A 144179-nucleotide genomic window follows, 5' to 3' on the forward strand; every position below is an offset into this window, starting at 1 on the left:
TGTGCTGATCTGACTTTTTATGTTGTTCTAGCCTTTAATTTCCTTGCTTATCAAAGTACTTAGTTAACAGATTTAGTTTCTTGTTGGCATTTTCTCTGAACCCATACAGTCATAAGGTGTTAAAATTTAAAATTTTTTTCTCTTACATTCAACTGGCATTTAACTGACCTGAACATTCATAAAAAGTTCGAATGGATTATTTGACTGAAATAAAGTTCATTATTTTAGTATTTTACACTTTCGCAGAAGATTAGGGATGCTCTGGTACAGAAAAAAGGATCTTTACTAGGATTATATGACAGAATGGACTGTTTTAATAGAGATACATAAAGTGATACATTTTTGTTTATTAGCAGACTTTTATTGATGGGTGGTTGATATAGGTTTTACATGAATGAATGAAACTATAAGTGAATGTATAAAATTAACATGAAGTCTGATACCGACAAAAACTAAAACCATGAAGGTTTTTGTACAATAACTTCATACATAATAGAGGCACCATTACTTTGAGATAACTGAATGCTCTAATTGCTAATACTGTCTATTCCATGAATCTTAATATGCCATTATCCAATAAAACGTGTTAAAATTGTGGTAACTGCTGAAAACTTGGTTCCACCCTTTTTGTTCCCCACAGGAAACCGCATCTTCTCACTTGTAACACCCCCAGACAGTAAGGCCGTCCCCTGCCTGAAAGGATCTTATGCTCCTAAATGGATGGAATCCAGACATGCTGGTGGATGACTTCAATCATCCCACATGGGACTCATATCGTGCACATTTTCCTTTTTTTTAATTTTTAATGTCCATATGTTTGTTTGGCTGGAAATCACATTTTATTACATGCTCCTATTATTCCACTGTATAACAATTTTATTTATAGGCCATTCACATGAGGACTAATTTCTTTGATAGAAAGACCACTAATACTTATTTAAGCTAACTATAATGAAAACAGTATTGTTGAAACTCTGAACATATGCCAAATCTTAAATCCATGTCCTTGGTCTTTTCCCTGAAAATGGAACTTCACAATGTCAACCTATTCTCTTGGCTCCCTACATAAATGTGCCCAAGGTAGACAAGAACTTTATGAAATGATGGCAATTTGTATACAATTCATATAAAACAAGCACGGTGTACTTAATCTTCATATTGGCTTTGAGAAGTCTTCCTGACGCCAAGACTATGCTAGAATTCAGAGACTCACATACATAATGAATATGTCTTAGAAAACCATGTAGGAAGTAGCAATTTTAATTTTGAATACACTCTATGTGTACACATGCTTCATAGAAGGGGCAAGCTTGATTTCTGTGCTACTCTGCAAAAACATTTTTGGTCAAGTCACACACTTCAAGGCTGAATGTAAAAGAGATTGTCTGAAATACTAAAAGAGCATTGATATCAAGTCAGTTTCTGGCCTATTTTCCCACCCCGATCCTTAGGTAATTAGATTATGCTCTGTAAACAAAGGCTTGGCTTGACAACCTCACTTTCTCCTGCAACATGGTCTGGTAGTAATCAAAGATGCCTCAGTATTAACCTTAGAAAGTGTATGTTCTCCGTGAAAGAAGTTTTCTGTTTCAAGAATGTCACCTTTATGTTTCAGATGTTTACATTTTTGCTTACAGATGTGGCCGTGAGCAAGTACACCAGCTACTCTGTGATTTAAAGGTGTGGCTGTTTCAACCTCTGTAAAGTGTCTTGTCATCCATCTAAAACCATATGTTCAGCATTCAAAGCCAAATAACATGTTAATTAAATTAATCTTTTTTTTTTTTTTTGCTCAAGGCATCTTGGTCAAAGTGAATTATGATGTACACAGAGGAGAGATCTTATATGAAATAAGAACTACATAGAAAGCCAGTGTGGAAAAAGTTATATTTTTAAAAAATATGGCTTTTAAATCATTTTGAGTGATTTTGATCTTTTTCACATTCTTATTTTCATCAGTTAGAAAGATAAAGAAATGAGCAATCTTTGACATTTAAAGGAAAGATATAACCCTTATCCTACTTCCAACCTAGAGGATGCATGTACATCACCCATTATCTGTTTGCAGATAGAACTTGTCTTAGGGACTCCACAGTGTAGGATCAATAAATATTTCTAAGTGATAAAAATACCACATCAGCAGTGATTAAATACTATGTTTTATAAAAGAACTAAATGAAAGATATTCCAAAAATTAGTGAGAATTCTACAGGAAGAGGATGACTACTGTTCCCAGTTGTTTTACAGCAGCAGGGAGGAAAGAAAGCCCATGGAGTTATGAACATTTGCCTGCTGCTGCTGCTAAGTCACTTCAGTCGTGTCTGACTCTATGCGACCCCACGGATGGCAGCCCACCAGGCTCCCCCGTCCCTGGGATTCTCCAGGCAAGAACACTGGAGTAGGTTGCCATTTCCTTCTCCAATGCATGAAAGTGAAAAGTGAAAGTGAAGTCATTCAGTCGTGTCCGACTCCTAGCGACCCCATGGACTGCAGCCTACCAGGCTCCTCCATCCATGGGATTTTCCAGGCCAGAGTACTGGAGTGGGGTGCCATTGCCTACATGGAAGCAACTTTTTTTTCTTGTTCAATGTGTAGATTATCATTATCATTTTTATAATTTAAAATATGCTTTAGTTTTAAACATAACATTTCCAATTATCTTTAGTTAATTCTTTGTGCATATGTAAATGTGAAACTCTTTACACTGAATTCTACAAGTCTTACTGATTTGATTATAGAGAAAGAATCTCTTATTTAAAGAAGTTATCTAATACTTTAGACCATTTGAGACTCATTAGTAATATATCGGTTTAATAACTTAGGCTTAAAATTCTATCTATTATATATAAGCTCTGGCATGTTAGCTATTTTCCAAAGTTCAAAATAATTTTGACTTGAAGCAAAAGCATTTCTATTTGAAGAACAGTTATAATGATAGTAAAACAACAATATATTAGTATTTTCTTTGTTCCAAACTGGAACAAACACACGTATATCAACTGATCTCCAAAAAATCATATAAAGCTTGTTATATTTGTCATATACATATAAGAGAACTCAGGACCAGAACACTTAACGATCTTGGCCCAACATAACAATACTTAACATGGTTAAACTCTAGTTTGACTAACCTTAGGTGTGACAGTCTTTCCCCACAAATATGTCATATCTCTTCTTCAAAATGCGTAGCACAGCTTGTCCCCTTTCTATATGGCAGTGATTATAGGCAGAGGTTATCACTGGCTTGGAAAGCATTTTGCATTGTTATATCTGATTGCGTTTTGTTATTCTGTGTATTTTTTTTTAGATGATGGTAAAATAACAGAATGACTACCATCTTAACTATTTTTATAGTTCAGTTGCTGCTGCTGCTACTAAGTTGCTTCAGTTGCGTCCGACTCTGTGCGACCCCATAGACGGCAGCCCACCGGGCTCCTATGTCTCTGGGATTCTCCAGGCAAGAACACTGGAGTGGGGTGCCATTTTATAGTTCAATAGAGTTAACTACTGGACTTCCCCTGGTGGCTCAGATGGTAAAGCGTATGCCTACAGTGCAGGAGACCTGGGTTCAATCCCCGGGCTGGGATGATCCCCTGGAGAAGGAAATGGCAACCCACTCCAGTATTCTGGCCTGGAAAATCCCATGAATAGAGGAGCCTGTTAGGCTACAATCCATGGAGTCGCAAAGAGTCGGACACGACTGAGCGACTTCACTTCATTACGTCAGATTAACTATATTCGCATTGTTGTGAAACCTATTCCCCAAACTTCTTCATCTTGCAAAAGTGAAAATATATGTCTTTTAAACAACAGCTCCTCCATCCCCTCTCTCTCATTCTTCTTTAAGCCACCATCCTGTTTTCTGTTTCTAGGAGTTTGGCTGCCCTAGATCCTTCACTTAAGAGGAATCCTACAGTATTAACTGCTCCGTGACTGACGTTTCCTTAGTATAATGTCTTCAAGGGTCATTCATGTTATAGCATGTGTTAGAATTTCCTTCCTTTCCAATGCTGAATACTATTCCATTGTACATATACATCCCATATTTTATTCATCCATCAGTGGACAACTGATTGCTTCACCTTTTTGGCTATTGTGAATAATGCTGCTATGAACATGAATACACAAATACCTCTTTGAGACTCTGCTTTCAGTTCTTTTGGCCATATACCCAGAAGGGAAATTGCTGGATCATACAGCAATTCTATTTTTAATTTTCAGAGGAACTGTCATACTGTTTTCCATAGCAGCTGCACCATTTTACATTTACACCAAGAGTACACAAAGCTTCCAGTTTCTTCACAGCCTTCCCAACACTTGCCTCCCTTTTGTGTATGTGTCTGTGATAGTAGCCATTCTAATGGGTGTGAGGTGATCTCTCATTATGGTTTTGATTTGCATTTTCCTAATGACTGGCAACGTTGAGCATCTTTCTTATGCTTGTTGGACATTTCTATATCTTCCCTGGAGAAATGTCTACTTAAGTAAGTCCTTTATCCATTATTAAATCGTTTTATTATTGTTGTTGAGTTGTTGCTCTTTATATATAATCTGAATATTAACCCCTTATCAGATATATAATTTGCAAATATTTTCTCCCATTCTATACATTGCATTTTCAGTCTGTTGATTGTGTCCTTTAGTGTACAGAAGATTTTAATTTTGATACAGTCCAGTTTTCTAAATTTACTTTTTTCCTCTGCCTTTGGTGTCATATTCAAGAAATCACTGCCACATGAAATGTCATGAAGCTTTCCTCCATGTTTCCATCTAAGAATTTTATAGTTCAGCTCTTTGATCCATTTTGAATTAATTTTTGTATATGACATAAGATAAAAGTTCAACTTCATGCTATACTTTTTTTTAAAGTGTGTGTATATGTGTAAATGAATTGTAATCAGGCTATCTGAGCTTGGGCATTCCTATTTAGTGAAGAGCTAACTCATCTGAAGTAAAAAATACCACTCTATTCCAAATCAGTGTAATAAATACTTCCTTAAAAACCTCACACAGATTTTAGGTGATATATCTAAAAGGGAAAGCTTCATTTCTGAATAAAAAGGTATCATCACAGAAGAAATGAAGATTTAGAATTTTAAGAGAAAACTTATCTCCTGAAAGCTGACAGCCCGTTTTATGAAAATAACTGTGGTAGAGACATATAGAATTTCAATTATGTATATGGACGAATTCTACAGTGCCATGAAAAGTGTATGCTAAGTATTCTCTATGCATGGGGCATCAAAAGAATCTGCATTTCTGAGACAGCTTAGTATTTAGTGAAAATAAGGCAGCTGGTATACAGCACATAGAAATAATTACATACACATATTTATTGGTGATTGTTTGACATAACCTTTACCCTTATGAGAATATATATGCAGTTGCCCATAGATATTGATGTTCAACAAGTAAGGGGAGTGTGCCAAGCTTGTCAAGGAATGCCAGATAGTCTGCAGAGAAGTTGGTGCAGACAAAACATCAGTCTGGCTGTACTTCCCCAGAGAGTGTTTTTCCCATCTGTTTTAAAAATGAAGATCCTTTTTAATTTTATATTTTCTCACTTTGGTGGTGTTGTTAAGAAAATAAGAAAACGAAGTTTGATAAGGAACATTTTCCATCAATTACCAGTGCCATACATCCTCTAAAAAACCCTACATACATATGAATACATACAAGCATATATTTACATACATGTATATGACGTATGTAATATATGTAACACATTGCATACAATTTTATGTGTATTAACATACATGTTTGTCTGAATAAACTTATATATTCAAGCTTAACCTCTTCTTGAAAGAAAACACAAATATTTTTAGATCAGGGAAAGACTGAATGAAGACGCCACAGGTTTTGATAGCTTCATATTCTTGCATTGTTTCAGATAGCATTAGGACAGTTATTTCCATTGCTTGTAATCACACTGTTTGATGTTTTCAGTGTTCTCCCCTAAAATGTATTAAACAACCCTTTCTACATTCTTGTCATCTGGATCTCGTCCCCATGCATGCAAGATATTCACCCACGTGGCCCTCCATCTGTACAAAATTGTTAAGGGAACTTAAGGATGATTTACTTAAAATTCCAAGCATTTCAATATACTGGCAAGAGGGGCTAATTTAAAAGTAGAATTATATTTCTTTTAAAATGCCTTTCTACAAGTTAGCTGTCATTGTTAGTAGTTTTATGAGCCATTTTCTGGGATTTATATAAGTAAATTTTGACAAGTAAATTTTTTTAAAGAACCTGTAAAGTGATATCTGAATCAGAACAATGTCTGTTTGGGTGGGTGGCCAAGTGGGATTCTATGACCCTGGCATGAAGATTGGACCAAGACTTGCCTTCGCACAGTTTGCCCACAGAATTAAGCTTTTCCTCTAGAGCTGCCTGAATGAAAACAACTTCCCACCAGCACTCTAGAAAGCTTCTTTGCACCAATTAGGGGGGATTTAAACTGAACAAATGTGGATGTCAGCTGAACATTTAGATAACACTTCAGGCATTAAAAACCAACAGATGTAATAGAATAAGGTGAAAAGAGACACAGATGGAGACAGAGTATTACATTTGGGGATTAGAGGTTGTCTGCTAAACTAATTACAATTGCACCTAAGATTTTTTTAATGATATGAGATTAACTTCATACATATTTCACTCGTATGTTGCTTTTAGACACTATTGAAAACAACTAGTCAGGACAATAAAATCCTAGCTAAACTAATTTTCTTTTGACCACTGGATTGACATTGCTAAACAGGGCAAATAGCAAAAATCTACTTGTGGGTGCACGTTCAGTCAAGTTCAATTCTTTGTGGCCCCATGGACTGTAGCCCGCCAGGCTTCTCTGTCCATGAGATTCCTAGGCAAGAATACTGGAGTAGATTGCCATGCCCTCCTTCATGGGATCTTTCTGATCCAGGGACGGAACCCACGTTTCCTGCGGCTGCTTCAGTGCAGGCGGATTCTTTACTGCTGAGCCACCAGGGAAGCCCTTAAGAACCTACTTGGCAGTTACTTAGTGGTTGCTTCTTCAGCATCCATTTCCTCTCCTTCCAGCTTCTTCTTTCCTAGCAGAATCCAATTGAGTTTAGGTATCTGCTTTCCATACAGCATATCATGAGAAAGTGCTCCTATCCGCAGCTCTATGAAATGGACCTTGATTTAAGCAAATCCTGACAACTCCACTTCTCTTCTCTTGCCAGCAACTGGTTTAGAAATGGGGACGTGACCCAAATCTAGTCAGTAACACATGAAAAGAGAGCCTTCCGGTGTGGGGAGAGGGGAGGACCTTTAGGAAGGTTTCTCACTCGAGGAAAAAAGATGGTTTTTCTTCTTTCACTTGATGATGTTGCATCTGAATGGAATTCCTGGCACTTCTGAGGCCATCACTCAGTCAAAGTGGAGTTGGCCTGAGAGCACAGTCAGCCCTTTTAGGGTGCTAGGGCCATGGGTTGGAATGAACCTGAGTCCCTAACAGCTTAGCTGTGTGGTGGAGGAGCCAGTGCAACCTCTGGACTTCTTATTATGTGAGATAACACATGTATTTATTTACTCAGTTTATAAGTCTGTTTGGGGGCTTCCCTGGCGGTCCAGTGGTTAAGAATCCACCTTGAAATGCAGGGAACTTGTGTTCAACCTCTGGATGGGGAACTAAAATCCCACATGCTGCAGGGCAACTAAGTCAGAGCACCGCAACTTAAGAGTTCTTGCACCTTAACGAAAGACAGCAAAGATCCCATGTGCTGCAACTAAGACTCAACACAGCCAGTGAAAGAAAATTTAAAACATCTTTTCTAAAAAGTCTATATACATCAGGCTAAATGTTTGCACTAACCCCACCCCCAGCAGCAAACAAACTCCTAATGCCCTATGTGATGCTATTAAGAGGCTGGGCCTTTGGGGGTGATTAGGTCATGAGGGAGGAACCTTCATGAATGGGAATGATGACCTTATAAAAGGCCCTAGAGAGCTCCCTTGACCTTTCTGTCATGAGGACATAGTGAAAAGTCATCACAACCCAGAAGAGGACCTCCACCAAAAGGCAACCAGGATGGCCCCTTGATCTTGGACTTCTGGGCTTTAGAACCAGGAGAAATAAATTTCTGTTCTTTATAAGCCACCCAGCCTGTGGTGTTTTGTTATAACAGCCCAGATGGACAAAGACAGAGTCAGTGTTTGCTATTACATGCTGTTCCAAAGCATCTAAACTGATAAAATGTCCTCTTAAAATAGACATCAAGCAGTAAGTTATTATCTAGTTAAATAGACACTGTTCTTTTGTAAGAAAAGCATATCATAGAGAAAGAGTGATGTAATAACATTCCCTCTTTTCTTCTCCAAGGTGTCAAAATCCAAGGATTATTTTTTAATGTCCTTCTTTAACCAATTATTTTCATTGCCAAGTCCTATACAATCAAAAAACATTCCTGTGGCGATTTTCCAAAGCCATATCGTACAGCCAAAGTTTCCATTTAAAGTATAAGTTTTGTCCCCAGTGGGACATACTAAATTTAAGGAAGGGTGGCTGTTCAAAGTGCAAGACTACACAATTCTCAACACCCTAAATGACCAAAAGGAAGAAAAAGATGCAAAAATAGCATTGCAAGTGTTAGTACTTAAAAGTAGGAAGAAGCCCAAATTCACTTCACAAACTAAGAAATATTAGCCAGGAAAAATATAATTTAGGTCAGGGTCAAATATACAAATTTAGGTCAGAGCTGACTCCTGGTTTTGAAAGAGTAAAGCTGAGTGATAGGAAGTAAGAAAAGGAAATTCTGAGAAATCTTCTGATCTAATATCATCTGGGTTCAGATTTCCTCTAATGAAGCACAGATTGGTCACTAGAATGCAAGCTCCTTCAGGGCAGGAATTTTTGTCTGTAATGTTAACCACCATATCCTAGCATTTACAATAATATCCATTGAATGCTCTTTGAACTAATAAATACATATTCTGTCATCTTGGTGGAATTGGACCCCTGCATAAGGGTGTCAACAAGTTTAGAAAGAACAGCTGTGGTTTTCTCTACATATTTACCCAACAGAAAGAGTTGCTGTAAACTTCTGATTAAAAGTATATATATTGTTAACAAAGTCAGAGAGCTTTGACTAAGTATGACTTTATTTCTAAGGGAGCTGGGGCCACGTAGCATAGTTCTGAAAACTCCTATGGAAAGAGGAGACTGTTGGGAGATTTCCGGGAGAGATTATGTTGATTGTAAAAAGACAAGTGATGAAGTCTTTCTTGTTCTGTTCCTTCTCTTTCTTCTTGCACATATTGCTGTGGTGTGAGGATAAACTGTCTTGTTCTCTGGCAGTCATTTTGTGACTATAGGGTGACAAGGGTCAGGAAAAAGGCCAACATGCTAGGCATGACAGAGTGAACAAATAGAGAAGGCTCGATCCTTAATGACAGCATTGGACAGCTATACCAAACCAGCGAGCACTTTCCCAACTTTTCTTTGTGAGATTTATAACTGTTTTAACTGTTTGAGTCACAGTTGATCAGGATTTCTGCAGCCAAAGTCACTCTGTACTGATAATTCTAAACTTTAACACATTTCAGAAAAAAGTCAAAAGGTATTCCATTATCATACATTATCTCTCATTCAAGGTAACAAGTTTATGAATTCAGTTGACCATGCAAGAAAAAAGCAAAGACAAAAAATAAGGCTGTGCTTATGATGATAGGGGTTAATAAAGAGAGACATATAAGAAATGTTTCAGAGATGGACTCCACAGAATTTGAGGACTAGATTTAAGAAGGTTTAGATTGAGAAGTGAATGAAAATGATTTTATTGTTTCTTGTTTATGGGGCTGGGATAATGCTATCTTCTTAGCTATAAGGTGAATATCGGGAGTAGAAGCAGAACTGGGGGGAAAGAATGATTAGACTTCTAACCCTGGAGTTGATGCTCACGAGATGAAGTCAATGAGCAGATAGATATCTGGCAAGGAAATTTTGGTCTGGTGTTCAGAAGCAAGATGGGTGTTTCAGTTGCAAATTACAGATCAGTCACATAGAGGGGAGTGTTTGACAGCTTCCGTGGTGTAAAGACTCCAACCATGACCAATGTCAAGCTATCAGCTTTCAAAATTTCTATAAAATTCACAATTGGGAGATGGTAAAATTTGGCTCTAAAACAACTCAGGAGTAGAATAATCACTTTTATTGGAATTAGAGGTATGTATGAACTCATCCCATATATGCATATATGTAATATATGTATTTATATAATGTAAATATATGCAAATGTATGTATTAATATATTGTACAATACTTATATGTATATATAGATAATATAGAATATCAGATCAGATCAGGTCAGTCGCTCAGTCGTGTCTGATTCTTTGCAACCCCATGAATCGCAGCATGCCAGGCCTCCCTGTCCATCACCAACTCCTGGAGTTCACTGAGACTCACATCCATCGAGTCAGTGATGGCATCCAGCGATCTCATCCTCTGTCGTCCCCTTCTCTTGCTCCCAATCCTTCCCAGCATCAGAGTCTTTTCCAATGAGTCAACTCTTCACATGAGGTGGCCAAAGTACTGGAGTTTCAGCTTCAGCATCATTCCTTCCAAAGAAATCCCAGGGCTGATCTCCTTCAGAATGGACTGGTTGGATCTTCTTGCAGTCCAAGGGACTCTCATACATAAGTATATATACATATACCTAAATACAGTTATTAATGTGTGTATGTATATACATAAATTCATCCCCAGTTCTTTCCACTAGGTCCTGAAAACAAATATCCTAAAGAATGAGTCTACTCAGTGTTCAGATCTTCTTAGTTTCTGGATTTTATGTTACACTAAATCAGAACCAGGAGTCTTTGGAGAAATAATTGATTTGGTGGCTTGGGCAAGAAAAATACAGGATGTGCCTGATACATCTTTTGTGAGCTGTAAAATAACACAATGTTCAAAGAAGGAAAGGAACTTGTGAAAAGAACATTGAGGCCAACTCAAAAAGGCACTCACTGGCCAATTCTGGGAAAATTTTCAATATCCAAAGGAAATGACAGCATCATATTACAACCCACTGAATAATATAGGAAGCCATGATTTGATTTTGATATAAGCAAATAAACAAATTAAAACTTTGATGAAGAATAATACATTGTCATGGTTTCATATTACCTCTTCCACAAAATACTTATTAATTGCAAAATGTACAAAAGTGTTGGACTGTGAAGAAAGCTGAGTGCCAAAGAATTGATGCTTTTGAACTGTGGTGTTGGAGAAGACTCTTGAGAGTCCCTTGGACTGCAAGGAGATCCAACCAGTCCATTCTAAAGGAGATCAGTCCTGGGTGTTCTTTGGAAGGACTGATGCTAAAGCTGAAACTCCAGTACTTTGGCCACCTCATGCGAAGAGTTGACTCATTGGAAAAGACTCTGATGCTGGGAGGGATTGGGGGCAGGAGGAGAAGGGGACAACAAAGGATGAGGTGGCTGGATGGCATCACCGACTCAATGGGCGTGAGTTTGAGTGAACTCCGGGAGTTGGTGATGGACAGGGAGGCCTGGCATGCTGCAATTCATGGGGTCACAAAGAGTCAGACATGACTGAGTGACTGAACTGAACTGAACTGAACCTTATAGTGAATAATACTTAAGTCACCCTACTGATAAAATGATCAAAATAAACATATCTAAATATGGGCTATATTGAAACCATTAGCCATTTGATAAGATACAATGAGGAGTAAACATTGACAATTGTATATTTCTGCATAAGAGTAATTAGCCCAAATGTAATTGTGAGGAAACATCAGAATAACTCAATTTACAAGAATAACTGGCCTATGGCAACCCACTCTGTTCTATGAAATCCCATGGACAGAAGAGACGGGTGGGCTACAGTCCATGGGGTAGCCAGAGTCAGACTTAGCAACTAAACCAGCCAGGAACAGGGCTGAAGACCAAGACCAACCAAGAGCTTCAAGAGTATCAAAGTGTCAGAAGTCAAGGAAGTCATAGGAACTTTTCCAGGACAAAGGCAATTAAAAAGACATAGTGACTAAATGTAATGAGTTATCTGGTGTGGATTTTTTTTTTTTCACTATAAAGGATATAATTGAACACTTCATGAAACTTGAATGGGTACCTAATCTAATGAGAATTAAATAGAAGTAATGTATTATTTTGAACTTCTCAATTAATATGGTTATATGAAATTCTTGATTATTATGGATCTGCAGAATGTTCTTGTTTATATAAAATATACACCAAAGTATTGGAAATGATGGGGCATCTTGTTGGCAGCTTACTCTCAAATAGTTCAGGAAAAAAGTTATTTGCATGGTACTTGCAACTGTTTTTTATATAAATTTAATATACACTGATCTGTCCTACCTTCCTAATTGTTATAACTCAATCAGAAGACACTAAATTAGTTTTCCAAGTTAACTACTTCTTTGTATACAAAATTTTAACTGAACAAAACTCTTCCTTATTTATTACTTAAATGTTTTTCCTAGTTAACTCAATTCCTTATGTGTGTTTTTTTTTTCTTATATCAACCATCCAAAGTAGTTTGGAAATTGCCTACTTGATGCTTGAATAGATAAAATGAGGCGGAAATAGTTCGGTAATGAATAGTCACTAAAAGAAGGATACCTGTTGAATATCTACGTCATGCAAGACACCACACAAAATATATCACATGGATTTCAGAGTTGTTAGCCACGAAGCTGGACCAGGATTTCAGTTCAACCTGTATTCAGTTCATCCTGTATTTTTTAACTCCATATCAGCTCCATATCAGCTGCCAACATGATTCAGGATATAGTGGCTCCTCGGAGTGCTGTGTCCAGAAGGGGGAAGAAGCTACCTGGCTTCTCAGGGAAAAATGCCTCGCCTGATGGTCCATGTCTGCTGGGGTGGGGTTGAGAGGAGAATGCAAGTAGTATATATTTACCAACATTTTGACTGTAAAATGTTGTCTTCCTAAAAATTAAATCTAACCTCATGAGAAACTAATGTTAAAGAAAGGACCATATCCCTGAATCCTTAGTCTTTTTGGCCATGCTGTGCACCTTATGCGGTCTTAGTTCTGGATGAGGAATCAAACCTAGGTTCTTGGCAGTGAGAGTAGGGAGTCTTAACCACAGGACTGCCAGGGAATTCCCACTAAGTTCTTATAAATAAATGGAAAAGGACATCCAAAGAAATCTAACACTTAAAGAAGCCAGCAGGAAATGGTAATTATGTTATCAGCCATTTATATTGCTTTTCTGTTGTCTGTTCTTTTTCTATTGCCAGTCACTTTACTAGGTGTGAAAGTCACTCAGTTGTGTCCGACTCATTGTGACCCCATGGACTGCAGCCCTCCAGGCTCCTTTGTCCATGGGATTTCCCAGGCAAGAATACTGGAATGGGTTGCCATTTCCTTCTCCAAGGGCTCTTCCTGACCTAGGGATCGAACTTAGATCTACTGCATTGTAGGCAGATTCTTTACTGTCTGAGCCACCAGGGAAGTACTGAAGAAGAAGAAGAAAAAAAAATACCCCTTGCCTTTGAGTTCAAAATTCACAGTTGGTGGGACCAACATACAACAAATAAATACAGAAATATGCAGAACACAACACGTTCTTCTATCAAAGACAAGTGGGCAAGGATTGGGCCACTCAAAATCTGTGTCTTAAGTGTTAAGAGTTTGTCAGTTGAAGGAGGAGGAGAGAGTACTCCAAGTGGAGGTAAGAATACGCTAAAGGTAAAGCTGTGCTAAAGGTAATAGGTAAAGGAAAAGTTGAACTGTGGTGTTGGAGAAGACTCTTGAAAGTCCTTTGGACTGTAGGGAGATCCAACCAGTCCATCCTAAAGAAAATCAGTCCTGAATATTCATTGGAAGGACTGATGCTGAAGCCGAAGCTCCAGTACTCTGGCCACCTGATGTGAAGAACTGACTTATTTGAAAAGACCCTGATGCTGGGAAAGATTGAAGGCGGGAGGAGAAGGGAATGACAGAAGATGAGATGGTTGGATGGCATCACTGACTCAATGGACCTGAGTTTGAGTAAACTCCGGGTATTGGTGATGGACAGGGAGGCCTGGCATGCTGCAGTCCACGGGGTCACAAAGAGTAGAACACAACTGAGCGACTGAACTGAACCAAAGTTGTGAAAAGGTTTGGTGTGTTTAGGGAATTTTGGTGTGGCAGAAATATCGTGTGTGAGTGTGTGTGTCTGTGTCTGTGTGTATTCACATGCCCTGTGACTTGGGAGAAAGGAAGGGCAGGAGATAACACTGAAATAGTAGCTAGGTACTATATTGTAAAGTTAAATGAACAGGGTGACAATATACAGCCTTGACGAACTCCTTTGCCTATTTGGAACCAGTCTGTTGTTCTATGTCCAGTTCTAACTGTTGCTTCCTGACCTGCATACAAATTTCTCAAGAGGCAGGTCAGGTGGTCTGGTATTCCCATCTCTTTCAGAATTTTCCACAGTTTATTGTGAGCCACACAGTCAAAGGCTTAGTCAATAAAGCATAGTCAATAAAGCAGAAATAGATGTTTTTCTGGAACTCTCTTGCTTTTTCCATGATCCAGCGGATGTTGGCCATTTGATCTCTGGTTCCTCTGCCTTTTCTAAAACCAGCTTGAACATCAGGAAGTTCACGGTTCACATATTGCTGAAGCCTGGCTTGGAGAATTTTGAGCTTTACTTTACTAGCGTGTGAGATGAGTACAATTGTGCGGTAGTTTGAGCATTCTTTGGCATTGCCTTTCTTTGGGATTGGAATGAAAATTGAACTTTTGCAGTCCTGTGGCCACTGCTGAGTTTTCCAAATTTTCTGGCATATTGAGTGCAGCATTTTCACAGCATCATCTTTAAGGATTTGGAATATCCTCAACTGGAATTCCATCACCTCCACTAGCTTTGTTCATAGTGATGCTTTCTAAGGCCCACTTGACTTCACATTCCAGGATGTCTGGCTCTAGGTCAGTGATCACACCATCGAGATTATCTGGGTCGTGAAGATCTTTTTTGTACAGTTCTTCTGTGTATTCTTGCCATCTCTTCTTAATATCTTCTGCTTCTGTTAGGTCCATACCATTTCTGTCCTTTATCGAGCCCATCTTTGCATGAAATGTTCCTTTGGTATCTCTGATTTTCTTGAAGAGATCCCTAGTCTTTCCCATTCTGTTGTTTCCCTCTATTTCTTTGCATTGATCCCTGAAGAAGGCTTTGTTATCTCTTCTTGCTATACCCTGTTTATTTAACTTCTATGCAGAGTACATCATGAGAAACACTGGACTGGAAGAAACACAAGCTGGAATCAAGATTGCCGGGAGAAATATCAATAACCTCAGATATGCAGATGACACCACCCTTATGGCAGAAAGTGAAGAGGAACTCAAAAGCCTCTTGATGAAAGTGAAAGTGGAGAGTGAAAAAGTTGGCTTAAAGCTCAACATTCAGAAAATGAAAATCATGGCATCTGGTCCCATCACTTCATGGGAAATAGATGGGGAAACAGTGGAAACAGTGTCAGACTTTATTTTTGGGGGCTCCAAAATCACTGCAGGTGGTGACTGCAGCCATGAAATTAAAAGACGCTTACTCCTTGGAAGGAAAGTTATGACCAACCTAGATAGCATATTCAAAAGCAGAGACATTACTTTGCCAACAAAGGTTCGTCTAGTCAAGGCTATGGTTTTTCCTGTGGTCATGTATGGATGTGAGAGTTGGACTGTGAAGAAGGCTGAGTGCTGAAGAATTGATGCCTTTGAACTGTGGTGTTGGAGAAGACTCTTGAGAGTCCCTTGGACTGCAAGGAGATCCAACCAGTCCATTCTGAAGGAGATCAGCTCTGGGATTTCTTTGGAAGGACTAATGCTAAAGCTGAAACTCCAGTACTTTGGCCACCTCATGCAAAGAGTTGACTCATTGGAAAAGACCCTGATGCTGGGAGGGATTGGGTGCAGGAGGAGAAGGGGACGACAGAGGATGAGATGGCTGGATGGCATCACTGACTCGATGGAAGTGAGTCTCAGTGAACTCCGGGAGTTGGTGATGGACAGGGAGGCCTGGCATGCTGCGATTCATGGGGTCTCAAAGAGTCGGACATGACTGAGTGACTGATCTGATCTGATGTTGTAAAGGGATTTACTGCTTAGATAAAAAAAAAAAAAAAAAAACTTTAATTTTTCTCTAAAGACAGTGGGAAGCCTGCCCAAACAGCGGGGTTGTTAGGTAGAAGAGGTGGCCATTAACTCCAACGGCATGCTGGAGAATGAACAGACAAAAGAGACCAGAGGCAGACTGATCACCAGAACTAAGGCAGAGATGATGAGGTTGGTTTAGAGGCCAAAACGGAAACATCTCTCATTGATATAACATCAGAAGGCTTTGTTAATTGACTTGATGAAAAGATGAGAGAGGGGGAAGAGTAGGGATGACACAAAGATATTATTATGCAGAAGGAAGGTCATGGAAAGCAGATCACGACAGAAGTAGGTTCTGGAGTGGACAACAAAGTAATAATTTTCCACTTGCTGTGCTGGGCTCTTTACATATAATCTAACAAATCCATTTACAGGTGAGGGAACAGAAACTTGGAGATATTTTTTTTTTTAATTCAAATCACATTTGGAAAGTGTGAAAATTTTGCAATGTTTTGAAAATACAAGATGTATCTTGGCTGTCTGACAACCAGGTGGGAAACTCCAGCAGGAAGTGTAAAACACAGATGTGGAGTGACAATGAGAGCCTGGGACCAGAGGTGTAGCTATGGAGCCAGCTTTTCAAAGCCATAAAAGTAGAAGATCACCCAGAGAGAGAATACAGTCTTCAGGCTGGAAGACTTGAGTCACCAGAATCAGGGGTTAATCAAAGTGTCACGTTCTATGAAGATATCAAATAAGATAAAGACTGGAGTCAGTTATGGGATTCGGAAATTAGAACTCTGATAGAAATGGCTCTGATGTAAAGATAGAAGTCATTACAAAGTCTTAAATCTGTGCCAGTACTTAAAAATGAGGCTGAGTCTGCTATTACACTGAGGCAGAGACCACTACATTCATTTAGCAAAATGGTAGAAATGGGGCCAAAAGGAGCCTGAATAGGAAATGTCTACAAAGGAAGGAAAATGACTCTGAACCTAAACTGTTTGAAATTTATGTGAATATTTAGCTATACCTTCTGGATATAATGTGGCATAATGAAAGTTTCGGTCCTGCTTATTCAGGACTATGTGTACATCACTGACTGTCTCTGGATCTCAGTTTCAGTATGTGTAAAACCATCATCTCTGAATTCCCTCCAGCACAGTAAAAACTCCTTGAGGCTATGGCAGAACCAAGACAATGTTAACTGGCTGCCTTAAAACTCACTTGATGTTTTATAGGATAATTAAGAAATGTTAATTAATTAAGTTAAACTTAATTAATTAAATGTTAATGAAGTTAAACTTAATTAATTAAATGTTAATTAAGGGAAAAAAAGAATTTTAGCTACTACTTGAAATCAGTATATTTTTTCATTTGCCATTTAAAAATTCTGGTTTGAAATTTGACTAGAGATTTATTGCTGTTGAAGTGAAATTTTTAAAGAGAACCATTTATTTGCTTCTACAAATTGCATGCTGTGAACTTAGGTTTTAAAACTTCTCTCTTGCTATATGATAGAGAAAATGGCTTAATACTTAATGCCCAAGGGAAAGACTTCTGTTGCTCAGAAACACCCGCACCCAATTTTTAAATAATTTCATTGGCAAAAGAAAGCATACCAGAAGTGGCCAAAATTAATATGTCAAGTAACTAATATGTCAAATGTTTCTATAATTTCTATTGGACAAACCATCAACTGACTAGAAAAAAATTGAAGTGGGAAGAAAGAAACAGAAAATGAAAACAGAGTGAATTTTTAGTTAAAATAATACTATGGCCTTAAGAGTAGGTAGTGAAATGCCAAAATAAAACAAACAAATAAGTATGAATTTTTTTATAATAACAAAAACTGAAATAACAAGCTGTTTTGAAATCAGCTCTAAAGTGAATTCAAAATAGAATAAAAAACATCAAACTTTCTCATCATTTCTTAAAAAAAAAAAAAAAAAGGAAAGAAAGATCCCAGAGGCTCTGAACTAAACTATTGGCAAAAACATGTCTCTTATGGGCATTTTGCCCAAAATATGATTTCTTCAAAACAGGATGTCCACTATTCATCATAGACCCATTAATTCTATTCCCAATATAAAAATCACATATGGCTTTGCAACCAATCCAGGACTAAAAGGTCCAAATCATATCACAAAGGTAATGTATATAAGCACAAAGAAAGTGTATTTTAAAATATTTTACATTTTAGTAAAATATCCACCCAATATTTCAAATCAAATTTCACTCATTTTCTAGAAAGGAAAGAACAAAGCTTTGCAGGGTGGTGAGCAGAATTTGAGGGAAGTCCAAGGGAAATGGCAGCAAACACACTGAACAAATTGTATGGTCAAATGGTCTTCCAGTTTAGTTGCTCTGGACAAGGAGAAATTATATAATAGAGAGGAACAAACCTGACTCCATATTGGATCTAGTCTTCTTCCTGTGCCGAGTCATGCTGGCTCTGCACCACTGTTGCCTATACCCTGAACTATAGAGGACAGTCTATTCTCAGGGCTCTGACCTCTGTTTACAGAGATAAAAAAGTTGCAGAGCAGAGAGTAACAGTTGTCTTGTTGGAGATTTATAGGAACATACTGACCTGACCTACATGGGCAGCTGCAAGAACAGAGGATTCCTACACCAAGAAGTTTGCCACAACTAACCACACCCCTCCCTCACCTTGCCTTTAAAAGTGTTTTGCTGAAACCCTTCAAAGAGTTTGGAGTTCTTTGGCCACAAGCCACCTGTCTCCTTGCATGGCTCTGCAATAAACCTTTCTCTGCTCCAGACTCGAGTTTTCGTTTAGTTTGGCCTCACTGTGCATCGGGCATACACACTTGTGTTCAGTTACAATCAGGGAGGCCGTTGTGGGCTAACGAATGGGATCCAGACAACTATCCAATTGGTACCCTGTTCATCGCTAATTCTCCTCCAGTGGAAGGACCTTGGTCAATCTCAGTCGTGGGCCCACCCCTTTAGAATAACTGATATTAACATTCATTCTGTACGAGCAGAAGGATCTTTTCTCTTTCAGATAACAGTTACAGAGACAAGTACCTGCCTTGAATATAAAAGGAGTGAAATTCACAGTTCCTTTGAGGAGATTTCAGGCAAGTCTTTAGAATGTTCTCTGGTTCATCTGGTAGATGGGGAGGATCCTGCACGGATGCTCCCTAGGGAGGAAGAGAACAGCTGGGCTGGCTTATGGCTCAGACCGTCTTGCAGTCTCTTATGCCAAACTTAGATCTATTTGAAGAAAGGAGTAAAAGGCCTTGGAGCTTTGTTTTACTTTTTTGCAGTGGGCCCTGCCTGCTTTCAGGGAGCTTTGGCCCTCTGGGAAAATTTCTCCGAGACTATTTCCCATTGGAAACCACAGATAGGTCATTGACTGCTATTCAGGCTTCTATTGTCTTACACTTGGTTGACAATGCTAATGAGGTTGATCCCCTAAAGACCAAGAAACAGACTCCAACAATCTAAATTAATTATTGCACGCCTCCCAAAACTGAAACGTGACTTCTTGACTGCTACTGCGTGGAGTCAGTCTCCCTCATCACACCCCTGTGACCCTCCTGTCTCCTTTCACTCAGCTGATTTAAGGAGCAAGACGGTTAGGGGCTAGGTAACATTGCTGTGTTCCCAAAAAGGATGAGAAGTCACAATCTATCAAATAGGTTAGGGAATGTCAGGAAGAGAAGCAATTCAAACTTTTGTGGCTCTAGTGGATACTGACAACTACCTTACCATTCAACTGGGTCCCATCAGTGAGTGTATGGCCAAATTCAACTGCTGGGGTTTGGACAGAGTTCACAGTAACAAAGGGAAGTTAATATGACCCACAGAGTGGAGTCCTCTGTGTTGATTCAATGTATTATTGAATGTATTCAATGTATTATTATCTGGCTTCCACTGCTGAATGTGTAATTGGTATTTATGTTTTACATGCTTATATTGTAAATGCCGATAAGATTCAAAAGGGGTTCTTCCTGTTTGGGAAGAGCTGCATGTAGAGAGGTGCTGATACTTCCAGGGCCCTACATCTTCAATGATCCCTTTGAGCTACAAGTCTCTGTGACTGATGCTGCTGCTAACAGGAGCTTCCAGCAAAGGGAGGTGGCCTCCACGTGGAGGTGCCCCTTAGGGATGAGACTCATTGCCTCCCAGACACAGCTACCAGCTTTATCTCTTCTGAAAGCAACTGCCAGCTTACTGTTGAGCTCTTATTGAAACTGAGTGCCTGACCCCTGGAGGAACTGTGATTCTCTGTCCTGGTATTTCCATTTTGGGATAGATCGACAGACTCGGTGACTAACAAAGTGAAAAGGATCCAGTAATGGAAATGGTACCTTCGAACATGCAGCCAGCCTGGCCCCAGAAGCATCTTGGCACGACATGAAAAAATGGCAGCTATTCCACTCCCCACCTGTAGCAAAGTTGCTGGCTCAACGGCACCCTTGATTCACAGAGGTTCCCCATAATGTCTGGGCCTGCTTCACTGATGGTTTGGCTAAGCTGACATGTGGTGATGTCCACTGGGCAGCTGCAAACGGTCAGGCTCGGGGCCAGCTTATTCAGAATTCAAAGTGGACAGGGTCATTCTGCTCAAGAAACTCAAGGTCATGATTATAGCTCTGGCAAATATGACACTTGATAAATCTCATTATATTTTTACTGATTCTTGGGTTGTGGCCATGGCCTGATTATTTGGACTGTCACTTGGAAAAACCACAGACTGGAAGATTCAAGACAAACCCCTTTGGCACTGCTAACCTAGGAAACAAATAGTGCCTGCTGATTGAACTGTCTGAGTCATGCATGTAGGGGGACCCATTTGCTGCTGAAACTGACTGGAATCAAGCTGCTGGTTGAGCCTGCACTGCCAGACTGTCAGCGTTGCTTACTTGAACCGTCATTAGACGAGACAGGTGACACATCAACCATTATGTTGGACACAAAGTAAAAGAACTTATGTTTTTGATCCACAGGCTACCCTTGCATGCCAAACTTCTGAGTCCTGACTAAAGCTGACCTAGTTATCTGACAGCAGAGGCAACCACATGGCCGGGGCATCGCCCAAACTTGGTCCTGACACATTGATTACAGCTGACCTTTGACCTCTTCTTGGGGTTATCGGTGGTGCCTCACTGCTTACTAATACTTCTTTAGCCTATGTGTTACCGTTTCAGTGGGTCATGAAACTAATTTGTTTTATTTTGGCTTGTATTTCTGGATGACTTTCAGTCTGGCAACGGGGTGCCTTTTGTTGCAAAACAATTCAACAATGGGCTGGTAGTCAGGTATTCGGCAGGCTTTGAACACTCCCTGCAGTTCAGTGGGATTTGGTACTGTTGAGAATTCAGGGATTCTTTCTTGTCAAAAATTGACTCAAAAGATGTCTGGCTCTGCCTCCTTCATTTTCTTCTGGTCCATACACCTTGGTAAGGCAGTCTGGTCAAGGAACACAGTTGTCCTCAAAAAGGGACCATCTCCTCTCAGCTGTTTCCTGGGTAAAGAATAAAGGGTCAGAACAAAAGTGTTGGGAGATTATATAAAGCTCTTTTGAGATTCTGAAGTTCTTCTTGACCACTGAGTGTGATCCTTCCTCTTTTCCCTATTGGCAATCAGGCAAGTCTGGTTGGTAAACCTTCTGGAGGCAGCATGTAAAAGCAGACAGGGAATTCAAATTACTCTGGTTTACAAAAATGGGTTTATTTCGATGACATGATCTTAGATAAATATGACTAATTGGCTGAGCACAGTGTTTGCTGAGTCCCTCTGTAGTGGGGAGCCAAAGAGGGGGGCATGGCGGGTCTCCATAGGTTTTATAAAAATACCTTTGTCCCGCTTGTACCCAACCTGCCTGGATGAAAGGTCTGGGTGCAAGTAATGGTCAGCTAGTGAAAAGATGAAGTTACAGCTGCTGGAATAGGATATATATTATGAATAAATGGAGAGAAAGCAACAGGAAAGAGCATGTTTAACTCTAGGAACTTAGGGATGAAAGGGACATTGTTGTCTTTCAGGACTACCCCTGGAGCTTTCCTCAAGCTTAAAAACACCCTGGTGAGGTTTCCCAAACTGTTACAAGCATCTCAAATTCAACTGACTGCTGAGCCTGCCACCTGTCTATCTCCTGCCACCTTCTTGAACCTCACAGAAGATTCAAGACTTGCTTACCAGTCTTCTTTACCAGTCAATCCTAAAGGAAATCAACCCTGAATATTCACTGGAAGGACTGATGTTGAAATTCCAATACTTTGGGCACCTGATGCAAAGAGCCAATTCATTGAAAAAGACCCCGATACTGGCTAAGACTGAAGGCAAAAGGAGAAAGGGGCAGCAGAGGATTAGATTAGATAGCATCGCTGACTCAATGGTCATGAATCTGAGCAAACTCTGGGAGACAGTGAAGGAGAGAGGGGACTGGCATGCTGCAGTCCATGGGGTCACAAAGAGCTGGACATGACTCAGTGACTGAACAACTTCTTAACCTTACTAAGTCTGTGAAAACAGCAAAGGATGGCCCCCAGATCCTGAAGAAATCCTTCCCTAACAAAAAACACCTGTCAACATAACCCAGGCTCCGAGTTCTCTCTCCTACACCCCTTCTCCTAACTGTCCCTTTTTCATTTGTGGTATGGACAAATGCCACACACCCGGTGGTGTGGATAAAGGGCAGAGGCTGGGTGACTTCCCTCGGGGCATTTTCTGCAAAAACAAGGACTAAACTCAATTGTTAAACTGAACTGAGAACTCAGGCTTCTCAGCTGCCCAGAAGGTCATGCTGGAGACACTGTTATCTGTGCCGTTGGCTGATGGAGGTCCCATTTGAAAGGCCTAACAATTGTAATGTAGGTATTAACTTGTATTGCTGGAAAACAGAGTGACTTTCACCTGGCATAATAGGCTTTCAAGTGCGTTAGGAAATACCACAAATAGCTCATGCAGGTCTAGGATGATTGGAGCTTGCTCCAGGATGAAGCTACCGTGATTATTTGGGTGTGCTTACTAGAGAGATGATAACCAATTTGTTATTTACATACAGCCTAAGGGATGTGACCTTACAATGGAAACCATCCACCTTGAAAAACTGGTATGAAATTTGTGCCTATCTTGAGCTAAAATGATCAATGATACTATTTCTTTCCTGCAAGTGTTCAGGTCCACTTAAATTCACGTGGAGGATACACTGTCCGAGATTGTGGCCTCACAGGCCAAGGTGGAGTCTGTGCAATTGCTCCTGGAATGCCTGGGTGAATGCTTCAGTCTGAGTAGGAGGGTTAATGCAGAACCATAAGGACAGCTGGCCTCCTGAGGCACATCCTTACTAGGTCACATGATTTGTCTGGCTGGATTGGACCACAGCCCTGGGATGCACAGCTGAGAGCAGTGCTGCAGGTTGACTTCATTCTGGTATTTGGAATCCTGTTCACAGTAGTCTTAATGCAATGCTGTATGAAACTCACTGAGCTGATGTGGTTGCAGCTAAGTGGCAGAATTTAACAAAAATGACACAGATAACACAGGTGGGGGTGTGCATCTTATCCTCAGTGTAGGAATATGCTGAGGCTACACTTCCCTTCAGAAGACTATACCCGTGTATACCCACAGAAACTATTTCTAAAGGGTAAATTATAAAGTAGAATCAAAATATACATTAACAGTACATTTGTTCTCTGTAAATATAATTTTAGCTTTTCTCATGTTAAAATTGTATACAAAGTTTTGTGAAGCAGCTGTCTTTGTGTATTATATAAACTGAGTTTTCTTGAAATGGTTGGATGGCTTTGGTAATTCTGTTCTCCTTTTGTGTATCAAGAAATTCCTTTTATATGATAAAGACTTATGGTTTAGGCAAATTCTGGCTGAGTGATATCTGGATATTGTATTTTACATATCAAAGTACCATAAACTGTCAACAGCCAAATTGCTGGTATGCTTCATGCTTCATATTTTGTTCTTAGTACATTTTGCCATATTTTAACTGAAGTAATTAACTTCCTAGAAAGAAAATATTTAACTTTCTAACCACTGATGGCGAGCCTTCCTGTTCAGTCTTTAGTTGAGAAAAAATGCCATTAATAAGCATTTCACTTCAAGGATTAAAAAACCAATAAAGCCCATTATAAAAATTCAAACATAAGAAATACAGAGTAAAAAGTGAATGTCTTCCTTCACTTACATACTAGCTTTCTCTCTCCTCTTTTGCAGAATTCCAATCTCTCCAACAGATAAACACATATAATTTACTTTGATACTGATTTATGCTTTCCTCTTGCTGCCATTCTTCCTCTCCCAGGTAAGAAAGTATCAAGACTATTTCAACTCTCTCGCCTTAGGGGATGTTTATGTGGGTGAAGCAGCAGAACAGGAAGAAAATGGCTGAGTAGTTTTAAGAGACCACTTGGCTTTAAGAGACCACCGTATGGGTAATAGTTATCTCAAGGTGGGTGAGCACTGGATACTGGAGGACTCCCCTAAAGATAATGCTCTATGCAAGGGGCCCCAGACTGGCATAATTTGGAATGAGGTAAAACAGTAAAAGATAACTAAGGCTGAATCCTTATCAGCCTAATGGGTAGGGGAATAGAACTGGATGGAAGACTATCTATATAAAATATTTAGATATATCTTCTACGTGTAGATCAAACTGTCAAGACAGATTTATAACCATTACATGCACACATCCCTCTACCTCTGGTAAAACAAGTCTAGCAATACCTTCTTTCCGTAACTTTTTTAAAGGTTTTTACATATGCTATAAAACTTGATCTTCAAACACTTTTACAAAGGAGTATACTGTGGCAGAGGCTGAGATTTATTCCAGAATATATAATTAATAAGGGTTTCCCAGGTGGTACAGGAGGTAAAGAACCCGCCTGCCAACGCAGGAGACGTAAAGATACGTGGGTTCAATACCTGAGTCGGGAAGATCCTCTGGAGGAGGGCACAGCAACCCACTCCAGTATTTTTGCCTGGTAAATCCCTTGGACAGAGGAACCTGGTGGGCCACAGTTCATAGGGTTGCAAAGAGTCAACACAACTGAAGCGACTTAGTACACATGCACATGATTAAGTTCTAGGACAAACATTCACCAAAAAAAATCTAGATTCCTTTCTTTTATACTGTATTTGGTATGTATATACTCAACATATATAAGCCTGACACCCTTATCTATGACAGGTACATACGTTACTCTTAGGGCAAACTGCAGCCATAAGGGCTTTCAACATGAGAACAGGAGTGATACCATGTATATTCAAGACAGACCATTTAAAATTTCAAGAAGCTGAAGTTCATTAAAGGCTTAAGATAATTAAAACACTGCAGAGTCTTCTCTGAGGGGATTTTGGACTTCTCAGTCTCAGTCTTCCTTCTCTCCTTTCGTTTCTTCCTCGATCCCTCCCTCTTCAAATTTACAGTTTATAGCTTCAAATATAAGGAGAATAAGGGACTTCTGCTTATAACTAAGATAGCCAAGATGGAGTAAGAGGGACCAGGTTTAGTTTTTGACCTGAAACAACTAAGAAGTGGGGCCACATTTGTATTTTCAGATACTGGGCACTGGTACTACAGAACAGTCATCTTTTAGGAAGGATTAAGTGCCCAGATTAATGTGAAGAGTTTTTTAGGCCACAGCGTGGAGAGGAGACTCAGAGGGAGCTGAGGGAGTCCAGAAGATGGAGAGGCTTAGAGTTACAGGACAGAGTATTAGAGAGTTCCAAGATTGTCAGGGCTCTGCAGAAGGCCCTCTCAAATCTTTAGCAGAGTGTTTACCATCAGATATGTGTAGGAAAAGTAAGAGCCACCTAAAAGGAACAATCACTGGGGCGCAGAGAGGGCTGGGAAAAGGCTGAGTTCCCACTAGTCAGTGTGTAAACCTCACAATCCAGTATCAGCTAGGGTCTAAAGGAAGCTAGAGGGGCTATAACCATATCACACAGTGAATATTTCAGAGCCCCCTCCCCCTCAAAAAAAATCTATCAGGGATAAAGATGATTATTTCATAAAGAAAAAGAGGCCAATTCATCAGAGGAACATAATCGTCTTACATGTTTATGCATTTAATAACACAGTCTCAAAATACATAAAGCAAAACCTGAACAATTGCCAAGTGAAACAAATTCACAGTTACAGTTGGAACTTTCAATCCTCCTCTCTCAATAATTTATAAAATAAAGAGGCAGAAAATAGGTAAGGATACAGTATATTTGAACAAAAATATCAACCAACTTGACCTGACTGATATGCATAGCACATGCCACCTAACATGAGCAGCATGCGTGGTTTTCAGGGGTACACAAAACATTTTTTAAAGTCACAATAAATTTAAAAGGTTTCAATTCATATAAAGAATACTTTATTAACCATACATTAGAAATGAACAGCAAAGATCTTTAGAAAATTCCCAGTATATTGAAACAAAATAACACAATTTTGAACAACCCAAAGGTTAAAGAAGAAATCAAAAGGGAATTTAGAAAGATTTGACCTGAATGAAAGTGAAAAGACAAAATATAAAAATTGTGGGATGCTTCTAATATAAAACTTGGAAGATTTATAGCACTAAAGGAGTGTTTTAGTTGAAGAAAATATGAGAAAATTTTAATGACCTTGGCTTTCTTAAGATTGCTTAAATATGACTTCAAAAGCAGAGTATAAATTTAAAAAAATGAATAAACTGGACTTCATCAAATTAAAAACTTCTGCTCTTTGAATTACACTCTAAAGAAAATAAGGCAAGCCATGGATTAAGAAAATATTGGTAGAACATCTATCTAACAAAGGATTTTTACCCAGCATATATAAACAGCTCTTACAATGCAATAAGAAAAACAGCCTAATAAAACACACATGAAATATTTGAACAAAGATATCGTCAAAGAATTTATATAGATTGCAAATGAGCATATAAAAATTGCTTTAAGAAAAAGCAAATTAGAAACACAAAGTGTTATACTATATACCCACTAGAATGGACAAAATTTTTAAAAAAAGATTGGCCATACTGAGTACTGACTAGGATCCGGAGAGCAACTGGAACCCTAAAACTGGAGCAGAGTAGCAGTCTGGGTTCATAGAATGGGAGCTCTGCTGGGACCAGACAGCCTGGATTTTAGTCTTCACTCTTGAGGTTTTGGGAAAGTCTGTATTCCTTCTGTCACTATTATCAAATACCAGTAACAACTGGTTCTGTTTACTTCATCAAGCTCTAGTGATGATCAGGTGAGATAATGGGAAACCATTTTGTAAACATGGGGTACAATGTTATTTGGGCTTTCCTGTTGGCTCAGTGGTAAAAAATCTGCCTGCCAATGCAGGAGCTATGGGTTCAATCCCTGGGTTGGGAAGAGTCCCTGGAGGAAGAAATGGCAACTTGCTCCAGTATTCTTGCCTGGAGAATCCCATAAGCATGACAAAGAGCTGGATACAACTGATTGACTGAGCACACACGCACTAATGTTATTCTTTCAAAAATAAAATTAATGTGAATACATACATAAACATATTTTTAAAAAGGCAATTTAAAGAAAACGATAATGAAAATATCATGCTAAAATCTTTTCATGATTTCTCATTGCTGTTAAGCTAGTTTAATTATTGTAAAATTTCAATATTCAATTACTTACAAGGCCTACAAATATTTACAAAGAATTTGACAAATAATACACAGATGTTTGACTAAATTAATGTTGACCATTAATAAGATCACACTACTATCTATGGTGCTCAGTATGTCAAAAACAAGTAAGTCAGTAAACTGTTGATATTTCTTAATATTTTAATAATTATTCATCAAATCAGAACTAGACAGTAAAAAACACTTTTTATAAAGACATTACTTGCATATTAACACATCAATCTTGATTTAGTCAGGTAGCTTTGTAAGAATCCATGACTTTAGTTTCTCTAGTTCCGCTTTGCTTAACTCATGGTAAACACCTGGGAAACTATGAAACTTTGTGCTCACTCCTAGAGATTTTAACATTGAATTTGTCTCTTCACCCCAAGAATGAAGAACTAACTCATCTGCAGTACCATGACACTGAAATAATTCAGGAAGAACACCGTCACTTTTCTGAAGAGCCTAGAGAAGAGGATATAAACATGGAGAAGTTTAAGAAATTCATTTAAGAACAGTGTATATTCTTGGAAGTCAGGGAGGGCAGAAAAATGTCAATTTAACCAAAGCTTCAGGGGAAAAAGCAGTAGTGGCAGTGATGTCCGAGGTATATATTGATGGACTAAGCTCAGGAACTTAGCTGGTTGATAGCACTACAGGAACTGCAGTTGTGTGGGACCTGCATTTACTCTGAAGAGGGCTGTTTCAAAAACAGTCAAAGCATTTCCTGAAGAAACCTTGTGTCTTGGGAAGACAACCCTTTTCACATAGAGTGGAGAGAGGGAGGAACACAAGGGAAAAATGGCATTCTTTTTTTTTTTTTTTTTTAAATAAAGTTTCTGTCGGTATTTACATCCAACCTAGCCCAGCTCATCTCCGTTCAGCCTAGCTCAGCTCAGCTCACCTAGCTCAGCCCAGTTCCGAAAAATGGCATTCTTGTTCTCGTTTCTGTACCTGCTGGTTCTACTCCTGGTAATGAGGGTGTATCACTATTATATTCCATTCATAAATTAGGAATAATGCTGCAAAATAGGTGTCAGCCATGTAACTTATCCTTTGGTTTGATTAAGTCATAATTAGCAAACCTAGCTATAATCATCTACGTTTTTAATATGTATACAGGATGCATATATATTATATACATATTTTTTATCCTTTCCCCTTTGAGACTTTGATTAACAATACTCTTTGTACAAGGCATTTCCTAAACAAGAATGACCAGGTGGGATTAATCAATATAGCTCATTTGCCCATGAATTCCCAGGAATGCTCTGTGAAGCAACCGTTATTGTGTAATTATCAATGTTGTTTTAGTTTCAATGTGTGAATGCCTTATTTTTTTTCTTCTGTTTTGCTTTTAAAATCTGAAACTTACCTGGTAAACAGCAGATGCTTTATTCAGAAAACTAGACAGAGCAAATACTCCTGCCACATCTTGATGATTTCTATATGCTAAATGCATTGCCATGCACCCTCCCATAGAAAATCCTCCTACAAGAAGCAAAAATTCACTTATCAGTAAAATCAGAATAATGCTAATTTGGAACAAGATATAGCTATGCCAATCTTCCATAAATATCTGGAGACCTAAAAGAGATACAATGCAAAAGAAAAATTTAGTCTACTTTACATCTTACCAAAAAAGACCTGCCATGAGTAAATAACACTATTCCATCTACGTCATCACTAGTAAAATAATTTGTTATAAAAGGAACTAGAATTGCACAAAGAAATAAATAAATCTGGGTCATCAAGTAAAAATATTTATCATAATTAAAAATATATGAGTCATAACACAAGTGTTATTTACTTAAACATCTAATGTGTACTTATATTTTGTTAATACTTATAGGAGTACTCACACTACAATTAATAACATGCCCCTTTTTGTCTTAGTTGTCAAACTATAAGCTAGAGTTTTTCATATAACAGATGCTTAGTGATCTTTGAATTAGGAAGGATGATCAAAAATTTGGTGAGCTAGTTAAAGTATCTTTGTATTATCATATTATTTGGGGAACTAACTTGTGATGGTACAATTAAAACATATATACTTATATGTACTTTTAAAAAAGCTTGGAAAAAACTTATTCACTTAACAAAATTTTATTGTCTTTTATGAGCCAATCACTGTCATTGGAGTGACACTAGTCACTGGAGATAATACAAATTAAAATACATGGATCCTTCTGTACGAGGAGAAAAGAGATACATCACAAAATGTGGAGATGGGGACATGACATGACACAGCAGAGAGAGTGGCCCAACTTAGAGATGTAGTGTGATATTCCCTAGCTTGACTGAGAATTAAAAAGACATCTCATGATTTAAAAGAAATCTGCATGTTATAGACAGCAAGTCTGCAGGAACATAGTTTTTATTTTTGGAGAAATTCAAGAGCGTAAATAATACTTTTGCCAAATGTACCTAAGCAAAATATTGAATGTGACTAGTGTGACTGAGGAACTAAATGTTAATTTAATTTTACCTAGTTAAATTTGGAGTTTAAATACTCACATATGGCTAGGGGCTATGCTATTGGACAATGACGTTCTAGATAACCTAAGCTGCATACCAATGATTAGAAAAAAAGCTTCAAAATTCATAAATTGAGCAAAAATGAAACTAATGTTTCATTAAGAAAATAATGTACCCTAAGATAATTAAATTTGATATTTAAATCTAAAGTGGTAAAGATCTTAAAAAAGTCATACAAAGACAAAATAGGTTGGTAAGCAAAAATATATTTAAAAATTATTATAAAAGAACACCTACTGAGAAAATTTTACACCTTAAATGCACCCAGCCCATTTTTATTAACTAATCACTTTATGTGATTTCAGAGTTCCTTGATGGGTCCAATCTAACAGCAATAACAACAAAAACTAAAAGGAAAACACTTCCTCACATATGAAATGTCATTATCAAAGGCATCCAAAGACATTTAACCTCAAGTTCAATTCTCACAATTTATAATGAAGAAAAATGTACTCACTGAAAATTTATTATTTTAAGATTCAATCTAAGTCCCTTATCCATTTATAATCTTGTGAGGTAGTCTGCAATTCCTCACCAGTGATCTCTGACAATAGTCACTTTTAACATTGTGGACACCAGTGTGAAAAGGGACTTTGTGCATTTTTTTCTTCTGATAGAAGAAAATTTAACACAAAGGACTAGTTATTTGAATTCATTTTCCATCTAAGTGTCTAAAATGCAATATAAAATATACTGTTCAATGAGTAAATACGAAATAGTAAACTCATTGTAGGTAATACTTATAATGTATATTTATAGTTGCTGGCAAAGTATTAAAATGTCAAGAGTTAACATTTCAACATACATTTAAGATTAACAGGCTGAATAAAACATGTTAAAAAATAATAAACCTAGCTTTTATGAACTCTTTAAATGAAATAAAACAGTAACAATATATAAAAACTACACTGGGAAAACCAAGCTAACCTATCTGAAAACAAAGTTGGGGGCAAGGGGATGGGGAACTTACAATTCAAGTTTATCATCAGTTGAACAGGATTTTTAAAATGCAGTAAAATCCACCCTACATTCAAATTTCAACAATTTTCCCATTTGATTTATATATAATTATTCTTCAGACTGAACTGTGATAAAGTTTCAAAAATTTGGGAACATATAAATTATGCCAATCATATTTGTATATTTTCTCTTATATAAAGTTTATAGGATAAATAGAATATTTATCATCTTCTATGGAAAGCTATTAAAACAGCAATCCCAAGTCTTAAAAGTTCTGATGATTGTTGTTGAAGAAACACAAGTAAGGATTTCCCAGGCAAGAATACTGGAGTGGGTTGCCATTTCTTTCTCCAGATCTTCCCAACCCAGGGATTGAACCCGGGTATCCCGCCTTGTAGGCAGATGCTTTACCGTCTGAGCCACCAGGGAAGTCATTCAAGACATATATATGTTGAAAGAAGGTAGAAAGATGCTATCACTTTCCAGTTTTACCTCTAAGATCATCAGAAGAAACATATATAATGTCAGGAAAGTGAGCCTGGAAATTGTAGGGCTAGGTTTCATCTTGGTAACTGCAACCATCCCTTCATTTTAGTTTTAAATCTTTTTTTAAATTAATATGCTAATACATGCCCACTGAATAAAGTATTTCCATCATATCAAAATAAAGAAAATGGGTTACCCAAAATATCATTACTCATATATAATTGACATGTTTTAAAAATTTATTTTAGCAGTTAAACTCACTCTATATGTAAATTTTATACCTTACTTTCTTGTAATACTGATTTGAATGTCTTTAAACAGAGTTATGAAATTCTATAATTATTTTTTTTATTCATTGAGCACACACTAAATATACCAAGTGCCTTCTAAATGTGTATATACAGTATATATCAGTTACATAACATTCAATTGTATTAACTAACCATTATTGCCTTAACTACTTTCCTCATAATGGGCTTTTACAGCATCCATGTAAAATATTTAGGTGTAATTCCAGAAGCATATGATTATCCATGCTTCAATTCTGCTAATACGCTCATATTATAAAAATTCTTATAATCTGGTCATTATCATTTGTCAGATTCTATACATCCTAGATCAAATTTAAACCTAAATTATGTCAATTTTCTCTTAACAACAAATTATCACCACCTAGTGGCTAAAAAAGGAATCTCATTATGGGACAAAGTTTCTGACTAAGTCAATAGATCTGGGTTCTGGTCCCAACTCCATTTTAGCCAGTAATCTCTTTAAATTTTACTTTCTTCTTATCTGAAGGGTGAGTAATCATTTTATATCTTACCTATTAGAAGGATCAAGAAAGATACTATATGAAAATGTGTATTATTTAAATACTTTTTAGTGTTAAACTGAATTTTAATAATTTTCTCAGAATGCAGGATCTGAATCCAGGTTTCCTGAATCCAGGAACAACTATGATGCCAAATTCAGAAAGTAATTTAAAAGTCACTAATTACTGCTTGTGTTTCCCCTAATTTTCACCACACACTCTGAAGAATTATATGTGGTATAAATATATAAAAATACAGTTTCTTGTATCTGATATTCTTAATGTGCAGGGTGAGGATTCATGAGTGTCTCCAAGGAACACATTTAAAGATTTGGCGCAGATCCTCCTATCGAACCAAAGTTTATTCTTTCCATTAAGAAAGAAATACATTCCCACTGATGAAAATAAGCAAACAAAGAATTTCTTTTCTCAGCTAAAACCTGCAGTTGAGTGCAGGGTCCTCAAGTGTAACCTTACAGCCTTGTGTTTCCGAAGTCTTGAAACACTGTGCTGGTCTCTCATTCTACTGGATCTGCGGCCTCTTCCCCGGGCCTTCAGCCTCCACATTGTTGTCAGTGTGTTCCTCTTAAAATGCTCATCCGACTGAGTCATTCTCTGTATGTAACTCAGTAATCCTAGCAGTTGAAGTGTACACCAGACTAGTAGTTCCTGAGACATTTTAACGTGTCCCTTGTTTTCCTTCATGAATGTGTTTCCCTTCTTGTTTACCAGCCATATTCTCATTCATTTTTTAAAACTCCGTTGGAAATTATCTCTTCTAAGAAGCAAGTTTTTGTGTTCATTCCTCACTGTTCATACTATATACCTTGTAAATACTTTTACAATAATACTTGGATTGTATAAAACACTTTACTTTTGTTATCTCCCTCATTATAATGTAAAGTTTTTGATTCTTTTTTTTTTTTGGTACTCCAGCACTTAAAAATTCTATGAATAATTTGGAAATTAAATTTAGTATGAGAAGCATCATTTCTGACCTGACTAAGCTGTGTAAACTACTGGAAAAGGGGTATATCATATACCATAAAAACATTGTTTTTAAACTAAATTTAATATAGTAAAATACCACTAATCAAAATAAAACCAGAAAAAAAGAATGGGCTGCCACTTATTCAAATATAGAGAACAGTGTTGTTTACAAAACTATACTGGTTAAAACCACAATCTCAGAGACAAGGGTTCCATGAGGACACAGTGTATGATATTAAATCTGAAGTTTTATCACATACTAAACAAAATTAATAAGGGTAATAATTTTGTACTTATTATCTTCATGTTTTCCTCTTTAATCCTTTAATTTTCAAGTTTTTTCTTAGAATTCATTAAAAAAAATAACCTAACCTCACTGTGTTGTTCATATATGTGTTTCCCGTGTCTCAAATGCATTGTTCTTTTTAATAAAAGTGACTCAGCATCTCAAATGCACTTTTGACTTCTCATTGAATACCTCCTAGATAAAATGTTAAAAATAGCATTTAAATCTTAAACAATCTATGAGCAATGAAAACCAGCATGTATACCATTAGGGAAAAAGAAAACAGCTGGTAGGGAAGGGACACGGAGCTCCTTGAGAGTCTCCCAAGGGCAGCAGCGGGCCAGTACATTCTTCCTGCTGTGTGGAGAGACAGCAGGGCAGGTGGGATAGAGTGGCTAACAACAGCATCATCACCACACCCCAGGCGTGTTTCTAAGTACTTCACAGGAACTGATTAATTGAATTATCACAACTCTGTAAGTACTATTATGATCACCCAAGCCCAGAGGTTAAGGACACTCACATAACCACAAAAACAGGCACTGGATCTAGGATTAGAAACTTGCAATTTGAGTGCACAGCCCAAGTTCCTAACCATGTTAAACTGCTGTCAGCTGCATTAGTGTGTTCGCAATTATGATATTTATAACTTGGGAAATGCATGTACAAACATTCAAATACATAAGGATAATGCCTCATGTACCACATTTTGAAATGAACTGAGAGTTCAGTCAGATCAATAAGACAAAAAGAAAAATAATAATAACTACAAGAGAAAATCTGACACGACTAGAATGCCATTTCTCTAAGCATCAACAGCCAACTCATGTGAAGAATCCAGCATATGAAAAGAAGGCAATATAACAGGTGTTTTGTTTTAATAAAGGTTAAGAATTACATATATTTTGACACACATGTTTAACTCTATAGAAATGCCTCAAAGATTTATTTTCATTGAATGGTTAAATAACTAACAGTACAGGTAACAAAGACCAACAACCTTGGATCCACACTTCGGTGTCTCTTTCATATCTCAAGCTATCAAAGAGGCTTTATAGCGCTTGATAGACTCACCTCACAAATTCTAAAAAATTTTTTCTTATATTCATATAAGTGCATATAAATTTCCTATTACATATATATTTTGTAATGAATTTCAAATTTTATACTTTAGTAGTTTATAACTCTTCTAAATTGAAATTTGTTAAAAATTCAATGGAGCTATGATAAAATATCGATCATATTACTAACTGCTTAATAAATAAGATCATCTTTTAACAAAGTTTTCTTGGAACTTCAGAAAATAATTAAAACCTTTCATGATATAGTAGAAAGAAACTAAAATAAATTCTAGATGAATCAAAGAATTACAAATTTAAAAAACATTATGGAAAAGTCAGTAGAAAATCTATTTGAATATTTACTCAAATTCTAGAAGAATAACTTCTTAATCTGAGAAGTTATTTGGAAAAACCAGATAACTAAAAACAGCTTTCTCATGTCAGAACATAACAAACAGAATTAAAAGGAAAATAAATTAAGTGTAAATTAATTGCCACTTTTTACTTATTTTTAGCAAAGATTTTTCAAGACAGTATCATCCAGCAAGGTATAATAAGATGGATATTCTAATAGAGGTGGGAGAAGCATCAACAGGTACAGTGTTTTCGTGAAAGGAATTTGACAGCATGTATTAAGAGTTTTACAAATATTCATATAAATGTTCAGTTAAACAGAAGAATCATGGGCTTTAAAATGAAGTAAACCTAGATTCAAAATTCTTATCAACTCTCTGACCCTGTAACAATCCATACATAGTCTCTTTTCAAAAATGAGTAAGACGAAATAACTGATGGATACGGGGAAGGGCAAGGAATAGGGATGGGGGAAAGGACAAGCAGGTAAGTATCAACAGTTACAATTCAATGGGATACATTCTTTAACACACGCACATTAAGAGCACTAAGTGTATTTTCTACTTATTCACACTGTCCTCGCAGTACTTCAGTATCTTACTATCCTATAAACATAAATTCAGGAACTGGTTCTTCCATACCCAACTTTTTATCTCCTCCCTTACCCCTTCTGTGGATTAATTTCCCTAAAGCACAGTTTTAATTAACTATATCACTCAAAGACATACTTATGTCATTGCTCCTCAATCACCTATAGAATAAAGGATAAAAGGGGACTCAGAAAGAATTTATTGAGATTGTAAAATGAGCCAAGTATTTGACAGACACCATCTTCCAGTAAGGGACTTCCCTGGTGGCTCAGACAGTAAGGAGTCTGCCTGCAATGTGGGAGACCCGGGTTCGATTCCTGGGTTGGGAAGATCTCCTGGAGAAGCAAATGGCACCCCACTCCAGTATTCTTGCCTGGAAATCTCATGGATGGAGGAGCCTGGCAGGCTACAGTCCATAGGTCGCAAAGAGTCAGACACCACTAAGCAACTTCACTCACTCACTCAGTCTCCCAGTAAAATAGATACTGTATCATTATTCCCACTTTACACATGAGGCAGCAGAAAATCAGTGCAGGTTATTAAGTGATGAACCTGCTAGGCAATGGTGGGCTTCCGATTTGAACTATTTTTGTCACTATGCCATCATGCTCTTCCAGCTGTTAGTCACACTATGAGATCAACAGGCATTTTCCAGTCACACAACAAACTTTCTGCTAAAATTGTCTAACATCCAGACTACAACAAGCACTACTTTTTCTACTTCGATTTTACCATTCATATCACTCTCTATATCTAGACATCCATACTACAATAGTTAAAATTTTATTTGCACATCCTAAAATCTCATTTATCTTTGGCACTTTTTTCTTAAATTGTTCCCTAATAGCTCCAAATACTTATGACTTCTTCATCTAAATTCCAATTACTTAAATCATCAGTTTACTGCAGATCATGCCACTGATTATAATAAATGTTCAGTTCTGTGCCAGGCATTGCAGTGGGTGCTGAGAAATAAAAATAAATATACATGATCATTCCCTTTGAAGAGCGGCCAGTTATGTATCTTTAGGGCACTTGTCGAGGCTAGTTGGCAGGACAGTTATTACAAGTACCTCATGGGCTCTTCTAGGTTGTAAGCAATTGGGGCACATAGATCCTGTTACCTGTGTCTCTTTGAGCATTCGACTTAATGCCTGACACACAGTACTTAGAAAATGTTTGCTAAATGATCGAATGACAGAATCTGTTATACACTCATGCATCTTGAGTTCTATCTTGTAACTGTTTCATGATGCCCTAGACTGAGCTGGTACCCCTTTACTAGGTTCTTCGCAGTACTCCTATAATGTTCTATATCCATCTCTGTGACATGGTGCTAAACACACAAACAGTTAAACACCGATGAGGAAACAAAGGCCCAGCAAGGTGATGTTACTGGGCCAGAGGGCCAGTTGCTTTCAACTAACAGAAGTGAATACTGAAGCCAAAACAGGAAAGAATGGATTCCATCCATTATGTCACATTGCTTCTTAACTCAAAGGATAGCTTAGTACTTCAATAAACACAAAGGCAGTTTATTAATTTGCTCAGATCCTATCTATACAGGATTTCAAAGTGCATTCTAAACTTATTTACAACATGATGGTGGTGGTTTAGTCATTAAGTCATGCTGACTCTTGCAAGCCCACAGACTATAGCCCGCCAGGCTCCTCTGTCCATGGAATTTCCTAGGCAAGAATACTGGAGTGGGTTGCCATTTCCTCCTTCAGGGAACCTTCCCAACCCAGGAATGAAACCCATATCTCTTGCATCTTCTGCAATGGCAGGTAGATTCTTAACCACTGCACTATCTGGGAAACTATGAATAGGTCTCATATGATATATAAAGTGCTCCCAAATAATGTTCCAAGTAAAATTCAAAGTATAAAGTTAAAAAAGTGAATCAAAATATTTAAATTGCCAACATCTAGAAATCTTACCTACTAATATTCTGTTCTTCTTGATGCCAGTTTTTACTTCATCATCAATCAAATCTGTAAGCACCTGACACATTACATCAATTGATTCAAGGTGCTCTGGGCAGTCATTTGATATTTTAAGTCTGTCAAACCATACATTGGAGATTCCTCCTCTCAAAGGAGTATATGGCCTGTTTAAAATCAAAAAAGAAAAAAAAATTAAAACATTTTTTAATTTCTAAAATATTAGTGCTTTGAATTACAATTTCTTTAATGTTTTAAAAGTTAAAGAATTCATATTAAAGACATTTCCAAGCATATCTTAACTCTCCTATACTTACATTGGTTCTATTAACATTTATTAATGCCAGTTCACCATAGTTTCTCCATCTTTTGAGTTTCATACTCTCCAGAAAGTCCCAAAGAAAAAAGGATAATTATATTTGGTATATTGTGTGTGCATGCTATTTTTTCCACTCAATTTAAATGATTAATCAGGTCTACTATTTCTTTAAACTTCTGCCTTGATATACTTTAAAAGTGTAAGGATCAATATTTAAGCATTCACAGCTAAATAAATAATGGCTGTCCATGCGAAAAGTCAGGCCTCAAGAGCAGAAAATATGATTCACCAAAATGCTTTTAAACGATGGTTAGTTTGTAGCACAGAAGTCTGAACGCTGAGTTAATAATTTAAAGATTTCTTGATTACATCCAGGCAGATTATCTTTAGAATAGGGGTCTTCAGGTTGTTTTTTATTTTTATTTTTTTGTTTAATATATCTATCTTTAATTTTATTTTATTATTTTTTTTACAGTTAGTCCAATTCATCTTTTTAAATTTTATTTTATTTTTAAACTTTACATAATTGTATTAGTTTTGCCAAATATCAAAATGAATCCGCCACAGGTATACATGTGTTCCCCACCCTTAATCCTCCTCCCTCCTCCCTCTTCCCTCCCCATACCATCCCTCTGGGTCGTCCAAGTGCACTAGCCCCAAGCATCTAGTATCGTGCATCGAACCTGGACTGGCAACTCGTTTCTTACATGATATTTTACATGTTTCAATGTCATTCTCCCAAATCTTCCCACCCTCTCCCTCTCCCACAGAGTCTATAAGACTGTTAAATCAGGACTTAGAGCTATTTTATTTTTAAATCTTCTCAGGAACCTTGAAATGAAAGAATTTAATGGGATACAAATATTCACTGGAAGTACTCTTCATACAGATATCCCAGCACTGTCTGCAACACTCAATCTGGGTCTCAAATTGAGTGCTTTGTTGGACTTACAAAACACTCTATGTGATAAGATTCCCTGAGCTGGGTGTCTTGTTGAACAAGATTGATCTTATAAGATGCTTTACATTTAAATATCAGGTAGGATGGCCACAGTATCAGTGAATCTTGCTTTGGATTCTTTTAAGTATACGTGTGTGTGTGCGCGTGTGGGTGTGCACGCACATGCATGTGTGTCCCAAGGTATTCCCAATACTGTTTTAATCAATTACAAAGGGGTTAAGGGGTCTGGTGACAAGTCCTATGTTGGTAAAGGTAAATGAAGGGAACTGAAACACTCTTTCAGTCTCTTGTAGCAAACAGAGAGGTTTATGGGGAGATATATATGTATTTCCATATATATATGTCTCCATGAGACACACATGGAGAACCAGTGGTTTCTCAAAGATGAGGAACAGGACAGTTCAACAAAAGATACAGCTCTTCACTTAGCAAATCTTGCTTTCTATTTATGAGACAGTGAAAAATGGGTTTTATGTGCTAAGAAAGGCCACAGAAAATTCAGTGACAGAAGTATACATTATAATTTGAAAGAAATCTAAAGCAATGCTGACCACAGATGCAAGGTTTCTTCTAGATCAACACTTCTATTGCTTTCAGTTCAGTTCAGTTCAGTCACTCAGTCGTGTCCAGCTCTTTGTGACCCCAAGAATCGCAGCACGCCAGGCCTCCCTGTCCATCACAAACTCCCGGAGTCTACCCAAACTCACGTCCATTGAGTCAGTGATGCCACCCAGCCACCTCATCCTCTGTCGTCCCCTTCTCCTCCTGCCCCCAATCCCTCCCAGAATCAGGGTCTTTTCCAATGAGTCAGCTCTTCACATCAGGTGGCCAAAGTACTGGAGTTTCAGCCTCAGCATCAGTCCTTCCAATGAACACCCAGGACTGATCTCCTTTAGGATGGACTGGTTGGATCTCCTTGCAGTCCAAGGGACTCTCAAGAGTCTTCTCCAACACCACAGTTCAAAAGCATAAATTCTTCGGTGCTCAACTTTCTTCACAGTCCAACTCTCACATCCATACATGACCACTGGGAAAACCATAGCCTTGACTAGATGGACCTTTGTTGGCAAAGTAATGTCTCTGCTTTTGAATATGCTGTCTAGGTTGGTCATAACTTTCCTCCCAAGGAGTAAGCGTCTTTTAATTTCATGGCTGCAGTCACCATCTGCAGTGATTTTGGAGCCCCCCAAAATAGTCTGACACTGTTTCCACTGTTTCCTCATCTATTTCCCATGAAGTGATGGGACCAGATGCCATGATCTTCATTTTCTGAATGTTGAGCTTTAAGCCAACTTTTTCACTTTCCTCTTCCACTTTCATCAAGAGGCTTTTTAGTTCCTCTTCACTTTCTGCCATAAGGGTTAGCCCCATCTCAAATTAGCTATATATTCTCACCCTCCAGAGTCAGTGAAATAAAAGCATAAAATGTACAACCAGAACAAAAAAATGGAGAGCTAAAAGGCACCAGGTGAGATCTGATTGTGCTTCCTTGCATATTCTTTAATGAAAAACCAAGTGGAATCCCTGCAAACCATGGAGCTAAAGCTACTCAATTTTCATTCTGTCATCCACGGTAGCAAAAGAACTCTGCAGTCTATGCAGATCTGACTGTGGGAAACAGCCAGTTAATACTATCAACGTGTGGTGTAGAAGGAAAACAGGAGAACTATACAACTGTTGCTCTGTTTAAGTCTTACCTCTCCAAAATAAATGGATATCCACTTGAGGAACCTAAAAGTCAAGAGAAATATTCTGGAAACTTTCTCAGAGAAAGCCAAAGAAGTCTAGAAACAAGAAAGTTGCTCCGACTCAGATTTAACAAGAACTCATCTGAAGAGATTCTTTCATTTACTAAAATATAACTGTGTTATAAACTTTACTCTGTAACACACTTTCTAAAATTTGAATGTATATTATCAATATCTATATGCCAGTACATAAAACCCTAACATTCTCTCCTAGTTTATGCTGTGCTGTGCTCAGTCGCTTAAGTGGTGTCCAACTCTTTGCAGCCCCATGGACTATAGCCCACCAGGCTCTTCTGTCCATGGGATTTTTCAGGCAAGAATACAGGAGTGGGTTGCCATTTCCTTTCCAGGGAACAAAACCGCAGCTCCTGTGTCTCCGGCACTGCAGGTGGATTCTTCATCCACTGAGCCACAGAGGCCTAATTTATGCACATATGTGAAATGTTGCAAATATCGGATACTTTGTCTGCAGGCGGACTGCTTTGATGTTGACTGTCTTACTTTTTTGTTTGTTTGTTTTTGCTTATCTCTCCATGCCTCTTCTCCTCTCCTACCCCCTCACATATCTTGCCCTTCACTCTAGGTAAACTATGTCAACCTTCTCGAATATATCCCTCAGTGTTTTTCCTGTACATACATTAAAAGATGTTTCTTTACATTATATTTGTTTTTTAACAGCACTCTATGCTTTTCAAAAATGAAATAAGCCTATTTGGTTTTCTTATGTGCATTATACTTTTCTCCTTTAACAATACCTCATGGAAACCCTTTCATGTGATGTAGTTCTTACCCATCTTTTTAAATAGCTATATCAGTTCAGTTCAGTTCAGTTGCTCAGTTGCGTCCGACTCTTTGCGACCCCATGAATCGCAGCACACCAGGCCTCCCTGTCCATCACCAACTCCTGGAGTTCACTGAGACTCATGTCCATCGAGTCAATGATGCCATCCAGCCATCTCATCCTCTGTCATCCCCTTCTCCTCCTGCTCCCAATCTCTCCCAGCATCAGTCTTTCCAATAAGTCAACTCTTCGCATGAGGTGGCCCAAGTACTGGAGTTTCAGCTTTAGCATCATTCCTTCCAAAGAAATCCCAGGGCTGATCTCCTTCAGAATGGACTGGTTGGATCTCCTTGCAGTCCAAGGGACTCTCAAGAGTCTTCTCCAACACCACAGTTCAAAAGCATCAATTCTTCAGCGCTCAGCTTTCTTCACAGTCCAACTCTCACATCCATACATGACCACTGGAAAACCCGTAGCCTTGACTAGACTATATAGTATCTTGTAATTAAGATGCTCCATAATTTAATTGGCCATTTGCTTACAAATGGGCATTTATTTGGTACCCAAGTTTTAGCCACTAAGGACAGTTCTGCATTAAACATATTTGCATACATGTTTTTACGTACTTAGACTTTTATTCTATGGAACAGAGTTTGTGGAATAGGCCTACTGGACTGAAAGGTATAATCTGATAATTTTATCTTAATAGAGGTTTCAGAGTTGCTTCCATGAAGACTATAAAAATTCACCTTTCTACAAGAAAAGTCAGAGAACATCTTTTGGCCCAACAGCTCTAATTATGATAGTAACATACTTTAAAACATTACCACTGAAAGGTAGTAACTACAGCTTTAAAATCAACTTTACTGAGATGTAATTTACATATATAAATGTACACCTTTTAAATACACAGTTCAAAGACTTTTGACAAACTATTTCCATAGTGATACAGAATATTTTCTTTACTTCAGAAAATTCCATGCTGTCCACTTGCAAGCAAATCCCACTCACTTCCAACACAGCCACTAAAGATTAAAGCTGCCTTTTCAGAACTCTATGTGAAGGAATTACTTATTCATATCATTGGCTATATTTTTCCTATTGGAATTTTGATTTTTGTCACTAGTTTCAAAGTGTATCTGTATATTAGTCACCTAAATACTGTTCATTTGTATTTCAAGTATTTTTTCCAAATAGATTTCTGCATATTGACATATATATATAAAGTATCTTTTTTAAAGCCAAATCAAGACTTTACATTGGATGTACTCTGAGAGGTATAATTTTAACTTAAACTAATTTAAACTAAACTTTGGGGTATTCTGATTTATTTTATTCACAATTCATACATTATTACATGTAGAATCCAAGATTATCTTCTAAGATTTTTGCTTTCATTTTTACATCTAAGTTTTGAATTTTTCTGGAATTTATTTTCTGCATGGTGTGACCTAAGGGTTGAAATTCATTTTCTCCCCTATGTGTCAATTGTGCCTGCACTGCTACAAAAACAAAAACACCTTTTCTCATAAAGGTGAAGTTCACCTTTATGAGGATTTATCTCTGCCATATTATAGTTCTGAAGAATCTAGTATCTCTCGCCGTAGGTTCTATAAGAGAACTAAACCATAATGCCTAATATATTTACTACATATAATGAATGGACTTCTCTCCAAAGCATCTAGAATGGTACTAGTTCTATTCCTGGCAAAAATCAAAAAAATGACAAGTCATTTTCTCTGTTTTTGTCTCACTGGAAGAATCCTGGTTGAGAAAGGCTCTATTTTGTTCCACTGATTTATTGATCTACTCCTGTGTTAGGATCACACTGACTACATCACAGTGGTTTTAGAGTAAGTTCTGAGGTTGAGTCAGGTGGTCCCCCTCTCCCTACCATCACCACCATGTGTCTCTCAGACTTGTCCTGCCTATTCTTAAGTATCTAATCTTCTTTCTCTAAGAAATATTAATTCAATATTTAGTAAATTTTAAAATAATTTCAAATACTCCCCCTTAAAAGTCCTTTGTGGGATTTAAACTAATATTGTATTATTGCCTGAGAATTAACATTTTATGACATGAATCTGGGAGGAATGAAGATTTTGCAGACTGCACTCTTTCCAGGATCTGCCACACTCTGGGCCTTACCTAAGGCTTCTCCTGCATCATCCCCTGGGCTCTCAGTGGGTGAGATAAAATCCTGCCTAAGCTCTGTATGGGGACTCCTACAGAGCCTAAATTCTCCCTCATTCCTGTGGGCCTTCTGACTTCAGAAGCTGCTTGGCTCAAGACAGGGAGATAAATTGGAATCAGAAGGGGAGAAAGCATTCCATTCACCCCTCCTCCCAGAACCCCCTCTCAGGATTAACTTTCTTAACAGGACTCAGAAAGTGAAAGCAGGTGCTTTCCATACAGCATTAATGCCACTGTGAGACAAGATTAAATCCCAAACCAATGAAATTGCCACTAAAACCACAATGATCTTCTGAATGAAAACAATATACAACACTCAGGCTACAGCCTGAATTAGACTGGTACTCTTGTGACTTATTTCCACTTCCCTTTTCATTTTATTCTATTTCTCTTAAGTGTTTACTTGTCTGTCTAAGCACTTAAAAAAGGATGATATCATAGGCTAAAATATGAATCATTCTGGGAACTCAGCCATTAATAGAAAAAAATGACACTTACTTAACTTTTTGTCTTGACAGTGCCTTACTTAATTAGAGATAGATGCTCCATAGAATGTAAGTTTTACCAATTTAGCAGCTTTTTGTTCTCTCAGTTCTCTAACAAAACTAATTCTGTCCAAAGGAAGATAATAGGGAAAATGTGATGAGTCAAAGAATAATTTCGATCTTTTTGTTAAGAAAACAATCAAGAATGCATAATTCTCCTAAGATGGTAGAAGAGCCTTTCAGTAAAGCATGAAAGTAAGATTGTTTTTTTAAAGCAGCTAAACAAACTGGCACATATGTTATACTCATTTGCCTTCTTCCTCAAATAAATCACTTCATTAGCTGGCATAAGACGGCTGAGACATTATTACCATAAATAAGTATATTTGGCAAAGAATGTCTGTGTGGCTTCTCAATCAATCGATCAATCAAACCATTACACACTGGTAAAATATTAAGCAGGAATAAATGTTCAAGGTCTATGAAAAGAAAAGAAGCTGCCATTCAGCTTGTCACCAAGTTTTGTTCCCTCAAAGTCATACAATCAAAAGGTCATTCACAACCTTTCAGATGCCGTCACTAGGTTCCAGGCTTCCTCTCTCCTCATTTCACTGCTCCTCCCCCGGGATTCCCTAGGTTCCAGTCACACTCCCCTTGGTTTTCTTCAGAACCGCCTTGCTACTGATCCAAGGACTTAGCACCTGACATTTCCTCTCCCTGGAATGCCCTTTTCCACAGTGATTACCCCCAGTGCCAAGAACAAGTATTTGTTGAACGATGCATGTCAATAAGCATTTGTGATTTGGGAATAATTTTTGTCAGAAATAATAAGGATACCTAAAATTATTTAGCTTTGCTCTGAATATCTTTTGACTTTAATTCTTGTAAAAATCCACTCTGTGATTTCTAGAAAAAGGTCAAATTTTTCTTTTGTTTTTTAAAAGGACGTATTTCTAAGGAATAACATACTTAGAACACGTGTCTAACTCTTAGGATTCCATGGACTGAGGCCTGCCAGGCTCCTCTCTGTCCATGGGATTCTCCAGGCAAGAATACTGGAATGGGTTGCCATTTCCTTCTCCAGGGGATCTTCCCAACCCAGGAATCGAACCCAGGTCTCCTGCATTGCAGGCAGATTCTTTACCAACTGAGCTATGAGGGAGGCCCAATAACATACTAATAGATACTTAATAACATACTTAAAATACTTACAAAGAAGTAAACTACTTCTTCAAAATAGCATTCTTTTAGGACAGTTCCTTGCCAGTGAAGTGTACGTGCAGTACAGATCCACTGTTATCAGGAGACAGATCTCCTAATATCATGCTTCAGGTATGAATCCTAAGTGATGGAGTAAAGATGAACCCATTACTACTAAACCTAAATCAAAAGTGCCTAACCTTGTTTCAGAATATAAGTTTACTGAAAAATATAAACATACACTTCACGTGGAAAAATAGTACAGGCACTACTGACTGAATCTTACTACTTTTAGAATTTTTCAAAACTCTAAGAAACTATATCATATAAATTATTAATAGCTTATTAAATATTATTTTTAAAATGGAAATTGTACTAGTAAACTCAAACTAACAGAATCTCTAATTACAAATACAGCTAAAGTATGTCACAGAAATAAAAATCTTTATTGAGCACTTCAATTAAATATAGTCTAAATTAACATAATAAAACAATGAAGCAACATTTTCCATTTAAATTAACACAGCAGGTAAATGCTGACTTTTACTGAATATGCCCTAACTCAGCTGATTAAAAACATCTATTAAATAGGGCTGAGAAAAGGAATACCTTATAGCCAAAGTGACAAGTCACAGTTTAATCAAAACATACTAATTTGCTGTAATAAGCCACAACTGGGTATAAGCAAAATAGACTACTGTTCTCTTAAGTTCTTTAAAGCACGTATGACTGTTAGAAGCAAAAATTACAACCTTGTTTGACAGAGTTTTCAATGTATGTTGATAAAACACATACAACAAGCAGCATGTATAACATTAAGGAGGGGAAGATAAAGGAATCTATATGGTTATAAGGCATCTACATTTTGTGTAAAGTGGTAAACAACTAACTCTAAGTAGGTAAAAGATGTGATATATATGCTATATAGTCTTTAGAACAATCAGAAAAAACAAACAATAAATAATAATAAAGTATTAATTTTCTTAAATCAAAAAAAACATGGAAAAGGGAAAAAGAGAAATAAAAAGCAATAAATTTAAATGCAAACATAGCAATATTTACAATAAATACAAATGATGTACATAAATCACTTAAAAGACAGAAACTGCTAGACTAAGGAAAAAACAAAGCCCAAATGAGGTTATATATAAGAAATACATCTTAAAAATAATGGCACAGATGTTAAAAGTAAAAAAAATTAAAAAAGATATGCTATACAAACAGTAAACATAGAAAAGCTGATAAATCCTGTATGATTATTAAATAAAGTACAGTTCAAGGAATTACCAGAGATTGAAAAATGAGCATTTTATAAGATAAAGCTGTAAGATAAAAGATATAAGATGGCTTTTAATGAGGAAGACAGTAAGCCTGCCTGGGAACGTACCTCATACAGCTTAAAACCAAGAGAGAAAAACTGGCAGGAGGACAGGGAGGAAGAGAACAATCTAAAATCCCAGTTGGAGATGACAACACCCATTCTGCGGTAACTAATAAAATGACTTGGAATCACTAAGGAAACATAAACATTTAAAATAAAAATATAAAAGTTAGTATAATCACCTTGAACTACTGACATCTATAGAACTCTATACACAGTAAGAGTCACCAAGAGGGACCTCATGCACAACCATAACACAAGCCAGTGAGTATCAAAAGAATCAAATTGCTGCCAGAATACTGGCAGCAACAGAAACGAAATCAGGAATCAATAGCAATAAAACTCCTAGAAAGACCCCAAATATTGGGACATTAACAAGGTATTTCTAAATAATTTATGGGTTAAAGAAGCTTGCAGAACTCTTGTTTTCCATATCTGCCCAGAAAAGTATCTTTCATCCCACCTGCTCTCCTTACAATGTGACTCAGATACTCCCATCAAGAGGTAGAGTCAGTGTCTCTCTCCTTGACTCTGAGTGGTCCTCTGACTAGAGAGGAAATAGCACTATGCAACTTCTTCTAAGACTAGGTCTTAAAAGGCAATACAGCTTCCTTCTGGTTCTCCTTAGTGTATCTGCTCTTGGACATCAGCTTCCATGCGGCCAGGATGTCCAAGACATCAGACAGTAAAAACTCATGTAGTTGTTATGGTAACAAGACCAAAAGATCAAAGGAAGATCCCAGCTATTATCGAGTATTAAGTGCCAGATATGAGCGAATCTTCAGATGATTTTAGTCATGTCCAGACTTCAAGTTTTCCCAGCAGAGGCCCCAGTTATCACAGAACAGAATCAAGACATTAGCACTGTGTCTTTTCTGAATTTCTAACCCACGGATGGCTGACCATACTAAAACTGTAGTTTGGGGTGCTTTAAGATTCTCCTGGAGGAGGGCATGGCAACTGACTCCAGTATTCTTTCAGAGAAGGAAATGGCACCCCACTCTAGTATTCTTGCCTAGAGAGTTCCATGGACAGATGAACCTGATGGGCTACAGACCATGGGGTTGCAAAGAGTCAGACACTATTGAGCAAGTAACACTTTTGCTTTCATGAGAGCTTAGAAAAGATTTCAATATATTAAAAATACAAAAGAGGAAATTAGTGGGAATTACCTAAGGCAGTGATTAGTGAGAAATTTAGAGCTTTAATATAAATAGAAGGAAGGAAATAACAAATGTAAAAGCAAATATAAATAACAGAAAAAGAGCACAAAATAACCAAGCCAAAACTGTCTCTATGAAAAGATTAACAAAATTAATAACCTTTGACAAGATAAAGCAAGAAAAAAGATATAAATTATTGATATTGGTAATGAAATTAAAAAATATCAGCACAAATCCTAAAGGCATTAAAAAAGAATATCATGAACAACTTTATATCAATGAATCTGGCAAATTAGATAAAAGATACAAACTCTATGAGAAACACAAATGATCAAAACTGATACAGAAAGAAACAGAAAATCTGAATATTCTCATTATATGAAAGAAACTGAATTTATTATCAAAACCTTCACAGAAGAAAACTTCATGTCCAAATAATTTCACTAGTGAATTTTACTGAACACTGAAGGAAAAAAATAATATAAACTCAGAAAACGGGAAGGTAACATTTTCTAACACATTTTAAGGGATCTAGGGAAAACTTTCATGCATTGGAGGAGGAAATGGCAACCCACTCCAGTGTTCTTGCCTGGAGAATCCCAGGGACGGGGGAGCCTGGTGGGCTGCCGTCTATGGGGTCGCACAGAGTCGGACACGACTGAAGCAACTTAGCAGCAGCAGCAGGGAATTCCCTGGCTGTCCAGCCGTTAGGACTCAGTGCTTTCACTGTCGAGAGCCTGGGTTTAATCTCTGGTTGGGAAACTAAGATCCTGCAAGTTATATGGCATGGCCAAAAAATAAATAAAATAAAAAGAGACAGTATAATCTAGATAAAAAAACTTTATAAGAGAAAACTACAGATCAACAGCCCTCATGAATGCAGATTAAAATTTCTCAACAAAATCCTAGCAAATCAAATTCAGCTATACATAAAACAAATAATACATTATAACCAAGTGGAGTTTAAGCCAGGAATGAAAGGTTGGTTTAACATTTGAATGTCCACCAATGTAACGAAAGATAAAAACCATGATTATCTCAAAAAATACAGAAAAATGATTTAACCAATTAAGAAAAAAAAAACTCAGCTAATTAGGCAAAGAAATAAATTTCCTTAATAAAAGGTGTGCAGAAAAAAACCTGTAACAACATCATACTTAACGGTGAAATACTGAATTCTTCCCTTCTAAGATTACACAGGAAGGCATTCCTTGATTCTATTAAACATTTTATCCAGACATTCAAATAAGCACAATAAAGCAAGAAGACAATAAAATAAAAGGAAGATTGGGAAGGAAAAAGGAACACTGCCTTTATTTACAGACAGTATTAACATTTACACAAAAAACATAAAGAATCTACTAGATAACTACTAGAAATAAGTGAATTTAGGAAGACAGCAAGATATAAGAGTAAGATCCAAAAATGTGTTTCTTATGTAGAGTACACAGAACTGTATTCAATATCATGTGATAAACCAGAATGGAAAAAATTATAGAAAAAGAATGTATTTATGTATATAACCGAGTCACCATGCTGTACAGCAGAGACTGTTATAGCGCTGTAAATCAACTATACTTTAATAAGAGAAAATTTAAAAGGTGTTTCTATGTACTTGTAACAATCAAATTAGAAGTCTAAACTTTTTAAAAATTCTATTTACAATACAATGAAAAAACATGAAATATTTGTGACTAAACTCAGCAAAAGATCTCTCTACTGAAAATTCTATATCACTGCTGATAGAAATGAACAAAAATCTAAAATGGTGACATACCATGTTAATTTCCTGTAAATAAACCTGCTATGGATTACATGCAATTCTAATAAAAATCCAAACAGGTGTTCTGTAAAATTGGTAAGTGGATTCTAAAATTTACATATAAATGCAAAGAACCTAGAATGAAAGAATGCTGAAAATGAACTTATATCACTTGATTTCAACATTTTGCTATAAAGCTGTATTAATCAAAACAGTTTTGTATTGGCATAAAACTAGATAAACAGACCAATGAAACAGAACACTCTAGATAAGAAGTCATTAAAATATGTTCACAAAATGTTACACAAAAGAGCTTATAGCAATGATAATCATTGTTTTTAAAAACTGGAAATAATCCAGATGTCTATCAACAGTAGAATGCATAAATAAATGTATATTCACACATAACATCTACTCAAAAATTTTTAAATGAACTACTGATAGGCACATAAACACTATGTTGAGTGAAAGAAGACAGACACAGAAGGTTAAATTATCCCCATTTAGTTGAAATTCAGCAACTGGCAAAACTATCCTAAGGTGATAGAAATCAGAACAATGGTAACCTATGTGCAGTAGGAATGGATTGGAAGGAGGCACTGGGGTGATGGAAACGTTCCTGTAATTGAAGCAACTCAACAAGAGCATATATTCATAAAAACTGATTGACCTGTATGATTAAGGCATTTGCATTTCACTGTAAATTTTACTTGTAAAAAACATACTAGGACTTCTGGTCATAAGATGTCATTAAGAGAGTGAAAACGCAAACCAGACAGAGACAAGATGTTTGAATCTGTGTTTTAAAAAAAGCTTTAAGAAATTAATAAATAAAAGACAAACAAAAAAATGGGCAAACAATATGAGTGGATGTTTCTTTTGAGGATATACAAATGCTCAATAAATATAAGAAATAATACTCAGTAGCATTAGCATTAGAGAACTACAAATGAAAAGCAGAAGATACTACTACACAGCTACTAGACTGGCTAAAGTTAAAAAGACTGACAGTGGAAACTGTTTATGTGGATGTGAAATGAATGGGACTGTCAAGCATTGCTGGTAACAGTGTAAACTGCTCTAACCTCTGTGGAAATATGTTTGGCATTCCGAACCAGAGCCAACACAGCTAAACCTGCTTCAACATTTCATTCTTACTCATTTCCATAAATATCTAGCTTGGGTGAAGTTACATAACAGGAAGCATCATTTCAAAGGTGGGAGACTAGATCCATTCTAGGACAAAACTGTGGTGAACAGGTCATTTAACCCCGCATACCAATTAGGTGGCATCAATGGAAAGATTTAAAAAGCCAGATCATACTTTCAGCATACTCTGGTAAGAATAACTTAGTCAACAAAATACTACAGTCGAGAAAAACTTACAGGTTTGCAGGTGATGGAAGGCAAAACAGGAGAGAAAATAAATACTATAAAACTTGGACAATGTCAGAAAGTGTGCAGGAAAATGTCAAAGCTTGAAAATTTGCTGCAGTTTTAAAGTTTATTAAAATTAACTTTCACCATGTACAAATTACATTAAAAAAGAGAGTTAAGAAAGGCATGCATCTAACACTGCCTCCTGATGCTATCTGAAAAGATAGTTAACAAAGGAGATGACACAGGACTTTCTATGGGCAGCTTAAGAAAAGTGTTACAATAGATGTAAAGCAGCAGCTACTTTGTGTTACCAAATGAAGCCATATTATGCTACAAAAGCAAGGTCAATAAATCTGTGCCCAAACTCCCTGCCTAAACAGAGTAGACTGTTTGGAGTATCAGTCAGAGACCTTGAAACAGCAGAGTACACTATAAACATCAGATTCTTCTAATAACATACAGTCAAACAGCCTTCTAAGGTGTGGAATCCAAACTAAAAACTACAAACTTAGTAGCACTATAGGCTTCCTCAATTTGGGACTTGTTGGTGAAAAGTGGTCCATGATGCTTTACAGACAGCAAGTCACTGACCTCATGCTCACTCTAGATTAATCCTATTTTGGTCAGGTCCTAGAATGAACAACTGAAAACTCTTAGGAACTACACTTCTTACGTCATTTACTGCAACAAAACATACTTTTAAAAAACTCATGTCAGCAGTTAAGTCATTACACAGTGAAAATATCAGTACTGATATAAATATCCATAGTTACACATTCCTAGAACAGTATCCTTAATTATATCAAATTCTGTAAAGTCCTTCTAATTGATGCTACTTCATAAACATCGTGCCAGTGTGCTAAATTAAAAAGGCCTCATATAAAACACTGCATAATCACTGTATGTACAATCAATCTTTTAGGTTTCCTGTCTCAACATCACCACCTTCCCATTCCCCCTTATTTTCAGTTTCTCCCAGTACCTGCTCTATATATCTACACTGAATTGACTGCTTGTCTTACATTTTCACAAATGTCCTGGATGAGGCTTTCATGATGGCTAGACTATCACATCTCACTTTTGGCTGTGTACTAGAGCTCATACTAGAATGAAGCTTTTAAAATGTAAAAAAAGTCTTTCTGTTGTGGCCACATCCCAAATTAATTGAGTCAAACCCTGGGGGTAACAAGTAGGTGGAATTGTAGCTAAAATATAGGACACCAATTACATTTTAATTTCAGATAAAGAATGAATTAAAAAATTGTTCTGGAAAAAGAGGACCTCAATTTAAAATATTATAAATACAGAATTAAGCTGAAAAAACATTCAGCTGCTGTGTGTGTGTGTGTGTATAATGCCACAGAGTTATACTGAGTAATGATTTAAATGACTGCATACCTTGGAGGAGCTGTTGGATAGATAACTTTTATGTGCTGGAATGTTAAATCTTGGTTTAAAACTTGCTTGATCCACGTTCTCAATCCTTGTCCAGAATCACCTGATGAATCACAAAATCGAGATTAAGTTAAAGCATTTTGCCAGCACAGTGTTTTGACAGAACAGTGTATTTAAAAGCAGTCTATAACTTTCAGGTCACATAAGCTGGAACAAGAAATAAAAAAACTCTTCATAAATAAACTGTACAGAAGCCAATTTATCAATGTGGACTAACTGACCAAGCATCAATAGTTAGAAATAATTCTGATTATTTTACTCCTGACTCCACCCATTGATCACTTTAAAGCCCTCTTTAAGCTTGAGTTTTTAAGTTTCCCCATCTGTTTACAGGATATAATAGGAATAAATAAATTAAATTGATATTTCTAAAAAAAAATTACATATCTGATTTTAAACACTGTCATTTCTTATTTTATTCTTAAAAATAGTAAATTCCTAAAGTGCTTATAAACTTTTGTAATGGGAACAGTCTAAAACAATTTTCTTCATTAAAACAATAAATTTCTTCAAAAGATGTATTCAGCATACTTTTATTTTTGAACTTGAAGAAATGAAAATTTAATTTTGACAATATGTTTACATAATCTAAAATAATGATCGTACATCCCATGGATGAAAAACAACCAAGCCTCATGCAAGAATGGATATACATGTATTTCCATAAAAAAAATTAAACTATAGGTTCATTTTGTGTAGTCTTAAAGAGAAAAATTTCAAGTTAACAACTCTTAGATTGTAATCAATCAATTCATTAAGACAGCAATTTAAAAAATATCTACTGAATACCTATTAATGTGTGAGACACTATGCTTACTGCTAGAGGGGCAGTGACAGAAAGGTGATGGGGAGAAAGAGTTCCTGCGCTCACAGAGTGTACAGTTTATTGTGAGAAACAGACATCAGTCAAATAACCATATACAGAAATGTGAAAGAAAGTGGCTGCAAATGTAACCACTGCAAAAGAAAGACACTTGGTGCTTCAAGGATTTCTTATATTCAGAATTACCCCCAACAAGATTCAGAGATAACTTCACTAGAATATAAGCTCCACAAGGAAAGGTTCATTTTGTGTTTAGCCCGTGAGTTATTTGTTCATCTGATGCCTAGAACAGGACTGACACAAACTAGGCATCCAGTAGATAGTTGTGGAATGGCTGGAACTGAGATCTATGGGATGGTAAAGAGTCACGTGCAGAAGGAAAAGCAGCTCAGACAGCGTAAGGCAGATGCTGAACCAGCTCAGACAGCGTAAGGCAGATGCTGAACCCTTTACAGGAAGGAGCAGTATGGCATCGAAGAACTGAAAGGCAGAAAATGAGAGGAAGAGCAGTGAGAACATGGAGAAGCCAAGATGGTAATTTTTTGCAGAAAGGAGGCACACTTCTAAGGATTATTCTGGAATCCTTATTCTGCAAGCTGTGTGAAGACAGGCCTGAAGGAGGACAGACATGTGGAAGGATCCGTCAGGTGGCTGCTGTTCAGATGACAGTTGCTTAGACTATGGAGTAAATAGATACCAGACACAATAAAGAGATGGAATTAACATCTCCTGCATTGGCAGGTGGATTTTACCACTGAGCCACCAGGGAAGTCGGTGAAATTAACAGAACCTGGAAACAGATTAGTTACGAGGGGTCAATCGTGACAGGTTTCGAGGGGGACAGCAAAAGTGTTTGGCCAGAGAGGAAATACAGGAAGCAGCAGGTGTGTAGATGCCGAGTATGAGGTACCAAGGGCTGAGCAAACCACAGCCAGTTGGAGGACAAAACCCAGGTCCCTAAGGGCTGAGAGCTAAGGCTTTTTAAAGAATTAAAAAAAAAGAAAAGAAAGAAAGAAAATGGAGAAAACAGAAGAGAAAAAGAAAAATATGTGAAGGAGAATTTGTGCAACCTACAAAACTTAAAATGGTTACTACCTGACCCTTTATATAAGTCTGCTGATCACTGCCCCACACTATCTGCCGCCAGAATCCTCCTCAGGTATCTTTTCCTGCTCCTATCACTGTAGGCATCCTAGCCTTACGGCCATTCCTTGACTGTTCCTGGTCTTTCCCTTGTCTGTACAGTCTAACCCAATATTCACATGATTCACTCAAGTCTAGCAGCTAAAATATCTTCTATACGGTGAAATTTACTCTGATCACCTTACTTAAAACTGTAATCCCATCATACATCTCATTCTCCTAATCTTGGTTTCTTTCTTTCTGAAGAATGTACTATCGTTTACCATTAATACTTCTTCCAGTAGAATGAAAGGCCCTTGAGAGCAAGGGTTTCTGTTGTTTTGTTCATTGTTGTATGCCCAGAATCAGGAACAGTGCTTTGCACAGTGACCACATAATAGGTATTTCTTCAGTGAATGAACTCATGCATGCATGACTATTAGGCAATTGGATAAACAGGTCTAGAGCTCAAAGGAGATCTAAAATGAAGACACATATTTGTTTCACATGAATGGAGATAAAAATAGAATCTGTGGGCTTGCATGGAATTTAGCCCAGGGAGAAAAATGTAGAGGGAATAACAGAAGAGGAGCGAGGACTGAATTTTGAGGAAGTCAACATCAATGGCCAGGGAGAGGAAAATGAACGTGCAAAATAAGCCACAAAGAGCAAACAGCAGCAGAAAGAACCAGGAGGGTTTCAAGAAGAAAGCTGAATGCTGCTGACAGTTCAAATAAAAGGATGGCTTGAAAAATCCCCATTATATTTAGCAACACAGAGGTTACTGGTGACTTCAGTAAGAGCCAACTCAGTCAATTCAGTAAGACTTACTATAGGGGGAGAAAGCAAGTCATATAGGGTTTGGGCCTACAGACATTAAATTAGGTGAAGCATATAACAGCGTGAATTAATCTAACCTGAGAAGTGAATAAAGCTAATTAAGTTATCATGCTTTCATCATCTTAAAAGAAGGTATTGGTATTGTAGTAACTGGAAATGCTCAAATTAAGTTGGCTATATATAACACATTCCCACATGATGTTCTATGGTTGTCATATCCTATAAGAGAACCTCAAGTTTTTAAGATTAAAAAAAAAAAAATCTGCCTCTAAACACTTTTCTACCTTGAAAAGCAAAACTAAATGCTACAAAAGAGCATGGATCCATCCATTCACAAAGGCCAATCCTTAAAAAGCCAGCACCTGATTCTAAGAGTATAGAAATTGTTAAAACTGGTTTGCCACATTTGTATCAATCAGAAGTCAAGCATACACTGTAACACAACCACATATATCATTGTCTAATGTAAAATCATATTCCCAGTAACTTGGAGCACAAAATACATAGGAATTGCATTATACCTGCATAAGTGGCAGGATTCTTTGGATAAACTCTTTGTTGAAAGTACAAAGGGAAAAAAAAAAAAAGCAGGTATAAGTCTGGGTTTCAGATACATACAGTCACAAATTTTAAAAAGTCAGTAATTTGAACCTGAAAGGAGTAAGGAAAGTAACTTTAAGCACAGTGGTTCAGGTGGAAACAAAGAAAAGTCTCAAGAGTTTTTCCTAAAGATATTGTGAAATAATTTATTTGTTAAAAGGACTGTAGCACTGGGGAATTTCTGGGTGTTTATAAACACCCTTGCAGCCCCACATCCTATTAGTCTCTGAGTTATAGGCATCGCTGTCATCTTAGGCCTCTCATCTTCTAAGTATATTTCATCAGTCAAGTATAAAATATATCTTGGCCCTTTTCTTTTCTATTTCCAAAATGATATACACTAGATCACAATTTTTTCACTTTACCTCTCCAGAGCACTGATTTTGGACTCAGAGATTTGGGTTCAAATTCCAATTCTACCACCACTGATAGTAATAGCCAAGTAACCTTGGACAAACTATTTAATCTACCAAGACTCATTTTTAAAATGAGAGTAATTCCAGGTTTCCATCCTGTACCTTTGCAATCCCCTCCACCATCCAATCACTGTCCTCTTTAAGCCTACACAATCTTGGCTCAAAGACCATTCCTCTGTCAAACCTAACAAGCTCTTCATCTTCCAAAAGGTTTGATAACGCCTAACCATTTTTTTTTCCCCTTAAAATTCACTTGGCAGTAAATCATGCCATCTTGGGCTCTCCACTGCTGAGTCAAACTAAATGAATTGTTTCTACCTTTCGGTGGGCCCCCTGAGGACACAGGCTGCGTTTCATTTCTTTAAAAAACATTCCCCCAAAACTTACCCGAGGCCGCACTAGGGATGCAAAAATTGAAACAAGAGTTTCAATCTCTTGAGAAAGAGAAAGAAGGGAAGCGGGGAAGACAGGAGTAACTACCGGTGAGTTTAAGAAACGCTATACAGAATTTGAGTACCTTTATGAAAGGCAGGCAGTGGAAGGAGAACCTGCCCCTGGGACTCCGCTTTATTCTGGGGGCTGAATGACAAGAGGAGAAGGAAGGAAGGGGAAGGCGAAATGGGCGGGGGGGGGGGGGGGGAGAGGGCGAGGGCGGGTGCATTTAAGTAGTGGCACAATGCCTCACAGAAAGGAGTACTAATCCACTGCGGCCAAAACTCAAATCACTAATAGCTGACTGAAAAGTACTAGATAATGTATCTGTCTCTAGGAGAAAACGTATCTAACTTGCTCTGTTTAAACTTGGGGGAAGGGAAGGGGCGGGGTGACAGGTAAGGATGTGTGTGGCCAAGGGCTGCAATGGAGAATGTGAACAGAGGGCTGGCCAAGTGACGGGGCACAAAGACCAGAAGCGAGGACCGCGGGGCAGTGGCCGCAAGACAAGAAAAAGGAAGACAAGCGGATACGGCTGTGGACAGGTTACCAGCCCCTGGGTGTATCCGCGGGGGTTAGCAAGGAGGCAAAGTCACGCGTGCCTCCACGAGGGCAACACTGGGGGAACCGAAGAGGGGGGCATTTCCCATGCTGCAGTAACCTGGACAGAAAACTGTAATCCACCTGAGCCATGCAGAAAGATCAGCGAGGCGCTGTGCCTCCCAGCCGGCGAAACCATGCAGCGTCGCAGGCGTGCTGAGCCCGACGGGGCCGCCATGACTGCCGCCTGGACCAGAGCTGCGCGGGCCCCGCCCCTACGCCGTCCTGCGGGCACGCGCACGTAAGCGCGCAAGGGGCGCGCCTGGAGACGTGCTTGCGCAGCGGGGTTGCGCAGCCCTGCCCCTGGGTGAAGTCTGAGGCCGGTTAGGCTGTACTGAGGGTTTGGATTTTCTAAGACTGGTGTCATACAGGTGACTCCTTTGGTAAGGCTAATGAATATACTTATTTGCTGTAGGATTTTTAAACTGCAGTCCTAAAACTCAAGGTTGCTTTTTCATTTGGAGACATATAGGTGTTAGGATTTACCACTGGGCCACCTGGGAAGCCCTGTGAGAGTATCTGAAATAGGCAGATTCATCAAGACGAGTAGAGTAGTGGTTACCAAGGGCTCAGGGGAGCAGGGAATGAGAAGATATCGTTTAATGGATAGAGTTTTTGCTTGGAATGATGAAAATTTTCTGGAAATAGTGGTGATGGTTATACTACATGGTGAATGTATTGTATTTAATGACACTGAAACTTATCACTTAAAAATGGTAAATATTTTGTTGTGTAGATTTTATCACAGTTTTTAAAATACCAAAAAAAAAAAAAAAGCTTAAAAGCTTTCTATATCAAGGCCTAACAGTAGAGATCTTTTAATACTGATGGCTACACCCCCAGAAGGGGCTTCCCAGGAGGTGCCAGGGGTAAGGAATCTGCCTGCAATGCAGGAGACTCAAGAGATGTAGGTTCAATCCCTGTGTTGGGAAGATCCCCTGAAGTAGGAAATGGCAGCCCACTCCAGTATTCTTGCCTGGGAAATCCCATGGACAGACGATCCTGGCGGGCTACGGTCCAGGACCCACACAGTCAAACATGACTGAGTAGACTCGTATGCAGCCCCGGCAGGTGGCTCCTGCCTCCTGTAAAATTCAACAAGAAACTAGAACTTTTCAGATCAGATCAGATCAAATCAGTCGCTCAGTCGTGTCCGACTCTGCGACCCCATGAATCGAAGCACGCCAGGCCTCCCTGTCCCTCACCAACTCCCAGAGTTCACTCAGACTCACGTCCATCGAGTCAGTGATGCCATCCAGCCATCTCATCCTCTGTCATCCCCTTCTCCTCCTGCCCCCAATCCCTCCCAGCATCAGAGTCTTTTCCAATGAGTCAACTCTTCGCATGAGGTGGCCAAAGTACTGGAGTTTCAGCTTTAGCATCAGTGCCCTTAAACACTAGCCTTCCATTCACTGTGGACTGCACCATATTTAAGCAATTGCCACTTTTATTTGCTCAAGGTAATTTTGTTACTCCCAGTTGACTAAACTGCTTATCTTCATGGATCAGATGCCAAGATAAGCTCTAAGCTATCACAGTGTTATACCAATGCTGTCCATGGGAATGGCCCTAAATGCCATTAGTTAAGCAGATCAAAAAGAAGCTGAGTCATTTCTTAAGTCTCTAGATCTTCAGCAGAGAATATTGAGAACAAAGTAATTAAGGAGGACAGGCTGGGATGGACAGAGCTCTGATAGCCAATTCTCAGAAATTGCTTCTGTCTCTAGAACTGCCTTCCCCACTTGAATTCTGAATAACTTTCAAGAGCCAGGTGAGAAAAGGGTGGTGATATAGGAGAGACCACTGGATATATGCCAGGTAAGGCTTTGAGCTCTACTCTTAGAACTCCATTTACTGCCTGAAAAACTTTGCTGTGCCCTACCTCCATGCTTTTGAAATGACAAGAAAAATCAGAAACATAATTATGATGATTATTGTTGCTAATGATAGTAATAAACTCCTGAAATTCATTGGGACTTACTAAGCGTGAAGCACTATCATAAGTAAATTCCTGTAAAACTGTGACAAGCTGGAACCTGGAGCCTGGGACCCTTTGCTGCAGTGCTTGCACCTGGATAGATACCTCCTCCAGCAGCAAAATATTAATACAAAGAAACTATAAGGGACTAAAAGTAACTGTGTGCATGTGCAGTTGGGGAAAATTATGGAAAACAAGATACAGGAAGACCAACTGCCACTTATGAAGAGCTAGGAGTTAAAGCAGGGGACTGCATATGCTTCCTGCACATAGCAGTATCAAAGCAGTAGGCGAACCAGTTAAGCCACGCCTCCAGCCCAACCCCAGGGCACACCCCTACCCTCTCCATATATAATGAGCTAGTTCACCTCCACCGACCCTCCCCCTACCCCCAGGTGAGCAAGGGAGTAAGGAAACCTGTTGCTTGTTCTTCCTCCCCTCTGCTGCAGCAGGGCCTCCAATAAAGCCTTGTCTGAATTTTTTGTCCAGCCTCTTATCAGTTCCTGTTGATTAAGGAGCCCACAAAACCTGGTTGGTAACAAAACTGCGTACTATTACTATCTGTTTTGGCCAGTGAGGCTCAGAGGGCTAAAGAACTTGGCTCAAGGTCATACTGCTAGTCATTTGTAGAGCCTGAATTCATATATTGGTTCTAGATAGATAGTGAAGTCGCTCAGTCGTGTCCAACTCTTTGCGACCCCATGGACTGTAGCCCAGCAGGCTCCTCTGTCCATGGGATTCTCCAGGATCCCATGGACAGAGTGGGTTGCCATTTCCTTCTCTAGAAGATCTTCCCGATCTGACTCCAAAGTCCAGGACTTTAACTGTTACATACATTTTATACATGAGTTCACAAAAATCAGTGTATGTTCCAACTATTTTATTTTAGGAAAAAAAAAAAAGTGCTTCTGGGAATTAAACTATAGCTCTTCAGAGTCTTAATCAATTAGGAGTTCCTGTGTTTCTTCAGATATCCCCAAATGTCCTGGTTTTAATTCCTGATTTGCTCGTATACCTTGAATGAGCATCAGTTCACCTTGAAGGAGCATTAGTTTAAGCAGGTACCTGAACGTGCTGGGATTCTGAGTTTCACCTAAAACTTGAGCCTTCCCAGATTTAGGATCATTATTGGAATAAGCCAGATTTTTCCAAACCTAATCAAAATACCCCTTTGTTTCCAGTGATTTCAGTGCTTAGCTATTGTTGCTATTCCTTTCATCTTTATTTATAGAACAAACAGAAGGTTTTAGATTACTGTATTTAGAAATGCCATCTGGTAGGCAACTATTGAAAAAAAATAATGTTTTGTTCCTTTCATGTAACTTTGTTTTGTAACTTTCATGGTCTTTTCATCCATTACTTTGAAATGTAATTAAGTTTCAGGATGGTTGTTTGCTTCTTTTTATGGTGGATCTTTTGCCCTTTTGAACTTGGGGGAAGAGTTATCCTTGGGAGATTTTTGTTCACACACTCTTTTACTCTTTGTGGATCTCTTCTTTTTGTTGTTGTTGTTACTCATTTCCTCTCAGCTAATCTATATGCCTTTTGCTGATACCCTTTTGGTAACTTCATTGTTTAAACTCAGAAGAACAGGTAAATAAAAGCAAAAACAAAGTAAAAACAAAAAACCAATAACCAACCCTCCCTTTTTGCAGGGTTTTAAGCCCAATTTGGATCTAAAGATATAAATGATAGTGTTGGAATTTAGTTTGCTGCTATATATTTAGAAATCCTTAAGAACATATTTATTAGTTTTAAAAAAAATAGATTGAAAAATTAGCCATTTAGAGTAGTATATTTGGTAGTTTCATTTTTTTTTAATTTTATTTTATTTTTAAACTTTACAGTATTAGTTTTGCCAAGTATCGAAATGAATCCGCCACAGGTATACATGTGTTCCCCATCCTGAACCCTCCTCCCTTCTCCTTCCCCATACCATCCCTCTGGGTCGTCCCAGTGCACCAGCCCCAAGCATCCAGTATCGTGCATCGAACCTGGACTGGCGACTCGTTTCATACATGATATTATACATGCTTCAACGCCATTCTCCCAAATCTTCCCACGCTCTCCCTCTCCCACAGAGTCCATAAGACTGTTCTATACATCAGTGTCTCTTTTGCTGTCTGTTACCATCTTTCTAAATTCCATATATATGCATTAGTATGCTGTATTGGTGTTTTTCTTTCTGGCTTACTTCACTCTGTATAATAGGCTCCAGTTTCATCCACCTCATTAGAACTGATTCAAATGTATTCTTTTTAATGGCTGAGTAATACTCCATTGTGTATATGTACCACTGCTTTCTTATCCATTCATCTGCTGATGGACATCTAGGTTGCTTCCATGTCCTGGCTATTATAAACAGTGCTGCGATGAACATTGGGGTACACGTGTCTCTTTCCCTTCTGGTTTCCTCAGTGTGTATGCCCAGCAGTGGGATTGCTGGATCATAAGGTAGTTGTATTTCCAGTTTTTTAAGGAATCTCCACACTGTTCTCCATAGTGGCTGTACTAATTTGCATTCCCACCAACAGTGTAAGAGGGTTCCCTTTTCTTCACATCCTCTCCAGCATTTATTGCTTGTAGACTTTTGGATTGCAGCCATTCTGACTGGCGTGAAATGGTACCTCATAGTGGTTTTGATTTGCATTTCTCTGATAATGAGTGATGTTGAGCATCTTTCCATGTGTTTGTTAGCCATCTGTATGTCTTCTTTGGAGAAATGTCTATTTAGTTCTTTGGCCCATTTTTTGATTGGGTCATTTATTTTTCTGGAGTTGAGCTGTAGGAGTTGCTTGTATATTTTTGAGAATAATTGTTTGTCAGTTGCTTCATTTGCTGTTATTTTCTCCCATTCTGAAGGCTGTCTTTTCACCTTGCTAATAGTTTCCTTTGTTGTGCAGAAGCTTTTAAGTTTAATTAGGTCCCATTTGTTTATTTTTGCTTTTATTTCCAATATTCTGGGAGGTGGGTCTTAGAGGATCCTGCTGTGATGTATGTCAGAGAGTGTTTTGCCTATGTTCTCCTCTTTATAGTTTCTGGTCTTACGTTGAAATCTTTAATCCATTTTGAGTTTATTTTTGTGTATGGTGTTAGAAAGTGTTCTAGTTTCATTCTTTTACAAGTGGTTGACCAGTTTTCCCAGCACCACTTGTTAAAGAGATTGTCTTTAATCCATTGTATGTTCTTGCCTCCTTTGTCAAAGATAAGGTGTCCATATGTGCGTGGATTTATCTCTGGGCTTTCTGTTTTGTTCCATTGATCTATATTTCTGTCTTTGTGCCAGTGCCATACAGTCATCAAGACATGTGGCTTTGTAGTAGAGCCTGAAGTCAGGTAGGTTGATTCCTCCAGTTCCATTCTTCTTTCTCAAGATAGCTTGGCTATTTGAGGTTTTTTGTATTTCCATTTGGTAGTTTCAAATGATGACAGTTAAATGGAATCACTTTAGTCATGAAGACAAGACAGTTTTTATATTTGCTTTCATCATTCTAGAGCATCAAATCTTACCCTCTCCATTGGTTGGTTTTTATCTGTTGCATTATTCCAAGGGACAGAGAAACACATACACACACACACACACACACACACACACACACACACATATATAACTGATACATAGTGGACAGAATGTCTCAACATTAGGTAACTTTGTAAATTTTGTAAGTTAGCAAAGTAAATTCCTTTATACTTTCTCCTTATGTTTTATGAAAGAAAAAGTAGAAAACACTTAAAGGTCTTGAATTCTTATTAAACAATAAAACTGAACTTTTAAGAAATGAATGGCTATATGAGATTATAAACTTTAGTATAGTTATCTTCTCAATTCTAGGGACCTTAAATTTTTTCAGTTTAGTGCTTCTGGATATAGATGTGAGGAGTCCTCCTACTTTACCCCACTATTCCTGCTAGATATACATGGCATACATACATGGGGTCTTTGCAGACGAGGAGGTCAGCGGGGGCATTGTCTATTGGGCTGAGGCAGCATGGTGGGGATGATACATGACTTACTCAAATGTGGACTAAATACAGTCCTGGAGTATGGGCACTTACCTCTCCTGCTGTATTGTTGACAGTCAGAGTGATTCACATCAAAGCAGTGTCTAGGCCTTGGATGAGGACAGTGGAAGTTTCTGCCTCAAACATAGGCTAGGTGTCAGTCTATGTGACTGGACACTGGAACAGTGTTCTCTGCATTGCCATATGACTCTTCTTTAGGAAAGGGATCATCTCTCTTTTGAGCTCTTTCTGTGATGAGTTTCCGTATTTCTAGGCTACTTTCTGGAAACACCTCCTAGTCAACTTCCTCTAAGTCCTTATACTCCTCTTGGGAATCCCTCTATTGATCTTCATAATGTCTGTGGACTCTCCCATCCATTCTTTACTCTTGCATGACAGATCCTGATGGCTCCTCAATTTCAGAGAAAGAGTTATTAGCAATGCCTAGCCAGATACTACTCCCTTGAGGGCAGGGAAGGCTCAGTCTTCAGACTGTCCCATGGGCTGGGGGGGAAGATGATGCATGCCATACATGTATATTTTTTGAGAAAAAAAAAAGGAAAGTAAAAAGAGCAATTTCCCTATTAATACAGTCTGAACGTTTATATCCTGCACATTCATTTAAGAACAGATGAAATATAGATGTAATCATAATAGCATGCAATGAGCAGAGTATTGAAGTGATATTCCAACTTCAGGAGTAACAAGCTATGTAACATTATACAGGCCATTTAGTCTCTTTGGACCAATTTTTCCAACTATGAAATCAAGGAGTAGGGCTTGGTAAGCTCTCAAGTTCTGTGATTCTATGATCATGAAGGAATTTAAATTTGTGACACATGCCACTTCTATAAATATATTTAATTATGCTTTTAATATTATGGCTCAAAACTCTTTATTATACTGCACACACTTTTGTTGAGTAGTGTCAGAAATATCAGCAAATATAATTTTCCTTCTTCCTTGTGTGGCTGATTTTAGTACCTTTAGTCTCTACTTTCTTCCTGATGGTTTCTAAAAACCAGGAAAAAGAGGGTTTAAAGGATCTTTTAAAAAAACAATCAGATCATACCAATCCATCTTTGCAATTTATAAAGTAAGTGCAATTTATTCTGAAGTGAACTACTTTCTAGTTATCTATATATCTCTATCATTGATCAATGGAAAATATTTATGTAAAAGTATGACTATGGATTTTCTATTGTCATATCTATATTTTATTAGAATATACAGAAACTGTAAAATCCTCTTTAATTCATATTCTAAAGGCAAATACCATTCCTTTGTCTAATTATACTTTCAGAGAATTTTTTAACAAAATGCTGGCAAAATGTGAGCCTTTAAGGGAAAATTTTCTTTGTATAGGTTAAAAATGGATACAAGTAAATATATTAAAAAAAAAAAAAAACTGAAAGCAGGGTCTTGAAGAGATAGTTGTACTCCTATGTTTATAGTAGTAATATTCAAAATGGTCAGAAGATGGAAGCAGCCCAAATGTCCATCAAGAGATGAGTGAAGACAAAGTAATGTATATAATACAATGGAATATTATTCAGCCTTAAAAAGGAAAGAAATCCTGTTACATGCTATAACATGAGAGGACCTTGAGGACATTACGGTGAGTGAAATAAGCCAGTTACAAGGGGACACATACTCTATGATTTCACATATGAAGTACCTAGAGTGGTCAAATTCATAGAAACAGAGATTAGAATGATGGTTGCCAGGGGCCAGGGCAAGTGAGAAAAGAAGCATTGCTGCTTAAGTGTGCTGTGCTGTGCTAAGTCGCTTCAGTCGTGTCCGACTCTTTGTGACCCCACAGACATAGCCTGCCAGGCCTCTCTGACCATGGACTTCTCCAGGCAAGATTACTGGTGTGGGGTGCCGTTTCCTTCTCCAGGGGATCTTCCCAACCCAGGGATGGAACTTGCAGTTCTTATGTCTCCTGCATTGGCAGGCAGGTTCTTTACCAGTAGCGCCACCTGGGAACCCTTAATGTGTATAGAATTTCACATTTAAAAGATGAGAAAGCTCTGGAGACTTACTTCACAGCAATGTGACTATACTTAGCACTTCTGAACTGTACACTTAAAAATGGGTAAGAGGGTAAATGTTATGTTATGTGCTACTGTCATTATTTAGGTAAATAGATGCAAGGGACAAAACAGGAGTTTTAGGCAGTGATTATTCAGAAAGTTAATTTGGCACTCATTACGTATTTTCATTTGTATGATTTTGTTTCATTTGCCTTCACAGAGTTTAAGAGAATATAAGAATTTATGTGAAAAGATACATTTTTATTAAACAGTGTTGAAAATCTACAAATCCACACACAATTTCAACTAATTTAGACCAAATTGTCAGTGTTGTGTGGTGAAAGGTGCATTTGGTTTGAGGTACAAAACCTAAATTTAAATAGTTTTCCTCTCAGCTCTGTTACCTGCCGCTGCTAAGTGGCTTAAGTCGTGTCCGACTCTGTGTAACCCCATAGACGGCAGCCCACCAGGCTCCCCCATCCCTGGGATTCTCCAGGCAAGAACACTGGAGTGGGTTGCCATTTCCTTCTCCAACCCTGTTACCTGCTAAACCATAATTTCCTTAGGTACAAGACCTATTTTACTTGCGAGACCTATTTTACTCATCTTCCTGAGATGCCTAGAATGGAATCCTAAATATTACTTGTTGGAATTGAATTATACTTTTAATTGAGTTATATTTTGAAGAAAAAGTATGAAGGAGGGGTAAAACTCAACAACCCAGTAGAAATATACCTGGTGTTGGTCATATTGGCAGTAGCCAGGAAGAGCCAGAAATGTGGACAACCAGACAAGGCCGAAGCCAGGATCACAATAAAGACCAGTCTCCAGCTTCACTTGGAAAGCAGAACTTTTTGAAAAATCACAAAATGCCTTGTCAAGAAATTCTGTAGTGGGAATAAAGCAAACCTAAGATATGAACCTGAGTGAAAAGAAGAACTAGGTCATAAGGACAAGGAAAAGAATGAGCCATAATCCAGAAAGGGTGGTTGCTTAAAATGTGGCATATGTGATTGGAACACACAGGTCAACCAGCCTGTGAAGATAGGACATTGTCCTGTGACAAGGCTGTTAAATTGATGGTCATGTTGGAGAGGGGATGGTCATGGTCTCTTTTAAGAGATTGTGATTCAGCTTAAAGTTATGGGCCACCTCAAGTGAAAGGGAGACAAACATACCCCAGTGCACTTTGGGGGTTTTCTGAATCCACCAAACGACTCCCTAGAAAAGTGTGGACCTCAGGTGCTCCATGCTCTTCTGTGTTTAATTATGAGATTAATGTTGACAATATCCATCCTGTTCCCAACAAGCAGGGCTTATGAGAAGCCTCTGCTTAAATCCTCAGCTAAACCTTAGCACTGTCCACCTCGCGCTAGCTACCATATCATCCAGCTTCATTGGTAGGAGAAACATGATTAACTTCTATAGAGATTGTCTCCAGAATTTTTTCATTATATGTACTCTATCACTAAAAAGATTTTAGCATATCTCTTATATTTATGTATGTTATATAATGTATTATTTAGTAATTCAGTATATGCATATGCAACATAAATAAAAGTAGAAATCTGAAAGCTTGGGATAAAAATAAGATATAAACAATTTTAATATCTTCTTTCTGCAATCCAAAGGACTATCCTGTAAACTCTTGAGATCAAGTTACCCTATTTAGAAAACTCTTTTTCTGGAAGATGATACTTGCATATCTGAGCATAGCAAGAACAAGGAAATGAGGTCATTTTTATGGGAATGCTTCATTTTAAGAAAGCGTGATATACATCTTCAAGTCTATATATATCAGACAAATTAAATATGGTATAATTTGTATTTCAATGAGTGTCTATTTCTTTGACCTTTTGGAAGACACATTGGGTTTTTTCCATCTCTCTCTTCCCAGTGCCTCGATAGTAAAAAGATTCCTCACAATTCTTTCTTTCAAAGGTGCTTTTACATCTAATATAAAGTTTGCTTTTACAAAAGGAGTTTTCAAAACACTCTTCAGGAACACTCTCTATTTATTTCCCTGTTTATTCCTGGAGACAACCAGTCTGTCCTACTCTTTTCATCGTGTTGAACAGGAAGAGTTCTCCCGATGTGCTGTGCCCACGCTGCGCCCCTTCCCCTTTTCCCCTTCTAATCTCTCAGCCAGGGATATCTCTCCCCTCCTTTACTTGCTCATTCATTCTTCAAATCTCAAATCTATCTTCTCTTCCTTTGTCTGATCCTTATGGAGCCCAAATGCCCCACCTACCTGCTCCTCTGGTACGCATGGCCACCACAAACCCCACATTTACACATTTGACCATTTACTTTCCTGTCTCCCACTTCCCACTCCCCCATGATGGCCCTAAAATACCAATGAAAATAAAGATCTTGTCTAGCCTGGTTGCTGTGTGATCACCGGAGCCTTCGAAAACAGACGAGGAAGGCAAAAGACCCGGTGGATGGATGATGCAGAAGGGATGATGCAAACCTTGAGAATGACTTGACTCCCTGTTGCTGGCTTTCAAGCTGGAGGCAGGGGACTGTAAGCCAGAGAATGCAGGCAGCCGCCAGAATGTGAAAATAGCTGACAAGAAACTGGGAAACTCAGTCTTACAAACACGTGGAACTGAACTCTGCCCCACAGCCTGAATGAGCTTCAAAGTAGGTTTATCCTCAAAACCTTGAGAAAACCTTGATTTTTGAATCATAGAGCAAAGAGTCAGCTGAGCCATGCTGTGCCTAGACTTCTGACTTAATAAATGGCTGTAATTTTTAAGTCAAAAAATAAAGAGCTTCCATTTAATGTTGCCACTGTGCTAAAACCTGTGCAATGATTCTTCACTTGAAGGCAGGCTGCAGTTGTGTATTTGTGTGTGTGTGTGTGTGTGCACGTGTGGGCATGTGCACACGCATCCGCACATGTGGGGATAGAACTGTTGTTTAAGTTTTTCTCCCATTCTCCCCATTAGTTTATATTTACGCAATTATTATAGAATGTGTAATAGACAAAGGATGTTCGCAAATATCATTCACTACAGCTGTGTCATTAGGAAAAGCACAAGAGAGAAATAAGCAATCTACTTAATAATTTCCATTTTTAAAAACACTGAACACTAGCTTTTGGAACTTTCACTGGCAAAAATCACAACTTCTTGCTTCAATTTGCAACAGTGATGGTCTTTGAAAAACTGTTTATCCGGGTAGTTTATTTCTTTCTTCTAACAATTTGTATATTCTTCTTACTAGCATGGAAGTCTAAATGGAAAAACATTAATAATATTCTGTTTATGAACACAAGTGGGTTGACTCTAATAAAAATATTGATTCATGTCTTCCTTCTCTGTGAGAAATGCCACCCATAAAGTTAGCTGGCACTTGCTTCTAATAATAATATAATTTCATGAAAGCCAGAAAAAAGTACATACCTTCCACTTGCAAAAGTGTGAATTATTTATTTTTCTTAACAAAAAAAAATATAAAGCACATCAGTGTTCAACGTTAGCTGAAAACAATTTAGCAGCAAATTTTAACTAGACTATGAAAGACATCAAAAAGGCTTGTCATAACATAGACTGTAAGAATGTATATCCCTTTCTATAGAGCACAAACATAAAATTTTAAATCTAAAATTTAAAGATAAGGAATAACCAGCTTTCATTGTTTATTTCCTGTTTTAAAAAAAGATTCACATATGCTATATAGATTTAAATCTTCCTCTTCTCCACGAAAAGTATCCCCTTTATGTAGGTTTTTTACATCATGCAGGTGGAGTTGATAGACAAAAAAGTGTGCTTCATGGTTATGAAAATCATCACATATACTAACAATTCCCATCACTTACCTCTCTAGTCAGAGAACATTTCTGCTCAGTCACATGGTTAACATCTGGAAACCACTTGGGGTAATAGCTACCACCAATTTGTTGCTTATTCAGGGAAAACTTGGTAGAATGGGGCTAGAGAAAGTAAATTCCGAGTTTCCTTCAACACACACACACACAGACTCAAATCTCATCATTGTCTTTAAGCCATTCGTTAGACCAGAAAAAAGACTGAACTATCAATAAATATATTCCTTGTCTTAAAACAAACTTCCAGAAAGCATAAAGACATACTGCAAATGAAATGTCTTGATTACTTCAGTTCACACAGGTCGTGATTTTTCATTTTGACCCATGGCCCTGGTCATAAACACAAGGTACATGCAGTTTTTCTTATAAGCTGTGCATTGTGCAAAGCGCTAAGCTTCCCTCATCACATCATTCAGGGGCTTGTTCATTTCTGAGTTAGGAAAAGAAGAAAACCAGGGAGTGTGGTATTAAAACATCAGCCAGACTCTTTGTACCTAATGGCAGCCATTTCTTAACTGCGTCCCACTGATCTCCAAGGCATTTTCAATAGGATCAATTCAAGAAGCCTCTCTAGGGATTTCATTTCAAAGATTCACATGATCTAAAGAAGAAAGAAAGAAAAGACACCCAAGTCCTGTAAAGAAACAAGTATTTTTTCCCCACTTTTCTATAGTGGTCCATGTCACAAGTTAGAAAAAAGGTTTCTCTTTATATTCAAGGGTTATGCTAATCATGCCAATAATTTGGGGATCCGAATCTTAAAATGAAGTCCTTTGAAGAGAGAACTTTAATTTGTGGCTATGGCTGTTGTTCTCTAAGGCTGTCATTGTTTATAATTATTTTCTTTCTTAACCTGTGGTTGACTAAATCCAGTCCTCAAAAGATGTCACCACATGCCACATGGCTACAGCCCAAGCTGCTCTGCTCAGCTGTCTTGACTACCTCCTACATTGTTTGAAAAAAAGTGCTTTATTTATCCCTAAGAAGGTTTTTGTCTGGCCTGGCTGTTTTGCTGTTGATTCACTTAAGCTCATTTAAGCCTTTTGGTTATTTTGTGCCTAGTCCAGTGAAGTTGCATTGTGATGGCTGTCATTTGAACTCAAGTAGAGGAAAAAAATCTCATACTAAGTGATACAAAATCAGGGATTACTCACATATCCATGTGTCTCATTAATTTAAAATTATCTAGTATTCACCACTTCTCAAAATGAAATCAAAGTCTTTTAAATATATATATGTATATACACACACATATATATTATTATAATATATATTATAGTATATAATGACATATATATGTGTGCATGTGTGTATATATATATATATATGTATATGTATATATAAAATCTTCTCTTCCAAAGTTTAGCCAAGTTAGGTGGTAATGGTTTAGTCGCTGTTTTATCTTACTCTTGTGACCCCATGGACTGTAGCCTGCCAGGCTCCACTGTCCATGAGATTTCCCAGGCAAGAATACTTGGGTGGGTTGCCATTTCCTTCTCCAGGGGATCTTTGCAACCCAGAGATTGAACCTGTGTTTCTTGCGTGTCCTGCATGGGCAGGTGGATTCTTTATCACTAGCACCACCTGGGAATAACCTCACCAGAACACTGGCAGGCAGTCATTTTTTAGATTATGTCCTATACCTCATCTCCAATTCCAGAGAGTAACCCAGTCCTGACCCATTATGATTTCCCAATCTACCCTCAGCTCCATCCTGAAAATCACTACCTAAATTCAGGTAGTCTTTGTCTCTCCCTAGTCTATTAAAAAGGACCAATGAGTCTCTCCCTATAGCCTCTTTCAATCTACCCAATCAGTGTCCTTTAAGTTATTTCTATGTTGCCAGAGCTACCTTGTTACATACATGACCATGTCACTCCTTTATTTAGAAAGAAGAATCAGCTCTGATCTGAGATGTTTCTAAAAGTTAGCTTGTCGTTTGTGTCTTCCCAAGTTAAAATATGGTCTGTGTATAAAGGCTGGTTGGGATGACCGGGGTATAACTTTTGGCCATGTGGTTTTTACTTGAGAGATTGTTCTTATTTTCTTCTGTTGTTCAAAGTTCCAAGTGACATATGTAAAACCATTTCTTCTTCTTTCCAGATGCAGTTCCCTCTGCTCTAAAACAGGTTTCTCCATGTAACTGGTCGCATCCTAGACCCATTTGCCTGCTGTTGCAGTTTCCTTGTACCTCAAGGAAGCCATGTTAAATGATGGAATTTGGGTTTCAGTGAGTTCTCTTAAAGATGCCTCATTTATTTTCATAGAATAATCTTTTCACTTGGCATAAAAGTTAATGTCACTTTTATAAGTGCTTGCTGAAATGTCCAGTGTGCTGGCTTTCCACCTGGAATAAAATTAGGATTAGGATTAAAAGGACTCACTACATTGAAGAAGGCCCTGGATTTTTAAAATTATCTTAGAAGATTTCCTAATGTTATTTTGCATTAAACATGTGCAAACTAAGCTATGAAGCCAATTAAAGTTGCTTCTGATTGACTGCACATAAACATTCTATTCACTATCAGTGCCAGCTTGAGCATTGTCCAAGTCTTAACGCATGGATCTCCCCACTCCAGCCACCACCAATCATAGCTGGGAGAATATGATCATATTTTTCAAGCCTTGTATAGGATTTGTAAAGGCTCTTCTACTCTACCTCTCAGTGTAAAGTATTATTTCATAGAAGACTGAAAGCTTGATTTTGTGTTGATTTTTAAGCCTTTCACACAACATAAATATAAAAAGCTTTATCTGAGTTTACTTGTACTGTCTCACTCAAGATGGATCTTAAAAATGCTTTAAGAATCTCCTCCTTGTTCATCACGTGTTAGGGTGTGTGTGTGAGAGCAGGGAAAAAAAAAAAAAGCCAAGGATTAAGTTTGTTTATCTTAAAATTTTTAGCTTGTCGTCAATCATTTCATTTTAATGTGCTACATCATGCTACAGTAATTGTTTTAACCCATTTTCTGCTGACCATACCAAACCTTCTGTGAAATCAATTTAAAGTTGTTCCTTTTGAAATTTCTCTCCAAAAAACAAGGAAAATATAGCTTTGAAGTGATTATAGGAATAATCACAGTAAAATACAACTATTTAAGTACAGTTTGAACTTATATTTTTCTCTACTGGCTCACAATTTCTAGCATATTTGTCATGCAAGGCACTAGGTTATATATATATTTTGCAGGATATAAAAACACCCAGATTAAATGGGTCAATCAGTTCATTAACCAGTTAACTAACTTCCTACCTCACTTTTTCTCTATTTACATAGCTGTTTATATTTGTTTACGGGAGCCAAACATGATATCCTGAAAATCATTCTCATAAGCTATTTACTTCACATAATAGAAGTTTTGTGATACAAAATCACACAATTATAATGTTCTTTTAAAAACACACACACAACCCTTCCCCCATCTAAAAGAAAAGTTATAAATTTAGGCCAATATAAACTTGTCAGAGTTCTCGCTCTCAATTTCACACCAGGGCGTGGTGCTGCACAGCTGGGGAGCTGAGCTAATAAGTGTTGAAAAATGAAAAAATGCTGCTTTATGGCATCACATAAACTGGCAAAAAGAATACTTTTACCTCCACCCCATTTTTGACAAACAAATGGCAAAATGTAGATGCTGTAAGAATGAAATTTTATGGTATTAGACCCATGGGACAAACAGAACGGTCTTGTGGGATTTTCTTTTTATTGAATACTATATGTAATAAGAAGTGTCATAACATTTATAAAATCTAATCACTTTTGTTCCATTTTTGAACCCCAAAGGGGTCATTTCTAGGAAAGCTGTTGGAAACACTGAATAATGATCTATTTATCCAGTAGTGAAACAGGATTATCCCTTTTACAAGGAGACTGAGTTTTCCCTAACAATGTAAATGCTATAATATGAATGCACACATTGAGGTTTTTAAGGAACACCAGGTACAACAAACATTTATCAAACACCTATAATGGCATTCAGAAAGTAAGGCTGAGTCCTCTTAGGTAATTTACATTCGATACTGAAATCAGGACGCAACTGATCTTCTTGGGTTGATTTTGTTTCCTGTCTGCTGGTCATTCACTCATTCTCACTCATCAGCCATTCCTTCAGCACTCAATCTGCAAACATCTAGTGCAGGCTTACCATGTCCAAGTGCATAAGCCTACTTGAATGTCTAAAGTCACAAGAATGACACCATTAAAGCAAGATGACCCACATTTATCATGAGCAGAAATCCCTTTATGCAGGAGCTAGGAACCCACCTGACAGAGCCAGAACAGGGTTAGCAAGGAAAGAGCCAAGAGCATGCACAGTCAGGGTACATTCCATCCCCATAGAGAAACTCTGGACTTCACTGAAGGGAGGCGACAGAGCAACTCAGGACCCTCCTCTAAGGCTTCTAGATATTGCTGGGGTCCAGTAGCTGGGAATTTCCAATTACATTTAAATAACTATGATTATCTATTTTATATATACCTTCCCTGATTTTCCATAGCTAGAAATATAATGTCTCTCCTCTAAACTTGCTAAAATTGTATCTGAAACCTTCTTAAAGAAGTTACTAGCATTTACCTTACATTATAGATATGTATACTTCTTGTCTCCCTACAAAATGTAAACTCCTAAGGGTAGGACTAAAGTTTGATATATCCTTTACTCACCCACAGTATTCAGCACAGTGCATTCTGAATATTCTATCATTTGGTTGAATAAGTATCTTCAATGGAGTCAAACATACATAATCGAGTATAGCATCAGATAATACTACAGTAGTAAATAAAGGCAAAAATATAAATACTAATTGAGAAAACTAAAAAGCATGACTACTATTGGGAGGAGTACCATTCAGGCACTCTAAATCATGTGCTAACTAATAAGTAATAGGACAAATGAGGGAACTCTGACTATAGTTTTTAAAATGTGGAAATACATGAATAAGTCACTGAAAAGTGACTTTCCCCAAATTCCCCAAAGATTTTGAATATACTTTATAGGACATAGCCAAAGACTATAGTTATATGTGCAGTCATATTATCATTTTTATGTTTCATAATTTAGTAAAGTGCATCACTGGAGTATTTCCTCACAAACAAATGCAAATTCTGAAATTCAAATGATTTCCAGGAACCATTTCCCCATCACTGTTATTAATCTCAGTGTTACTACTACAAGTTATTGCTGAATCTACAATTACATACACTGAAATGGTAAAAACAAGAAGGATTTTAGTCAATTGTAGTAGGTTCTAACTATTAAGTAGGTGGCATTGAAATGTATTTTTTTCTCATCACCCTGCTTTATACTCCAGGCTATAGAGAGGAACCATAAGTTCTCTAAGAATATAGACTTGTCAATTATCTTTGTTTTAGTGCTCAGAATATAGCTGGCAACCTACCAGTGCTATTGACATTTTGTCTTCCCTGGTGGCTCAGCTGTAAAGAATCTGCCTGCAGTCCAGGAGATGCTAGTTCGATCTCTGGGTTGGGAAGCCCTGGAGAAGGAAGTGGCAACTGTTGCAGTATTCTTGCCTAAAAAATTCCATGGACAGAGAAGCCTGGTGGGCTACATACAGTCCATGGGGCCGTAGAGAGTTGGACACAACGGATCAATTAAACACAGCAGTAACAAGTGTAAAAGACATAGAAGAAAGACTAGGAGTAAAGACAATGAGTCCACCTTTGCCCAGGTTATTTGGGGTGTCAGCAGCAGTTGGTGACTGTTGGAAATACGTGTCTAAAGCTTAGACTGAGGGTGGAAGTAAACTTTGGGAGTCATTAGTATCAAGGAATCAGATAAGACCATGGGAATTGAAGAAATTACTGTTAAAGAAAATTGGTAGTAGGAGGGAAGAGAAACTAGGAAAAAACACTTGTTAAAGACCCATATTTAAAATTATCAACCTAGAATTCTATGGCTAGGTAATGTATTCTTCAAAATGAAAGATAACTAAAAAATTTTCGTACGAACAAAATTTGAGGATTTGTCTTCAAACAGATACGCTTCATGCCAATGGAAGTACTCTGGAAGAAGAGAAACTACATCAGATGGAAATCTATATACAAGGAGAAATGAAAAGGAAAAGGTAAATATGTGGATAATTTTAAAAGGTGGTATTTTCCGTCTATTAATTCCTTGAAAAAACAACTGATTGCATATATGTAACACTACTGAACTATACACTTAAAAACAGATAAGATGATAAATTTTATATCTGCTTTTTACCACAACAAAAAGAAGAAAATAACTACCTAATGAAAAAATTATAATATTGTACTATGGGGATTGTAATATATGTAGATGTAAAAATTTGTAACAACAATATCATAAAGGACAGGGCTGCATGTGGAAAAAAAAAAAAAAGACTAGGCCAGGGAAGAGAAATCAATAAAAAGTTCTCAGGAGGAATCATGAAGGTAGAAGGAAATATGGAGGAATGTCATGAAAGCAAAGAAGACAATTATTTTGAGACAGTTATTTAGGTAAACACCTGTGGGTGCTATAGAATGAAAATGAGGCCATTGGATTTAATAGTTAGGAGGGAGGTGACCAGGAACATTTTTTTTTTTTCTGTTTTATTGCAATATAGTTGACCTATAGCACCATATAAGTTTAGGGTATACAGCATAATGACCTGACTTACATGTATTGTAAAATAATTATCACAATAAGTTTAGTTAACATACATCACCTTATATAGATACAAGACGTTTTTCCCTTATGGTAAGAACTTTTAGGATTTACTCTCCCAGCAACTTTTAAATATACCCCACAGCAGAGTTAACTATAGTCATCGTGTCGTATGTTACGTCCCCAGTACTTATTCATAACTCAAAGCTGGTACCTTTTGGACCACCGTCACTCAATTCCCTCACTGCTCATAACTCTGGTAACCACAAGTCTAATCTCTGTTTCTGTGTGTGTGTTTGTTTTTAGATTCCACACATGAGTGAGATAATACAGTGTTTGTCTTTCTCTGTCTGACTTATTTCACTTCATATCATGTCTTGAAGGTCCATCCCTGTTATCACAAATGGCAGGCTTTCCTTCCTTTTAGTGGTTGAATAGTATTCTAATGTACGCTTATACATTTTGGAGAGCATTTTCAATGAAGCAGTGAGGCTAGGCATCAGGTCGCTCAGGTTGGGAATCTGGACTGGAAAAGTGAGCACAGCCAGTGTCGTCTTTAAAAAGTTTACTTGTCAAATCCAGAAGGAGACAAAGCTTTAAAAAGGGGTATTTGAAAATATGGGGGTGGTTTGAGCATATTATACAAGTTGACAAGAGATGCCAGGAGAGGGAGAACAATGCTTGGACAAGAATTCAAAAAAGATGGAAGAGGAAGGGAACAAGAGCCTCATAGAGTAGGAATGCTCTTCCTGGAAGACTGGAAAGGAGCATAGGCACGTTGGAGCGTGGGGATCGTGAAACCGCGCATGACCATACCTTATAATGGCCATTTTCTAAGAATGAAAAGAATAGGACTTAAGAAAATCTGTAAAGGAAAGGAAAAGGTAGCTGTGTAAGAATGGGGGAGAATTACTAAGTAGTCATAAATGCATATAGAAAATTTAAAGGAGCTGATATACATTGTCATCAAATTTGTACCCGTAGCTACTGAAAAGAAACCAAAGAAATGGAATGACATATTAATCTTGTGTGGGAGTTGGCAAGGCAGAGGGTCAAGAGGAGATGGGACTATCGATTGAACTGATGAGACTGTCATACTGTATAAGGTAAGTAGGGACAGCATCAAGCTGAGAAAGGGCAGGTAGACTGGGAAGATAATGAGAGGATAAAGCCCACAGATCCCAGCAAGGTCTCTGAGCCAGTTTAGTGAGAATGAGGGACCGAGAAAGATGGAAGGACAGGCAGTTACATGTAATTAAGGACTTTGAGAGTTAAGTATTTCAGAGGTGGAATATTATTATGTGGAGTAAAGTAGTGTGAGAAGACTCCCTGAGGAAGTAAGACTGAGCAGGATCTTTAAGAATGAGTAGAGGGTTTTTTTTTTTGTTTGTTGTTTTGACACAACAGTGGGGAAGAGGGAGGACATTCTGTGCTTAAAATCCAAGAACTGGGGGCAGGCTGAAAGGGTCATCATGCTTCCCCCAGCTAGAAAGGCCCACTGCTGTCCTGGAGTTTACAAGAACAAGCCAGACTGAGAGATACATTGAATTACAGAAGAGTTTGAAAACCCATTATGGGATTAGCACTTTGATCTAGTGGACAATTGGGAACCATAACAAAATATTAAGCAAAGAAATGCCGTGAAGCGAGTAATGTTTTAGGCACATATGCCTGGATGGAGACTGTGGAAGGGATCTCAGAGGGGAGGTGTGCGTGCCTAAGGGTGTCCTTGAGCAGGCTCAGGAGACAGAAGCTGGAACCATGACATGAAAGGGGGTGGCTTCAGTCAAGAAGTGAAAGGATTTGGTGACAAACTAGAGGCAGGGAACATATGGAAGAAAGATTTCAAGTGGTCCTCAAGTTCCTGGGCCAGGACACCAGAAAATAGCCCTACAGCTGAGGGATCTCAGGAAACTGGAAAGGAGGGCGGCGTGGAGATGCAGAGAGGGGGGCATGTGTACATAGGAGAGTTTTCCATCCAGGAAGACCTGCCCCAGTGCTTCTTGTTTGTGCTGTGAAAAAATAAGGTCCTTCTGAAGCCACTGGATGTCAAAGGCTCATAAGCATAGCTATCATCATGTTATTTGCTTTATTAAAACTGACGTGTCATGGAGCAGTGCCCTGTTGAGAGGTGGCAGTAGCAGGCATCAGCCTGGCATGAAGGAGTCAGAAGTTGGGTGGCTCCTTTCGTCACTTGGAGCAAAGACTTCTGGTGAACAGGCTCTGTTAATGATGGCCGCATTCCAATTAAAAAACCTTTAAGGGAGGATTATATGAAAAAGACTGTTTAATCACACCTTGAGTTTTTTCAGTCACAGCTGCACACGGATAGTGAGCACCATGCTGGGAGCACTACCTTTGATTGAAAAGCATAAAATTTTTACAGGTTTTTTTTTTCCTACTAAGTTAAAATTTGAGGGTCTCTTCTGTGTTATTCTTTGGGTAATAATCTAGGACAAAATAGTCAAAAATGTATAAATGAGCCCAGTTAAAAATATGTTTTAAAATATCATCTTTGATGGTCCCTAGTTATTTAGGTTGTGGAAAAATATGGATTAATGAATATTTTAAATAAACTTTACCATGTAATAAATGCAAAACTGGGCTAGATAGATCAGTAGTAACTGAGAGTAATGAAAATATTTCTGGAAATGGTTGTTTGATGGCAGAAATATGACAGTATTTTATTATATTTTTGAAATTCATCTTTTCTAATATATTTCCTTTAAGTTCTTTTTTTTTTTTTTAAATAGACTGTGTCTTTTAATAGCATGCTGTTTTATAATTACAGGGAAGTATGCTACACAGGGGAAAAAAGTCCCTCAACTCTTAACTAGATTTTGTTCTCATTATTGAACCATCAAGAGTGAAAATAAATGTTGCCCGGTAATGACTTTGTTTTTTCCATGTGGAATGTGATTAGTAGAATTTTCTCCCCATATAGAGTGCAATTTATAAAATTTTTAATTTAGTTCTAGATTTAGAATGTGATTCTTCAGTAAATTCTAAACCCATTGAAACACCTTTTCTAATTCTTTATGGAATAAGCAGTAAGAGTGGTGGATTAGTTCTCTAGGGCTATTCTAAGAAATTATCATAAACTGAATTGCATAAGAAGAAGACTTAAGTATATTCCCTCACAGTTCTGAAGGCCTGAGGTCTGACACTGAAGTGTCGGTAGGGTCACCCTCATTCCTAAGACTCTAGGGAGTCATTCTTTCTTGATTCTTCCAGCATCTGGTAGCTCCTACCGTCCTTGGTGAGTCATGGCCTTCATTTCTGTTTCTTTGTCTCTGGGTCTGAATCTCCCTTTCCTTTCTTTTATAAGGACCTCAGTCATTGGATTCCAAAATCTAGTATTTTATCTCAAGATCCTTAACTAGTTATATCTGTAAGACCCTTTTTCCAAATAAACTAATATTCTGAAGTTTTGGATAGACATTAATTTGGGAGGGATAATATTCAACCCATGATAAGTGCTAATAGTCATGTCTCAGGCTTGCATTATTTCACGTCTTAAAAGTGGTCAGCCAGACCACCTGTAGCGGGGAGGGCCTGCCGGGATGAGTGGCCAAAAATGTGGAGGCCTCAGGATATAGCGCGGGAAGTGATCTGGCAGTCAAGCCATCCCTTGGGCCTTGCACATTCCATGATGGAATGTGGATGGGCTGCAGCATCCTTGGTCTCGTGAAAGTCTTCCAAGGTCTCCTGACTCTTCCCTACACGGGCACATAGTCAGCAGCTTCTGCTCTGATGTCTAAACCTAATTCATGACATACTGGGTTAGACCAAGAAGAAAATAATGGAGCAGACCAGTCTAGTTATCTAGGCAAGGCTATCATTTCTTAATGAATATTGCTAGTAGCATCTTGCATGTATAGTCGATTAATTGTGTCCAACTCTTTGCGATTCTTTGGACTGTAGTCCACCAGGCTCCTCTGTTCATGGACTTTTTCAGGCAAGAATACTGGAGTGGGTTGCTATTGCCTCCTCCAGGGGGTCTTCCTGACCCAGGGATCAAACCTCCATCTCCTGTGTTTCCTGCATTGCAGGCAGATTCTTTACCTGCTGAGCCATCAGGTAGCCTCTTAACACTTGTATGAAATGCGTTTTCTCTTTGAGACTCACACAGGTCACTGAGGTAGGTGGCTGAAGCAGGAGACACAGACTTGTGAAAGACCATATTGCTCAAATGAGTTCAGCAAGTGTTTTATTAAGCATGTGTTCGGTTCTAGGCTCCGGCCAGGACATCCCTAAAGTAGAATAGAGTGGGTTTGCTGGTCACTGGTCCAGTGCTGTACATTATATTGAACATGTTGTGCATTAGTGGTCATCAAATAGAGGTTCTGGGCCTGGAATCTCAGTTCCTCCATTTACCTCTCTGAGCCTCAGATATTATACATGCAGAATGAGAAGTAAAAGAACTCCTTCATAGGCTTGTGGTAAAGAGTCCATCAGTTTATATGAGTAAAGTATTTAGAACAGTGCCTGACACATAGCAAGTGTTTAATAATGTTCAATTACTCTTACTGCTCTATGCAAGGTACTTAAATTGAACAAGTGTTTATATAATCCTCAACTTCAGGGAGATTATTGTTATTAATACAAACATACTTACATGGTACTTATAGCTTGGTAGAATCTTCTTCCAATTCTTTCAAAACCCCTTCAATTTAGTTGATATAGTTGTAGGCTAGAAAAATGGACTTGCGTGAAGTTAGGTGACTTGTTTAGTACAGCAAGTTAATGGCAGAGGTGTGCACTCAAATCTATATGATCTATTGGCCACACCTTAAATATTAAAAAGAGGGGAAAAATGTTGGTGGATATTCAGTAACTCTATTCCAGGCTTCAGTGATACGGTAAATTGAACTGAGAGGCATCCTGTGGAATGGAAAATATACTGGTTTAAAAGTCAGAAAACTTGCAGTTTAGCCTCTTCTCTGCCATTTCAGCCTGAAAATGATGTTCATGCTTTTGCAAAGTATCCTCACTATTCATGAGATAAATTCTCACCCCTCAAGTCCATGTAATATATTTCAAGTAGTAGAGCTTTGAGTTGTAACAGGCAAATCCCTTTTTTGTTTGCTTAGTTTGTATTTCCTGGAAAATGACAAGAGTCTAGCTCAAGAAGCAAATGTGTTTGTATAACATGTTGGTTGCCATGCATTCTGGAGATGATCCCATGCACTGCTGTTGATGCAACAAGGAGGGGGCTGTTCAGTATTGGTGCTATGAAAGTTTAATGCAACTGGACTTGGACAGGTTCCTGAACCACACCAACCATCATATTTATTTTGCTGTTAAACAGTTCAAACAAGTTCACTTGAAGGGCTTTGAACTTTCTTGATAGTGAATAACTGAACATTTCATTTTATGTATGTGATGATATTCCTGCTGAAAGCTACTTTTGTTGCATATTTTTTGAGAGATCTTTTACTTTTGTCAATTTTATGTTTAGGATTTGCTTTGAAAAGTTATCCTACTTTGTTGAGGGAGAGAAAAATCCTTTTATTCTTTTCTTAACCTTATCATGGGATTTTAATCAATGTTCAAGGTGATCCCTCGGAAGAATGATATACTTTGTTTTTTCCCTGAGTTTGTTCACCAGATCTAGTGACTAGGATCTGTCTTATTCCCATGACTCTGCCGTATGACATACCCTTCCATATGACCTGCAGGAAGTTCTCCCATGAGAGACTAGCATTATGCCCAGCATGTAGCGGGCATTCAGAATGTGCTTGATAAACACTTGACGTGTGTGTCCATCTCACTAACACAGATAGTTCTGGGTCTTAGCTTCCTTTTAAACTAACCTGTTCCCCTGACTACAAAGATCATGGTCCTCATGTCTTTTGGGGAACAAGCAGAGCATTAGGAAGCTGTCTCAGAAAGACATATCTAACATTATATTCCTCTTGTTGATGACAACTTGGTGTCACAACTAGCTCTGCCTTGTCTTAATCTGCAAAGAAAGTGAATGGACCGCATCCTTCCTCTTCCAAAAGGACTGAAGTGTAAAGTAGGCTTCCCTGTAGCTCAAATGGTAAAGAATCTGCCTGCAGTACAGGAGACTTGGGTTCAACCCCTGGTTCAGGAAGATCCTCTGGAGAAGGGAATGGCAATCCACTCCAGTATTCTTTCCTGGAGAAACCCATGGACAGAGAATCTTAGCAGGCTACAGTCCGTGGGGTTGCAAAGAGTCAGACATGACTCAGTGACTAACACACACAAATGTTAAGTGCTTGTCATCACTTACTCTGACTGTACAATTATTCTAAACCTAAGGGAGTGACTTTTCCCAACCCCAAGGAAACCAGATTTTCTAAGACAATGACTTCAGGCTGGTGAGAATGACTTGGTCTGGAGTCTGTACTTCCATATTCCTTTGATTCTGAGAAGTCTCATATATCCTGGGCTGGCATCAAGGCATGTAAGAAATTCCTTGCTTCCATTTTCTAGTGTGTCCACAAAGAATATGTTAATTTATGCTCCCTTAAATTTATATTTTTATTTATGCCCTATATGGAATCTTCAGTTCCACTTGGATATCTACTCCATTATCTAAACTTCCCTATAACTCTGAGACTTCCCCCACACTGAGAACGCAGGTCTCCTGGGTGACACCTCATACTAAGATCAAGCAGAGCCACCAGCTCCGAGAATGACATCTGTGGCTGGGATGTAGTGAGTTTGAGAGCAGCTAAACTTCTGTTGTTGTTGTTGTTCAGTCACTAAGTTGTGTCCGACTCTTGCAACTCCATAGACTGTAGCCTGCCAGGCTGCTCTGTCTGTGGGATTTCCCAGGCAAGCATGCTGGAGTGGATTGCAGTTTCCTTCTCCAAGGGATCTTCCCAACCCAGGTTTCCTGCATTGTAGGCAAATTCTTTACCCATTGTGCCACCAGGGAAGCTTGTAGCTAAGCTACTATTGTTCAGGAAAAGACTATCAAATGTTATCTTCACAATGGCTTTAATTACTGAGAGTCAGAGACACACAGCATTCATATTTTCTCAGTTAGAAGTCTTCTTTTTATGGCAATACAATCATCTCTTTCTTTGAACTCCTTAGAACCTCGTTCTTTATCACTTGTTCTTGTCAAGCAGTTTAGCCTAGTGGCTAAGTGTGCAGACTTTAGAACCACATTGCCTGAGTTTGAACCCAAGCTCTACCATTTACTAATTGTGTGACCATAGGGAGATTACTAATTTGTTTAGGTGTATCAGTTTTCTTATCTGTAAAATGGACCTAATAAGAACACCTAATCAATAGGAACCAATAAGAGTATTAAATAAATCTATATAAAACATGCTTAAAAGAAAACCTGGCATTTTTCAAGTACTCAGTACACTGTAGTCATTATTAGTTGTGGTCCCCTTACCCCATACCTCTACAATAAGATCCCTACTGTCAAATTAGGACAAATATGCAGTCTTGGGATTCAGAATGGATTCTAAACAAAACAAACTAAGAAGCAAAAGGAAAGATTAGGTCTCAAGAAATTTCAAAATAGAAACTATCCTTCATGACCCTGATAGTTACTAGAAATGGAAAAGGGCGAGGAATTGACGTTCCTCTTGGGCAGTGTTTCTCAAACTTTTCATGCCCAGAATCTCTTGGTGAGCTTATAAAAATATGGGCGATTCAATAGGTTTGAAGTGGAGCCCAATACAGTGAGTTTAAACAAAGTCCCAAAAGAGTGAATGATGTAAACAGTCTACCAATTGCATTTTGGAAAACTCTTCTCGATATTGGTAAGTTACTACCACCTTTCTCTCTCATGTACCTTCATTCATTCAATATATGTTTTGAGCACTTGCTCTGTGAAAAAAAAATGTCTTGGTGCTTTGAGGGATCCAAGATGAGTTAAAAACTACTTCTGTTTTTTTCAAGAAACCGAAAATATACTAAGGAAGCTATGTCCCATAAAGATATTTTAATTTTGAAAGGAAATATTAATAAAAATACTCCATATTGTTTGCAGCTGAGCAGTGTAATTAGCTGGTTGAACTTGTTAGTTGGATGAACATAAAAACTGTCTCTCTAAACTCCAAAGGGACACATCCATGAATCTTAATTTAAGACTATGAATCATAATATATTAAGAAAATGGGCCTTGAATAAACCATACAACCCAGGAGGTTCTCTATGGTAGAAATATGAAGATATAACTATGGAAGGTTTAGACAAATACTTACAAAAGTTGACTCTAAATTGTTAATTAATTTCTTTCTTTCTTCAGTTTTTACCTTGAGCCTTTATTTGCTCTCAGTTTGAAGCCACTTTTCAACTGTGTCTTTAAACTCAAAAACTTCTCCTGAGAAGGAGACACTGCCATGTCCAACGTGTCACTGTCTAGGAAGTAAGACAAGCTGTTTTGGTATCCTCATTATAAAGATTGCAACAGAATCGGAAAATTTATTAAGCTTTTAAATTTTCTTCTGCTCTTAGACTCCCAGCTCTTTGATGACAGTCTTATTCACCTGCTCAGGGGCAAGTCACTGAGAATTTCAGTCCCTGGTTCTAACGTGTGCAGTGTGCTGTTGACATTTTGCCAATAGGGGTCACAGGCAGGACCTAATTTAATTTTGGACCTTCAAATGGAAATTCGGAGACCTACGTGAGTTATCCAAGGGAAAGCAGCTGAATAGTCACAGGCCAGAAACTGTGCCTCAGGTCCAGAATTACCAGCCTGGTATTTGATTTGATTGATGGATTGATAGGCTGAAGTATAGTTGCCGTACAATATTATCAAAGTCATAGGTGTACAATATAGTGTCACAATTTTTATAGATTATACTACACTTATAGTTATTATAAAATATTCACTATATTCCCCATGTTGTATAACATATCCTTGTAGCTTATTATACCTAATACTTTGTGCGTTTTATTCCTCTACCCCTAAATTACCCCTCCCCCTTCCCTCTCCTCCTGCTTTATTGACTATGCCAAAGCCTTTGACTGTGTGGATCACAATAAACTGTGGAAAATTCTGAAAGAGATGGGAATCCCAGACCACCTGACCTGCCTCTTGAGAAACCTATATGCAGGTCAGGAAGCAGCAGTTAGTACTGGACATGGAACAACAGACTGGTTCCAAATAGGAAAAGGAGTACGTCAAGGCTGTATATTGTAACCCTGCTTATTTAATTTATATGCAGAGTACATCATGAGAAACGCTGGGCTGGAGGAAGCACAAGCTGGTATCAAGATTGCCAGGAGAAATGTCAATAACCTCAGATATGCAGATGACACCACCCTTATGGCAGAAAGTGAAGAGGAACTAAATAGCCTCTTGATGAAAGTGAAAGAGGAGAGTAAAAAAGTTGGCTTCAAGCTCAACATTCAGAAAACGAAGATCATGGCATCTGGTCCCATCACTTCATGACAAATAGATGGGGTAACAGTGTCAGACTATTTTTTGAGGCTCCAAAATCACTGCAGATGGTGACTTCAGCCATGAAATTAAAAGACACTTACTCCTTGGAAGGAAAGTTATGACCAACCTAGATAGCATATTGAAAAGCAGAGACATCACTTTGCCAACAAAGGTCTGTCTAGTCAAGGCTATGGTTTTTCCAGTGGTCATGTATGGATGTAAGAGTTGGACTGTGAAGAAAGCTGAGCGCCGAAGAATTGATGTTTTGAACTGTGGTGTTGGAGAAGACTCTTGAGAGTCCCTTGGACTGCCAGGAGATCCAACCAGTCTATTCTAAAGGAGATCAGTCCTGGGTGTTCTTTGGAAGGACTGATGCTAAAACTGAAAGTCCAGTACTTTGGCCACCTCATGCGAAGAGTTGACTCATTGGAAAAGACTCTGATGCTGGGAGGGATTGGGGGCAGGAGGAGAAGGGGACGACAGAGGATGAGATGGCTGGATGGCATCACTGACTCGATGGACGTGACTCTGAGTGAACTCCGGGAGGTGGTGATGGACAGGGAGGCCTGGCGTGCTGCGATTCATGGGGTCGCAAAGAGTCGGACACGACTGAGAGACTGAACTGAACTGAACTGAACTTCCCTCTCCTCACTGGTAACCTTGAGTTTGTTCTCTGTGACTCTGCTTCTTTTTTGTTATAATCACTAGTTTATTGTATTTTTAAGATTCCATATACAAGTGATATCTTACACTATGTATTTTTCTCTATCAGATAGGATTTATTTTCATAAGTTGGTAAACCCCAAACCTATTTTTGATTTTGCATCTCTGTTAGTAAAACAAAACAAAAGGGCATTTGGAGCCTCTTCTTTTAATACCAGTGTATCTGTGAAATATATACATGTACTATTCAACTAGTATATTCACATTATACACTATATTTTTAAAAGAACATTTCAGTCCAGTTCAGTTCAGTCACTCAGTCGCGTCTGACTCTTTGCGACCCCATGAATCACAGCACGCCAGGCCTCTCTGTCCATCACCACCTCCCGGAGTTCACTCAAACTCATGTCCATCAAGTCAGTGATGCCATCCAGCCATCTCAGCCTCTGTCATCCCCTTCTTCTCAGCCCCCAATCCCTCCCAGCATCAGGGTCTTTTCCAATGAGTCAACTCTTTGCATGAGGGGGCCAAATTATTGGAGTTTCAGCTTCAATATCAGTCCTTCCATTGAACATCCAGGACTGATCTCCTTTAGAATGGATTGGTTGGACCTCCTTGCAGTCCAAGGGACTCTCAAGAGTCTTCTCCAACACCACAGTTCAAAAGCATCAATTCTTTGGTGCTCAGCTTTCTTCACAGTCCAACTCTCACATTCATACATGACCACTGGAAAAACCATAGCCTTGACTAGATGGACCTTTGTTGGCAAAGTGATGTCTCTGCTTTTCAATATGCTATCTAGGTTGGTCATAACTTTCCTTCCAAGGAATAAGTGTCTTTTAATTTCATGGCTGCAGTCACCATCTGCAGTGATTTTGGAGCCCCCCAAAATAAAGTCTGACACTGTTTCCACTGTTTCCCCATCTATTTCCCATGAAGTGATGGGACCAGATGCCATGATCTTCATTTTCTGAATGTTGAGCTTGAAGCCAACTTTTTTACTCTCCTCTTTCACTTTCATCAAGAGGCTATTTAGTTCCTCTTCACTTTCTGCCATAAGGGTGGTGTCATCTGCATATCTGAGGTTATTGATATTTCTCCCGGCAATCTTGATTCCAGCTTGTGCTTCTTCCAGCCCAGCGTTTCTCATGATGTACTCTGCATATAAATTAAATAAGCAGGGTTACAATATACAGCCTTGACGTACTCCTTTTCCTATTTGGAACCAGTCTGTTGTTCCATGTCCAGTACTAACTGTTGCTTCCTGACCTGCATACAGGTTTCCCAAGAGGCAGGTCAGGTGGTCTGGGATTCTCATCTCTTCAGAATAAAGGAGGTTAAAAAATAAAATACATAAAAGTTCTAGGAATTTCTACTTCTCCCTACTTTGGACTGTGATCTTAATAAGGCAGAATGATTTATGTAAACGGTGAAATAAAAAGTTCTTAATGATTAATAATGAAGGGTAACACATTTCCATCCCTAGTGCCTTATTTTCCACAACACCTTGGTCCAGGGATGTTTTATTAAACGAGTGGCTTAGGACCCATTGTGCACGATTTTCTTTCTTTGTATTTTTTTCCTGATAAATTTTTTTCCAACTCTTTCATTTGATAAAAGAAAAGCTCAGGATCTTCATTTATGAAACTCAGGAGGTACATTTTATGCTCTGTATTGAAAAGAACACTTTTTTCCCCCTGCAAATACCACACATATCTCTTTCATCTCTCTCTAATTCCAGAGAAAGTTGATGAAAGAGAGCTGTTTTTCTCCCTAGGAATTTCCTTCAGATTATTCTTATTTCAGTATGCTAATCCTTTGTTTTTAAGCTTCTTCTACAGAAATTACATATATCTCATAGCCAGAGGATTTTTATTTCTGTTTTTCAATGAGGAGCAGAAGAAAGGAATGCCTCTAGACAAGATTTTGTCTCCAAAAGAGTCCTTAGATGGAACAGGGAAAAAAGGGATTTGGTGAAGAAGGACAAAGCAGGGGTGGGTGGAGGGAAAAGTAGATATCACTATAACAAGATTATCTCTAATGTATTACAGAGCCTTAAGGGTTTTTATAAACACAAACCACAGGGAAACTGGGATCTGACAAGCTGTTGGAGGAATGCCCATGAAGGAGGAGGAGGAACAGGAGGTATGGTTGCTAATTTCCTAAACCCAGATGTCAACCATTTTAATGAGAAAAATAAAATCCCATGTGATGGTAGGCTAAGAGACATACTAGCCAATGGAGGAACAAAATATCTCTCATTAAATACTCAGACATAGACCTTTAGTGTATGTTTTTCCAAGTTGGTAAAGGAAGGAAATGCATGTGTCCCCATGCTTTATCTAATATACGGGATTAGATGAGAAAAACCAAGGAATTATCAGCTTGATGAGGTCATTAAATAGATAATTTTGTACTTGTTCACTCATATCCTGTAGAGAGTCAGGTAAAAATTTTTCTCTCTATATATAGATAAGCAAAGTGTAATAACTGTAGTGGTTGGGTCATGAGAGATTATAAGATTATACTGCTTAATCCTTTTAATTTACTACTGGTAGAGGAAAGCCTTCTTTTCAGACTCTGTGGATGAACAGACTTCCCTGGCAGTTGGAGCCTCATCCTGCGTAAACAAACAGAGCTGATTGGGTGTCAGCTGGTCCCAACTCCAACAACTTTTGCACCATCAAAGGCTTATAGTCTCTAAAATAAAAGTGACAAAAAATAGAGCCAGCTATCAAAATAATTCCTCCCAGCTGCAAGATTTGGAGCGAGGTGCCGTCAAAGGCAAAGTGTGCCTGATCCAGTTAAGAACTCTCTCATTCTTTATGGAATCTGAGTATTAAATAAGGCCCCAAGATTTCTGGGTTCAGGTTCTCATTGTTTACTAAGTAAAGTGAAAGAGCCCACAGAAACTGTTCATGAGGCTTTGTGCTTCAAATCATTCTTACTAAACATGTTGATGAGTTAAGTATAAATGAATCAGAAACATACGGTTCACATTTCTGTGGAAATCCACAGGGTATATTAAGGGAATTAAAGGGAAATGTGTTAGGCCAAACATATTTAAGAATTTGACAAAACCAAAATCCACCAAAATAGTTTAACATTTTCTGGTGAGTCTGTTCCAGTTTATTCTTCTTCTTTAATAGTGGATTTTCTCAATTGCCTTAAACTCACATTTTCATGTGATGTGATAAATCTGTAAATAAATATCTTACAGTGAATTTACCCATCTACTTCCTTATATTAATCCCATGTAATGAAATTTATCTCAGCTAATGATGTGGTAGTTGGACCTAATTCAAGTATATTGAAACCTCTGGGGAATTTGGGTCAATTGCAAAGAGGCTACATTGTAAAATGGTAAAGTCAAAGTAATATAATATATTGAACTTAAATCATTTCAAGTACCTTTACTATTTTAATTCAACATCAGTATTTAGTAGTGTTTAAGGCACTGTCCCTAGGTATTTTGGGACCAGGAAAATTTTAAAAAGTAAATAAATCAGACATGGATCATGCTCTCAAGGAATATACAAGACTTAGTCTGTGCTGTATATGGTATTCCTACTACACAGCTAAAGCAATACTGTAGGATTTCTTTGTAAAGTGATTCTTCTAAAGTGAGGAAGAGTCCTATCCAGAAGAAGTTTGTGCAGAAATGACAAAGTCTCATATAATTAATATTTTTGTAATTTAATATATTCTAAAAGGTATATTTTTTTCATTTTAAACATAAGTGGAAATTATCCTCTATATAAAATTCTTAAAGATAGTCTGAATTTTTAAGTAATAGTCATCTGAGTGAAAGGGAAGATTGGATCAATTACGTTTTATTTTTGTCACTGGCATTTTAGAGTAATCCTAAATGAAAGTCTCTAGTTCCACTAAAGCATATTATGCAGAAATGAATACATGGTGAGGAGAGGGCAACTTAACTTCTTATCTATTTTCTAATACTAATGTAAAATCACTCAGAACCATGTTTCATCCAAACCATAAAAAGAAAAGGAAATCTTCACTTTAGGTATCAGAAATTAATACAAGATAATTCTAAAAAAAATCTCATCAAGCTATATTTTTTATTTAAATTTTGTGTAGGTGTATCCATTGAGGGACTTCAGTTCAGTTCAGTCGCATCCAATTTTGCGACCCCATGAACCGCAGCACACCAGGCCTCCCTGTCCATCACCAACTCCCAGAGTCCACCCACACCCATGTCCATTGAGTTGGTGATGCCATCCAACCATCTCATCCTCTGTCTTCCCCTTCTCCTCCTGCCCTCAATCTTTCCTAGCATCAGGGTCTTTTCAAATGAGCCAGCTCTTCACATCACGTGGTCAAAGTATTGGAGTTGCAGCTTCAAAATCAGTCCTACCAATGAACACCCAGGACTGATCTCCTTTAGAATGGACTGGGTGGATCTCCTTGCAGTCCAAGGCACTCTCAAGAGTCTTCTCCAACACCACAGTTCAAAAGCATCAATTCTTCAGCGCTCAGCTTTCTTCACAGTCCAACTCTCACATCCATACATGACCACTGAAAAAACCATAGCCTTGACTAGATGGACCTTTGCTGACAAAGTAATGTCTCTGCTTTTTAAGGTGCTGTCTAGGTTGGTCATAACTTTCCTTCCAAGGAGTAAGAATCTTTTAATTTCATGGCTGCAACTGAGGGACTTACCTCCACGTAAAAATACAGTTGTCATGGCGTCCATCATTTTCAGACTTTCCAGATGCCTTGGAGAGACCATTTTCCTTCTTACCTCATTTTTTTTTTTTTTTTTTTGGAAAAGGCAACATCTTAGGCTTACAATATCCATCAGTCAATGTGTTACTAAACACAAATTTGTGTGCCCCATACACAGTGAGGCCAAATAAACCAAAACATCAGAGTTTGTAGCTGAGAAAGGTTTATTTAAGCAGGGCTATGCAAGGAAACAGGTGGCTCATGCCCCAAAAACCCCATACTCAGTTTTAAACCCCACACTCATTTCTAAAACCCCACAAGCATTTTTTTTAAATTTTGATTGGAGGCTAATTACTTTACAATTTTTTATTGGTTTTGCCATACATCAACATGAATCTGCCATGGGTGTACATGGGTATACATGAACCCCCCTCCCACCTCCCTCCCCATACCATCCCTCTGGGTCATCCCAGTGCACCAGCCCCAAGCATCCTGTATCCTGCATCAAACCTGGACTGGCGACTCGTTTCATACATGATATTATACATGTTTCAATGCCATTCTCCCAAATCATCCCCCCCACTGCAGAGTCCAAAAGACTGTTCTATACATCTGTGTCTCTTTTGCTATCTCGCATACAGGGTTATCGTTACCATCTTTCTAAATTCCATATATATGCGTTAGTATACTGTATTGATGTTTTTCTTTCTGGCTTACTTCACTATGTATAATAGGCTCCAGTTTCATCCACCTCATTAGAACTGATTCAAATGTATTCTTTTTAATGGCTGAGTAATACTCCATTGTGTATATGTACCACAGCTTTCTTATCCATTCATCTGCTGATGGACATCTAGGTTGCTTCCATGTCCTGGCTATTATAAACAGTGCTGCGATGAACATTGGAGTACACGTGTCTTTTTCAATTCTGGTTTCCTCGGTGTGTATGCCCAGCCATGGGATTGCTGAGTCATATGGCAGTTCTATTTCCAGTTTTTTGAGGAATCTCCACACTGTTCTCCATAGTGGCTGTACTAATTTGCATTCCCATCAACAGTGTAAGAGGGTTCCCTTTTCTCCATACCCTTTCCAGCATTTATTGCTTGTAGACTTTTGGATCGTAGCCATTCTGACTGGTGTGAAATGGTACCTCATTGTGGTTTTGATTTGCATTTCTCTGATATGATGTTGAGCATCTTTTCATGTGTTTCTTAGCCATCTGTATGTCTTCTTTGGAGAAATGTTTATTTAGTTCTTTGGCCCATTTTTTGATTGGGTGTGAAGGAGGGACGTGTGAGTTGTTGCAAACTTCTTGGTGTAGGAATCCTTTGTTCTTGCTTTGTTCTTGTAGGTCAGTTCACGATGTTCCTGTAAACCTTCAACAAGACAAACGTTATTTGTTCTGCAACTTTTCATCTCTATAGAATGGACTTTTAAAGGTCAGAGTCCTAAGAATAGACTATCCTGTATATTTCAGGCTATAGGCAACATTGTTTTATAAAAGATACGGAGCCAGCATGAATAAGCTCAGGCAACAGAACAGAAAGATTAAAGCAAAAGGAACAGATCTAATATAGAGTTAGATTTCTTCTTCCCCATTACAAATGGTCCTTGATAGAGGCAATTCCCTCCATCTGAACTTATTCTGGAGCTATGGTAATTTAGGGTCCCTGCCATTAGGCAGTGTCTTGGAGAAGGAGATGGCAACCCACTCCAGTATTCTTGCCTGGAGAATCCCAGGGACAGGGGAGCCTGGTGGGCTGCCATCTATGGGGTCGCACAGAGTCGGACACGACTGAAGCGACTTAGCAGCAGCAGCAACAGGTAGTTGCTGCTGCGTCACTTTTATCGTGTCCAACTCTGTGCGACCCCATAGACGGCAGCCCACTAGGCTCCTCTGTCCCTGGGATTCTCCAGGCAAGAACACTGGAGTGGGTTGCCATTTCCTTCTCCATTGCATGAAAGTGAAAAGTGAAAGTGAAGTCGCTCAGTCGTGTCCGACTCCTAGTGACCCCAGGGACTGCGGCCTACCAGGCTCCTCTGTCCATGGGATTTTCTAGGCAAAAGTACTGGAGTAGGGTGCCATTGCCTTCTCCAAACAGGTAGTTAGGGTCCCTGAAATAGATGTTCTGATTGAGTTCAATCCCATTGGAGAGATGGATGTGTCAGGGAAATCTCAGTGTTATGGCTGGCATCTGGGAGCATGTGTGTTAGGAAGTTAGGGAGCAACTTTCTTGCTGTGAGTAGACGTAAAGAGTAGAGGACTGGAGTACCAGAACTCCCAGTCTGTGGTGGGAATCAGGCAGGGTGTTTTTCACGATTAGTATGTTTTTAGCTACGAAGTGTGTCATTTGCTGGACTTACAAGAATGATGTTTAGGGGCAGTTGTCGGGAATGAACTGTGCAGCAGGAATTGTGGGCTCTTCAAAAAACATGACTAACTGATCTGGCTTGTCTGGCATCAGTAGGCGATCTCAGCAGTAGGTATGAGTAAGTACAGGAGCTGAATCTTCAAGGAGCTTTGGTTTTCAGCAGAAGTGCACAGCTGGGTGTTATCAATTAGGAAGAACTGTGTGAATCATTGAAAGCAAAAGAGTTGTGGTATAGCAGGATTGGGGGAGTGGTAGAAATAGTGATGGGAATGAAGCGGCCTAACCATAGTTTCAAAATTAAGGTCTAGTTTCATTCCAAGAAAATGACAAGGAATTCAAATAGGAATAGAGTATCGGGATAGTAATAAGAAGTGAACGTGAAATTTGGTCAGTCGCAAAATTGTCTAATTCTGTTTATTTAAGATGTGAATTATCCAATAAAATGTTAACCATTAACTCAGAGAAAATTCTAAAGCATTTTAAGAAACCTATTAATATTTCATTGAGAATACAATAAAAAATACCTCAAAGATTTTAAGGATGGGAGGGACTAACAGAAAGATGTTTTAATTGTTAACAGGCCAGTCTGTCTTTATAATAGATGAAGCTGCTTCATTATAGCATTGTCTATATTTGCATTCTTACTCATTTCACTAAAGAGTCTGTGAGAAAACAGACCATAGTGTGGCATTTAAAAAATTTCTCAAGTAACTTGAAAACAGGGATTATAGAACCAGTAAATGCTAATAGAAACAAGGAAAGCTATGTTCTGTAGGAAGACGAAATATTTCTAAGGTTGGATTCTACAGAAAAGGGTGTAAAAAATGATTTTTTTTGAATTCTCTGTCTCCATACAGTTTAGACTTGCCAACAACCGAATCAAATATTTTATCAACAACTGAATCAAATATTTTATCTAGTTTGCTGTGACTTTTGTTCAGTAAAGTCACAATACTTGGAATTTATAATGATCAGCCAGTCACTTAAGCCATCCTAATGAAATGAAATCTACCTCCAGTGCACCAAACAATTGCTTAGTTATCTCCTGACATTAATATGGAAGTGTACTTTACTTCCATAAGGAAATACATTTTTGGCTTCAGATTAAGAAAGATACATTTAGCATATGAAGACTTGCTTTGCAGTGAAGTTGCAAAAGGAAATTAATAAGAGTTAGTGACTGTACATGCTTCTGTTTTGTGTGCCACTGATGTTTAACTGTTAGTTATCTCACCCTTCCTCAGATGAATGTTTTCTCACATCATATATTTACATCTCTGTAAGAGATGGCCTCCAATTTATCAATACTATTTAAGTGAATTCCTGCTTACCTTTCAAGGAATTTCCTAAACCTGCTTCCCACCAGAGTTAGATATGCCTTCCTTTGCTCTCACACCATGTTTTTCGTACTTTTAACAGCTCAACTTCATAAGGCTATGTACCTCGCTGTTTATTTGATAGCTACACAACATAGTGGCTGAGAGATTCAAATTCAAGTTCAAATCAGAGTGACTGGCTCTGTGACCTTGGGCAAGTCACTCAAATCTTGGAGCCTTTGTGTTTTCAACTTATAAGATGGGGATGATAATAAATCTACTTACAGGCTTTTTGTAAGGAATAACTGAGTCAATATATGTATAAAGGATGTAGATCTGTATGTATTTTCTTGGCTTCATCATTGTATGAATTTAATACATATATTTGTACAGTTTATTTCATAACTTATTGGTATATAAATATTGCTGAAAAGTCTTAATCAAATACCTGTACTTCTTGTACTATATTCAGAAAGTACAAAGAGGGACCTGGTATTACACAGTTAATACTATAGAAAGATAATTTTAATAGTACAAGTTTAAAAAAAAAGGACTTGGAAGCTACCCACATTAAACAAATTAACCAGAAAATTACCAGATCTTTGGTACACACTGCCTGGGCGCCTCCTTTGATTTTAGATTCTCTTTAGAAAAATAGTGTTTACTTCTGGTTTGAATTTTTACTAATCTAACCTGGCATAAGATACCTAAACAAGCTTACATCTAAACTAATTTTTTATTCATTTCCTCTAAAACATGTGGAATATGTTTACTTTATTGTTTTTAAAGGTTGTTTTATTAATCCTTTTATATGACCCCTTTGCTCCAAAAGATGTTGACATAGTAGAACAGTATGCTATCGATCTAGTAATAATAAGGGTATCGTATTAAGACCTGGTGTCTATTTTCCCTTATCTGTTTCTGGCCTTTTCACTGCTGTTTTAATTTCCATCATCTCACTTTAAAACATTTTTAGGTATACCTGTGGCGGATTCATTTCGATATTTGGCAAAACTAATACAATATTGTAAAGTTTAAAAATAAAATAAAATAAAGAAAAGAAAAGAAAACAAAACAAAACAAAAAAAACATTTTTCCAGTTATTCCGGGAAATGGGTTCCCAGTGCTGGCCAACTCCCTTTTTTCTTGATCCTCCTTCTCAAGGAAGTAACAATCACTGGAATTGGTATTCATGTTATTTTTTTCCTCCCGTCTCTAATTTCTCATTAATATTTTGTCAGGAAAACAGCTTTTACCTTTACTCCTTTATTCTGAAAATTTATTTCAAGAGCCCATTATTTTTCACTGGAATATTTTTCTGTGGTTTGGCATATAATCCTTTCACTCACTGCTAAAGCTAAAATCTTTTGCCTTGCTTCTACTTATTTTTACATATGGCACCTCCAAACCCTTGTACTAGCTTTCTATACATTTTTTGAAGGCTTTCTTCATATAAAAATTTTATATCCCTTTCCCCACTTTACTGTAGTGACCTGTATTATTCTTACTGTGCTTAGTTTTAGCTTGAAACATTTTCAAATGCTGGATCTTTAACAGTTTTTTAAATGTATTTCATCTTTATATAGTAGGCTTTCCAGGAACCTGCAGAAAACCAGATTGGGGTCTTCTGTCTTTCTTTAAAAGTCAGTTCTCTAAATATTCCCAACATATTTGGAACTGGCTATTGGACACATACTTAGTTATCTTATGTATATTTTCCTAAAAGTTGGATAAAATATATTTATGTTTCTCTTTTCTTGTGGTGTCTTGACCTCAAATACTTTTTAACATAATGTAAAATCAGGCCTCTGAAGCTTGCATTTTCTCAGTCTAGCTGTTACCATAGCTTTTTGAAATGCTTCTTCTAGTGAGCAGAAATATGTGGGCTCATCATGAGTTTGAGTAAGCTCCAGGAGTTGGTGCTGGACAGGGAAGCCTGGAGTGCTGCAGTCCATGGGGTCACAAAGAGTCAGACACGACTGAGTGACTGAACTGAACTGATTCTTACCCAGGGATACTTTAAAATGAAAAAAGAAAAAAATTAACACATGCTAAAAGTAAGAGCTATATTCCTATGAGGTAATTGAGAGGCCAATTGAAACTGTTTACTTCAGACTGGGACTTGAACCCACATGCTGAAACTCAAACACAGCTGAAATCCAGTTTGGGACTCGAACCCACGTGGCTAGGACTCAAACCCAGCCAAAATCCTGCTTGGGACTCGAAACCCACATGGCTGGGACTCGAACCCAGCCCAAAACCACAGTGCCTGGTGTCAGGGCCTAGTGAAGCTTGGGTTCTTGATCACTCATCACAGAAAGAATTCAGTCAAAGACAAAGTGATAGGTAAGATATGGATTTATTCAGATTCAGAGAGAAGTGCACTCCATAGACAGAATGTGGGCCATCACAGAGGGCGAGTGTGGTCTCAAAATGTGCTGTGGTTAGTTTTTATAGGCAGGGTAATTTCATATGCCAATGAGTGAGAGGATTCAGTTCAGTTCAGTTCAGTTGCTCAGTCCTGTCCGACTCTTTGCGACCCCATGGACTGCGGCATTCCAGGCCTCCCTGTCCATCACCAACTCCTGGAGTTCACTCAAACTCATGTCCATTGAATTGGTGATGCCATCCAACCATCTCATCCTCTGTCGTCCTCTTCTCCTTTCACCTTCAATCTTTCCCAGCATCAGGGTCTTTTCCAATGAGTCCTTTGCATCAGGTGGCCAAAGTATTGGAGTTTTAGCTTTAGCATCAGTCCTTCCAATGAACACCCAGGACTGATCTCCTTTAGGATGGACTGGTTGGATCTCCTTGCAGTCCAAGGCACTCTCAAGAGTCTTCTCCAACACCACCATTCAAAAGCATCAATTCTTCAGCACTCAGCTTTCTTTATAGTCCAACTCTCACATCCATACATGACCCCTGGAAAAACCATAGCCTTGACTAGATGGACCTTTGTTGACAAAGTATTGTCTCTGCTTTTTAATATGCTGTCTAGGTTGGTCATAACTTTTCTTCCAAGGAGTACACATCTTTTTATTTCATGGCTGAAATCACCATCTGCAGTGATTTCAGAGCCCCCCTAAAATAAAGTCTCTCACTGTTTCCATTGTTTCTCCATCTATTTGCCATGAAGTGATGGGACCAGATCCCATGAGCTTAGTTTTCTGAATGTTGAGTTTTAAGCCAACTTTTTCACTCTCCTCTTTCACTTTCATCAAGAGGCTTTTTAGTTATTCTTCACTTTCTGCCATAAGGGTGGTGTCTGCATATCTGAGGTTATTGATATTTCTCCCGGCAATCTTGATTCCAGCTTGTGCTTCTTCCAGCCCAGTGTTTCTCATGATGTACTCTGCATATAAGTTAAATAAGCAGGGTGACAATATACAGCCTTGATATACTCCTTTTCCTATCTGGAACCAGTCTGTTGTTCCATGTCCAGTTCTAAATGTTGCTTCCTGACCTGCATATGGGTTTCTCAAGAGGCAGGTCAGATGGTCTGGTATTGCCATCTCTTTCAGAATTTTCCACAGTTTATTGTGATCCACACAATCAAAGGCTTTGGCATAGTCAACAAAGCAGAAATAGATGTTTTTCTGGAACTCTCTTGCTTTTTCAGTGATCCAGTGGATGTTGGCAATTTGATCTCTGGTTCCTCTGCCTTTTCTAAAACCAGGTTGAACATCTGGAAGTTCACGTTTCATGTGTTGTTGATGCCTGGCTTGGAGAATTTTCATCATCACTTTACTAGTGTGTGAGATGAGTGCAATTGTGCGGTTGTTTGAGCATTGTTTGGCATTGCCTTTCTTTGGGATTTGTATGAAAACTGACTTTTTCCAGTCCTGTGGCCACTGCTGAGTTTTCCAAATTTGCTGGCATATTGAGTGCAGTACTTTCACAGCATCATCTTTCAGGATTTGAAATAGTTCAACTGGAATTCCATGTTCTCCACTAGCTTTGTTTGTAGTGATGCTTCCTAACTATTTTTGGGAAGGGGCATGGATTTCCAGAATTTGGGCCACCACCCACTTCTTGGTCTTTTGGCGGTGTCTTGGAACTGTCATGGCATCTCTGGGTGTGTCATTTCACTTGTTGGTTGAAGACCAAGGTCTAGTCTTGTCTGCCATCTTGGTCCCATTTGATTCAAATCCGTTTTCATTGTGTCCTTGGGCTATGTCATTCTTTCAAAAGTTGTGCCCTGCCCCTTTCCCTCCTGTTACACAATGACTACAGAAAATTTCCCAAATAGTACGGAGGGGGATCAGATTTAGGCTAAAAGAAAATAGAAAGCCAAGAAAGAATTTAACTAAAGAACTTAAAAATATAATAAAGATTCTTGTACTTCATTAAAAAGACCTCTGAAGTAAACAAACCAAAAACAAAACAAGGACAAAAAACTTTATTTGTTTAAGAAAGTCATCATCCTGGTACTTTTTATTTAATTTGAGGATAGTTGCTTTACAATATTGTGTTAGCTGGGTTCTGTCATATATCAATATGAATCGGCCATAGGTATACATATGTCCCCTCCCTCCTGAACCTCTGTCCCATCTCCCACCTCGTCCCACCCCTCTAGGTTGTCTCAGAGCACCAGATTTGAACTCCCTGCATCATACAGCAAATTTCCTCAAGCTGTCTATTTTACTTATGGTAATGTATATTTTTCAGTTCCACTCTCAGTTCGTCCCACCCTCTCCTTCCCCAACTGTGTCTACAAGTCTGTGCTTTAGGTCTGCATCTCCATTCAGTTCAGTTCAGTTCAGTCGCTCAGTCATGTCCGACTCTTTGTGACCCCATGAATTACAGCACCTCCCTGTCCATCACCAACTCCCAGAGTTTACCCAAACCCACGTCCATCGAGTCAGTGATGCCATCCAGCCATCCATCCTCTGTCGTCCCCTTTTCCTCCTGCCCCCAATCCCTCCCAGCATCAGAGTCTTTTCCAATGAGTCAACCTTTTGCAGGAGGTGGCCAAAGTACTGAAGTTTCAGCTTTAGCATCATTCCTTCCAAAGAACACCTAGGACTGATCTCCTTTTGAATCTCCTTGCAGTCCATGGGACTCTCAAGAGCCTTCTCCAACACCACAGTTCAAAAACATCAATTCTTTGGCACTCAGCTTTCTTCACAGTCCAACTCTCACATCCATACATGACCACTGGAAAAACCATAGCCTTGACTAGATGGGCATTTGTTGGCAAAGTAATGTCTCTGCTTTTTAATATGCCATCTAGGTTGGTCATAACTTTCCTTCCAAGGAGTAAGCATCTTTTAATTTCATGGCTGCACTCACCATCTGCAGTGATCTTGGGGCCCAAAAAACAAAGTCTGACACTGTTTCCACTGTTTCCCCATCTATTTCCCATGAAGTGATGGGACCGGATGCCATGATCTTTGTTTTCTGAATGTTGAGCTTTAAGCCAACTTTTTCACTCTCCTCTTTCACTTTCATCAAGAGGCTTTTTAGTTCCTCTTCACTTTCTGCCATAAGTGTGGTGTCATCTGCATATCTGAGGCTATTGATATTTCTCCCGGCAATCTTGATTCCAGTTTGTGCTTCTTCCAGCCCAGCGTTTCTCATGATGTACTCTGCATAGAAGTTAAATAAGCAGGGTGACAATATACAGCCTTGACGTACTCCTTTTCCTATTTGGAACAAGTCTGTTGTTCCATGTCCAGTTCTAACTGTTGCTTCCTGACCTGCATACAGGTCAAATAAGTTCAATAAGTTTAAATGGAGAGTTCTGCGAAATGTCAGAGAGATGAAAGTGCCAAAGTGATAAATTATACAAGCCTTGGCTATAGTTTAGTATTAAAAGGGCTTCTTAATGTTCAAACTTTGGTATTCAGGAAGTTACTCTTTTTTTTGAGGCTGTATGAACAAAGACACATACATTACCATAAAAAAGAATATTGAGTATGGTGAGAGTCATCATGCAATGATTCCTCAGTTGACATGAGCAACTGCAGCCTAGAGATTATATTTCAACTTCATATCTTCCAACTTAGAAATTTACCTGATGCTATCCAATAGATGTTTAATGACAGTCAAATGAATTATTGAGTCAATAACATAAGAGGTGTGAAAGAAGAACTAAAGATTGTCATGGAATGAAACATACAAGCCTGCTGAACACGAGCAGCCAGTCTAGTACCTGGCATATTAGTCAGTGCTATTAATGAATCCAGCAGCTCTGTGAGCCTCCTTTGAGCTAGACCTCTGAATCTATACCCCACATCAACCGGTAACTTTTTTGGCCACTAGAATGGGGATTTAACAACTTATAACTGCTCTTCTAGTTTCTCTGATGCTTCCACAGTCTTTGAGAAGAGATGGAGAGAGGAACTTAGGGGAAGCAAGGGCTCAGCTGTATCAATGCTGGTTCTAATTCTGCAGTCACAGCTCCAAGGGGGGTTTGTGCCCTTGCCTCCCTCCTGGTCTTGGGAAGAGAGGAAACCACCACATTTCCTCCATGCAGTGGATGAGAGCTAGTTTATCATTAAAGGAAAACCAGCAGAGAAAACCCCTCAACTGTTGGCAGTCCAGGAGACGTGTACATTGCTATAGCAGGCTCTGCTGAGAGGCAGGTTGGAGGAAGGCCCTTGTGAGCCTGGGGACTGCCTGGCCTTGAGTTCCTGCTTGTGAACTGTGTGAGACCAGGCAAGTTACTTAATGGTATTTCTGTTCCTTCGTCTATAAAATGTGGCCAATAAGTGTCTATTGCACAATGCTTGCATGGAGAGCAAATGAGCCAGTATGTGTGTGTGTGTGTGTGTGTGTGTGTATTTAGCCACTTTATTTATACACTCACAGTGGCTAAAAGAGTACCTGGCACTTATTAGGCACTGGTGTGTTGGCTGTTATCATTATTACCTTAAGGCAACTATTTATATAATGGGGAAGAGCAATGAAATAGGATTTAGGATGTAAGCCCCCTATGAAGTAGAAAAGAGCTGGTAATGGGGAAGAGGGCAATGCGGATGTGTAGGTTCACCATGGTTCTCGGTGGCACTTGGCATGGCCTTAATGGTGCAGACTGGTGTTAAGCAAGATTGCTGCCCTGGGGAGGATAGCAGAGCATGTGCTGGGGCCGGGGAAAGGGAGAAATTCAAGATCAGGGAGAAGGGTGTTTCCTCACAATTGCTGCTTGGTGCTGACTTTCTAAATAGGCCTGGTCAGCGGTTGGATAGGAAAAAGGCTGGTGAGTTTCCAGATGTGTGACAGGAAGAGGAGGAAGGAAAGTAATGACCCAGCAACCTGATGTTAGGATCATGACAGGGACATGAACTGTGATAAAAAAGCCCAAAAAGCCCACAAAATAATAATAAACAGTCCAGCACCATGTGTCCTCAATCGTGGATCACAAACCACATTTCTGTTCAAACGAGTCTTTAGGAGAAGATGCTGAGAATTAAGACATGGAAAACTCCACGGCCAACATGATCCCCTTAGAATTTTTTTAAAGCTGCCTTTCTCCAATTGAACCATATCTACACAGCACAAATAAGGGAGAAATGTTGTAATTACCTGGTTTGCTTGATCAATTCAGACAGCCACACTGGATTACTCATTTTTATATGATTACTTGATCCAAAAAATCCACTCAGAGGGTTGAATGTTCTATTTGAGCTGTCTAACTTGATCAGATAAATCCAGTCCAATGAAATTTCTGTTGGTATTTCATCCAGTCCTGATAATCAATTATTTTCTACATCTTGAGTTGAAAATAGCCGTACAATCAAAGGCAATTAAAACACTCTGAGATGGTTTAGTGATAATATAAAGTATATTTATCTTTGTATAATGATTATAATAAGAATCTGTGATTATATTTGACATACACCAGATATCCTGTCCTCTACATGCATATGCGTGCCTGTGAGTGCGCATGCTCACTAGTGTCTGACTCTGGCACCACATGGACTGTAGCCTGCCAGGCTCCTCTGTCCATGGAATTCTCCAGGCAAGACTGTTGTAGTGGGATGCCATTTCCTCCTCAAGGGATCTTCCTGACCCAGAGATCAAACCCGTGTCTCTTCCTTCTCTGGTATTGGCAGATGGATCCTTTACACACTGCACCACCTGAGCTGACCCTACATGCACAAAGTTCATCAGATCCATCTAGAAAGAAATCTTTCCTCCTTGCTCAGTCATTTTTCTGGCATGCCCTTGATCTGGTCTGCTGATGGGACCATGAGTGTTGCAGAACAGTGGCCAGGGCAATGGCTTATAACCTATTAAAGTATTTTCTATACTCCCTTTTTTTTCTTCTTGAACATCTTCCTTTCTCTCTCTTCTTTTTCTTTTCTCTGTACTTCTCTCTATTTCCCTGATTTACCTACAGCTCTCATGAACCTAGTTGTGGTTGCCCGGAGGCTGTAAGTTGGGGCTGAGTTGGGGGGTGTGTGTGTGTGTGTGTGTGCGCGCGCGCGCACGCATGCTCAGTTGTGTCTGACTTTGTGACCCCATGGACTTGTAGCCCTCCAGGTTCCTCTGTCCATGGAATTTTCCAGGCAAGAATACTGGAGTGGGTTGCCATTTCCTACACCAGGGCATATTCCCGACCCAGGGATCAAACTCATGTCTCCTGTGTCTCCTGCATTGGCAGGCAGATTCTTTACCACTGAGCCACCTGGGCTGACATTCAAAGACAGTGGAAAAATCCAGTGGCCTACAGGTATGGCTTACACACAAGCTCTAGGAAAAACTATACAGGGGCCAATTTATCTCTGAAGCACTGCTACCTCTTCATATCCTTTCCCTTCTAGGATGCCTCATTTTAGGTTTTCTAGGTAGCCTGAGATTTTTTTTTGCCCTATTTCCACAATTCCTCCTAACTTTAGCCCATCCAAACCCATCCTTTTCCTGAAGTACATTGCTTAGATCATTTCTTCTTTTCTGTTACTTCATAAAAACAGCTCTTGCCTCAGTGTAAATATTTTATCTAAGAGGAAAGCAAACTGATTTTTTAAAAATCAGTATACTTTCAAAATACATCCACTTCACTGCACCTCCTTTTTCATAGACAGCATCATCTTCTTTGTGGGCTATTTCAGTAACCTTCTGACTGATCTCTCTGCTCCTGTTTTTGTTTCCCTGTGATTGTTCTTTTTGCAACCACCAGAGTGATTTTTTTGTTGAGTGGTCATTCTTTTACTTAGAGTCCTTCTTGGCTCCTCATTTTATTCAGAATAAAAGCCAACACCCTTATCTGAAATGGCCACAGCTCTGATCAGGCTCCTCGCTGACTTCTAAGTTGAACCTTCTGATCCAGGTACACTGCCTTCCTGCCCTCTAAGGATGCAGCAGACAGGTCCTGGGTCTTCCCTGCTTCCCTTTCCTGACTTTTTTCCTCAGCAGTCCCCGTGGCTCATCCCCTCACATCCTTTATGTCCTTTCTCAAATATATTTTCAGAGAGACTTCCCCCCAAATCCTAATTACATTTGCCACCTCCTCAACATACTCTGTCTTCCTGTGCTTCATTTTTCTTTACCATCAGCAGTACATTGTACTTTCTATTTAGTTATGTTGTTCAGTGTCTTATCTGCCACTACTAGAATGTGAGTTTTGGAGGGCAGAAATTCTATCTTCCTCAGTGTTCTCCCTACCATATCCCTGGTGCACAGAAAAGTATTTGACACTTCCTAAGTACTTACCATACTACAATTTTCCTATTAGCTGTAGTAATCCAATTTGTTGATAGCTAGTTCTTATGAGATAAGGCATTGTCTTTCTAGGTTAACACTTCCTGGTAGCTCAGAGGTTAAAGCATCTGCCTCTAATGCAGGAGACCCGGGTTCGATCCCTGGGTTGGGAAGATTCCCTGGAGAAGGAAATGGCAACCCACTCCAGTATTCTTGCCTGGAGAATCCCATGGACGGAGGAGCCTGGTAGGCTACAGTCCACGGGGTCACAAAGAGTCAGACACGACTGAGCGACTTCAGAGGAAGAAGAAGAACTTACTAAATATTTGTTGAATGAGCAACTATATACTTGATTTACAAATGCCTCAACATGTAAACAGCTGAGGATATGGGAATTTTTAGAGGTGTTTATTGATATTTTGAGGATATATTTTTCTAGACATGCTGAGAAATAATCACCTTCTTAATCTAATAGCAAGGCATCAAATGGAAGAATGAATGGCTGTGTCTTTTTAAAAAATTTTATTGAAGTACAGTTGATTTACAGTGTTGTGTTAATTTCGTCTGCACAGCAAAGTGACTCATTTTTTTATGTATGTGCATATATATGTCTTCTTTTTCATATTCTTCATCATGGTTTATCACAGGATATTGAATGTAGTTCCCTGTACCATACGGTAGGATCTTGTTGTTTATCCATACCATATATACTAGTCTGCATCTGCTAATCCCAAATTCCCAATCCTTCTCACCCCTCCTCTCCATCCTTGGCAACTACAAGTCTGTTCTCTATGTCTGTGAGTCTATTTCTCTTTTGTAGATATGTTCATTTGTATCATTTTAGATTCTATGTATAAATGATCTTTTTCTGAATTTCAACTCATTTTTTTTTTCCTCCGCTGCCTGGGCCTGCAAGAGTAAAGAATAGCAGTTTGTTCTCTTAGTTTTAAATGATTACCCAATCTGAAGTCAGTTTGATTACTCTGTATTTTATAGTTATATCCTCATATCTTGAATCTCTCATAGACATATACCATAGACATAATCCATAGACATGGATTAATGTTGATTTTTACAGGAAAATTAAAATGAATGAATACATAATTTGTAGACCTGGTAACACGTATGTATGCAACTGTGTACACCCCTCAATTAAAGCTTTGCCTGTGTTCACGATCTTCACTTCTGCCCATTTGAAGAAACACACGCTTGCACAGCTTGAAGCATTTAACATCTTTCAAGTTAAGCTTTGGCACTTCATAGAGTGTAAGCCGTGCCTAGTTAATCATAGGAACTGAAATTCTTACTTTCTGCCCTTTAAAGCCAAAACCTATTTAAGATTATCTTTTCTTTTTTCACATTGTCTCATCAAAGCAAAACTTGCAGAGCATGAAACAATGTGGTTAGGGCAGTGGATTTGAAAAAAAAAAAAAAAAAACACAACAGAATCTAGAAAACGGCAACATTTTCCTGTGGCTGTGTAATGGCAAAGTCAAACCAAGCTGCCATCTGTCTGGATTCCTGTGTGAGAATTCAAAAGGAGGGTCTGAACAGCTGGGAAGCCTGCTTGATCAGGGACCAGCCCTGAAAAGGGAAACAGCCGGAGTCCTCACCATTGGCCTATTTTTTCCCCCAGTGTGAACAGACCCACAGGAGGAGCTGTGTATTTTGGATATTAGGTTATTTGTTACCTGGGAACCCATGAGGAATTTCTCAGGCCTCCCCAAACTTCCTGCCTCCATTGGTAGGCTCTGTAGTCTGATTCTCTTCATCAGCTCTCCAAGCTTTTTTGATACTAATTCCATTCCAAGGCCTCAGTTCTGTCTCCAACTCTACCCAGTTCACTCCTGCTTCTGTGCAGGGGAAGTTGTTCCCCCTTGCCCATATTCACCCTCTGCTCCTCCTTTTCCCCCAGCTTTAGCCATTTTTAAAATAAATTTTTAATTTTAACCTTCTCTGAGATCCCTTTTCTGGAGAAGCCAATCCACATGACCTCTCTCTTCTAATTTGTCAGTCATTCACACTGTAATTGAGAGCTTCCCTTGTATCAGATCCTGCTGGAAGTGATAGGGAAACAAAGGTGAGTGAGAATTCAGCAACTTGCAATCGATAATGAACAAAGATAGAAACTAACAGATTGTTCTGGGAGTGCTTAAGAGATGTCCTGGTTCTGCCTGGTAGCTCTTATTTAGCTTTATCCAGATTCACCACTTTCAACATTGTGTTACATTTGCTTTCCTCCTCTCTTTCTGTCTTTCTTGTTGCTTTTTCAGAACCACTTGCAGTCATTCAGTTGCTACCTCCTGTCTGACCTTTGCCACCCCATGGAGTACAGCAGGCTTCCCTGTCCTTCACTATCTCCTGGAGTTTGCTCAAACTAATATCCATTGAGTTGGTGATACCATCCAACCACTTGTGAGTAGGTTGACATATCATTGCCTTGTACTCTTTAGTACTCTTGTGTGTTACCTAAGAACAAAGATATTTCCCCTATAGCCACATTATAATGATCAGATTTAGGAAATGTAAAACTGATGTATACTCCTACGCTTTGCTCTTTTCACTTCATATGTTCTGGAATTTAATCTCCTGTTGCTTCACTGAAGTTTCCTGGATTCTCTTTTTGCAGCTATACATTCCTATGTTACTGCATTGTGTGCTTGTAACAGTATATTTAACCAGTCTCCGATGTTTGAACTTTGAGGTTGTTTCCAATATGTTGCAATTATAAATAATGAGGCAATGAATAATCTCTTGCATATATCTTCATATTGTTCTGAGAAAATACCAGGAAGTGGGAATACTGCATCAGAAGACAAATACATATACAGTTTTGTTAAATATTGCCAAATCCATACCCCTTCGGAAGTGTTGTGACATTTTGTCTTCCCATCAGCAACTTCTGGGTGGATCTTACTGATACTGTATTATAAGCTTTTGAAGTTATGCCAATGCAATAGCTGAGAAAAGTTATCTCATTCAGTTTTAATGTGCGTGTCTCTTCCTATGAATAAAATGAAACATCTATCATACATTTAAGGGCCACTTTTTGGCTTATCATATTTTTATGTCTTTGCCCTTTTCCATGGCATTTATAAAATATTTTTTCCTCAATTTTTGTTTTATATATGAATAGTATTAGCATTTTTCTGATATTTGTTACAGTTTTTTCCTATTTTCATTTGTCTTTGATTTTCCTAAAGATTTTTTTCCTATTCACAATTTTAAAAAATGTATGGTCAGATTTATCGATCTTTTATTCTATCTGGACTTTGAGTCATATAAAGTTTTCCTCTATACCAAGGTTAATAATGAAGAATTCACCCCTGTTTTCTTCTGGAACATTTATGGTTTCATTTATTACATTTAAATCTCTGATTTGGAGTTTATTCTTGATTATTGTATGAGGACTAAATGTAGTTTTATTTTTTTCTAAACGACTATCCACTTGTTCTAGCACAATTTTTTAAAAGGTCATCTTTGCTCCATTGATTGGACATAGTACCCTTCACATAACAAATTTTCATACATATACGATAAAAGAGCAGGAGAAAATCTATTTCTAGACATTATCGTCTACTTGAGTGGTCTGTTATTCATGCACCAGTACCATACTCAACTGATTATAAAGCTATTTTATTTAATTCATAGTTATTAGCCACATGTAGCATTTAATTTTAAATTTACTATAGTTAAATAAGATTAAAAATCCAGTTCTTGAGTTGCACTGGCTACATTTTTGAGTGCTCATTTAGCCATACACAACTGGTGGCTACGACGTTGGACACTGCAGATGCAGGAGATTTCCATCATCACAGAAAATTCTACTGGACAGCCTGTTGTTGAAGAAGCTTTGTAGTATGTTCTAACGTTTGGTATGGCTAGTTCTCGCTCATCTCTTCTCCTTTTAAATGTTTTCCTGGCTATTTTTATGTGCTTCTTTCCCTCATATGAATTTTATTGTCATCTTGCCTAGCTTAAGTAAAAAGCCCAGGGATATTATTTTAGGATAACATTTAATTTATAAATTAGCTTTGGAAGAACTTGATACAATTGATGATATTGAGATGTACTGTGTAAGAACAAAGGAGAGCCTTCCATTTGTTTATGTCTGTTTTTGGTCCTTTACAAGTGTTTTATCATTTTCCTCACATCAGTTTTACATATAACTTGTAAGTTCATTTTTTAATATTTCATTCATTTTTATGTGAATATTCTAAATGGAAGTTTTCCATTATATCCTTTATCTAGTTATCTGTGTACAAGAAGAATTTTGCTGTCTGCATGTTTATTTTATATTGTTATGTGACTAATTCTTTTATTGTTTTAGTTAGTTTTATTATCCATTTTCCAGCTACACTCATGTTATTATTCAATCATTTTCCCCAATTTTTATGTCTCTCGCTGTTTTCTCTTATCTAATTGCATTAGCTAATACTTCTAGTACCATTGTTAAATAGTGTAGAAATAGTGGGTACCCTTACCTTTTTCTTCTCCTTGATAGCAGTACTTATAGTTTCTTCTTTTTTTCTTTTCCTTTTAAGCAGTATATTGGGTTTAGGAAAGAGGCATGTACATTTTTTCATGTTAAGGAAATAGCTAACCAATCCTGTTTTACTAGGAATGGATGTTGAATATTATTAGAGGCTTTTTTTGGCATCTATGGAGAAAAACAATTCTCCTTAGATCTATTAATTTGATAAATTAAATTACTTTATTTCTTAATTTTGAACGGTTTTAACACTTCTGATATAAATACCGTAGATTGGTTATGGTGGATTGTTTTCTTTAATATGGTGTTGGAGTCAGTAAAATTTTCATTTATTATTTTTGCTTTGATATTGATAAGCATATTGGTCTGTGATTTTCATTTTTGCATTGTTAGGTTTAGCTATTGGCATTACATTTATTTCATAAAAATAATTCAGAAGTTTTATTTTCCATGCTTTGAAATAATTTATGTAGTATTGAGACTCTGGTTGTCAACAGTTATGTAACTCTAAATTTTGCCATATTTTTAAGCTAACAAGTTATTAGCTTGCTATTGTCTCATGGATACTAGTAGAAGACATGAGATTCCTGGGTCAGAGACAAAGGTCTTAACTGGTAAAAGCAGAAGCTAGAGTTTCATTTTTCCACCAGTCCCAGTAAGTCCCACAGGGCAATGCTGGGGGAGCCAGGTGGACGCCTGCCAACGCAGTAGGTCACATTGTAGGAGACAAACACTTTCAGTAGATACGCTTTTCTCTTATTTGTAGAAAGTTTTTGTTTTTATTATTATTATTCTTAAATGCTGGTATGGTCCATGGATTTGTTACTCTCTGTTGCTCTTTTCCATTTCAGACACTTTTCCCTGGACTGTTTTTATGTTTTCTTTGTTGTATTTTCATTTTCTTGTACTTTTTTGTTTTGTTTTTCTTTAGTGCTCCTTATTACATCTTCCTTCAAATTCCATTCAGATATCCCTTTGGTACCTTGCAATGTATTCTCAGTTTCTGAAGTCATTTTATCTTTTACCTTAATATCGTCTAGGGAACCAGGCAACTGACATTACATTTTCCCTGCTGTTTTTGTTGATTTTTCCATTAGTTTTTATATTTCTGACTCAAGTCTCTAAATGATTATTTGAGTTTATTTAACTCAGCTTGGAGAGCTATGATACAGTGATTCATGTTTTGTTGCTTGCTTTAGAAATTTTTATCCAGTAAAATAATTTGATTCAAATTTTCTGGGTTATTCCAACAGTAGCTTTGTATGCAATTTGACTGCTTTTTTTGTACTCATAGCAATGTTATAGATTGACATCCTGGTTCAGTAGCAACCTTTCTCTCAGAATAGTGAAGCATAATTTCTTTAATGGATGACATTGTTGGTGGCAGGAATGGGTAGAGATTGGCATGTTTTGTGATTCTTTTTTGTTTCTATAGGCTCCTTGAAAACTGAAAGTTAGTAGCTCAGTCGTGTCCAACTCTTTGTGACCCCATGGACTGTAGCCCACCAGGCTTCTCTGTCTATGGAATTATCCAGGCAAGAATACTGGAGAGGGTTGCTGTTTCCTTCTCCAGGGGATCTTCCCAACCCAGGGATTGAACCCGGGTCTCCTGCATTGCAGGTAGATTCTTTACCATTTGAGCCACCAAGGAAGCTCTGTAATACTCCTCTTATTTCCCTCTTTTCCTCTTACAGCTACTTGTATGAAGGTATCCTTCTGTCTTTGCCTCTTTATCCCCTACAAGCTCTCCATCTCCGGTACTGCCTTCTCAGGGCCTTGCTCACTTTCAAGAAGCCTTCCTATACCTGTTGCTGCTGCTGCTAAGTTGCTTCAGTCGTGTCCGACTCTGTGTGACCCCATAGACAGCAGCCCACCAGGCTCCCCCATCCCTGAGATTCTCCAGGCAAGAACACTGGAGTGGGTTGCCATTTCCTTCTCCAATGCATGAAGGTGAAAAGTGAAAGTGAAGTCGCTCAGTCGTGTCCGACTCTTAGTGACTCCATGGACTGCAGCCCACCAGCCTCCTCCATCCATGGGATTTTCCAGGCAAGAGTACTGGAGTGGGGTGCCATTGCCTTCTCTGATACCTGTTGCTATAAACTGTCAAACCAGATCTATAGTTTAGGGCATACTGATAGTCTTTCTTTTTATAGCAATGATTTTTTTTCTATGCTTTATCTTTGTTACCAACTGCTTCCTCTCTTCTTTTCTACAGCCTCTTAAAACTCCCTGCTGCCAGTGTTTGCATACACAGGCTGGCAGCCATGGTGGGCAATTCCCGTGGGAGTCCTGTTGGCAATTCAGTTTTATTTCTCTTTTTACAAGGATTTGAAATTCATGGTCTTTATCATCTCCTGATATGGAGGAAAGCATGATTCGTGTATGGTTTTATTTTGTACTCCTTATTTTGATCTTATGAATTTTGAGGAGAGTTTGTGCAACGATTTGGATTTAGGATGCTGCCATTATCCTGTGAAATCTCTTTAAAGTGAGAAGTGAGTTTTTGATAAATTTTGATTACCCCATACCAACTGCCATGATGGAAGAAAAGGAAAACAACCAAACTGGCCATGGATGATGTAGGAAAACTTATGTCATTGGTTAATAAATATTGACCGAGTACCTGCAATGTATTAGGCGCTGAAGCTAGGCTAATTAGCTAAACAGACGAGATCTGTGCTCTCATTAGCTTACATTCTACTGGGAGAATGGTTACAAAATAAATACACAGTGTGATGCTAAGAAGTGTTAAGGACTATAAAAATTATAGCATCATAGGGGATAAAGAGTAGGCAGTGGCATGATATTTAGTTTAGCAAGGCTGTCTCTGAGGAGAGGACTTTTCTCTAAAGACTTGAAGGAAGGGAATAAGCAAGTCGTGCAAATATTTTTAGGGAAAATAATTTTAGAAAAGACAGTATGTGTATAGGCCCTGAGGCAGGAACAAACTTAATGTGTTTGAGGAAGGGAGGAGCATAAGGACGATCGGACCTGAGATTGTAAGAGGAAATATATTACAAAATAAAGTCAGAGAAGCAGGCAGGAGCTAGGTCATGTATTATCTTGCAGGCCATAATAAGCTTTTGGACTTTGTTGATGATGGGAAGCCAATGTAGGCATTTAGGCAGAAAAGTAATGGGATCTGATATACATATTAAAGGGATAACTCAGACTTCTGTGTCCAGCATATACTAAGGGAAAGAAGAAAAGCAGGAAGATGAGTTTCTGTGGTGTTGCCTCTGTACAGCCCTAATGACTGGACCTCTTAACTTTCTCTTGACACAAAATCACTATCTTTTGACACAGTTATTAAAACTGGATATTTGCCTTTCTCCTCCCATGCCTGTACACAAACTCTGCTGATGTGTGCAATTTTCCAGTCTTTCTGTATTACATCTGTGGGTTCCCTGCTGCTGCTGCTGCTAAGTCACTTCAGTCGTGTCCAACTCTGTGTGACCCCATAGATGGCAGCCCACCGGGCTCCCCTGTCCCTGGGATTCTCCAGGCAAGAACACTGGAATGGGCTGCCATTTCCTTCTCCAATGCATGAAAGTGAAAAGTGAAAGTGAAGTCACTCAGTCATGTCCGACTCCTAGCGACCCCGTGGACTGTAGCCTACCAGGCTCCTCCATCCATGGGATTTTCCAGGCAAGAGTACTGGAGTGGGTTGCCATTGCCTCCCTATAGGATCATTAAAGTGTCCTGACTCTCTGTTCTTGTTAATGTGAACTTGTTGCTTTCCCAAAGATACCTCTAAAGTTAACACTTGTGAACATTTCCTGATCCAGGGTTCCTTATTACTGTGTTCCCGTCGACCAATATCTCGTGTTCTCTCAGCTGTGTCTTTTGATATCAGCACTTTCTTCTGGCCCTGATTTCTGTCACTCATCAGGCTCTGCTTAGTGACTTCACCAGATCAGTGGCCTTTGTCTGTCCTCCCCCACCTTCCCATCGTTCCTCTCATCTCTTTTGGCTTCATCTGTGCACCTGTCTTCTTGCCTCCTGTGACCAGCCATATCATCTATAGATAGTAAGGACTATCATCTAGTAATTCACTCAGTGAATACATATTGAACATAAATTAAATGTACAACTTGAATTAGATCCTGTGATATCTAGACTCACAATCTCTGTCCTGAGTTTTCAAGTCTAGTGGGAGTTGCAAACAAAGGAATGTCTTTTAATGAGAGGAGTACTGTGTGCAGTAATGAAGCCAAAAACAGATTCCAAGAGGAGATGATATTTATCTGAAATCTGAAAGCTGAAAATGATGACCAGAGAGGAAAAATAGATATAGAAGCAAGACCCTTTGAGGTAGTGTGTATAAGTGGCTCAACAGCATGAGAAAACCATAATATGCATGAAGAACTTAGAAAGTCAATGTGATAGGGTGAGAGGTGTGAAGGATGAAGTGATAAAGTATTTCCATGACTGGTTCTTACTGTTGTCATTGTTTTCATCGAATAAATCAAGAGCCTAAACGGTTTTTGTTTTTACCTTCTGTCACTTTGGGTTTCATCTGTGGAACCTCTAGAGCCCTTGGCTTGACTTGAAGTCATGGATTGCCATGCAGGTATCTCTCCAACCCTCTTTTCAAGACATAAATCAATAATTGCTCCTTGTGAAGAAAAATCTTTTGTTCTCTTTTGTTAGGAACTGCTTCATAAACCTCAGACATATTAGTTTATTTTATCCAAACTCTCTACTTGAACAGGCAGAACCTAAGTTAGAGTCCCTAGAGGCCACATTGGACATTGGTTGGTTATTTGTGGCAGTAGGGGTGCATGAGCAAGTTACTCAAGTAGCTTCAAGGATGGAACCAAAACTAAAAGCCAGGAAGATAGTGTAAGGGCTCAACCTTAGGAGGCAAAGCAGAGGGGCAGAACCCACCAGTTTAACCAAGAATAAGGCATTTAGATATGAAGCAAGTCAGTACTAGACTAGGATGAGGGATTTGGACAAAAGAGTGGGAGTAGATCCTGGACATAGTCCATGAAATGTTGGAGGCGCCCCAGGGACATTTTTATAGGGTACATATGGTCTCAGCTGTGAGTGAGGAAGGAGCTATTAAGGGCTAAGCTAGTCCTTAAGGAGGTCTCAGTCTTCTTGGGGTAAACATATGTGAGAACGAAAAAATTACAACGCAACCTGAGAAGTTCTATAAAGCATGTGCCAAGTGGGAGCAAGTTTTAGGGTTTTAATGAAGACTTCATAGGAGTGCCATTTGAAAGGTTGGCAGAGGTTGGATGATTGGACAAAGGTAAGGAAAGCCTAAGAAGGGTGTATAACACAGGCCAGGGCTTATGTACAAAAGAGCATGGTAGTGCATTAGAGAATCAGCAGCTAGACTGTAGGACTGTCACTGATGTGAAGTATGCCAAAAGCATGTTAGGATATCTTAGTTACAAACTAATAAAGTTGGTGTAATCCTGGGGCAGTAACAGCTAGGATTTAGGAAATTACCCTTACCATTATCTTCACAAGTCTCAGTTGGTGCTATCTGAGTTAGAACCAATACACTAGAGAATCTGACCTATTGGAGAGAACACAGCAGAACCCTAGTCTTGGGGCAGCAGGACAAGTTCCAGACCCGAACAGTCCAATCCTCCCAAAAGGATAACTGGCTTGTGTGGGGTCAGTTCTAAGCCCAAGCAGGGCTATATCTTTGCAGTGAAAAATCCTTAGGACCTATGGCTGAATAGGGCCTGAATAGGCTGTTGCTATATTAATTAGAGTCTGTTATTTCATCATAAGAAATCTGGGCTTTATCCTTTGGGTAACTGGGAATCTTTAAAGAATTTTGAGAGGTGACCAAACATAATATTTATTTTTGGAAGATGACTCTGGTGGTGATATGGAAGGCATGGAAACTTGGAGTCCTAGCTGGAGGCTTTTCTCTCTTACTATAAGCTATGCAGTAATGGTTGGAATTGAGTTAGTGATGGTGGGGGGTGGAAATAGGGGATTCTTTATAAATTATTTGTTCTTAAAAAATGTGGCTTAGGGCTTTTTGGAAAGGTAATCATATTCATATGTATTCCTTTATAGTTACATTCAGTTTCAGGTATAAATGGAGAGATGTATTTCTTATATGCGTATCTATCTTTCTTTTAACCCTTATTAAATCTTCTGTTTACTGTGTGATACACTAGACTACCATTAGTGTCTTTTTTGTTGTTGTTTTTGAATGTAAGACTTGGCTTAGATATTTCTTTCCTGATATGATATTGAACCTTAAGCTATCAGTCCTTTTTTTTTTTTTTTTTTCTTAGCTTGAATTAAATCAGATAATGTATTTGGAATGAGGAATAAAGTAGGTAACTGTATAAAGATCCTCGTCCCCTGGGTAAGAGCAAAGAGGCTAGTTATGCTCCCAGATAGGGAGACTAAGATTACTGAGAATAAAGATTTTTGACTACTTCAAAGTCTTGACCAAGTAGTACAATAAGGGGAAAAAAAGTTTTCACTAGAAGCGAAGTGTAAGAAAACTGGGTTTCATGAGATGATTTGGAAAGTTTTCATTAAGTGCACATGCAGAGATTCCAATAGCAAGTGATAATGGACTCCTAGAAGCTCTTCACATGCATTGTATTTGTACTAGATAATTCACACGAGAGAGCGGCAATGAGCTAAGCCCAGTATTAATTTCAAGCCACCTCCCTTTTTGTTTAAAGGAAACTCATGCTGCTTTATAGAATTTTCAGATTCAACTGGATTTTGCCTACTTCTTTAATTGGCATCCATCCCAAATGACAGGTGGCTTTATCTAAACTAATATAAATAGCCTTTTCTTTGTTTTCTTTCTTTCTCCCTCCATCCCTCCCTCCCTTCCTTCTTTCCCCTCTTCCTCCCCTTTCTATGTTTTTATTTATGGATCATACTTGTTTGCTGGTTAATATAAGATAATTTTGGTAATCTTGTCACTTTTGACATCTTTTTTCCCCCTTTTTGTTATAGATACACATTATTAATTTTAACATTGGCTTTCTATTTCCAGCCTCTTCTCCTTCCTCCCAAGAATTAAAAATTTTAGTATACTCTCAAAATAAGAAAAAAAAATCTGTATACTTTCAAAGGTGAAGTGTCAGCCTAAACTGTATCTACATGGAGACTCTGACTCAACCATTTCTATCAAAATTTATTTCATTGCCCATATAAAACCAGAAAATGCTACTCTCTCAATTTGTCCCACCACTGGGAGCTCAACCCAGTGGCTCTGTGACAAACTAGAGGGGTGGGGTGGGGTGGACGATGGGAGGAAGGTTCAAGAGGGAGGGGACATATGTACACCTGTGACTGGTTCTTGTTTCTTGTTTATGTTTGGCAGAAACCAGCTCAATATTGTAAAGCAATTAACCCCCAATAAAAAATTAAAAAAAAGAAACCCATCTCTACGGGTGAGAAAAATAGTCCAAGTGAAACTAAAATGTTCCAATCACTGATTTGAAGCAGCCAGGATGCTTAGAGGAGCACCCAGGGATTTTTATCAAGATAGGCAACAGAAAGCAAAAAAGCACTTCAGAGTGTTTTGGGATGCAAAAAGTTAATCATTGTAATGGCCTAGCTGGTACAGGGGCATCAGCTACCCCAAAACTTTGGAACGCCACGTCTACATGAGTGTAGTTCCCTGCAATGTAATCCCACTTTCCGAAGGAGAATCCTTTCCTGCTGGGAACAAACGAGGAATTCGGTTTCTAGAAATCAAAGGCACCTGGGGAAGATTTTGGTCTGGACCTGAGAGCCAGTGAGTTTGATGCCTCCATTTCTCAGAGTGGGCTGTGGCAGAGCTGTTAATAGCAGCCTCCTGCATCTCCAGCTTCCTTACACTGGCAGACACATCAGCTTCCTGGGTGGGCCGGTTGGGAGTGTGATTCTGGGAGTCATTCCTGGAATCTCGCCTAAAGTCTGTTTCCTTGGCCTCCCGATGATTCTGTGAGCCACCCAAAGCTCGTAATAAAACCCTTTCTGCTTCAAGTAAGTAGAGTGGATTCTGTTATCACAACTAAGAATATTAGTGTATCTGATAATTGCTCTTGTAGGATTGACAACACCGGCAGCCAGTTTCAACTGGGAGCAAACCAAATTGTATAATAACAAGAGCATAGCCATGAAGGGAAACGTTTTTAAAGGAGACTGAGCTAGCTACTTTTGACTGTATTAATTTAATCTTATATGACCAACAATATAATTTGGGGATAAATGATGATGCCTTTAATTAATTTCACACAAAATAGGGCCTCTAATGTGGTTTAGAATACTCATCTTGGAAATCTTTTACTGTAGGGATATTCAAGCATTAGAATTTTGATAGCAGTGTATTATTTTTTGATATGGTAATTTCTGATTGATACTGCTTCTTTAACATATTGATTAAAGCCTGAGATAGTATAAATTTTGTGTAGAGATTAAAATATTCTTTGGGCTTCATAAAACTCCAAAACAACCCAAACAAATGTTTTGTTCCATCCTAGACCTCCTAAATCTGATATTCTGAGATTAATGCTGAGGACTTCGAACTTTTAACAAAGTGACAAGTTCATTCTTAAGTATACTAAGGTTCTTGGACCAATGTTTTAGAACATCGAGAGAAAATTCCTGTTAGAGAACTCTAATAAATCTTCGTTAATTAAAATGGTTAAAATTTATTAATAAATTCACCACCTGGTTTTCAGTTCAGTAACTTTCACTCTTAAATGCTGCATATCAAAAAGATGTTGTTCTTCTCTCAGGGATGAAATTGTAATAGCTTTTCCAACTATCTTTTAGAAGTCACAGCCTATAGCTTAAAAAATGTTTAAGACAAACAAAAGTTCAGCTTTTACTCAGTCATTTTTCCCTATCCTCTTTTTGAGCCTTTTCCTGGTCAATACAATAGGAAAAATCATCCAAAGGGATCTAGACTGATTTATAATTGTCTTACATTTAATTTAACATTTATTGAACACTTGGTGTGTAAAAGTCATGGTGCTAAGTTCTAGATATGAAAAGAATAAATGAAAAGTGAAATAAATAAAATAAAGGAGGAAGCTATTGTCGAGAAAGGCAGATGGACACAAGGACACGCAGATTTGATGCAGTGTGTTAAGGGCTGTGACGAGGTCTGCATATGATGTTAAGGAGCAAAGACTAATGACTCTCATACTTGGCCACACACTGGAATCACTTGGGATGCTTAAAAAGAAAACATACCTGATGCCTGAATCCTACTTCCAGAATGTCTGATGTGTTGCCCCGAGATGTGTGGCCTGGCCATCAGGATTTTTAAAACCTCCCTGTGGATTCTAACGTGCAGCTCAGTTGAGAATCAAGGTTCACAGTAGGCTCCTGGAGACAAGTATATAAAGCAAGTGTCACAATTTATATCAATCCATAGCACAGATCTAGCAAGATAAACCATTCATTGAATTTATTGTTTACCAGATTAACCAAGCTACATCAACTACAGATTAAAGCTATAAGGAAGTTATCCATCCAAATGCCTTTACAGTGTACAAAGCAGTTTCACATACTGGATCTCATTTGACTTTCTTAACAACACCATGGGGAGTGAAAGAACATTGGAGGGGCTGTTTTCAGAAACATGATGGGGAAGTTGCTGTGCACGTGAGGGAGTGCTGCTACCTAGATTTCACTGTGCAAGATTGGGCTTTTGTCCAGCAGCATTGTTAGTCTTAGGATAAGTCAAGAAATTCAAGTTAAAATACTTTGGACTTGAATCAAATAAAAAGTAGAGACATCTGGAAAAGAGAGTGATGCAAGGCTATATACTTGGGTGGAGGTCAAAGGAAAGGCAAGGGGTTCAGTGGCCAAAAAGCAAGCAAAAGGGGTTGATGGGCCATGCTACCATGACTCCGCAGTAACAGAGAGCACTTGGGAAAATCAGCAGGTCATGTTGAAAACAACACATTCTGAGAAATGATGACAGATCCATTTATTTGCAACTTGGATTTAACTCATAAAAATGAATAGGGGAGGCTGCTGAAAGAAGTCATCCTACAGGAAGAACCCTCCAAAACTGCAAACTCAGACTGGACTTATCAGAGTACATGCTCTTAGTTTAAAGATAAATTAAAACATCTAGAATCCAACTGTCAGTATATGCACTTTATGTCATGTAACCTCACTGTTCATGGCTGGGAAGTATATTTTTTCTTCAACAGAGTATGGATTAGCTTTGTTTAGTATAACTTGTTTGTGTCATAAAATAATCAGGCTCCTTTAAAAAATATTAGGCTGCAGAGTCATGCTAAGTCATTCACCCAGGGACAGCCGGAATTACCTAATTAGAAGCAGATGGTGCAAGGGTGGTGCCCAGTGCTTTTTAGCCGCACACCCTTCCGAATTCATGTGGAGAAGGATGGTTCATAAAAATTGGGACAATCCTATATGTCAGGAAAACAAAATAGTTGGGACTAGAAAATAATTATTTTTTAAATAATTCTCCCTGCAGCCTATATGGAGAGAGAAAAATGAAAGCCATGACCCCTTCCTTCTTAACTGCAGTAACTTGTTTAAAATGCATTGCTTCTGTGAAATTTCTTCCCTGACTCCAGCCTGCCCTCCTGCCAATCACTCCATCTTCCCAGTCTTGCAAAGGTTGGGTTTGGTGACTCTTCTCTGCTGCTGTAATGCCCTATATTTAATACTCTCAGTGTTTAACACTTTAAATTGTGGTTGTGTTTTTGTCTCCTCAGCAATTGAACTTATCTGATATGACAATTTATAAGAAACATAATTTAGTAATTGTTGGATGAATAGTTCAGAATTTGCTTCTCCTTTGTGTTAGTCACTCGGACTCTTTGAGACCCCCAGGATGCATGAAGTCCTCTGTTCATGGAATTTTCCAGGCAAGAATACTGGAATGGGTTGTCATTTTCTCCTCCAGGAGATCTTTGTGACCCAGGAATTGAACCCAGTTCTCCTGTGTCTCTTGCATTACAGGCAGATTCTTCCACCACTGCTTTTCCTAGTAGAAAACTAAATGTAACCCTCAGGAAGGCAGAGACTGTTTGTTTACCATCTAGCCCTGTGCCTCTTCTGATCCTGCATATAATAGGCCCTTGAAAAAAATCTAATGGGTAGAAGAATGAGTGAATGAATGAATGACCTGAATGAGCTATCTGGGGATAGGGACTGGATCTTATTTCTCTCTGTTCCCAGCACTTAATGGTCTTCAATGTCCGGTACTAAGAAGGTACTGTTTTCAAGGGCAAAGCAGTTAACACAAAGGTGAGGGATTGCTCCATCTGCTTGATTATAAAACAGTTTTACTGGATAATGCAGTTTTCCTTGGAGAAATCATGACAAGGGCTTTGAAATAATAACTTGAATATATCTGAGTCTCTTTCATAGCTTCTGTTTTTTCCCCACATTCTCTGTCAATTTTGTGTTTATTCTCTATTTTAAAAAGTCTTATTGTGTTAGCATGTATGCCTAAACTATCTTTTTAAAATACACACACAGACACACACATGGGCTTCCCTGGTAGCTCAGCTGGTAAAGAATCTGCTTGCAGTGTAGGAGACCCTGGTTGAATTCCTGAGTTGGAAAGTCCCCTGGAGAAGGGAAAGGCTACCCATTCCAGTATTCTGGCCTGGAAAATTCCATGGACTATATAGTCCATGGAGTCACAAAGAGTCGGACACGACTGAGCGACTTTCTCTTTCACTCATGTATATATATAAACAGTGGAAACAGTGGCAGACTTCATTTTTTTGGGCTCCAAAATTACTGCAGATGGTGACTGTAGCCATGAAATTAAAAGACACTTACTACTTAGAAGAAAAGTTATGACCAACCTAGACAGCACATTAAAAAGCAGAGACATTACCTTGCCAACACAGGTACATCTAGTTAAGGCTATGGTTTTTCCAGGAGTCATGTATGGATGTGAGGAAAGGAAAGGAAAGTGAAGTCACTCATTCATGTCCAACTCTTTGCGACCCCATGGACCATAACCTACCAGGCTCCTCTGTCCATGTGATTTTCCAGGCAAGAGTATTGAAATGGGTTGCCATTTCCTTCTCCAGGGTATCTTCCCGACCCGGGGATTGAACCCCAGTCTCCTGCATTGCAGGCAGACGCTTTACCATCTGAGTCACCAGGGAAGCCAATGGATGTGAGAGTTGGACTATAAAGAAAGCTGAGCACCGAAGAATTGATGCTTTTAAACTGTGGTGTTGGAGAAGACTCTTGAGAGTCCCTTGGACTGCAAGGAGATCCAGCCAGTCCATCCTAAAGGAAATCAGTCCTGAATATTCATTGGAAGGACTGATGCTGAAGCTGAAACTCCAATACTTTGGCCATCTGATGCAAAGCACTGACTCATTGGAAAAGACCCTGATGTTGGGAAAGATTGAAAGGAGAAGGAGAAGGGGACAACAGAGGATGAGATGGTTGGATGTCATCACCGACTCAATGGAGATGAATTTGAGTAAACTCCAGGAGTTAGCGATGGACAGGGAGGCCTGGCGTGGTGCAGCCCATAGGGTCGCAAAGAGTAGCACACAACTGAGCGACTGAACTGAACTGACTGATACTTTATTAGCCTGTTTTACAGTTTACAAGTGATACTCTATTGTATGTGGTGTTCTGGGCCTTGTTTTTGTATCCAGTATTATTCTTCTATAATTCATCTATGTTATTACATATAGTAATAGTTCTTTCAGAGGCTTCCCAGGTTGGTCAGTGGTAGAGAATCCACCTGAGATGCAGGAGACATAGGTTCGATCCCTCTCGGGAAGATCTGAAGAAGGAAATGGCAGCCCACTTCAGTATTCTTGCATGGGAAATCTCATGGACAGAGGAGCCTGGAGGGCTATAGTCTGTGGGGTCTAAAAGTGTCAAAAATGATTGAGAGACAGAGCACACATAGTTCTTCCATTTTCACTGTTATGTGATGTTCAAATATGTGACTACACTGTAATTTTATATCTATTTTTCTTTTGGACACTAGATTGTTTTCAGTTTTCTAATATCATAAAGAGTGCTTCTATAAACACTTTTTCAGTCACCTGGTATTTAAGAGCAGGAGATACATCTAAGAGTAGAATCCTTGGGTTGTGGAGTATGCAGTGCTCAACTTTGGAAGATGATGCTGAACAAGTTACTGACTTACAATCCCCAGAGCATTTTATATGGCTACTCTCCAACACTTGGTATGATCACACTTGCTAATCTGTACACATTTATTGGATACGTGTGTGCATGTGCACTTAATTGCTCAGTTGTGTCTGACTCTTTGTGACCGCATAGACTGTAGCCCACTAGGCTCCTCCGTTCATGGGAATTCTTCAGGCAAGAATACCGGAGTGGGTTGCCAAGTCCTCCTCCAGGGGATCTTCCAACCCAGGGATCGAACCCAGGTCTCTCACATTGCAGGCAGATTCTTTACTGTCTTAGCCACCAAAGATTTCTGATTGTGATGTCAATAGTTATTTCCCTGATCCCTAATGAGGTTAAGCACCTTTACATATATTTAGCCATTTCTTATCTGTGAAACATATGTTCATATCAGTTTTTCTTTTAACTTTCTAGTTCTTTATTTTTATTATTAATTTATAGGAGTTCTCTATGGGTTTTGGATTCCAGTTCTTTGTTGAGAAAAGAGTATGTGTTGCAAATATTTTCTTTCATTTTGTGACTTTTTTTTGTTATTCTGTGATATCTTTTGATAAACATGTGTTCATTGTTTTAATGTAGTTAATTTTATTATATTACTTTTAAGATTAGTGAATTTGTATTGTATATTAAAAGGCTGTCTTAACTAAATCATAAAAATATTATCCTATATTTTCAACCAAATGCTTTGCTTTTTACATTAAATTTTTCACCTACCTAGAGTTGTTGTTTTTCATTTTTTTTCTTTGTGGATAATGATTTGTGATAGATTTATTGGAAAGCCCCACCTTTCTCTGTTGACCTGCTGTACATGTGTCGCTCATATATCAATGTTGCATAAATATTGAGGTCCCATCTTTCTATTCTTTATTGTCAGATTTGTCTCTCTTTGCCTATGTGTCCTACTTCACAGTTTTATAGAAATATTTCTAAATATCTAATGCAGAAATTTGCTTACTTTCTACTTTTGTTTCAGAACATCTTGGTTATTCTACCACATAAACCTTAGACTTAGCTTGTCAAATTTCACTTGACTTCAGTCTATATTTGGCAAGAAGTAATATTTTTATAGTTTCAAATCTTCTTATCCCCAAACTGGTGTTTCTCCAACATCTTTAAAATATGTTTTTAATAGATTTCTATCATTTTCTCCACACAGGTCTTACATATCTTGTATTAGGTCATTCTCAGGTGTCGTATGGTTTTCATTGCTGTTATGAAAACTGTCGCCTTTTCAAATTATACTTCCTAACTCTTGAGAATATGTACAAATAAAATTGATTTTTTTGTTTATTGATTTCCTTCTTAGCTCTCTTCCTAAGTTCTCAAGATTTCTAATAATTTGTTTTGGTTCTTTGAGATATTGAAAGATTACAATTACATCATTTAAAAGTCATGATAGGTTTTTTTTCTTGTTAATCAGTATGCATTTCTTTGAATTTTGTTTTTTTATCATGTGCTGGTAGGACTTCCAGGAAAATGTTGAATAAAAGCTGTGATGTAGGAAAAAGGAAATTTTCCCAATGCTTTCTCACACTGAATCATCTCTTGTTTTGGGGAGACACATTTTCTAAGATGAAGGAGTCATTTTCCATTCTTGTTTGGTAAGAGGCATTATAACGAATATGGGTTTTTATGAATAACTTTTATAAGTTTTCTTCGTGAAGTAATATGTTAATTGTTCAGTCATATCTGACTCTTTGCAACCCTGTTGATTGTAGCCTGCCAGATTCCCCTGTCCATGGAATTCTCGAGGCAAGACTACTGGAATGGGTAGCCATTCGCTTCTCCAGGGGATCTTTCAGACCCAGGGATCGAACCTGGGTCTCCTGCATTGCAAGCAAATATTTTACCATATGAGGCACCAGGCAAGCTCAAAGAAGATATGATATGATATATCTTCTACGTAGAAGATATATCTTCATAGAAGATATAATATATTGTATTTCAATTTTTTATTTGATGAATGGCGTGCATTGATTTCTGATACAAACTATTTTGCAAGTTTGCAATAAGGCTCAGCTTGGTTACAGGTGATTGTGTATGCTGCTGAATTCAGTTTGGTAGTTTGGTAGTTTTGTTGTTGTTGTTTTTTCCAGAAGTTTAAATCTCTTTGTGAGTGAGAAAAAAATCATAGCTGTCTTGTCTATTGTGTTTGCTGTGTTTTGGGTACCAGGGAAATTCTGGACTCATAGAATGAATTGGAAAATAGTTCCTATTTTCCTATATTCTAAAGGAACTGTGATACAGTACAGGGACCTGCTTCTTAGAAGTCTGTTAAATCATCTGAATTTGGTACTTTTCTTTGCAGGAGGAATTTCAGCTCGATTCAGTTACTTTAATATGTGCTGAACTTTATCGACTCTAGATTCATTTCTTGAATCCATTTGGTAAGGTATTAATTTTTAGGAATTAATTTCTTTTATCTAAAATTTTGAATTTATCAGCTTTTCAGTGTTGATTTTGTCTTCTTGTTTTTAAAATCCCTATTATTTTGTATATATCCATGTTTTCACTTCTAAAAATTGTGTGAGAGTTTTCTTTCCTTAGTATCAGAAGTCTACTTTATTATTTCAAGTAACGATATTTTAGTTTATCCTATTGTTTTTTTCTTAATTGGACAGTTACGTCACTACTTTTCGACTTTATTTCTGAAATAAGCATTTTAAGGCTATAACTTTCCCTCAAAATGCCCATTTTATTGCATCTCATGTTTTGATATTTACATTTTTTTTCATTTCTAAATATTTCTTAATTTCTTCATGAATTCTGTTTTGAATGAATTATTTTTAAATGCACGTCAAAAATTACAGATACCTGGGATTTTTAAAATATCTTTTATTTCCTGAGTTTTAATTTAATAGAATTGGAATTGAGGTCACAGAATGCATTTCATTTGATATTAATGCCTTGAAACATTTTGAATCTTGTTTTACAGGCCATTGGTGTGCCCCATATTCCATTCTATTCCTATTTGAAGGAGTTATAAGATGGGAGACAGGCCCACCTTCCACTCTAGAAACACAAGGGGTCTGTATTAACTTTTTAGTCTGTAGATATGGATACATGTTTTTGGCTTAACTAGTAAGATTCTCTTGCCTGTGGCTTTGAATAAGACAGGAGTAGGATCAGTTAGAGACTTTTCCTAGCCAACATGAGTTGTTAAGAGGTCTTTGGTGTGGCATTAAGAATCTAGTAGCAATAGAATCTGGGGAAGGCAATGGCAACCCAGTCCAGTACTCTTGCCTGGAAATCCCATGAACGGAGGAGCATGGTAGACCGAAGTCCATGGGGTTGCTAAGAGTCAGACACGAGTGAGCGACTTCACTCTCACTCTTCACTTTCCTGCATTGGAGAAGGAAATGGCAACCCACTCCAGCATTCTTGCCTGGAGAATCCCAGGGACAGGGGAGCCTGGTGGGCTGCCGTCTATGGGGTTGCAGAGAGTCTGACATGACTGAAGCGACTTAGCAGCAGCAGCAGCAATAGAATCAGTTTCTGTGTCCTAAACAGACTATGATGTATAAACATCTTCCCTTGGTTTTCTGCCAGAGCCTTGCTTTCTACTCTTTCAGTTGGTTTTCTAAGTTATTGGTATCTTGCTGAATAAATTTCTTTTCTGTTTAATTTAGCCAAAGTCAGTTTCTACTTACTTAAAACTGAAAACCCTGACAAATGTAAAAAGGTAATACTTCTGAGGGAATGACAGTATATTAATTTCTATTTTTAGTTTACTTAATCTTAGAACTCTTTCTTCAGTAGGCATTATTTATTTTCCTCATTTAACAGATAAAGAAGCTGGGGCTTCAGGAGTTTAAATGTTATGCCCTAAAGCCACAGAGCTTGTTAATGGTGGAACCAGGATGCAAGCCAGCTTCTTGATCAGCTCCTCTTAACCATTATATATAATCAGCTGATAATTTTTAAGCCTTTTCACCCTGACTGTAATAGCCTATAAGCTGAAAGAATCAATACAGATTGCCAAAGAATAGGTAAAGGTACTGGGAGGTCAGAGACTAGATTCTGCAAATATTCATGCATTCTAAAATTTTAATTGGGGAAAAGTACTTCTCCTAGGCTTTTAAGAAATACATGGTATTTCTTTAAAAAAAAAAAAAAACACCACTTTTTAAAAACTGGTTTTCTCCTAGCCACCTAGCCTACCCCCGCCCCAGCTCTGCAGATTTGCCACACGTGCCTTGGCAACATAAACAAGCATCACACACAGGCACCAATGACAACATCCTTCATCATCTCCCTGGCCTAACAGAGGGGTCCTTTTAGGTCATGGACCACTTTCCTTCCTGTAGGTTTACTGAGACTTTGTGTGTTCATGCTCATTAAGTAACTTCTAGCAATCTTGGCTAAATAACTTGGCAAAAGACTGAACTCATAGTCAGTCAGTATTGCTTCATAACACACACATGCAGACCTCATGATATATGTGACAGTTGACTCACTTAAATCACCCAATTAATTTTTTGTAGTCTTGTGTAAATATAATAAAGTAGCTATAGAAATGAAAGATGTTTTCAAGTTTAATCTGACTCCCCTGAACTCATGGAGTCAGAGTTAACTTATATTTCAGTTTAGGTGATTTTACAGAAAGTTATTTTAAAGACAAAATATTCTTAGAAGATTGAAGTTGTTTCTGCCTCCATTTTTCTTAATTGCTTTCATGAAAAGCCTACTGATTTTATAATCTATTAATTTGCAGTGGAAAAAAAAAAACTGTACTCTTGTTGATGTAAAAAGTTTACCAATAATGCGTATATATATATAATAGATGTATATTAACCTCATCTTTAATATGTTAGTTGCCGAATTACACATTACTGGCATTTGTAGTTATTTCTTGGCTTTTCCCACAGTAGAATACTTCAGTGCTTTAAGTGATCCATTCAAATTTAAGTGAAGTAAAGCAGTGAGGATATTTTGACAAGAAGCAGTTTAGGTAAGTGTTAATTATTCGTATTCTTCTGTCTTGCTATCAATAGAGACACTGACCAAGCTATAGCAATTTAAGCTCTATCAGAAGAGCAACAAGGGTCCCACAAGTGGTAGCCAGGTGCCAAAATCAAATTAAACTCTTATGTTTCAACAGGGATTCATTTTTTGAGAGTACAATGACAATAGAAAGTCAAGGGAGAAGTGCTAATTTCAGCTGCCCTGTACCAGTTGAAATATCTTGGTAAAAATACTCGTGTTTGCCACATGACATAAAGAGCCATGAAAATTTGGCAAATGAAGTATAAATCTGTATAAACAAAGTGAGAAATATCACAGGAGTGATCTAGGGAAATGCATTTTGAGATGAAAACCAAGAATTCCTCATTCTGACTGTTATTCCCTCAGACAGAAGAGATTGCTCCCTGGATTTGTCTATAGATAAGCTATAGATAAGTATATAAAAGAGGGAGCTGCAAGAATTTATTTATTTTTCCTTAAAAATGGCCTCTGAAGGCAATCTGATTTCTTGTTCATTGTTGCACTCTGGCTTAGACTCTGTGTTTTGAAGACAAATTAAATAATAGATTGGTTGTTCTCTGGCTCATGCCAGCAACCAAATTTGATCGAGTGAGGGAAGAGTAGCAAAGATTGCTGATGTATTTATATGCAACTAACGGAATAAAAAAGGAAAGGTGAAGTTATCCACTGATTTTTTTTTTATCAAGTTCCAGCTTGATATGTTGACCTGATACATTACATGATACATTCATAACTAAAGTCTCTGCTCTAGCAAGGGATGGACCTACCTCTCCAAGTTCCATGTTTTTCCATCATATGCCACTGATAATCCACCTGAGTTGGGGAATGTTGATTATCAAAAGATGCCTCTTCTTTCAGATTTAAAAATTTTTTTCTCGTTCAAAAACCAACCTTTGGGACTTCCCTGTTGGTCCGGTGGTTAAGACTTCATCTTCCAACACAGGGTATGCGGTTTCGATCTCCGGTTGGGGAGCTAAGATTCTACCTGCCTTGTTGCCAAAAAACAAAACACAGAGCAGAAGCAATACTGTAAGAAATTCAATAAAGACTTTAAAAAATGGTCCATATCAAAAAATATCTGAAAAAACCTACCATTTATTTAAAAGTACTATTTTCTATTTAATGCTAAATAAAATGATGAGCTCTTAGCTAATCAGGGATTTAAACAATACTTTATTTCTACATTTTCTCCCTCCATCTGCTGCTATTATTATTTAAGTTTTAATGTTTTGACAGAAAGCTAATATTTCAATAGCATTTCCCCTAATACTTAATAATAACTCAGAGCTGAGAGATGTATTAAGGCATGGGAATGCCTATTTTCCTCAACCATCATCACTTTACATAAAAACTTAAGAATATTTAACACTTAGTATCATTTTAATCCTTATTCCGACTCACAGATGGCATGGAACAGTTTCTCTGAGTATTCACAGCAGTAACACTTGCTTTCTGTAGATTCTCCTTCCTGGGGTTACACTGAGATCATTGTCCTAGAATATTCTCTTCTGTATTCTGAGAAGTTACTAGCAATGGCTTAGATAATAAGACTTTTTTGAGGTTATTTGTGTTTCTCACATGTATGAGATGAAGATGAAAAGTTCTTTGAAGAAATTATTGCAAAAAAGACCACTTTTTCTCCATTATTTTTTAACTAAGGATTTCTAATCAGTTAAATTCATAAACCCGTCCTTTTGGATCAGATAATGAACATATGTGTGTGTGTGTGTATTTTATATATAAATATATTGAATATAAAATGAAATAAACATATTGAAATATACATTAAAATTTTAATATAAATATGTATGTGTATATCTAGTAAATAGTCTTAATAAATTTTGTTCACATGCTTCTTTTTGTTTTTCAAAAGTGTATATTATAGTACTCCTTTATTAACTCTCAGATTAAACCTTTTTATGTGTTAAGCAATTTTCTGGGCCCTGGAGATTAAAGCCCCAGAAAAAGAAAAAGGATCCAAAAACCCAAATCTGTCATTCTGGATTGTATATTCTATGGGAAGAGGGCCAACAATAATCAAATAACCAAGTATATGGATACTGTGTCAGATGCTAACAAGTGCTGTGAAAGGAAAAAACAGAATTGGGGAATGGGTGTGTGTGTTGATTTCTACTTTATGTTGGACTGCCATGGAAAGGAACTTCTGATCAGAGGACTAAGGAAAGTTAGGGAGTGGATGGCCCATTCAGTCCAAAGTAATGGGACTGAAGGAGTGAAGTCTCTGAGATAGGATTTACATAGCATGTTGAGGAAACATAAGCAGGCTAATACAGCTACAGTGACATGAGCTAGGATAGTAGTAAGAGGGGCTAGATTTTCAGGCCTTTTCAAATTCATAGGGAGGGCTAGGTTCTATGTTTGATGTGATAGGAAACCAGAGAGAGAGACATGATCTGATTTAAATTTTAAGACAGGCATGCTGGCTGGCTGCAGTGGAGAGTAAAGTAGTGAAATTGTTAATTCATTTTGAGAGACTACGTGCTGTGTGCTAAGTCACTTCAGTTGTGTTCCACTCTTTGCGACGCTAAGGACCGTATCCCACCAGGCTCCTCTGTCCATGGGATTCTCCAGGCAAGAATACTGAAGTGGGTTGCCATGCTGTCCTCCAGGGGATCTTCCTGGCCCTGGGACTGAACCTTTGTTTCTTACATCTCCTGCATTGGCAGGTGGGTTCTTTATGACTAGGGCAACCTGCGAAGCCCCTTGAGAGACTATGGGCCATAAAAATGCTCTTTGTGAGTGAAGTAAGTCAGAAAGAGACAAAACAAATATCATATATAAATGAATATATACGGAATCTGGAAAAATAGTACTGGTGAACCTATTTGTAGGGAAGGGATGAAGACACAGACATAGAGAACAGAGTTGTGGACACAGCAGGGGAAGGAGAGGGTTGGATGAATTGAGAAAGTGACACTGACATATATACACTAAGTAAATAAGTGTTAGTCACTTAGTCAAGTCCAACTCTTTTGCGATTCCATTAACTGTAGCCCACCAGGCTCCTTTGTCCAGGGGATTCTCCAGGCAAGAATATTGGAGTGGGTAGCCATTCCTTTCTCCAGGGGAATCCTCGCCAGCCAGGGATTGAAACTGGGTCTTCTACATTGCAGACAGATTCTTTACTGTCTGAACCGCCAGGGGAGCCCGTATATACACTGCTGCTGCTGCTAAGTCGCTTCAGTCATGTCCGACTCGGTGCGACCCCATAGACAGCAGCCCACCAGGCTCCCCCATCCCTGGGATTCTCCAAGCAAGAACACTGGAGTGGGTTGCCATTTCCTTCTCCAATGCATGAAAGTGAAAAGTAAAAGTGAAGTTGCTACCATGTGTAAAATAGCTAGGGGAAATCTGCTGTATAACACAGGGAGCTAAGTTCTGTGCTCTGTGATGACCTAAAGGAGTGGGATGAGGGGGGAGTGGGAGGCTCTCAAGAGCGAGGGGATATATGCATAATTATGGCTGATTTACACTGTTATGCAGCATAGACTAACACAACACTGTAAAGCATTTATCCTCCAATTAAAAAAAATACTATTTGTGGTCTGCACCTCTTTAGTGCATACAAAAGTAAAGAGAAGTCGCTCAGTCGTGTCCGACTCTTTGCGACCCCATGGACTGTAGCCCACCAGGCTCCTCGGTTCATGGGATTTTCCAGGCATGAATACTGAGTGGGTTGCCATTTCCTTCGTCAAGGGATCTTCCCGACCCAGAGATCGAACCCGGGTCTCCCGCATTGTAGGCAGATGCTTTACCGTCCAAGCTACCAGGGAAGCCATATGAAGAGTTAAAGTTAAAAAGTTAAGTCACTCAGTCGTGTCCGACTCTTTGCGACCCCATGGACTGTAGCCCACCAGGCTCCTCCATCCATGGGATTCTCCAGGCAAGAATACTGGAGTGAGTTGCCATTTCCTTCTCCAGAGGATGTTCCTGACCCAGGGATCGAACCCAGATCTCCCGCATTAGAGGTAGACGCTTTAACCTCTGAGCCAGCAGGGAAGCCTAAAGAAGCAACACCGAAAGTTTTGGACATAATATTGAAGTGTTTTCTTTTTTTCCTTATTTAGATACCTCTTGCAGATTTTTCACTATGTATGTGAAAAATCATTTTGAACTATCAGTTATTGGTTCAAAAGTGAGGCATGAATGTGGACTTAGTCACTTGGACAGCAAGAAGATCAAACCAGTCAATCCTAAAGGAAGTCAACCGTGAATATTCTTTAGAAGGACTAGTGCGAAAGCTAAAGTTCCAAACTTCGGCCGCCTGCTGGAAAGAGTCAACTCTTTGGAAAAGACGCTGATGCTGGGAAAGACTGAAGGAAAGAGGAGAAGGGGCGACAGAGGATGAGATGGTTGGATCGCATCACCGACTCAATGGACGTGAGTTTGAGCAAACTCATGGAGATAGTGAAGGACAGGGAGGCCTGGCATGCTGTAGTTCATGGGGTCACAGAGTCAGACATGACTTAGTGACTGAACAACCACAGCAAGAAGACTGAGCAAAATCTTTATTATCTCTGTATATTTTGCTACTGTAGCAAGTTATAAGCTCTAGAAAATGCACTTGAAAATATAAAATCAGAGAGTGAAATAGTTTTCCAAGCCATTCTTCCCATTTAACACTCAAAATTTCTACTAAGCACAAATGGAATTTATTTTTGCATGAATTTGTTTTTGTGATCACTCTTCACCTGTAAACATGGAGCAGCACTAGATATAGTATCATGTAAACTAATTAAGAAAATACATAGCCAAACACAACGAAAAGGAAACCCCTAACTCTAAATATGAGAAATTAATATAACTCAAATCCAAAATGAACCTTGGAGTGATGCCCAAAGGACTATCAGGTACAGCCTTGAGTCTCTTTAGGATAGGTCATTAGAAGAGAAATCCCCATAGAGAGACACAGGCAAGTACAAAGATGTGTTGCTGAATTGCCAGGTCCTAGACAGAATTATAGGTAATATCATGAGAGAAAAATCGAGGACCCAAGTCTCCATCAAAAGCTACCGTGTGGTCAAAACTTATAGTAACTACATGAAGCAGAAATAACAAGTTTTGAAATTAAATAGAAATTAAATTAAATTTGTTAGTGACCAAAAGAATCCTCTGGGACTGATGCTTAAGGAAACAAGAAAGAAAGAAAAAAAATTATTCTAAGGATAATTCTGTACCCCGGGAGGCATGGGGCACACAAAAGAAAAAATAAATTACTCACTGAGGATAATCTATTTATGTGTACCTTGTTTGTATATATTATATATATACCTATATATCTGTATTTATATTATATATACATATTTGTATTATATATTATCTATGTAAGTTATTTTTCACAAAGACACACTCTTTGCTGTGAGTTAACAGAGGCAAGAAGCAATCTCCCACTGAAGATGATATTTAAAATATGTTTATATATATGTACATTTTGGGGTAAAAAGAATTTTAAGGGAGAGTTAACCAAGACAAACATAACTATAACGTACAAAGAATTGATGCTTTTGAACTGTGGTGTTAGAGAAGACTCTTGAGAGTCCCTTGGACTGCAAGGAGATCCAACCAGTCCATCATAAAGGAGATCAGTCCTGGGTTCATTGGAAGGACTGATATTGAAGCTGAAACTCCAATACTTTGGCCACCTGATACGAAGAGCTGACTCATATGAAAAGACCCTGATGCTGAGAAAGATTGAGGGCATGAGGAGAAGAGGATGACAGAGGATGAGATGGTTGGATGGCATCACCTACGCAATGGACATGGGTGTGGGTGGACTCTGGGAGTTGGTGATGGACAGGGAGGCCTGGTATGCTGCGGTTCATGGGGTTGCAAAGAGTCGGACACGACTGAGCAACTGAACTGAACTGAACTAAGAAACAGTGATAATAATTAATAAGTATGTTTATAGTTCTTCAGCTAAATATAAAATTATTTAATAGTTGAAGAAGAAATAGTAATCTAATGTAATGATAAGTTATAAATATTAATAAAGTATTCTGAGAAAGAACAAAATGAACTACTAGAAATAGAAGTATAGCCATTGCAAAAACAAAACCCTCCATAGATGTGTAAAGTTGAATATAAATGAAGAAAGAATTAATAGAATTGATGAAGGACAATATTCAAGAAATATAGACAAAGAATTTAGAATTGAAGGAAGACTTGACTTTTGAGATTGCAGAAGCAAATTATTTACTGAGTAGGACAAGTGAAACAAATCTACATAAAGCCATCAGATCAGATCAGATCAGTCGCTCAGTCGTGTCCGACTCTTTGTCACCCCATGAATAGCAGCACGCCCGGCCTCCCTGTCCATCACCAACTCCCGGAGTTCACTTAAACTCACGTCCATTGAGTCGGTGATGCCATCCACCCATCTTATCCTCTGTCGTCCCCTTCTCCTCCTGCCCCCAATCCCTCCCAGTATCAGAGTCTTTTCCAATGAGTCAACTCTTCCCATGAGGTGGCCAAAGTACTGGAGTTTCAGCTTTAGCATCATTCCTTCCAAAGAACATCCAGGGCTGATCTCCTTCAGAATGGACTGGTTGGATCTCCTTGCAGTCCAAGGGACTCTCAAGAGTCTTCTCCAACAACACAGTTCAAAAGCGTCAAATCTTCGGCGCTCAGCCTTCTTCACAGTCCAACTCTCACATCCATACATGACCACTGGAAAAACCATAGCCTTGACTAGACGGACCATTGTTGGCAAAGTAATGTCTCTGCTTTTTAATATGCTATCTACAGCTCTACATCAAATTAAACAATTATTTAAGAATGAAAGGTGAAAAAAGGCCTAAAAAATTCTCAAAGAATGAGAAGGCTTGCATTCATAAACTTCATTGAAATATCTTACGTATTTGGATCAGCAAAATTAAACCCAAAGAGAAAGGATGTAATACAAAAGCAGTGGCTGCGTTTGAAATTTGTAAACAAGTCAGTGAATATAAATATGCTTGACAGTAAAACACTTAGAATTATAGTGTTTATTTGAGAGGATTTAAAAAACAGGTTAGAAAAGCAATAGAGAAAATCTATCACCTTTTAGTGATAAAAAAAAAAAAAAGAACAAAACTGGTCAAAAAACAAAGGACCAGAAATGAATTTCCTCAACCTAATAAAGGTATCAACCATAAAACCCACAACTGACATTACTGTTAGTGTTGAGACTTTGAAAACTTTCTCCAGAGATTAGGAATAAGACAGGGATGTCCACTCTCACCACTTTTATTCTGCACTGTATTGAAGTTTCTACCCATGGAAATCAGGAAAGAAAAGGACATATGGGGCATCCAGATGGGAAAGGAAGAAGAAAAAAATGTTTGTATTTGCAGATGACATTTTCTTGTATATAAAAAACACCTCCAAGTCTAGAAAATATACTTTTAGCACTAATAAAGAAGTTCAGTGAGGCTGTCTGATACAAACGTGGGTGTGTCTGCATGCTTAGTTGTGTCCAACTCTTTGTGACCCCATGGACTGTTGCCCACTGGGCTTCTCTGCCTATGGGATTTCCCAGGCAAGAATACTGGAGTGGGTTGTCATTTCCTCCTCCAAGGGATCTTCCTGACCCAGGAATTGAACCCACATCTCTTGCATTGGCAAGAGAGTTCTTTACCACTTGAGCTACCTGGGAAGCCCATCAGATACAAGATCAGAATGCAAAAATCAATTATATTTCTATACAGTAGCAATGAAGAAACCAAAAATGAAATTAATAAAAAAAAGTCTCATTTGCAATAGAATCAAAAACCATGAAATAGGAATGAAATTAACAAAAGAACTATAAAACACATTTGCAAAACCATTCAACATTGCTAAAGTAGGAAACAAGTAAATGGTAAGGCATCCCATGTTGTCATCTCATCCCCAAAGGACATGTAACTAGAATTTACAGAGTTCTTACAACTCAATTATAGAAAGAAAAATAGCCCAATTAAAAATGGGCAAAGGATCTGAAGAGAGATTTCTTTGAAGAAGATATACAAGTGATTAATACATGAAAAGATGCTCAAAATCATAGTTATTTGGGAAATGCAAATCAAACTCAAAAATGAAAGGCTACTTCACACCCATATGAAGGTTGCAATCAAAAAGACAGTTAATTTAAGTGTTAGAGAGGATGTGGTAAGAATGAAAACTGTTGGCAGGAATGTAAAATGGCTTTTCTACTTTGAAAATTGTCTCAGTTCCTTATAAAGCTAACCATACAGGTATATGTGACCAAGTAATTCCACTCCTATCTAGATTTATACCTAAAAGAAATGAAAATCTCTGTCAGTGCAAAAATATGTACACAAGCATTCATAATAGCATTTTTTCATGCTAACCAAAAGAGAAATGACCTAAGTGTCCATCAACTGGTGAATGATAAAGAAAATAGGGTATATCCATACAATGGAATATTATTCAGCAAAATAAGATAAATGAAATTCTAATACATGCTACAACCTGAAAAAATCTTGAAAAGTCATGTTAAAGTGAAAGATGCAAATGATAACATATTGTAGGATTTCATTTATATGAAATGTACAGAGTAGGCAAATCTATAGAAATAGAAATTAGATTAGTGGTTTCCTAGGGCTGAGGGTCCCATCGCTTCATGGCAAATAGATGGGGAAACAATGGAAACAGTGACAGACTTTATTTTCCTGGGCTTCAAAATCATTGCAGATGGTGGCTGCAGCCATGAAATTAAAAGAAAAAGCTTGATCCTTGGATGAAAAGCTATGACCAAACTAGACAGCATATTAAAAAAGCAGAGACATTACTTTGCCTACAAAGGTCCTTCTAGTCAAAGCTATGGTTTTTCCAGTAGTCATGTATGAATGTGAGAGTTGGATTATAAAGAAAGCTGAGTGGCGAAGAATTGATACTTTTAAACTGTGGTGTTGGAGAAGAGTCTTGAGAGTCCCTTAGACAGCAAGGAGATCAAACCAGTCAATCCTAAAGGAAATCAATCCTGAATATTCATTAGAAAGACTGATGCTGAAGCTGAAACTCCAGTACTTTGGCCACCTGATGTGAAGAGCTGACTCATTAGAAAAGACCCTCATGCTGGGAAAGATTGAAGGCAGGAGGAGAAGGGGATGACAGAGGATAAGATGGTTGGATGGCATCATTGACTCAATGGACATGAGTTTGTGCAAGCCCCGGGGGTTGTTGATGGACAGGGAAGCCTGGTGTGCTGTAGTCCACGGGGTCTCAAAGAGTCGGACACGACTGAACGACTGAACTGAACTGAGGGCTGAGGGTGGGGGCATGTGGATTCTGTCTAAGGAATAGAGAATATCTTTGGAAGATATTCCAAATGTATTCTAGAATGTATTGTGGTGATGGTTGCAGATCTCTGTAAGTATATAAATATATTATAAGCACTTTGAATTGTATCTGTTACATGGGCAATTGTATGATGTGTGAATCATATCAATAAATCTGTAAAAAAATTAGTGATGAAATTATAGATGTGAACATGGAATATTTAGGGGATAGATTTTATAAAAGGAATTTTGTTCCCTATAGGAACAGGAGAATTAATACTGATTAATTTTAGACTGTTAATTTAAGCATGTAAGTTAAACTTTTGAGAGCAAAAACTAAAGGATAGAAACAGAATATTAAACCAGTAACAAGAAAGAAAAAAGTAACTAGAACTGAATTAATAGAAGGAAGAAGAGGGGGAAAAAGTAAAGAAAAACATCATAAATCCAAATATATGAGTAATTCACAAAAATGTGTAAATCATCTTGTCTTCTAAAAAATAGAAATTCTGATATTAAATAAGTAACAAAAAATATTTTCTAGGAAACTTTTCAAAGCATAATGGCCCAAAAAAGCTAAAGGTGAAAGCATGGGAAAAAGTCTGTTAGTTAAATGCTAATAAAAGAAAGCTTGTATAGTGATATTATTATCAAACAAGATTGATAGTTTTTAAGACTTATAGCTTTCTTAAAAATGCTTTCATATGTGATAAAAGCAATGTTTCACTAAGAAAATAGAATAATTTAAAATGTCCACAACCTAGAAAATAGGCTCAAAATATAAATAAATAATAGTAAAGGCAATTAAATGGAGTGATATAGAAGATTTTAACTGTCTCAAAAACTGATAGATCAGGCAAATAAAAATTAGCAAAGTTGTAAGAGATTTGAACAATATACTTAACAAGTCCAATCTAATGTACATGTTTAGAACCATGTATAATGTGGCAATACACAGTTTTTAAAAGAATTCCCATGCTTTTACTTTTAAAATTTGTATTGGATTATAGTTTATTTCATACTGTTCATGGGGTATGAACTGGAAGAAACACAAGCTGGAATCAAGATTGCCAGGAGAAATATCAATAACCTCAGATATGCAGATGACACCACCCTTATGGCAGAAAGTGAAGAGGAACTCAAAAGCCTCTTGATGAAAGTGAAAGTAGAGAGTGAAAAAGTTGGCTTAAAGCTCAACATTCAGAAAATGAAGATCATGGCATCCAGTCCCATCACTTCATGGGAAATAGATGGGGAAACAGTGGAAACAGTTTCAGACTTTATTTTTCTGGGCTCCAAAATCACTACAGATGGTGACTGCAGCCATGAAATTAAAAGACGCTTACTCCTTGGAAGGAAAGTTATGACCAACCTAGATAGCATATTCAAAAGCAGAGACATTGCTTTGCCAACAAAGGTTCGTCTAGTCAAGGCTATGGTTTTTCCTGTGGTCATGTATGGATGTGAGAGTTGGACTGTGGAGAAGGCTGAGCGCCAAAGAATTGATGCTTTTGAACTGTGGTGTTGGAGAAGACTCTTGAGAGTCCCTTGGACTGCAGGGAGATCCAGCCAGTTCATTCTGAAGGAGATCAGCCCTGGATGTTCTTTGGAAGGAATGATGCTAAAGCTGAAACTCCAGTACTTTGGCCACCTCATGCGAAGAGTTGACTCTGGAAAAGACTCTGATGCTGGGAGGGATTGGGGGCAGGAGGAGAAGGGGACAGCAGAGGATGAGATGGCTGGATGGCATCACTGACTCGATGGACGTGAGTCTGAGTGAACTCCGGGAGTTGGTGATGGACAGGGAGGCCTGGTGTGCTGCGATTCATGGGGTCGCAAAGAGTCGGACACGACTGAGTGACTGATCTGATCTGATAATTTATTTATAATGATGTGTTAGTTTCAGGTGTATAACAAAGTAATTCAGTTGTACATATACATATATTTTTTCTCTTTCAGATGCTTTTCTCATATAGATTATCTCAGAATATTGAGTAAAGGTCCTTGTGCTATACAGTAGGCCCTTGTTTTTTATCTATATTATATATAGTACTATGTGTATGTTAATCCCAAACTCCTGATTTGTTTTTAAAATGTATAGAACCTAAACCTCTATTGGAACACAAGGGAAGTCTCCAAAATACCAGTTTTTGTCTAGGTAGATGATGTTCACTGATCACACTAAAGTAGAAATCAATAAAAATATATAGCTTTATTTCCTTCCCCATGTTTAAACATTAGAAGACATGAGTCTAAATAATTTATGGGTGAAATAAATCATAATGGCAATCACTCAGTATTTAATACTGAATGTCAATGTAAACACTACATACCAAACTTGTGAAAATACTGCTAATGCAATGTATTGATTTATATTCTTAGGTATTAATATTAGAAAGAAAAGTATACTGAGAAGAGGCTGATTAATTTTACGTATCAGTTCAGTTTGGTCTCTCAGTCATGTCTGTCTCTTTGTGGCCCCATGGACTGCAGCATACCAGGCCTCCCTGTCCATCACCAACCCCTGGACCTTGCTCAAAATCATGTCCATTGAGTCAGTGATGCCATCCAACCATCTCATCCTCTGTTGTCTGCTTCTTCTCCTGCCCTCAGTCTTTCCCAGCATCAGGATCTTTGTCAGGGAGTCAATTCTTCACATCAGGGGGCCAAAGTATTGGAGTTTTAGCTTCAGCATGAGTCCTTCCAGTCAGTATTCAGGATTGATTTCTAAACAACAAAAATGTAAACAGTAAATTCTTATGAAATAGAAGGAAGGTGAAATAACTTCATTTGATTAGATAACTGACATCGATAGATCCTCACATAATCTAAGAAATGATCTTAGCACAGGACATGCAAATAGACCATGAGTATTCTCCACATCTACATTTGTTTATTACATACAGGGAAAAATGAGATCACACTGTCTTGCTGATACTCACATGGCCAAAAAAGAGGAATCAAAAGACCAGATTATTACCCCAAATCAAGAAGGTAATGCCAGAAATAGATTAACCACTATCAATACCATTGAATTACCCCAGTCTCTAAATTAAACTGGTCTTAATATTGCTAAATTGATATTTAAAGTTCAGATTCTTTAATGCCTTATAATGAACAATATTTGAAACAGTATAAATAATTACTGAGAAAAACCAAACATCGTATTGTGGGGCACAAAACACAACATATCCTATAATGAACTTTAGCATTATAAAAATCTATGACAACTTTTACATAGAATATATAAAATAGTTTGAATAATTATAATATTAACTTTGGTAATTGTAAAGAAATAATGGCTTGGTGAAATTATTGTATCTCTTTTACTTATTGTTCATCTACTTTTCAGTTTATCATACAAAACATGCTGATCAGTCATAAAACTGCCTTTAGCATCAGTACCAGTTCAGTTGCTCAGTAGTGTCCAACTCTTTGAGACCCTATGGACTGCAGCACGCCAGGCTTCCCTGTCCATCACCAACTCCTGGAGCTTGCTCAAACTCATGTGATACCATCCAACCATCTCATGCTCTGTCATCCCCTTCTCCTCCTGCCTTCAATCTTTCCCAGCATCGTGGTCTTCTCCAGTTAGTCAGCTCTTCGCATCGGGTGGCCAAAGTATTGTATTTTGAACTTCAGCATCAATCCTCCAACTAATATTCAGGACTGATTTCCTTAATGATTGACCAGTTGGATCTCCTTGCAATCCAAGGGACTCTCAAGAGTCTTCTCCAACACTACAGTTCAAAAGCATCAATTCTTTGGTGCTTAATATAGTGTAATGCCTTAAATACAAAACTGCCTTTCAGTTCAGTTCAGTTCAGTCGCTCAGTCGTGTCCAACTCTTTACGACCCCATGGACTGCAGCACTCCCTTAATATAGTGTAATGTAGACTTTTTTTTTTCCTCATTGAGCTGTGCTTTTTCATAAGCACAGTTTGTGATATGTGAATGAGAATTTACTATGCTATAAATAGTTTAGTTCTGCAAATGAAGAATTATTTTACCTGTAAGATAGCTGGTATGTTTTTTCATTATTTGTCTATTTTCTTATGTAACATTGTACTACACTTCATGGGATTTATGTTCAGTAGACTTTTTTTTTTTAATTGGGGAAACTTGCTTTACAGTGTTGTGTAGGTCTTTGCCATACAACACGTGGAACCAATCATAATTATATATATGTCCCTTCCCTCTGGAACCTCCCTCCCACCTCCCCCATCCCACCCCAGTTAGGTCTCACAGAGCACCTGGCTGAGCTCCCTGTGCTATGCAGCAGCTTCCCACTAGCTATCTATTTCTTGCTTCCCTGATAGCTCAGTTGGTAAAGAATCCACCTGCGATTCAGGAGATCCTAGTTTGATTCCTGGGTCGGGAAGATCTGCTGGAAAAGGGATAGGCTACCCACTCCAGTATTCTTGGACTTCCCTTGTGACTCAGCTGATAAAGACTCTGCCCGCAATGTGGGGGACCTGGGTTTGATCCCTGGGTTGGGAAGATCCCTTGAAGAAGGGAAAGGCTACCCACTCCAGAATTCTGGCCTGGAGAATTCCATGGACTATATAATCCAAGGGGTTCCAAACAACACGACTGAGTGACTTTGACTTTCACTTTCAGTGTATGTGTGGGCTTTTCCCAGGTGGCACAGTGGTAAAGAATCCACCTGCCAATGTAGGAGATGTGGGTTCAATCCCTGGGTCAGGAAGATGTGCCCTGGAGGAGGAAATGGCAACCCACTCCAGTATTACCTGAGAAATCCCATGGACAGAGGAGCCTGGTGGGCTATAGTCATGGGGTCCCAAAAGAGTCGGACACAACTTACTGACTAAACAACAACAGTCTATGTATGCCAAGGTTACTTTCTCAATTTATCCCACCCTGTCCTTCCACCGCTGTGTCCACAAGTCCTTTTTCTACGTTTGTATCACCATTCCTTTCCTGCAAGTAGGTTCATCAGGACTCCAAGCTGAACCATTTAATTAAACAGTTCTGTAATTAAAAAAAAAAAATCTGTGAACCATTGTTTCTGATCTGTGAAACAGGGCTTATACCTCACAGGACTAATGAGAATTAAATTAGATAATACATGTGAAAGTCACTTTGAAAACTGTCACGTGGTTTGTCACCATTATCTAGATACTTGATAGACTCAAGTGGTTTTCATTTGCATATTGGTTGAGTAAAATGACAGCATTTTATTGTCACAGTTCTACCAACCAAAAGGATGTGGAAACCCCCAGGCAGAAAATTAAACAGCCTGACCTGAATTTTTGACTGCCTATCTTCATTCTGTGATTCCCAAGATGACTTGAGGGAAAGTGCCAGAAACAGATTCATAAACTGCCCAGGAGAAATGCTATAAACACGAAATGCAACCACATTTATGCCAGAGCAGGTGATTAAAAAATTAGAGGCATTTGGGATGGAAAATTCTGCATATCCAGATGGCCTTCAGGCAAGGAGCTTCATGTGCAGAGTCGTAAGTGATTTGGGGGAATCTGTAGTTGAAGTGTGCGAGTCATCTTTGGAAACCCGGGGCTCTACCGGTGGCTGGTGCTGGATTGAACACTGCACCTCTCTGTAATAATGCTTGTAGCTCCATGATACCTTTCCTTAGAGCTCCCCAACAAACTTTGCAGACACAGCACTTCAGCTCTTAGAAGAGACGTGAAACCCCTTCTGGAGAGTGAAATCTTAGAATCTTGTGACAAAGTCAATGTTTGAAGGTTGCACAGTAGATTGGAATAGAACAAAGGCATCCTGATAGTCCTCCTTCCCTGAATCTGATGTATGGTGTGCTTTGTATTTCTGTTAAAACCAATCTCTGTTTAAATCTGGCTTGGAAATTAAACAAATATTTACAAAGCACTTACTGTGTAGGAGATACAGTATACAAGGCATGAAGATAATATGCAAGGAATGAAGAATATACAGAAATGAGTGCTGACTATTCCCTGCATAAATGGAATTTGTATTTAAGGGACAGAAAGGTGCCCATTCATAACTTGCAAAACATGGAAACATTGTAATTGTGGTATAAATAATGTTAAGTGAGCATAAAATACAGAGTCATTTTGGTAGAGTTGTTGTAGAAGCTTCATAGAGTGAATGACAATTGAATAATTAATTGGATGTTTACAGAAGTTGAAGGAGGAAGGAAGCAGTGAAGACAGAAGGAGTCGTTTAAGTAAATGTACATTTATGTGAAATGTACATGTATATGACAGATTTATAAATGAGCAAATCATCTGGGATTAGTCAGTAGTCCAATTGACTAGATTGTAAAGCATATGTGTATGGCTGTATAGAGAATATGAAGGCTAAGAGGCAAGAATAATTGTTGGCAGTCAGTAAGGTTGGAAGGGTAGGCAGGGGTCCGATTGTGAAGATCTTAAAACTGAAAATGGATTTGTTTTCTGTAGAAAATGGGGCAGGGATGGGGGACAAGATGATGAAGTGAACACGCTGATTCTGGTAGAAATGTGATTAGTGGATTAAAGAGGGAAGGACAGAAATAGAGCAGTTAAATGCCCAGTAAATGAATTAGCTCACAGGCTTGGAGAATGATGAAGTCAGATATTTGACATGGGATATATCTTATCTCTGATTGAATCCTGAAGGTTAGGTAAGAGAGAGGTTGAAAATGACTCTAAGACCTTTAGCTAGTGACTATGTAGATGATGAAGCTATTAACTAAGAAAAGTGATGAAGCCATCCACAAACATGGACAGGCAGGTATAAGATGAGAAGGAAGATATTGACTTAGCTTTTGAAATTCTAAGTTTCATGTGCATCTTTAAAAAAGACCAGTATGAAGTCAGAAATTCATGTTGACTTTAGATAAAAAACATTCATGTCTTTCCCTAAGATTTGTGTGTCCTCGGGTAAAAGCAAACATGCAAGACCGCATAACATATGCTAAATATTTAAAAGCTAGAAATCAAGTCAGAATTGCTAAATGAAATGTAGCCTACCCTCCTACCATGACAAAATTCCCTTCATATCAACCTTGAAGGCCAGGTTTGAATTAGAATTCTGTATTAAAATGTTGGAGACTAGCTAAGAAAGAGCTTCCCCTTTTTCTTCCAACCCTGGAACAGGTCTCAAGTGCACTTCTGGGAAGCCCCAACTTGCAGGCTTAAGCCCTGTCTACATTCCTGTTGCCTGCAATTGCCCGTTCTCACCATCACCAACTCCTTGGCCACCTCCAGCATCTCAGAAAACATTTTACATTTTAGAAGTATTAATATAACTCAGATTCAAGAAGAAAAGACTCAGTGAGATTCAAGTAAGAACTCTGAGATCCTGGGTACCCAAGTGTGGTTTGGATGGAAGGATGTAGGCTCCAGATGAGCACAGCCTGTTGGGCCTGCAGGCTGCTCGGCTCATGAAGGGCGGAGCAGGTGTCTACAGTTTGAATTTCAGGAGAGGGCTCTGCTTGCTCTAATATAAAGGCAGTGATGAAAAGGCATTCCTAGAAAAGCAGATTTGGGAGTCTAACATGTTCAAGGGAAGGAAATAGAGTGTACAGAGAAAGGAGAGAGATGTAACAATAGAACTTATCAGATAAACAGTATAGAACTAAAAAGTCCCTTGATGAAAGTGAAAAAGGAGAGTGAAAAAGCTGATTGGAAATGCAACATTTAAAAAACTAAGATCATGCCATCTGGTCCCATCACTTTATGGCAAATAGAAGGGGAAAAAGTGAAAAAATGACAGATTTTGTTTTCTTGGGCTCCAAAATCACTGTGGATGGTGACTGCAGCCATGAAATTAAAAGATGCTTGCTCCTTGGATGAAAAGCTATGACAGACCTAGATAACATATTAAAAAGCAGAGACGTTACTTGGCTGACAGAGGTTCATATAGTCTAAGGTATGGTTTTTCCAGTAGTTGTGTATGAATGTGAGAGTTGGCTGAGCTGAAGAATTGATGCTTTTGAACTGTGGTGCTGGAGAAGACTCTTGAGAGTACCGTTGACTGCAAGGAGATCAAACCAGTAAACCCTAAAGGAAATCAGTCTGGAATATTCATTGGAAGGACTGAAGCTGAAGCTCCAATACTTTGGCCACCTGATGCGAAGAGTGAACATATTAGAAAAGACCCTAATGTGAGGAAAGATTGAAGGCAAAAGAAGAAAGGGGCAACAGAGGATGAAATGGTTAGATAGCATCACCAACTCAATGGACATGAATTTGAGTAGACTTGGAGATAATGGAGAACAAAGGAACCTGGCATATGGTCCATGAGGTCACAAAGAGTCAGACATGGCTTAGTGATTGAACAAGTATAGAACCTGAAGATGGAGCTGCAGAGGAAGCAAAGATAGCATG

At 38.2% G+C, this 144179-nt stretch overlaps 1 protein-coding gene and 1 long non-coding RNA gene across 5 annotated transcripts; one reads left to right on the plus strand and one right to left on the minus strand.

The window, feature by feature from the left end:
• Positions 1-26158: 26158 nt before the first annotated feature.
• LYPLAL1 (lysophospholipase like 1) lies at positions 26159-57710 on the minus strand. Of its 3 annotated transcripts, none has more exons than XM_086342756.1 (5): positions 57503-57710; positions 52529-52628; positions 37755-37924; positions 29114-29325; positions 26159-28203 (listed from the first exon to the last, which is right to left on the minus strand). In XM_086342756.1, the coding sequence occupies exons 1-5, from the start codon at positions 57594-57596 to the stop codon at positions 27985-27987; spliced, it is 795 nt and encodes a 264-aa protein (XP_086198882.1). In that variant the 5' UTR covers positions 57597-57710; the 3' UTR covers positions 26159-27984. The 3 variants fall into 3 exon arrangements, with proteins under 3 accessions (XP_086198882.1, XP_086198883.1, XP_086198884.1); XM_086342757.1 differs by having other exon boundaries at positions 29114-29229; positions 57503-57691; XM_086342758.1 differs by lacking the exon at positions 57503-57710 and adding an exon at positions 55892-56494 and having other exon boundaries at positions 29114-29229.
• Positions 57679-106380, plus strand: LOC147356902 (uncharacterized). Of its 2 annotated transcripts, none has more exons than XR_015142824.1 (4): positions 57679-57801; positions 59146-59236; positions 75266-75353; positions 106239-106380. It is a non-coding gene; the product is annotated as an uncharacterized LOC147356902 (long non-coding RNA). The 2 variants fall into 2 exon arrangements; XR_015142823.1 differs by lacking the exon at positions 106239-106380 and adding an exon at positions 76883-78690.
• The last annotated feature ends 37799 nt before the right edge of the window (positions 106381-144179 follow it).

This window comes from Bos grunniens, chromosome 16, assembly GCF_055505025.1.
Source record: "Bos grunniens cultivar Pamir isolate PY7600 chromosome 16, Bosgru_T2T1.0, whole genome shotgun sequence".
NCBI classification, from domain to species: Eukaryota; Metazoa; Chordata; class Mammalia; order Artiodactyla; family Bovidae; genus Bos; species Bos grunniens.

Bases quoted from the DNA above. Each gene is read 5' to 3' on its own strand.
- LYPLAL1 (XM_086342756.1), bottom strand. From the start codon at position 57,596: ATGGCGGCCCCGTCGGGCTCAGCACGCCTGCGACGCTGCATGGTTTCG. The intron at 37,925-52,528 runs GTATGCAGTCAT...GATTTTAAACAG, and splicing joins TATCCAACAGCTCCTCCAAG to GCCATATACTCCTTTGAGAG. The intron at 29,326-37,754 runs GTAAGATTTCTA...TATCTCTTTTAG, and splicing joins GAAGAACAGAATATTAGTAG to GTCTCCAGATATTTATGGAA.